We start from the raw sequence: 121399 nt of genomic DNA on the forward strand, positions 1-121399 counted from the left end.
TGGGCCTGGCCAGTACAGGAACCCCACGCTCCCAACCTTGGACCAGTTTGAAGATGCCAGTTAATAACACCAGCTCACCAGACTGGGAACAGAAACTGGAACTCAGATTTGGGGAGAACATCAAATCTTGTACCCAGTCATTGGCTCTGTGGAGTCTGCACATTTTTCCCATTTCTGCATGTGTTTGCAGAGATTTGCAGATCAGGTGAATTGACAACACTAAATTAGGGCAGTGGTTGTCATTTGACAGACTGCTATCCTGTCCGGGGTTGGTTTCTGCCTTGTGCCCAATACTGCAGGGACATGTTACAGCACCCTCTGACCTTGAATTGAAATATCCATGCATTTTCTAAACCCATTTATCTTGGGAAAGACCAGGGGGCAGCTTATCCCAGCAATCATGATGCACAAGGCAGAAATGATGCCAGTCTGCTACAGTATGAACACACACGCGCAGTAGGGACAATTTTAGCTTTTTTTGGACCTGGGGGAACCCACTAGGACATAGGGAAAACATAAGCAGACAGTGTGGCGTGTTAGATAAGGGTTGGAGTTCAAACCCTGAGGTTTGTGGGTTCAAATCCCACTAGTGACCATTAGCAAGTCACTTCACCTGTCTGTAAACTGGAAAAACAAAAGAAATGGAACCGATTGCAGCTCAGATGTTGTAAGTCGCCTCAGATAAAGGTGTTGGCCAAATAAGCAAATAATAATTACATTAACATGCAGATGCCACGCAAGGAGTTTGAATGATCTCCCCAAGTCCTCATGGGTTGCCTCCCACCGTCATGCAGGTTAGGTGAATTGACGTTCCTTAAATGTGTGTGTGTGGTGTGTGTGTGTGTGTGTGTGTGTTCGCCCTGTGCCTGATGCTTGATGGGAGAGGCTCCAGTTTCTACTCTGGATAAGCAGGTTTTAAAATGGACAGATCATCAGTATAAGAAATGATTTTGTCTTATTCTGGTCTGACACAAAATGTTAACTTTAAGTAGATATAAATTACTCAAGAAGATCATAGATAATCCTGAAACAGTCGGATATTTTGATGATAATAACAAAAAAGTCCCAAATTCAGAAAATAAATAAATTAAATGAATATCAATAATTCTCGGCACAGCGACAAGAAACGTGAAAATTGGGTAACTCCGTTAAAGAAGTGGGTATCACAATGGGATAAAGTACAGCTCTAGGTGATTTTCACCAATCTTTAATTTTTAGAAGGATATGGTGTCACTAGCTGAAGTTTGACATATCCCGTATTACTGTATATATACAGTAGATGTGGAATTCTGTTTCTAAGGAGTATGTGAGATGAAAATTGTAATGCTCGCCGTGACTCGATGGAAATAAACGAAAACCCTAATAACGGCTCCAGTACGGACATGCGCACTGTGCCTCGCTCGTGGAGACCGTACGGACACTGGGTGAGCTGCTCTGTGCTGTTATTTGTTGTTCTTTTATTTTAAATTTATTAACAAAATGGAAGTCTACAGCATGTATCATATTATGTATAAACAGTACGTAATTTAATTGCGTTTAGCCGATCGCTTTAAATGCACCTAGTTTTATTTTCAGCTTTTTAGTATTGTATAAGACGGGTCAGCTGAACGGACTATTGGACAGTAACATGAGACGGCCATCAGTAATTGTGATCGTGTGTATGTACTGAAACATGTAATGTAACCTAAACACAAATCATGCCTTTTAAATAACAACTGAATTACACTGTAGTCCATCTGCAAAAAAGAATGAAATACGTAATGTGCAAACCTTCAGTACATACGCATGCAGTTAAGACGCCTGTGATTCATACATTTAAAGACTGACTGGTTCGGATTCATTTTGTCTGAGAATCGCCCTGCCATCCACAAATCTGTGCTTCCGTCACAGCGCACACACTCCAACTGTCTTGATTTTTGATTTCGCCTTTGTTATCATACGTCATTACTATTGGACGATCGTGGGTTGTAGTTCTTCAGAATCCGCGCGCTGATGTCAGCTGTCTTGTTGTCTTCTTAAAAACTACTTCTCCCAGCGTCCCTTGCGCACATAGCCTGATTTTTTTTTTTTTTGGCGGTATCGTGCAGCCGGCCGACGGAATGGAGTAAAGCCGTTTTACATTATGGAGGAGCCGGGTAGGAAATGGTTATGTACGATTTAATGGAGGCACGTATCGAACAAAGAAGAGACACTGTTTAAAAGCTGTTGTATTACACTCTAGCTGCCCTCATGAAACTTGTCCTGTTTAAGTTTTAGAGGTCGAAATCCGAGGTGTTTTTCGCCGTTTTAAGCAGAGGTTTATTTATATTTTGTTGAAGTATCACCACGTTTCTGTCCTCCAAATTCACTGCCTCTCCACAACAAGGAGGATTGAGACCCTTTAACACGTGGCTGCTACTGGCATTGGGACCGACTTGTAAGCGGAGACGGCGTTCGTTCTTCAGTCTTCACCGTTTTCGTTCCTTCTGTCTGGGAGTTTCTTCTTTGCTTAGAGAGTCTGTGAATTCGGCCGAACGTTTCTGTTCCAACCCTTCCGCTGTGGCAGGTGCTGCACGTTTGGCAAGCCGGCTCGTGTCTCTGTGGTGGCGGCTGCCGCGGCCACGATCCTCCGTCTGAGTGTCGCACAGTGTCGTGGCTTTCATTTCACCCGAGCCACTCGAGTTGGTTTCTTAACGCATTTCCGTGTGCTTTGTACGCGCATTGAAAAGTGGACAGTCGCGGGTTTGACTTCTACAGACACGTGGCCACCGCCTGTTTGTGGCTGTAGCGCCAGTGGTCCCCTCCCTCCGTCCATCTTCCAAACCGGGATGACAACCAGCGGCGTGCAGGGCGCGGAGATTCGAATACAGACCGTCAAACGTGGAGTATTCAGAACTGAACTGACACCTGCTGGAATGAGTTAGTCCAAGTGTCAAAGTACGGACCTGACATCAACCAACGGTGGGATGATCCCTCTGCGCAGTGTAGCGTTGTTTAAATCAAGAAAAGACAAATTCTTAATAAATCAGTGTTAAATAGAGGATATTGGAAATCCGAATAGCGCCACTCACATTGTAGACACATTTATTATAAACCGGTTGGTACAGAATTCATCATATTACCAATCCCAAATTAGAGTTAAATACTACTAGTGATGAAGATCTAGTCTTACTCAATGTAATCATTACAACACATAAAACATAATTGTGACAAGTGACATATGCCATGCTCCTGGGTGAAGTGGCTCAATATACCCATCACTACCATCAGGGTGTAAATGAGGTATATATGATTTTATCATCATATTCGTTTATAGAAACATTTGACTATGGCACTACTTATAAGGACTCTGCCTTTCTACTAATGATACATCTATTTTATGTAAGCTCATATTGATTTATTCAAAACTGTTGTAAAATATGTTTAAGTGGTGTGAAGATTATATGATTTTCAAAACGTGTGTTGCTTGATTCTTTTGTTTCTTTTACTACAGTTGCCCCATGTTTCCACGTAACTTGACCACCCTTGGCAGGAGCTGGTTTGCTCAGAGAGAGATCTCATTTATAACGTCTGTGTGTCAACATTATCCATCCTGTTACAAAGCACTGAATCCGCTGTATGTTCGGCCTTTCACCCTTTTCCACAAGCCCCGCATTAACTGTGTCCTAAGGCTGAGCCTGTTTGATAATTTTTGTCAGACAGCTTTTCACACGTCAAGTACATTAATGGAGACTGTAGACGATGAACCAGATGTAAAAAGGAGGAAACTTCAAGATAGGAGTGGGGTGACTACTAGGTATGAAAGAAGGAGGTCGTCACCTTGCAAGACCAGGGATGTGCCAGCTACTATAACAACGTCTAATGAATCATTTCAATCAGAAGGAAGTCAGGATGAACCTGAGCAGACAAGACAGAGTAAGTTTTTAAGTTTGTGCAAGTGCTTGGCCTTACTACAAGTTGTTGCTCCTGCTTCCAGAATTCCAGAAGTCTTAGTGAAGTTTGTAAAAGTGATGGCTTATAATGAACTGTAAAGATTGTAAATGTCAAATAGTCAAGTACTTTTCAAAAATACTTTTTAAAGGAAGAGTGATATACTGTATTGTGTCTCTCCTTCATGAGTGTGAAGCTGAAGTTTGAAGATATTTGCATAGACGTAGTTTTTATATGTTTGATGGAGATACTGTGCGATGTGTAAGGTATCTGTCGGGTTTTCTCGGAGTTCTAAATGTGGTGTCCAAACAATAGTAATTCAACCAATGGGAGTTTCATGGCAGGCTACTTCTGTGTGGATGTGTTCCATTGGCCTGTGTTTTTCCTCAATGATTTAAAACATTCAGATCATGCCTAGAAGTTTATTTGTTTACTGTATTTTAGATCTGCTTTTCGTTTTTTCATTGTTTTCTTTGTAGTTTGTATAGTGCCTTTTGTTGGCACATTTACTGTAGAATAGAAAAAAAAGTGTAACTAATAAATGATGGTTTTGATGTCCCCTAGGAAGAATACATAGGTTCTGGGAAGATTTGTCCTCGCATTACTACAAAGAAGCAAACAAGCATCCAGGCAGTTGCATTGAGGAAGACCTGAGGAAAGAAACGTATGATTTCACAGTGATGTCGTACAACATCCTGTCACAGTATTTGTTGGAAGATAATGCCCATCTATACAAGCATTGCCCACGGCCCATTCTGAAGTGGGATCACCGGTTTCCAAATATCCTGCAGGAGTTTAAAGACCTTGATGCAGATGTAAGTAGAATCTTTGTTTATAAAGAATGTCAATGGTAACCCAGTAAGATTATTTATTTGAAAGCAAAAAGTTGTTCAAGGGCCAAGTGGCTGCTGTAATAACTCCTTTTAATGGTTAGTATTTTGGAAGAGAAAATCTGTTTTTAAGTGCAGTAATGAAAACACATTCTAGCGTACTAAAAGTCATTATCTCTGTCAGGGATAATTTGATAGTCTTTCACTTAGAGTGATTCACTGAGTGTGACATATCTACTATAAATCAATACAACGCCTCATTAAAGTGGAGCTCAGAGTAGGAGTGGTGATTTAATCAACGGAGTAGTAGTGCTGTTGTCAATATTGTCTGACCAATAACCTGTGGCTACAATGGATAAACTATCTGTGGTTGAAGTATATCCAGAAAAAGACCCCTGATTAACATCTAAATGTGTTTAAAATAAATAAACATAACCTACTGAAAAGGAAAAAAAATACTTTGTGACACCAGATGACACTTTGGTAGATGACAGCATCCCTGAACCAGTGGTAATAGTGAGTGGTCTGCTGTGGCAGGCCGTAGGTGTATGTCAGATTGAAAGAATTGGCAGCCATACAGTATCTGCAGAAATATGACCTGTCGAATGTATAATCGAGCCAAACGTCCCACTTAAACGAAGGTGGAAAGGACTTTGTTGCGATTGGCTTTTGGGGAAAAAAAATGTCACTCCATGTAGAGGTAATCTGAAAGTGTGCTTTTCACCAAAGCAGGCCTGTAAAGTGTATTCTGGAATTTTTCAGGCAATAAAGACGGACGTTTTGAGGTTAAGCGGCTCTACTCGGTCATCGAGGCATTAGAGAGTAGTGGTGTGTTACATGTTGATTTGGCACATGCAAGTAAGAATTTTACTGTACCCAGGGCAATTCAATGTGTTGACAGTGCTTTTTATATTTATTGTACTTTTGGTTTTCTACCATTTATGAATATTTAGGAATGAAATCTGTTTTAGCACTTTTTAAATCTGAATTTAAGAAAATAGCTACATTTACATATTGAAGTAATTGCAGCTCAGGCCATGAAGCCTCTAATACCGGAGGTCATTCTCTATTTTGACCCACCACCACCACCACCATTTGCAACACTTGTAAATTTTTGTTTCTTAGATACTGTGTCTGCAGGAGGTGCAAGAGGACCACTACAACGCTCAGATCAAGCCAAGTCTTGAATCTTTAGGTATCAAAGACATTTTCATTTTATTCCCATGCTTTTAAATAATATAAATAATAACAGCATTTCAGTTTTAGAATATGTTGTGAATTTTAATATTTGGCGTATATGACATTAAGTCAAACTATTGCTTTGAAATTTATAGCTTTTATTTACACATACAGCCCAGTGTTTAAATAGAATTCAAAGCATTTTGGTGCTAGCTAAGATAACTTTGCTGGATGCCTTATTAATATAGGTCCTCCTTCTTGAATTATTCTATCTTTGTATAGTTTCATCAGTGTAGTAGGCAGTATGGCAAAGTGGCTGAGAAACGTGATAGTAGACCTCGAGGTTACTGGTTTAAGTTTCTGCCTTGACTTCCCCTGTGACCCTGAGCAGCCCACTTAAATTGTCTGTGCTCCAGCTCAAGGGAAAAATGTAAGCAGTTGGACTGTAACCTGGGATTATAAAGGGGTAAATAAAATAAAATGTCATTTGTGCTCATTGAGAAAACTGTATGTGCTTGTGTGTTGAAAATTACTGAAGCCACAAGAGGGCACTGCTGTGTTTTAAAATTCCTCCGCTAAACAACTTGTTCCTTTAGAACAGTGGTTCCCAAAGTAGGGGTCGCGACCCTCTGGGGGGTCGTGAGACATTGGGGGGGGGGGGGGGGTCGTGAGATGATTTCCAAGAAATCAAATACTTTTTTAAAACTTTTTAGAAATTAATTAATCCACCCATCTCATTAGGTGAGGTGTTTTGTTGAAATTAAACGAATGAGTAAATAACAATTTTTTAAAAAGTTATATGGTTGTTAGAGCGTTATGTTCTTTTTTGTTGTCATGCTCTTGTTTGGATAGGATATTTTGTTGAAATTAAACAAATGAGTAAATTACTATTAAAAAAAATTATATGGTTGTTAGACCATTGTGTTCTTTCGTGTTGTCATGCTCATGTTTGGATAGGCCTATTGGCGCATGTGCACCGTTGCGCGCAACATTTGTATATTTTAACCACTTCCGAGGATAGTGGGGGTCACGAGTCACTGGCACGGTTATTTTGGGGGTCGTGAGCTGAAAAGTTTGGGAACCCCTGCTTTAGAAGAACCTTTGCTCTGACTTACTACCAGCAGGCATTTGAGGGGCATGTATAGAACTAAGCTAACCTTTAATCTAGTGTTACCCTTTATGTGCATGGCTTATTATGTTTGCTAGATCATTTATATATTCACTCCTTTGAATAAACCAGGGGGCACACACTTCCTGTGATGGCTATTCATTTCAAACTGCAGCCCTGCTGCACCCCTGCTCACAGCAGAGACACGACATAAAACACTGAAGGAAGGGTCTTCCTGGCTTGTATGTTCATCTTTAACTCCTAAACAACAAGTGAAGGGAAACCTAGTGCAAACAAAGTGTGATCCCAACTTGTTCTAACTTCAGAACAAAGGTGTTTCTTCCCAGTTTAAAATTACACAGAGGTTTTGCCTGCTCTTTTATAATCTTGGGCTTGTCTTTGTTCCTAGATGTCTCAGTGAAATGAAGACACATGTTTACAAGCAGTTGCATTCAACTCAAGCTAACATTTGCTCTCTAATCCCCTTATCATGCTAGAGCCAAGCGATTAACAACCCCATCTTGCACATTACCTTTAACCTCTTAGAAAATTCCAGAAACTACTGTCCAAGATTTACCTATTTATTTAATACATGCCTTCTGTTTGTTTAAGTTTGTAATACTTTTAGGTATAGAAAATAGCTAACCATACGTGCTTGTGTATATATACGTATAGCATACATATTCACACCTCAGTAACTTTGGGGATATTCAATTAGGTTCACAGACCACAGCAAGGTACTGATTTTATGAGGGAAAATCGATTCTTATCCACACTTCGGTGATCATTTTGTTTCAGACACACTTGTAGTATGTGGTGTGTCTGTGGCCACAGCGGTAAACTTTTGACCCCAATCAGTCCGAGTCAGTTGTTGTTTTCCGGTAAACATGGCCTCTCCATTTGCACCAAAGAAGAGCAGCAAGCAGTAATCTGCTTTTCATTTCTTGATCGCTAATCTTAAAGCTAAATTGTCCTAATATCCCTATACTTTTAAATAAAAGTCACAAAGATTTCTGTTTCATCTCATTTTTGTTTTAATTAACTGAAATCTGTAACAATTCACACTGCTTTAAGAATGGGATGTAAGTTGTTATCTGTCAGTCTTGCGTGTTTAGTATATCAGTACTTTAACTTTTTTAATCAGGCTGTCAGATGAATCTTGACTACTTGTCATTATACTGTAATGGTAGAGCTTTATAAAATACATGAACTATTCATTTATGTACTTTACTTAATTCCACAAAATACTATTTTGTTTTTGTCTGTCACTCCATTATCATGTTTAATGTAAATGCATTCCTTTGTCTATTTCATTTATTTCTCTTTTGTCTATTTCTATTTATGTTAGTTTTTAGCTGTTTGAATTTTTTATGTTATTTTGATTTGGTGGTAATGTTTTTACTCAATAACAGAAACAAATGTATGCTCGTAATTGTGTAGACGGTCTGCTTAAATGGTGTAATGTACTTCTTGGGCAGCTTGTTGGGACAAAGCAAGGAGGACCTAACCCCTTTAGTAAATGACTGGAGTCATAACGGAGTAGTCATGAATGAATAAATAAACCTGATAAATCCCGGATACCAGTCAATTTTAAAAATCTAATAGAAAATCTCATTAAAAAAAAAAAAACAAAAGGGAATATGGAATTATTTACTCCGCAGTGTAGTGCAAAACAGATTGGCTAAAATCATTGTAACGAACTAGATTATGTTTGGCAGTATTGCTTTTTGTGTGCTTATTTTGTTGAAAGAAGGAGAAAAAATATTTTTTCCCTTTACTTGCAGGTTATCAATGTGAATATAAGATGCGAACAGGGAGAAAACCAGATGGCTGTGCCATAGGCTTCAAGCGATCCAGGTTCTCGCTCGTTTCTTCCCATCCAGTGGAGTTTTTCCGTCATGGCATTCCTCTCTTGGACAGAGATAATGTGGGCCTAGTTGTTTTACTAAAACCCACTGTACACCGGTCATCATCTTCTAACGTATGTGTTGCCAATACTCATCTCCTGTATAACCCCAGAAGAGGAGACATCAAGTTAACACAGTTAGCCATGCTGTTGGCAGAAATCAGTGCAGTGTCTCTGGAAGAGAATGGGCGTCGAAGTCCCATCATACTCTGTGGCGACTTTAACTCGGTTCCGGGCTCACCCCTCTACAGTTTCATCAAGGATGGAAGACTGAACTATCAGGGACTGTCCATTGGCAAGGTAAACAGACCTTATCCTTCTTGATCTCCATGCAGTGCAGAAGTTCACTTCTGCTAGGGATTGCTTACATGCCCCAAACCCTTAGGTGCTTAAAAAGAAAGCTACTGGTGCATAATAATTAAAGGAGCTATTGGGATAATTACTGTTAAATAATGTACATTGAAACCTAACATTCTGTACATTATTTAGTCCCATTTGAGTTTGTGGGGGCTGGAAACTATCCTGGCTGCACTGGGTCTGGATGGTGTGCCAGCCCATCATAGGACCTGCTTATACACACAACCACATGCCTACACGTCTAATATAGAATTGACAGTCTATCCCGCCTCACTGATTTAGTTATTTATTTCTTTTTATTTTTTGGGTAGATGCTAGGTGTGGCACCTGTACTTGTGCCTTTCCTAGCTCAGGATTCAATTTAGTAAAGCATGTAGAATTCATGACACACATCCTTTCACCTGATGCCCAGTAGTTTCATTTCTGCCAGTGTACATTCTTTAGGGTACAAGCTCCAATCTGCTGGGTTTTTTTTTTTTTTTTTTTTTTTTTTGTACAGTCTTCAGATTTCACTGTGTGTTCACACAAGCTTTGTTTGCCCTGATCCTGTTTGGCTAAAGTTCTCTGTGCAGTGTAAATGTGGCCTGAACTGCAACAAATGTGTGTGGGGGGAAAAAAAACTAAACTCCAAAACAAAAAGGTAATTGGCAGCAGTTACTAGTATTTAAGTATCAAAGAGTTCAGAATGGTATGCCATCCTTAGTAATTTGTATGAAAAGACAATGCATCCTAGAGTACAAGTACCAGTTAAATGAGTTGCCTCTACATTTAGATACAGAACAACAGATGGCAATAAATTAGAGATGCCAAAAAAAAAAAAAAAGTTTTTTGTCAGCATATCCATGATACACGGGTGTGAACAATTTCCCAGTGCTCTGAGTTTACCTGCACCTCTAGCCATTAGTGACTCAAGATGTTGTTTTTTTTCTCTTTGCGTAGGTTTCTGGTCAGGAGCAGACTCCAAGGGGGCAGAAGATGCTGTCTGTTCCTATATGGCCAGAGAGCCTTGGGATTTCTCACCGTTGTCAATATGAAGCCAAGTACCAAAAAGATGAAGGTAATTTTAGTGGAATCGGATGAATTAGGGTCATATAGGATTTGTGTTTTTTCAAATCCCTTTTTCTCAGAAGTTCATTAAATTTCTAGTGAGAAAAATAGTAGTTATGGGTACTCTTATGTTTTTAAGATGGAAGAAACCTACCATTATTTATTCATTTGATTTTTGGTTGTTTGTTCAAAGTCCTTATGTGTCCTTTTCATCACTATTCCTTTTAAATTCTTTTCTAAAAAGCCTTTTTTTATGTGACTGTTTATCTGCTCCAGGGGACGATTATACAATTTTGTAAGTAACAATAGACCTACTTGTCTGTCCATGTTTTATAAGATACAGTGCATCCGGAAAGTATTCACAACACATCACTTTTTCCACATTTTGTTATGTTACAGCCATATTCCAAAATTGATTAAATTCATTTTTTTCCTCAGAATTCTACACACAACACCCCATAATGACAACGTGAAAAATGTTTACTTGAGGTTTTTGCAAATTTATTAAAAATAAAAAAATGGAGAAATCCCATGTCCATAAGTATTCACAGCCTTTGCTCAATACTTTGTCGATGCCCCTTTGGCAGCAATTCCAGCCTCAAGTCTTTTTGAATATGATGCCACAAGCTTGGCACACCTATCCTTGGCCAGTTTCGCCCATTCCTCTTTGCAGCATCTCTCAAGCTCCATCAGGTTGGATGGGGAGCGTCGGTGCACAGCCATTTTAAGATCTCTCCAGAGATGTTCAATCAGATTCAAGAGTTGTCCTGAAGCCACTCCTTTGATATCTTGGCTGTGTGCTTAGGGTCGTTGTCCTGCTGAAAGATGAACCGTCACCCCAGTCTGAGGTCAAGAGAGCTCTGGAGCAGGTTTTCATCCAGGATGTCTCTGTACATTGCTGCAGTCATCTTTCCCTTTATCCTGACTAGTCTCCCAATCCCTGCCGCTGAAAAACATCCCCACAGCATGATGCTGCCACCACCATGCTTCACTGTAGGGATGGTATTGGCCTGGTGATGAGTGGTGCCTGGTTTCCTCCAAACGTGACACCTGGCATTCACACCAAAGAGTTCAATCTTTGTCTCATCAGACCAGAGAATTTTCTTTCTCATGGTCTGAGAGTCCTTCAGGTGTCTTTTGGCAAACTCCAGGCGGGCTGCCATGTGCCTTTTACTAAGGAGTGGCTTCCGTCTGGCCACTCTACCATACAGGCCTAATTGGTGGATTGCTGCAGAGATGGTTGTCCTTCTGGAAGGTTCTTCTCTCTCCACAGAGGACCTCTGGAGCTCTGACAGAGTGACCATCGGGTTCTTGGTCACCTCCCTGACTAAGGCCCTTCTCCCCCGATCGCTCAGTTTAGATGGCCAGCCAGCTCTAGGAAGAGTCCTTGTGGTTTCAAACTTCTTCCACTTACGGATGATGGAGGCCACTGTGCTCATTGGGACCTTCAAAGCAGCAGAAATTTTTCTGTAGCCTTCCCCAGATTTGTGCCTGGAGACAATCCTGTCTCGGAGGTCTACAGACAATTCCTTTGACTTCATGCTTGGTTTGTGCTCTGACATGAACTGTCAACTGTGGGACCTTCTATAGGCAGGTGTGTTGCTTTCCAAATCATGTCCAATCAACTGAATTTACCACAGGTGGACTCCAATTAAGCTGCAGAAACATCTCAAGGATGATCAGGGGAAACAGGATGCACCTGAGCTCAATTTTGAGCTTCATGGCAAAGGCTGTGAATACTTATGTACATGTGCTTTCTCAATTTTTTTATTTTTAATAAATTTGCAAAAATCTCAAGTAAACTTTCTTCACGTTGTCATGATGGGGTGTTGTGTGTAGAATTCTGAGGAAAAAAATGAATTTAATCCATTTTGGAATAAGGCTGCAACATAACAAAATTTGGAAAAAGTGATGAAGCGCTGGGAATACTTTCCGGATGCACTGTACATTGTCATGCCCAGTTGTGCTAAATATGTAAACTTGCTGAATGAAGTAATCTTGCATCCCATTTGCCGTTTGTAAGACCCCCTGAGAACTGCTTCTTGTCATAAATTAGCTTCACTTTAAATTTAATTATGAATGAGGAGAGAAAACTCTTTTTATATCAACTCTCAGATTATTAGACTTGTTCTCATGCATTCAGGACTTCATAAGTACTACTGCGTCACTCTCCAGTTTTTGGATTTTATTCTTATTGTCACTGTGGCTAAGCTGTTACGTGCTACATTGAAGAATTTTAAACAGATATAAAACACTATAATGCAGTTTTGTTTTGAGAATTGCCTGTGTTTTCCACAATTAAGGATTTCTGTTTTTTATTTTACTTTTGGAAGGAAGTGAAACTGGTGACAAATCTAATGAGTCTTCATTTGAACCAGAGGTGAAGCGGTATGTACACTACTGATAAATTAATGGTAAATGACAATTGTAACAAGTCTGAAATAAATGTGATCTTTACAGCTACCTCTACCTTAAGCTACCTGAAAGGGCACACAATCTCTCAGCTATCAAGAAGGTTCACCAACACATTTACTTCATCTGATATCTGAAGAAAGACTTGGTGTACAGAAGATAGTAAAGTTAGATCAAAGGATTACTGGCACACAGCTCCATTCTATTTCAAATATGTACAACACATGCTCGTTTAGAAAGGAAAACGGTATTTATAAAGGTTTCTGCAATCCTGCACGGTCACTTCTTTCCTTCGTTCAGGACCATTAGCCACTTTGTCCACTAGATTCAGGGACTTTTTTTTTTTGTCATAAGGCTACTCAGCCTTGCTTACCGACCAACCAGTGAGTGTGTAGATTATTTCAGTGTTTGCTGGTAGTGGTGTTTATTCTTGTTATTTTTAGCTATAGTAGTATTGTTGTGCATACATAGTATAAGATGATGAAGCTGTAGCAACACAACATCCAGTAATACTCACAGCATCTGTTTAGAATAAGGAATACTGGATTGGCCGCTGTATTGTGTGTACGTTCTTCCTGCATTTTGCATGGTAATTTTTATGAGATCTTCAGTTTTCCTTCAAATTCTCAAATACGTGCATATTAGATTAATTGGCAGCTGCAGATTTGGCTGTGTTCTGTGATTGGCTATAGCCCTGACCTATACTTGTTTCATATTTTTTACCTGACAGTGCTAGGATAAGTCCTGACTGACTCCACATGACCCTAAATTTTGTTTTACTAAACAGGCAAAACGGGTGTATAGAGGAAGCTTTTCTGATAGGCTGAGGCAAGAGAAAAATAAAGTGACACTTGGATTCATAAGCAGTGAAAGATTTTGACAGGTATTTTGCAAAAAGAAAGAGTTGAAGGGAAAGGATTGTTGAAGAACGTTTATAACTTGTACTGAGGCTTTCAGGTCACATAAGTCAGAAGGACGTGCAATGAGAAAGTCTAGTGTGACAGCCAGGACAAAATATTATACACTACCTTAGCTGCAGTCGGGCATTCCCCGCCAGCTAGAAGCACCTACATTCAGCATCACTAAGCTGGTTGAATGTAAGAATCTTATTAGATGTTATTGTTGTAATTGGAGCAGCATCTTCATGGTAGAACTATTAGGAATCCTCAGTTAGTAGACAATCATGATTGAGAGCATTGTATTATTCATTAGCTATGGATTTGATGGGGTCAACAAGAACAATATTTTATTACAATTGCACATTTTCATACATTAAAAGTAGCTAGAAGTACTTTACAGTAGTAATGGCTAAACAGAGTATGGGAAGAAAGTGAAAACTAAAGAGCAGTGGACAAGCAACATTTCTAGCTTAATAACAAAAACTGATCAGATGCCACGGAGGAAAGGAGCATAAAAACTCCAATTGGTTGGATGCTGGGGAAAATAAACCCTCAGAGTTTCTAAGGACAAAAGACCCCCCAACTCCATCTGGGCTTTATACAGTCCACACATGTGTCACCATTAGGAAAATAACAAGAGAGCATGTATTTTTCCCCCGTTGCATAAAGCTGTGATTTTTGCCATTTAAACATTGTAGGACACTGTGCACAGAAAATTCAAGGTCATTATCTGCACAAAGCAAAATCTACTGGTGCAGTTTTGCTCAAAATCAATAGGATTCTAACATCTACAGAGCCAAGTTTCATTTGGTTGAGTAACTCATTTTGAGTTAGTGTGTTCAGACACTTGTCCTGCTGTACATAGACTTCACTCAAAATCAAGTTCAGGGATGTGTACGAAGATGTCAGTCCATTGAAAGTCAAAGTTTTTACCACACCACGATGCTTTTTTTCCCTCTTTCTGTGTCTTCCTACATGTGCTGTATTTATAAATAAGGAAAGTTAAAAAAAAAAAAAAATTGGAGTGCCTGGCAGAAGAAAATAACTTAACCCATCATAGAGGGATCATATTGGGGCGTGTCAGACTAAGTTGTAACATCTCTAAGTGTATGTAATATATAAACAGATCTAAATATTTTAAATCATGGCTACAGTGTATGTGTGTGTGTATAATAAATATAAAAGCAGGGCAAGATCATCGGTTTAATTTCTTGACATCATAATCATTGCAAACTTGAAACGTTACTTCAAACTAAGAGTGTACTTCTTTTTTTATTTTAGAAAAGAAGCCTGTATTGAGCATCAGTTCAGTCTGACTTCTGCTTATTCACATTATTTATCAGATGATGGGAGTCCAGAAATCACAACATGTCATTCCAGGACAGCTCTCACTGTGGATTACATATTTTATTCTGCAGCAAAAGAAGCTATCTCTGTACTACCAGGTACATCTCATTAATAAGACTTCCTGAAAATGATCAAATGTACTTTACGTTCTTGCTGAAGGTGAAAGCAGTGCAGTAAGATCAACATTAAATTAGCCATCATATACAGCTGATTGCTATTGAGCAGTTATGAGTGCACTATATACTATGTATTGAGGATTTGTGTATTGTATTGTATTGACCTCCTTCTTTTTTGATACCCATTTCACGCCCACCCTACCTGGAAAGGTGGCTCTCTTTGACTGCCTTTCTCAATGTTTCTTCCATTTTTTTCCCTACAAGGGTTTTTTTGGGAGTTTTTCCTTGTCTTCTTAGAGAGTCAAGGCTGGGGGGCTGTCAATATACAGGGCCTGTTAAAGCCCATTGCGGCACTTCTTTTGTGATTTTTGGGCTATACAAAAATAAATTTGTATTGTATAACATTAGCACTTTCACATATGGGTTTTCAAAGCTACATGAGGCAACTGACAGAGTTCAGTCTCCGTATGGTTAGTGCCTGGATGGCTGGTGCATCGGTCACAAAAACTGCAACATTATTTACTGCATCACGGGCCACAGACTAAAAGCCATTGACAGCACATGCCAAACATTGATAAACTGCCTGGTTGCAAAGTTAAAGTTCAGCTTGGATAGACACCTATATCATCAGATAGTTGGTAAATGCCAGGTAAAGTACTTTCTCAAAATGACCACAGAATTGAATTGGCACCTCCAGGACCAAGTCTCAACAGAAAATGTATCTTATGAGCTACAGAAAACTGGAATTTATGGCAGGGCTGCCAGGATCATTCACAAAGATGTATACAGGTGTAAGGAGCATAAATCTTTCGCCTTGGATCAATGGTAAAATTTACCATTAAAAATGTCTTGGTACAGCATAGTACATCTGGGTAGGTTTACTTTTGGATGAGACGAAAGGCTGCCTTCCCTCCCAATGTATTTTACCAACTATTGAATGTGGTGGAGAATTGGCAATGTTATGGGCATCCTTCTCATAGGAGTCATTAGGTTTGATGATTGTTCTGCATAGTCATACAAGGGCCAAGGGAAAAAAATGCCAAATTAACAGACTAGAAACATCCTGTTGTGTAAATAGGGCGGAGTGGTGGCTCTGAGGCTTAGGATCTGCGCTGGTATCCCGAAGGTTGCCGGTTTGAATCCCCGTCACTGCCAAAAGAGATCCTACTCTGCTGGGCCCTTGAGCAAGACTCTTAGCCTGTAATTGCTCCAGGGGTGCTGTACAATGGCTGACCCTGCGCTCTGACCCCAAGGGGTATGCGAAAACTGACAAATTCCTAATACAAGAAATTGTAGAAGGCGAAATAAAGAACAAAAAAAAAAATATACAGTGGTGTGAAAAACTATTTGCCCCCTTCCTGATTTCTTACTCTTTTGCATGTTTGTCACACAAAATGTTTCTGATCATCAAACACATTTAACCATTAGTCAAATATAACACAAGTAAACACAAAATGCAGTTTGTAAATGGTGGTTTTTATTATTTAGGGAGAAAAAAAAATCCAAACCTACATGGCCCTGTGTGAAAAAGTAATTGCCCCCTGAACCTAATAACTGGTTGGGCCACCCTTAGCAGCAATAACTGCAATCAAGCGTTTGCGATAACTTGCAATGAGTCTTTTACAGCACTCTGGAGGAATTTTGGCCCACTCATCTTTGCAAAATTGTTGTAATTCAGCTTTATTTGAGGGTTTTCTAGCATGAACCGCCTTTTTAAGGTCATGCCATAGCATCTCAATTGGATTCAGGTCAGGACTTTGACTAGGCCACTCCAAAGTCTTCATTTTGTTTTTCTTCAGCCATTCAGAGGTGGATTTGCTGGTGTGTTTTGGGTCATTGTCCTGTCGCAGCACCCAAGATCGCTTCAGCTTGAGTTGACGAACAGATGGCCGGACATTCTCCTTCAGGATTTTTTGGTAGACATTAGAATTCATGGTTCCATCTATCACAGCAAGCCTTCCAGGTCCTGAAGCAGCAAAACAACCCCAGACCATCACACTACCACCACCATATTTTACTGTTGGTATGATGTTCTTTTTCTGAAATGCTGTGTTCCTTTTACGCCAGATGTAACGGGACATTTGCCTTCCAAAAAGTTCAACTTTTGTCTCATCAGTCCACAAGGTATTTTCCCAAAAGTCTTGGCAATCATTGAGATGTTGCTTAGCAGAATTGAGACGAGCCATAATGTTCTTTTTGCTTAACAGTGGTTTGCGTCTTGGACATCTGCCATGCAGGCCGTTTTTGCCCAGTCTCTTTCTTATGGTGGAGTCGTGAACACTGACCTTAATTGAGGCAAGTGAGGCCTGCAGTTCTTTAGACGTTGTCCTGGGGTCTTTTGTGACCTCTCGGATGAGTCGTCTCTGCGCTCTTGGGGTAATTTTGGTCGGCCAGCCACTCCTGGGAAGGTTCACCACTGTTCCATGTTTTTGCCATTTGTGGATAATGGCTCTCACTGTGGTTCGCTGGAGTCCCAAAGCTTTAGAAATGGCTTTATAACCTTTACCAGACTGATAGATCTCAATTACTTCTGTTCTCATTTGTTCCTGAATTTCTTTGGATCTTGGCATGATGTCTAGCTTTTGAGGTGCTTTTGGTCTACTTCTCTGTGTCAGGCAGCTCCTATTTACGTGATTTCTTGATTGAAACAGGTGTGGCAGTAATCAGGCCTGGGAGTGGCTACGGAAATTGAACTCAGGTGTGATACACCACAGTTAGGTTATTTTTTAACAAGGGGGCAATTACTTTTTCACACAGGGCCATGTAGGGTTGGATTTTTTTTCTCCCTAAATAATAAAAACCATCATTTAAAAACTGCATTTTGTGTTTACTTGTGTTATATTTGACTAATGGTTAAATGTGTTTGATGATCAGAAACATTTTGTGTGACAAACATGCAAAAGAATAAGAAATCAGGAAGGGGGCAAATAGTTTTTCACACCACTGTATAGTTCCCTCGTGATTTTTGCCTGTTCCTGGATTATAATTTCTCTTTACACACAGCAGAGTTAAAAAGTTTAAAGAGTGGCTTCATGAACGCCAAGAAAAACTCCAATCTCTGCCATTGCCAAATCTCTAATTCCTCTTGTCACCAAGTGTGAAATGGTTCTGCTGGGTGGAGGGTTACACATAATGGTGTATGTGTTGATGGTGACTTACTAAATACAGTAATTGTTACTAAACCAATAAGATAGTGAATTAGCGTCTCAACAGCCAGAACATAAGGTTTTTGACAAATATGGGGATCTCATTTTTTTAATCCAATTAATGAAATGTCACATACTGTACAAAGACACTCATGGAAAATCTGGGAAATGGGTTCAGGTAGGAAACCAGGAATAATTTGTCCGTGTAGTAGAAATCTAAAACAAACTACCAAGTTCAATTGATGAAGCACAAATCCTGTTACACTGATGAGGTGTTTGGATAACCCCATTGCTGACTGCAAGTCAGAGAGCACAGTGGGCTTTCTTATGTGAAATCTCTTTGATTTGCTCCTTCTTTTTATCTATTATTAGGAAAGAATTCAAGTTATGATGGAATGTTGAAATTACTCGCCAGACTTTCTCTTCTTCGTGAAAGAGACTTGTGGTCTGTGAATGGGCTGCCTAATGAACACAACTCGTCTGACCACCTGCCTTTACTTGCCAAGTTCAGACTGGAATACTAACGCAAGACTAATGCCAGACACAGGTTTATTTTTGTAATACCTTTATATGGATTGTTCACACTGTCTTGCAAATCTGATACCTTCCCTTTTTGTATATTTTAAAAACTGAAGATTTGTGGAAACAAATTTTAATTACTCAATAATTCAATTTATATGTTTCTATCTATCTGGGTTTTTAATGTGTGTATTGGCATGTCCTGGTGTGTTTTTATTTTCATATTTCATAGATGCAAATTCTTAAACAAAATCAGGATTAAATCTATTTTTTGTTAACAACTGATAACAGGAAATAAAAAATTTCCTCTTGTTTGTAAAATTTTAGATAAAATATGTACAGGAGTACAAGTTCACTGAATTTTCCAGGAAATGTATTATTTGAAATCAGGTTTTTGTTCCCATTGTACTTAATTTTAAACCATTTTAATTTGCTCTTCTCTATAAATCTTAGGTTTAGTATTAAAACAAAAAGATCCCTTGGTTGCATAATAAGAGCATTAAAGATTTATAATTGTTAGGGTGAGCCTCTTTCTTTTATAAGCAACAGAGAAAAATCAATTGCCAACAGTTCTACCTTATGTGGTATACTATATGGCTGCCATTTGTACAAAAGGATGTTTGCACTGTAGTGCAGTATGTAATCAATTTGGAGTTAGAGGGGATTGGAGTCTACTGTGTTTAGGTAACATCAGGCGCTACACAGCAACCAGTTTTGGGTCAGGCACCAGTTCATCCCGGGGTGAAGTAATACCACCATTTGATCCCAATGCTTTTCTATTCCTTCCTGGTAACAAAGTGCGCAGAGGTGAGAATTTAATACAGATAATTAACAAATTAATGATTGAGGTCTTGATAGTGTAACGTAATGTAACTGAACAACGTGAATCACTTTGGTGAACACTGATCAAAATGGCTGTTTAATAGGCTCAATGTTTACAGCAAATAATGCAGTAATGTAGTTGAATAACCAACATTTAATTGATTTGGCACAAAGCAGAAAGACCAGATAAAATTCACATTTGATAAATCTAGGGAAACTTATTTCATAAGTAATATAGGAAACGTGACAAATGAGAGGAGTCCCTTCAGCCCATCAAGCTTGTTTGTTTAGTTAACAGCTAAGCTGTGCCATCTCCCAGTATCTCTACTCCTTTTACGTCTTGTTTTGACATTTCAGTTTCCACGGTGTGATATTCTCTGAACCTGTTAATTGTTTGCAAGTGTTACTGGTATCGTATCTGCCAGTGCTGCATCCTTGTTTTGGTTATACTGCAGATTTCATTTTTTTAATGGTCAATAATGATATTAACCTTCTTGACAGAAGATCTTTGACAAAATGTGGGGTGAGGGTGACCCTCTTGACATTGTGCTCCCTTGCTGCAATTCTCTGGCCTTAGGCACCATTATATAAAACAGCTCTTGGTCATCCTTTGGTAAAAATGCTAACCAGTATCAGCATTAATGAAAATGGCAGTTATCAAGAGCTTTCTGCCCGTTTCTCAGCTGAAGGAGTCTGCTGGCTGCTGTACGTTCCAGAGCCACAGTGCCTCACTGACAGAGACAGCTGCTTCAAGCTCAAGGAGTGCCAGTCCTGAGTTGGACTGCCTGCCACGTTCCAGGTCTTATGTAGCGTTTTATGTTGTATAGATCCTCTGTGCTGTTTGTTTTACTGTCTATACTGTATGTATCATTTCTTTACTATATAGTTTTTTGAAAGACGTTAAGCCTTGGTAAAGATCTCACACAAAAATGTATTGTTTGTTCACAGCCTACACAATGTGATTTCTCCAAACCCACGTGGCATGCTGACATTTTCCTGCATTCTCTGCATGTGATCTGCTGGCATTAACCGACTCTGTCTTACTGAGCGTGACTCTTTAGTGACAGACGGCCAGTGTTGTGACATTCCTGGTTTGTCTTTTGATGGGTTGACCCTTGGGCTCTGTTGCTTGGCTGCACTGGTCATACTGCAGTCAAGTGATGGAAGGCTTAACAGAAACAAGTCCAGTCACTATTCATTTCTGCTGCGTCTTTTCTAACATTTTTGAAATCCATTTTATGTTGTATGGTATGCTTTTCTTAGACTTTTGTCATTCTTTTCAATTTTGCCTTACCTAATGTTTTGATAATTGTTTTTTTATTTCCCCAGCTTTGTGAGTTTTTGTTAATTTATTTTTCGTTGTGTTTTTTTTTTTTTTTTTTTTTTTGTTATGGACAATAAAAAAAATCCTAGCATTTTTACCTGGCCTAGTCTCGACTCTTATTATTCCTGTTATTAGCATCTGTACTACCACTTTGGTTTGCCAGTTGACTGCCATGTGGCATTATTATCTCCCCCAAAACAGGGACCAACATCAAAGTGTTTGTGGAGTGGCCGATTGCCTTTCATGATCAAGTTTTCTTGCTGTGCACCTGACATCTGGGATTTTTTGCCTTGTTACATTTGTTGACTTTACAGCACATTATTCAAGGTTGGGTTTATTTCTTTACTTTATGTTATAAATATACTGTCTAGAGTACTATGCACATGAACAATATTTGTTTTAATGAGAGTGTGTTTTCTAATGCAGATGTGGTGAAGCTGCGCTTTTGACACTCTAAATGGAGGACAAAAATATGTGGCCTAAGTTAATCAGAGAGGCTTTCAGGTGTAAGTGTTATGGTTTTTGAATTTTCAACAAGGTAATGTGATTTGTTCAAATGATCTCTATGATCACAATTTCATACTTTATGTACCAAAAATTCATGTGCAATAACTAAGTGGTATTAAATAATTGTAACTTGACAAAATAGATCAGTAAAAACTTAACTTACAGTAGGTTGTGCTTACAGTTCACGCCAAAGCATGTTATTAATCCATATAAATAGAGATGTATAGTTTTAAATTTGATTACTTGTTTTTAAAAATTCTTACTTTGCCGAATGTGTATATTAAGTGACTATTTTAAGGCTCGTTTATCAAATACCAGCTAGGACCACTTCTGCTTCGAGAATAGCCTGCGTTTTTCCAGGCATGGAGCCAGCAAGGTGCTAAAATCTGTCTTTAGGGATTTTGTTCCATGTTGTCTTAAAAGCATCGCACAGTTCCTTCAGATTTTTCAGTTATGAAAAATCCCATTTCACCTCATCAAAAAGGCCCAGTTGATTTGGCTGACTTGTAAACTGTGCAGGCCACTGATGTAAACTAAAGTCATTGTCCTGTTCACAGCGCCAGCTTGAGATGATGTGTGCTTTGTGGAGTATTAGCTTTTTGAGAAAGGGATGGAGATGGTCAGCAACAATAATTCAGGTGACACTCGGTCGGTATTAAGAGACCTACTATGCCAATTTAACATGCCCCATACCATAACACTGCCACCAGCTGTGTGTGCTGTTGATGATCCCAGCTAGGACGGATCCACAGACTCGTATTGTTCATGCCACCTTCTGATCCTAGCATCTGCCTCAGCCCAGGCCACATTTCTCCAGTTTTCAGTTGTCCAATTTTGATGATCACATGCTCGCAACATCATGGACCAGTTTAGCAACCCAGAATGGTGGTCTGCTGCTGTACCTCATCTACTTCAAGGTCTAATGTGTTGGGTTCAGAGATGCTGTTCTGCACACCACTTGGAAAAATCTGTTATTTCAGTATCTCTTGTATTTTTCTTTTAGCTTGAAAAGAGTTTTACCATTCTCTACCTTTCAGTGGGTATTTTTTATCACTTCATTTTCTGAAACTCTAGAGATTATAGAAGTGGATATATATAATATAGTGTGTGTGTGTGTGTGTGTATATATATATATATATATATATATATATATATATATACTGGCAAACTACCCGCGCTTCGCAGCAGAGGAGTGTTAAAGAGGTTATGAAAAAGAAAAGGAAACATTTTAAAAATAACATAACATGATTGTCAATGTAATTGTGTTGTCATTGTTATGAGTTTTGCTGTCATATATATATACATACACAGATACACATAAACATATATATACACATATACACATATCTACATATACATATATATATATATATATATATATATACACATACATATACACACATACACACACATACATATATATATATATATATATATATACTTACATATATATATATAATCTATACTAATAAAAGGCAAAGCCCTCACTGACTGACTGACTCACTCACTCACTGACTCACTCATCACTAATTCTCCAACTTCCCGTGTAGGTAGAAGGCTGAAATTTGGCAGGCTCATTCCTTACAGCTTACTTACAAAAGTTAGGCAGGTTTCATTTCGAAATTCAAAGCGTAATGGTCATAACTGGAACATATTTTTTGTCCATACACTGTAATAGAGGAGGCGGAGTCACGTATCGCGTCATCACGCCTCCTACGTAATCACGTGAACTAAAAACAAGGAAGACATTTACAGCACGAGTCACACGCGGGAACGAAGGTAAATGACGTTAATTTTTGACTGTCTTTTAATACTGTGTAAGCATACATATTAACACATGTGCAATTAAACGTGTGCATTTACGGGGTGATTTCTCAGGCTTAAAAGCTCACCTTTTATCAAACGCGGGAACAAAGGTAACTGACGTTGTTCACTGTCTTTTAATACTGTGTAACCATACATATTAACACATGTCCAATTAAACGTGTGCATTTACGGGGTGATTTCTCAGGCTTAAAAGCTCGCCTTTTACTAAAAAGGTAAATGCAAAACTATTTTCAATCAGTTTATTGAAACGCTCCCGTTAAGGATTGCAATAACATATTCGCGAGATAAAAGAACGAAGTAGGGGGAAATGGAGGAAGACCCGCAAACAGCGAAGAGCAAAAAATTAATTAAACAATTGAGAACGGAGCGAGTTAAGCATACAAGCATGTTCATAAGGGAAACAAAGCACGGTGTAAAACGTAAGTTTAAATTAAGTTTATAGAAACGCTCCCGCTGCGGATTGCAATAACATATTCGCGAGATTAAAGTTTAATGAGAAGACACGAGGTATAAACGAACCACACGCCGTGGCGCAACGTTAGGGGCAACAGTTTCAACCATTCTATGATCTGCTTCTCGCAACTGAAAGACGGCACATGGCGGATGTTAGCCGACTTGCTGACCGCAACGTTAGGGGCTTCAACTATGGCGCTGACGCCACATCTCAGTGCCAACACTTTGCACACTCTACTTAAAAGACACGCCCTCCTCACTGGACAGTTAAAAACACCAATCAAACTAAGGATGACATCAAGTATTACCCAATCAAAAGTAGGAAAGGAGGCATCTTCATAAAATACGTGTCGGATGATTTGCATGAGACGCTGCTTTAAAAAAAAAAATGATAAAAAAAATACGGGATAAATCCCGTCCAGTATTGATTCAAAACGGGACGCGCAATTTCATTCTCAAACGCGGCACAATTCCGTATTTTAAAGGACGGGTGGCAACCCTACAGTGGCAGGTAAGCACCCATACAATCACATTGTGATTCAGACTAGGAATGCAATGAATGTAATTACCCCGATCTACATACAAGGCGAAAGTCTTGCAACATTCAAAGATGATGGTTTGGGATAAGTACACCATACAACATAAAAGAGCTTATGAAGCCTTGAACCGAAAAAAGCAAGATCTCAGAGATCGTAAAAAAAAAAATAGGAGGTAATGTCGTTTTACTCGCTATAGATTTTAGTCAAACATTACCAGTTATTCCACGAGGGAGACCAGCAGATGAACTGAACGCGTGTTTAAAATCCATGCTTCTCCCACGCTCGGTTCTATGTCACGTGTTCTCGGGTTGGTGCACCAAAAAATGTATACATTTAAGCATGTAATGGGCAAAGAAAAAATTAGGTATACCCGAAGGCACTGCAGTAGTACTCAATGTAACTTTACTTCTTAAATGTTAATGTTTTACTGTTTAATAATTTATACACTTCTTATATGTTGTTCAAATTCTTTTATCAAAATACCACTGACAGCGCAATGCACGATAACATGGAGTGAATACACCATACGCATCCGCCCACGGCTGCCCTGCTGTGCGCAGATACGAGTTGATTCTACAATAAAATAAAATAAAGATAAAAAGAGTAAAACAATCATCACCCATAAAGCGTGTGTGTGTGTATATATGTGTATATATATATGTTGATATGTGGATGTGTATATGTATATATATATGTAGATATGTATATATATGTGTATATGTATATGTATATATATATGTTTATATATGTGTGTGTGTGTATTTTATATATATAAAACACAGCAACACTCATAACAATGACAACGCTGCGAAGCGCGGGTATTTTGCTATATAATATATGTGTATATGTATGTGTATATATATATATATATATATATATATATATATATATATATATATATGACAGCAACACTCATAACAATGACAACACAATTACATTGACAATCATGTTACGTTATTTTTAAAATGTTTCCTTTACTTTTTCATAACCTCTTTAACACACTACTTCTCCGCTGCGAAGCGCGGGTATTTTGCTAGTATATAATAAAATATAATATTTCAAAATCCCCGCGCTTTGCAGCGGCAAAGTACTGCTTTTAAATTTTTATTAAGAAGAAAAGAAAACCTTTTTAAACTGAGGGAAAATATACCAATAACAGTTTGTTAAGGATCTGTTTTTTTGTGAAGCTGTCTTTACACAGCTTCTCCGCTGTTTTATAAACGAACGCCATACAAGTCCGTACTTTCTGCTTGCTTCGCGGTTCTGTAGTGGTTTATTGTTCGTCTATTACGATTGTTTTTATAAATGAACGCCATATAAGGCCATCCTTTTTCCTTGCTCTGCCAAGGAAGCAGCCTTTTTATTTAATGCACTGGTTCTCCGTTGTTTCATTGTTCGTTTATTACGATTGTTATAGTTGTCTTTGTAGACCACGTTGTCAGTTGAGCACTCCGGTTGGAATATGACCAAGCCGTGGAAGCTTACTGTTGAGAATGCAACGTTTATACCTCGTGTCTTCTCATTAAACTTGTATCTCGCGAATATGGTATTGCAAACGACAGGGGGAGCGTTTCTATAAACTTAATTTAAACTTATGGTTTACATATGCGTCACTCGCTCGCTTCTTATTGTTTCGCTGCCTTCTCAATTGTTCAGTCAGTTCATGTGAGCCGCTCTCTTGTGTGATGTTGCGATGTCCACGGCTTTATTTAATGTTACCTAAGACCCAGCACTTAAAAGTTTCTTGCTACAGCAATTTTAACTCTGTTTCAAAGTGATCCAAAGTCTCGTTTATACCTTGTGTCTTCTCATTAAACTTGTATCTCGCGAATATGGTATTGCAAACGGCAGGGTGAGCGTTTCTATAAACTTAATTTAAACTTACGGTTTACATATGCGTCACTCGCTCGCTGCTTATTGTTTCGCTGCCTTCTCAATTGTGTAATGAATGTTTTCTTCAGCGCTCTTTGTGGCTGTTCCTTGTTTTCAGTTCACGTGATTACGTAGGAGGTGTGATGACGCGATACGCGACTCCGCCTCCCACGGCCATCGAGCTGCTCTCCATTACAGTATATGGACAAAAAAGAGGTTCCAGTTATGACCATTACGTGTACAATTTCGAAATGAAACCTGCCTAACTTTTGTAAGTAAGCTGTAAGGAACGAGCCTGCCAAATTTCAGCCTTCCACCTACACTGGAAGTTGGAGAAGCAGTGATGAGTGAGTGAGTGAGTGCTTGCTTTGCCTTTTATTAGTATAGATATATGTATGTATATATATATGTATATATATACTGTATATACACCGTATATAAAAAAAGAAATGTGAGACCACATCTGACGCCAACAATCACTGTGCAGTAGTACAGGGTAGTATTGACGATTCTAACAGCTTTAGGTTGCTGTGCGTTTACTGAGCTTTGAGTTTCACCACTACGCATTTCACTTTCACAGAAGACTAGCCTGAATGTGAACTCGGGGCCTCCGCGTCAGTAAGCCATAGCTTCTCTGGATAAGATATAAGACTCTGTTTGCGCAGGTAAGCTACTGGGTCTATAACTATAATCAGGAGGCAATCACAGTACTCACTTGGCCCTGTACTTTGGGTCCCACCCCTCTGTTTCCTCAGAGCCAGCTGTCAAGCCCGAGACCACCACAAAAATGGAGCTAAAACTTGTTCTGCTGGATTGCACATCAGCCTTTCAGCTGCTGAGCTAATTGACAGCTCCCTTTGGCACAGTGGCAAAGAAGGCTTCTGTGTTATCTAAAAGTCCCGAGTTCATATCCTGCTGCTGCGGTCTCCCAGAGGGAATGGCTCAGCTGACTTGGGAGGATCAAGCACAATGGAGGCGAAGAGAGCCGTCCACTTAGAAGCTGAAGCCTGACAAAGTTCTCCTGTTGCTGAACAGGATAAGCTACAGAATGCTAACGTGGATGCCCCTGGTTTGCATAACAATATGAAATCAAGGAGGGGTGACACCCTGTGTATGGTGATATGCAACTTGGAACAACAGAAAATTGCCAGGAGAGAGAGAAGGCAGCAAATGGACGACTTGATTCAAACAGTAGGGTCCTGGCTAACTTTCTATTGGAAAAGTAGCCACACGGTTAGCTGGTGTAAGGCAAGCTAATTCTTCATCCATTTTGCTTAGAATAACGTAACATCTTGTACTCTGGGCGGTGCTTTGACTTCTTCATGGTAAGACTGGGTAAAGGCCCAGTTTTTGCTGCTAACAAAAGAAGCCCAATTAGTGTAGAAAGTTCAGTCATGCTAAACCAGTCTAACACCTTGAAGGTTCTAATCACTTTTGCATAAAAAGCTTGAAGAACATGACCAGTTAAGGGAGAATATAGAAATGAGAACTTTATAGGTACATCTCTGCCGTTCAGGCCTCCTATGTCCTCTCGGAGAGTAAAGTTTAATGCGGCTTGTAAGAAGCAGCAGTGACTTGCTTCATTAACCCCCTGCCTGAAGCAAAGGTCACAAATCTTTGTGGTACTGGTATAGTATATTTTCCTAGATTGAGATATCACCAAAATGAACCCGTATTTTAAGACTAATCCCTAATGTTGACAAGAGAACTTAAGTGCCAAAGAAACTGACAAGACTTGAGGCACGTGTGTCAAGGTCCAGGCCTGGAGGGCCATTCAGTCACGTTCTTAATTAGAGACCAATAACTGCTGGTAGCTGAAGAGACTTTCAGTATTTTAAGTAATTTCCTTTTAAGACTCGGGCCTCTTAATTGTTTATTTTTTTCTTAACTAGCGGTAAGGCAAAGCTGAAATTTTGTAGCACACGAACACTGACCAGTTAAATTCGGGTCCTCATGCTGCTTCAATTAAAACTCGTAACTGGCAGTTTCTGACCTGACTCAGAAATCGTAAAGAAAACATAACTGAAACTCGAGATTGGTATCTAAAGCCCGGGAATGTCTGACGTCAATCCAAAATGGCAGTGTACACCATGAAGAGCAAGTACAGTACCACTTTATAGGTTTATTAGAAGCATTTATTTTAAGCAACTTGCCTCAATCCAAAATACTGAATATTGAAAAGGTAAATGTTAACATTACCAGAACAAACGGTAATGGACTAACCAATGATAGCTTGATAATGAGTTACTGTTTGTACATCGTGGTTACTTGATGCAGTTTTTTTTTTTATTCTAGATTTTAAGCAGAAAGTATTATTTATCATTGCCAAGAGCATAAAAGTCATTTCTAGACATGACAACATGCTATTTGCACTTTTCTTGCTGCTCATTTTCTTCCTAGATCCAGACTATACAACACTTAGTGTTTGTTGCTGTCATGGGGGCATCACTTGGGTAGTGCAGAGGGTTCAAATGACACAGTTATGACTTCCCAGTTCCACTCTGTGCTAAATGCAGCACCAAATTATAACCAGTTTCTTCATTAGAAATCAATTCTTGTTGTTAATGCTCTTTAAAGGTTCCTTTTGAATCGAAGACCCATAGTCTTCCTCCATAGACCACCCTGCTCCCTTTTCCTGATGATCAGTCCTACCCATTGACAGCTCATTTATTGGCTACCATCTGCTTCAAGGGCTATCAAAATTGTGGAGTAGGGTCTGAGAGATAAAAAAATGAAGAAAAAGTGAGTGAAAACTTGGCAAGTGAGCCTCCTGGTTATGCATATCTGATCTGTTTAACTCACCACTGCAGTTTCACAAATGACCAATGAAAAACCCAGAACGTCTGAATGGGTGTGGATTAATGGCCACTGAACATGGAGAGAGGCAGGTCTTCAATGCAGAAGCATTTTAAATGCCCTCCTGTTGAGTTTGAGGATGTTTTTCAGAACTGGCTTATTTAAGGAGTTGTGTTGCTATATCACAACCCAACCAGAGTTCATGTATCAACTGGGGGGACTCGCAGTGTGGGATTTGCATATTCTCCCAGTGTCCATTTGGGTTTCCTTCCTCAGTCCAAAGCCATGCAAGTTAGGTGGACTGGTGATGCTAAATGGGGCCGAGTGGGAGTGTGTTCACCCTGGGATGAACTGGTGTCCCAGCCACTGATTGTTCCTGCCTTGTGTCTGGTGCTTGCTAAGAGACTCCACTTTGCACCTGAGCCTGCTGAGGATAGGTGGGTTTGGAAGATGGAGGAATAGCTGAACTGAATGGCTGGAGCATACAAGTGGACAGCTGAGGGATGGACGAGTAATCAGATTGTTTCATGGATGCTTTGATACTGCTTGCTGGTGTTCAGCGTTGGTGTCCGTGGACTCTTGTGGTACCTGTAACTTTAATTTTCATCCTCCTTAAAACCATGAGATTTTCTTGTCCACAACTCCAAATTTTCTTAATTATTTTTTCATAATTTTGTCCAGAACTCCAAAAATAGTGGCCTATTAATAAAAAGTGATCATATCCTCAACTAAGATGCATAAAACACTTTAGTATTGTAAAGAAAAGGTGTGTGATATGTTTACACTTAATACTAAAACAAATTGATAGTTGGAGGTTTTGGATTAACAAGCAAAGCATCTGATTACCAATCGATTAAATGGGGTTACAAAGTGTACATCTCTACCATACCAGTGGGCACAATTCCTCTGAATTTCAAAGTAAATGGGATGTGGACGTTAACACTGGTCAGTTTTCAGCTGCTGTCTTCCCTTTTCATTCAGTAAGTGTCTTTTTAACATTCTTACCGTTTAACTTCCAGTCGAGTCTCCTAAATACAAAGGCTTAGGCTAATCAAGTTCAGAGTTCACTACACAATGTCAGGACCCACCGCGAACACTGCAGGGCTCTCACATTTACTTTATAAAGCAAAAGCCTTTACTGGCGACCTAAGCAAAAAGTGCAAGGAAAAGAATTTTATTCAAAACCTCTTTATTAAAACACACCATGCCAGATAAAAAACACATTACTAGCAGTGCATAGCTTCGGGTCATTCAAAGACATAAGAACAATAGTTTTTAAAAGAGGTGCCTCTGTAAAAGGTCTGCATTATCATTGTATAAAAAATGCACATAATTATAAAAACGTCTAAAGCACATCATAAAATTCTAAGACAACTTGAGGACAGACCTTAGGCCAGGTGTGTACAGAAATGAATCATCTTAGATGTATAATAAATTCTTCAGATTGTAAGAATATGTATTTATCTTAGGGGGATGTGTTACTATAGAAATGCATACATGCGTGTAGCATGTGTGTTATCACGCCACACCGTATACACAATTTGGTTTTCCATTTTAAAACGTGTACACTTTGACACCTGGAATCAGGCCTGCTCTCAGAGTCTGAATACACCTGGAATTTGGTTCTCTTTATTGCAGGTGAACAGATACTCATTTAAAGCATTGGTTTATCGAAACACATCAAGGTTTGTTGTCAAATACATGACAGTAAAGCAACTCAAATCATTCCTCACTGAAAAGCAGCAAATGGTCAAGCGGATATGGCGCAGAACAATAATGAACATCTTTAATTGAGAGCGGTTAAGCAACTTCACATGATTTGAAATCTGCTTATGCCACATCTGGTACTGAGCACACTAATGAACACTGAACAAAATGTCACTGAACCAACTGTACTTACCTTTGGTAATTAGATTTAAAAATCATGGATAACTACTGAAGTATCGAACTTTTCTTTCTAGAATGTAACATGAAATTTCCCAAAACACTTGGAGATTTTCTGAACTTTCTTTCCAAGATCCTAGCAATCCTGATACACTCCCAAGTGTGGCTTCCCTTTTAAAACTATTACATTAGCACACAATGATTTGCATTTCTGAACACATGACAAGTGTTTACATGGTTTGGCATGGCTTGCATCTCAACTGCTCTAAAGGCAAAGACCAAAAGTCACCTAAAACAGAGAAGATGAACTACTTGGCAGTGAGAAACACCAGCAGGGGGCCACACTGTGCACATACAGCAGGCATGTTAGTGTTACAATACCACAGATCACGTCAATACGGTGCCAGTGGCGCTCACAGTCCTTTATACAGCACAGCTGCACCAGGAACATGCCAACACTGTTTAAGAGTAGTTCTCACTCACATCTCATACATTATTGGAAGAAAAAATAATAAAATCATTGTCCTTTTTCATAAAAAATGTAACTAGACCTCACCAAAAAACCTCAACACCATGCACTGAATCTGATTAAGGACTTGAGCAGTTAATAGAAAACGTCTTGAGGTTTGATCGTTTAAAAAAAAAAAAGTCTAAAAATACAAAATTGCATTTTCCTTTTAAACATTTAAAAATCTGCACCCACGACCACACCTCCTACCCCACCCGATCATCAAAACACCTTCATGATCTTTGTAACACCCAGTGCTTACGACTGCCCTCACCATCCGAGACTGGTAAAAGAAATGGTAGCCGTCTGCTGCACCTTTCCTTCCGTTGCATTACATTATCTTAGTCCTGGATTTTTAAGTGAATACTGAAAGACATTATACATGGATATGCACTCCATTTTAACGACGTGGCCCTGAAAATGAGGCTATTGCTAAATTGCCAGGAGGCTCGGCATTTCAAAAAGGCAACAAAGTGTCCTACCATAGCCTGTTCACACATCGTCTGCAATACAAAGTCTACTGTAACAACAGAGTGACATTTACTGCTGATCCGATTAATACATGGGATCAAGTTTGATGTAGTACTTCGGTCACATTTAAAACGACTCGAGAGACACGGCTGCGGCACCCGGAGTGCTGACGAATCTCAAATCAGCTGCCGTATTCTGGCAAATAAACTCAAATGGCCTGTCTCTTCAGAGTACTTACTGCAGACAAACTCTCCTAGTGTTCCCTTTATTTAGGCCAGGTATCCTGCTGTTTTGCTCATTATGACTGTTCTCCTGAGACAGCATGGAAAACACATCTACAGGGGAAAAGAAGAGGATTGAAAGGAGTGTGGGAGATAAAGTAGATTCTTTGACATGTTCTTATTCTGACCATATTGTGTCTTTTTTGTTAAGTGGTAAATTACACTAAAGGGTGCTTTTTAAAATCTGCCACTGCTAGGAAAGACACATTATAGAGAATAAAGGAGGTGTTGTGCTGTCTTTGTTACATTTAAAAAACCGGTTTTGCTCCAACTGCTTCTATAAAGTGGGGTTGAATAAGGCATTCAGTCCAGGGCTTGATGGGGACAATAGGCACTGTAGAAAGCGGACTAGTACAGTAACCAAAACAGACCATCAGTCCCACTCACAACTGCACAGGGCCTGCCTGACACGCATCTTATTGTGCACGAGCACACAATCCTCAGCAATTAGGCATTCAACCTAAATGTAAAGTGCAAGTATGAGCACCATCAGAGATTGCAGTTTCTGTCCATTTCTAGATCCGGATTTGGTAACCAACGTCATTCAAAGTGCTGAGTTCTGCAGGCTTCTTGTCCAACATCGCAGGCCTGAAACATGATAAATAAATACATTAAATACAATTCTGTACAGTTTAATACAGACACCAAAGCAGCCATCAACATAAGTATTACACAAAAAAATAAGGTCAATGGAACGAGTACAGCAGACTAACAAGTCCTTGTGTTATTGCTTCCATTATTAAGCCAATTGTCTCAGATTTTGCACGTTTTTATAAAAATAAACTGCAGTACAAAATATAAAATAATTTTAACATGCATACAAACAAGTGTTTACTAAAAACCACACAGGCCTTGTATCCACTCTGTAGACCAAGAGGTACAGTAGGTGCATTGTGCTGCCGACGCTCCTCGGAGAGAAATGTTCTTATGCCAGACTCCCAAAAATGACCAAAACGCCCAGCACCTGCCTTTCTGTACAGCTGAAGAAGCTCGCTTTTCCAGCAAATGCTAAGCTGTCTAAAAATAAATACAGAATGGGTGGTTAGGCAAGGCAGAGATCACGTGGCCATCCCCTGAGCTGCAATTAAGGCAGCATTACAGGGATCCCTGCTGCATTCACCCATTAATTTGACTGTCAACAGAAGAGCGCTTCATCATACAAGCTGCCATGTTACCACTGTATACTGTCACAAAGCAAAGTGGCATCAAAACCTGCCGTTCTGCGGCTCTCCATTAACTAGTAATTAAGCTGGCATGCACAACGTTTAGCGCACAGCGGGCCGACTCCAATCTTGTACGCACACTTCTTCAGTGTGAAGCAGACCAACTGCAAGTACCTCTGGTGTGCAACCAGAAGACGAGACGAGCACTCGGCGACCTCAAGACTACGCAGTGCATGGCTGTCTGAACACATCCTACAGTACATTACTTGACCTTGGGCCTACGTACCCACGCTGTGTGGCCTACTGCACCAAAAAAGAGTCATGAGCAAACTGTGCGACTATCACGGGGTATTTAAAATGTCCAAAAGCCAAAGCCGAGCAAGAATGCCACCTTCACAAAGTGGGCATCTTAAACAGAAGATAGCACTGTGCTGCAAGTGATGAGTACTAAAAAGGGCTTGCTGCGACTTGATGCATGTTTTTTTGCTCTTTCCTTTTTAGTTATCAGTGATGCCAGTCATTTTGATTTTTATTTTGAGATAAGTGCACAATATGAAATGAGCAAATGTTACAAAACAAGTATGACTGAGCAGTGTGCTGAAGGCCAGTGAAAAAAAGTGAAACAAATATACTAAATAGACACAAGCTGAGGAAAACAACTGAATGGTCGCATGTGAATGAGGAAAAAGTGAAAAATGGCCGAGACCGACATCTACGTGTGAACAAACAAGAACTCAATTCAGTTTCCATTTCATTTGGTATTGTGCTTTTCATTGAATGCAGGAGCAGAAGGCCAAGAGCAGATCTCACAAGAACTGCTGTGAATATAATTTGAGGAGGATTGTTACTGTTTATAGTTCTTGTTGAGTTTATATGAGAATTTAACATACAGTAGGAAGAAAAGGTGCAAATGGAGTGACATTGGACGTTCAAGTGTGGTTTTACTTTGATGTTAAAATCCCACTGAGAAAACAAAATACGTATTAAACCATTGTTGTATGTTAAAACAGAAGTATTGCTACCTTTGTTTTATGGTTTGCCATTTTTCATCTCTTCAGTTTTATAGGCTTGTGGTTGAACAGCAGGCCAGTCACATGCACAGGGACGTCATGGGGTATGTAGCATTTGTATTTTAAGGTCTGCATTCAAGTTAATCACAATTTGTGTTGAATATTGCAGTTTGTGTGTGTGTACCTGATACATCCATTTGAATTTTATTGATTTGAGCTATTTGTTTTATTTATTATTATATTTTAAGTATGTTATGGAGGAGACTATTTAAGCCTCGTCTTTAGCCATGTAGAGGCTGTCGAAGAGAGCAGTAAATGTATTTTGCAGCACGTGAAATAAACCGGTTGAGTACAGGCCCAACATGTTGACTTAGGATTACTTTTGAGTTCTTGCCAAGCAAAAGCTCCAAACAGATCCTGATAACAAAAAGTTCACATCAAACCAGCCCAGCTTGAGATATTACAGAACAATGCTTTTCCTACTGAATTATATAGAATGGTGGAATTGGGATTCTTCCAGTCTTTGTACAAGTCAGGTGGTGTCAAACATCAAACCCAATTTTTCATAGCAAATTGTTATCACCGTCAGGGTGTTAGGAGTGATTTTAAATCCAAAGAGCGAGAGATGTATAAAACGTTTTCCTCCAAATCGGGGAAAGTGAGTTCATTCCAAAAACAATGTATGGCTTAGCAATGCAGATGTACAGTGCATCTGGAAAGTATTCACAGCGCATCACTTTCTCCACATTTTCTTATGTTACAGCCTTATTCCAAAATGGATTAAATTCATTTTTTCCTCAGAATTCTACACACAACACCCCATAATGACAACGTGAAAAAGTTTACTTGAGGTTTTTGCAAATTTATTAAAAATAAAAAAACTGAGAAATCCCATGTCCATAAGTATTCACAGCCTTTGCTCAATACTTTGTCGATGCCCCTTTGGCAGCAATTCCAGCCTCAAGTCTTGTTAAATACAATGCCACAAGCTTGAAACACCTATCCTTGGCCAGTTTCGCCCATTCCTCTTTGCAGCACCTCTCAAGCTCCATCAGGTTGGATGGGAAGCGTCGGTGCACAGCCATTTTAAGATCTCTCCAGAGATGTTCAATCAGATTCAAGTCTGGGCTCTGGCTGGGCCACTCAAGGACATTCACAGAGTTGTCCTGAAGCCACTCCTTTGATATCTTGGCTGTGTGCTTAGGGTCGTTGTCCTGCTGAAAGATGAACCGTCGCCCCAGTCTGAGGTCATGAGCACTCTGGAGCAGGTTTTCATCCAGGATGTCTCTGTACATTGCTGCAGTCATCTTTCCCTTTATCCTGACTAGTCTCCCAGTTCCCCACAGCATGATGCTGCCACCACCATGCTTCACTGTAGGGATGGTATTGGCCTGGTGATGAGCAGTGCCTGGTTTCCTCCAAAACGTGACGCCTGGCATTCACACCAAAGAGTTCAATCTTTGTCTCATCAGACCAGAGAATTTTCTTTCTCATGGTCTGAGAGTCCTTCAGGTGCCTTTTGGCAAACACCAGGTGGGCTGCCATGTGCCTTTTACTAAGGAGTGGCTTCCGTCTGGCCACTCTACCATACAGGCCTGATTGGTGGATTGCTGCAGAGATGGTTGTCCTTCTGGAAGGTTCTCCTCTCTCCACAGAGGACCTCTGGAGCTCTGACAGAGTGACCATCGAGTTCTTGGTCACCTCCCTGACTAAGGTCCTTCTCCCCCGATCGCTCAGTTTAGATGGCCGGCCAGCTCTAGGAAGAGTCCTGGTGGTTTTGAACTTCTTCCACTTACGGATGATGGAGGCCACTGTGCTCATTGGGACCTTCAAAGCAGCAGACATTTTTCTGTAACCTTCCCCAGATTTGTGCCTCGAGACAATCCTGTCTCGGAGGTCTACAGACAATTCCTTTGACTTCATGCTTGGTTTGTGCTCTGACATGAACTGTCAACTGTGGGACCTTCTATAGACAGGTGTGTGCCTTTCCAAATCATGTCCAGTCAACTGAATTTACCACAGGTGGACTCCAATGAAGCTGCAGAAACATCTCAAGGATGATCAGCGGAAACTGGAGGCACCTGAGCTCAATTTGGAGCTTCATGGCAAAGGCTGTGAATACTTATGGACATGTGCTTTATCAAGTTTTTTATTTTTAATAAATTTGCAAAAATCTCAAACTTTTTTCACGTTGTCATTATGAGGTGTTGTGTGTAGAATTCTGAGGAAAAAACTGAATTTAATCCATTTTGGAATAAGGCTGTGACATAACAAAATGTGGAAAAAGTGATGAAGCGCTGGGAATACTTTCCAGATGCACTGTAGGTTGGATCTTGTCAGAGTTCATTTTAATCAGTTTTACACAAGATGTGTGTGATTAAAAGAACAATTTTTTTTTTTTTTTTTAAATGTGGGTGTGTATGAGTTATTAGTTTTGTAACTATATTCAGTATATACCTACAAACTCTATTATATATATATATATATATATATATATATATACACACACACACACACACACACGAGGGGGGACCCAAAAATAACCGGAAATAAATAAATAACCTAACAACAACAAAATTCCGGTTATTTTTGGGTCCCCCCTCATATATATATACACACACATATAAAGGAATGTGCATCATATTGTGAATATTATTGCCATCGAGTCAAGTTGGGGAGCCTGCACTGGTACAGTACGTTGCCGCACCCACTACATGACGAAACAACTCGAGATCCCGGTTGGCAACCCCCCAGGCAGACACGCGATCCAGTCGCCACCCTCCGGAAATGACCCTCTATCTGCCACAGCCAGGTGTTACGTGGGCGACCCCTTGGCCTGGTCCAGCCACTTGAGTCCCCAATAATGAGGATCTTATGAGCTGGATCACCCTCGGGGAAACGCGCCACATTGCCATAGTGTCGTAACTGACGCTCCCTCACAATGCAGGTAATGTGCTTCATTCGGGACTCCATGAGCTAATTTGATACAAAGTCAAGCCAACGGTACCCAGGGATTTCCCAGAGAGACACAGTATCAAAGGAGTCCAGCCTTCGTTTCAGGTCACTGGATAGCGTCCATGTCTCGCAACATATAGCAAGACAGGAAGCACCAGGACTCTAAAGACGTGGACCTCCATCCTTTTGCATAGATATCGGGAGCGCCACACACCCCTTTATAGCGACCTCATAACACCCCATGCTCTCCCAATCCATCTACTGACTTCATAGGAAGAGTCACCAGAGACATGAATGTCACTGCAAGGGAGGTAAAGCTCTGGACCATTTTTATTATTGCCCTGATCATTCAAAATTTAAAGTGAACTGCATATTGTTCAGCCTTTTTAAAGAATAATCTTTAGTCTTTGAATTGAATACAAGGACTGAGTAACCCTCCAACAAAACGCACAGTGTCAAGAAAGGAGTGTGGCAAAGCGAGCCTGCTATCTGATCGTGTCAACTGCAGTGGCAGCTGCTTGCTAATGCGCTTCCCAAATTAGAGTTTGAGCTCAGGTCTGCCCTGGCAGCTGCTAAGGTCCTCTAGCCTCTCAGATTCAGAAAGTTGTGTCAGTGCTTTATAGGATGTGCACGGCAGCTTGCTTGGCTAAATACGACCATCTGGTAAGGCTCAGTGACCATTTTCAGTACAGACCAAGATTTCGGCCTAGCAGATCTGTGTGAAGCCTACAGGTCAGTCAGTGTGGCATAGTGTATTGGAGAATAAAATGCCAAGGCTGTCGGTTCAGTTCTCACATCCGACTCACTACCTAAGCTCCAAATGTAAAAGTAATAGACAATTATATTATAGCCTAATTGTGTAGGCCATCAGACAAAATGTACACTAATAAATAGTCTTGATATAATACACTCAACCCACAGTAAAAATCATATTGCGATTTTGGCTTCATGATACGGGTGAAGAGAGGGGCGGAGCTGTCAACTGATCACCACCTGGTGGTGAGTTGGCTTCGATGGTGGGGGAGGATGCCGGTCAGGCCTGGTAGGCCCAAACGTGTTGTGAGGGTCTGCTGGGAACATCTGGCACAGCCCCCTGTCAGAAGTAGCTTCAACTCCCACCTCCGGCAGAACTTCGACCATGTCCCGAGGGAGGTGGGGGACATTGAGTCCGAATGGGCCATGTTCCGTGCATCTATTGTTGAGGCAGCTGACCGGAGCTGTGGCCGTAAGGTGGTCGGTGCCTGTCGTGGCGGCAATCCCCGAACCCGTTGGTGGACACCGGCGGTGAAGGATGCCGTCAAGCTGAAGAAGGAGGACCCTTTTGTCCTGTGGGACCCCGGAGGCAGCTGATAGGTACCGGCAGGCCAAGCGGAATGCGGCTTTGGTGGTTGCTGAGGCAAAAACTCAGGTGTGGGAGGAGTTTGGGGAGGCCATGGAGAACGACTTTCGGACGGCTTCGAGGAGATTCTGGTCCACCGTCCGGCGTCTCAGGAAGGGGAAGCAGTGCAGTGTCAACACTGTATATGGTGGGGATGGTGCGCTGCTGACCTCGACTCGGGACGTTGTGGGTCGGTGGGGGGAATACTTCGAAGACCTCCTCAATCCCATTAACATGCCTTCCAATGAGGAAGCAGAGCCTGGGGACTCGGAGGTGGGCTCCCCCATCTCTGGGACTGAGGTCACCGAGGTGGTCAAAAAACTCCTTGGTGGCAGGGCCCCGGGGGTGGATGAGATACGCCCGGAGTTCCTCAAGGCTCTGGATGTTGTAGGGCTGTCTTGGCTGACACGCCTCTGCAACATCGCATGGACATCAGGGACAGTGCCTCTGGATTGGCAGACCGGGGTGGTGGTCCCCCACTTTAAGAAGGGGGACCGGAGGGTGTGTTCCAACTACAGAGGGATCACACTCCTCAGCCTCCCTGGAAAAGTCTATTCAGGGGTTCTGGAGAGGAGGGTCCGTCGGATAGTCGAGCCTCGGATTCAGGAGGAACAGTGTGGTTTTCGTCCTGGTCGCGGAACAGTGGACCAGCTCTATACCCTTAGCAGGGTCCTGGAGGGTGCATGGGAGTTTGCCCAACCAGTCTACATGTGTTTTGTGAACTTGGAAAAGGCATTCGACCGTGTCCCTCGGGGAATCCTGTGGGGGGTACTCCGAGAGTATGGGGTACCGGCCCCCCTGATAAGGGCTGTTCGGTCCCTGTACAACCGGTGTCAGAGCTTGGTCCGCACTGCCGGCAGTAAGTCGAACCCGTTTCCAGTGAGAGTTGGACTCTGCCAGGGCTGCCCTTTGTCACCGATTCTGTTCATAACTTTTATGGACAGAATTTCTAGGCGCAGCCAGGGCGTTGAGGGGGTCCGGTTTGGTGGGCTCAGGATTGGGTCACTGCTTTTTGCAGATGATGTTGTCCTGTTTGCTTCATCAGGCCGTGTTCTTCAGCTCTCTCTGGATCGGTTCACAGCCGAGTGTGAAGCGGCTGGGATGAGAATTAGCACCTCCAAATCCGAGACCATGGTCCTCATCCGGAAAAGGGTGGAGTGCCCTCTCAGGGTTGGTAGCGAGATCCTGCCCCAAGTGGAGGAGTTCAAGTATCTCGGGGTCTTGTTCACGAGTGAGGGAAGAATGGAGCGTGAGATCGACAGGCGGTTCGGTGCGGTATCCGCAGTAATGCGGGCTCTGCATCGGTCTGTCGTGGTGAAAAAGGAGCTGAGCCGCAAGGCGAAGCTCTCAATTTACCAGTCGATCTATGTTCCTACCCTCACCTATGGTCATGAGCTATGGGTAGTGACCGAAAGAACGAGATCACGAATACAAGCGGCTGAAATGAGTTTCGTCCGCAGGGTGTCTGGGCTCTCCCTTAAAGGTAGGGTGAGAAGCTCAGTCATCCGGGAGGGCCTCAGAGTAGAGCCGCTGCTCCTCCGCATCGAGAGGAGTCAGATGAGGTGGCTCGGGCATCTGATCAGGATGCCTCCTGGTTGCCTCCCTGGTGAGGTGTTCCGGGCACGTCCAACCGGGAGGAGGCCCCGGGGAAGACCCAGGACATGCTGGAGGGACTATGTCTCTCGGCTGGCCTGGGAACGCCTTGGGATTCTACCGGAAGAGCTAGAAGAAGTGGCCGGGGAGAGGGAAGTCTGGGCATCTCTGCTCAAGCTGCTGCCCCCGCGACCCGACCTCGGATAAGCGGGAGACGATGGATGGATGGATGGATACGAAAATTCTGTAACAGAAATGTGGTTTATTTTTAATGTTAACTTATTATTAGAAATTCCCAAAACATTGCAAAATCACTTCAGATCAGTCAAAATTACATTTTAAACAATTTTTGTAACCTTTTTAATTGAAATAATCTTACATATTAAACTATTTTTCACTGCAGGAATGTAATGTGTGTTACATGTTGATTAACACATGTAAGCAAGAATTTCCTTGTACATGTGACAGTAACGACCCTGATAAAATGTACAAAAGTACTACAGTGACCATTCAAATTTAAAATCGACCACCACTCCCACAGTTAACAACAAAAATCACTGCAGCAGTGGCTGTCCTTTAATCTCCCCAGTTATGTGTGGGTGCTGACTGGATCTGTGGAGCACTTGGTGTATAACGTTACACTTCCTTTGAAGAAAAACGAGAATACGGACACACTGTCTGAAGTGCAGGCCTCTCCACAAGGACAATATGTCCTGTAGCTGAGCGCTCACTCACTTCTTCCTTTCTGTAATCAACACCAATTTCTGAATCAGTACTGTACTTACAGCTTATTGCGCGTTTTTGAAATGTCTTGTGATTTATGGATGAAACATTCAATAGTTCAAGCGGTGGAGGTGTCTGCAGTTTAAATGATTGATAATATTTATAGAACATTACAATCCTATAAAACTACATGTTTAAAAGACTTACGATTTGTCTCTCTTCTGAAGATGCCGTCTCTGAGGACTTGCTTGCCCGCGACGAGGTGACAGGGATTTTCCTCTCGCCCGTTCTTTAACAGGGGACTGAGCAGAAGAGGATTTTAAAATCTGTCAAAAGAGAAAAGAATCAACGTTACACCAGCCTAAGTCAGTTAAAAACGGCTTAATAAATGGGAAAAAATGTGCAGGCAAGCTGTACTGTCTGAAAACTACAGACATTCCTGTTGGCTAAAAAATAAATAACAGTCAAACCTAAAAGAAGTACCTGGGCTTGCTCTAAAGACAGAACCGGCTGGCTTTTATAAATGCCTCATTGCACAGAATATTTTTGAACAGATAGCTCATGTTTAAAATTGTAATGTTCATTTTCTATTTTACATAAGAAAATGTCTGCAACCGTTTTTTAGACTACTGAAAAATTTGACCGACCATTTAGTTTAGATCTCTTCATTTTCTACGACACTTCCTTGAAACATTTCTTTCAAAAAAGAGAATTAAGGTTACTTCAGGATTTGTGAGCGGATTTTTACAAAGCTGGTAGAGATCTAGCATTTCAGAATTGACATGAGTGCCATTTAACCAAGGTCACCTGGATGTTGACAAGTTATGTGTGCCAGAGGTGTACATGAAGCAATGTACACATGGGCAGAGAGAGAGATTATTATACATACATACAGTACATACATACTGTATATAATAGAGAGAGAGAGAGAGAGAGGTATCATGACAGAAATGGATGTAGGACTTCCCATTCTTACACCATCACAATACTTATCTTTGTCTATAGATTTTTATATATATTATAAAATTAATTAATAAATAAATAGAGAGAGAGAGAATGAATGAATGAATGAATGAATTACTACTAGGGGGTTCACCCTCTACTCGCCAGACCCCCTCCCCAGCTTGTGCTACATGCCAGCCACTTCATGTCTCTGCCACTCGTGTTGTGAAGAGGGGGTCTGAACGCACCCCAAGGAGATGCAGTTGCTCCTCCGAAGCCCCCTCTTAAACGTTTTTTTTTTTTTTTTCGTCCTCTGTAGGACGCTCTACTCACAGAGCCCTTTGCTTTCTTTGCAATTTCTTAAAAGTAAAGACCTACACTTTCAAGGGTTATAATGGTTGGCCTGTCCCAGTTTGCGATTTGCCTTTTTCTCACCAACATACAGTGTGATATCATCCATATAATGTTTCAGAGGGTATAGTAACACAGTTTGATCCAACGCTGCTTTGATACACACACACAGTACTTTGTAAGTAATCAACACAAGTGCGGACACCTGCAGGAATTGTCTGCGGTGACTTTCAATAACTTTGATTGCCACAGAAAAGCTGTAGGTTGTTAACCCAGTGTATCATCAGTGGCCGAATTGAGCAAGAATAGCCAATTGCTCACCTTCATTCTCATGTCCCGCGCGTGCTTCTCCAAATCCTTTCGCATCTCTCCCCGACTCATCTTGCTGCAGTTCAACACTAGATACTTCCATTCAATGGGTTGGAAGACATGGGGGTCATGGGGCACATAGAGTCCAATTTTCACTTTTTTGACAATGTGAAGGTATTTCTGGTAAGAGTCCTCAAATTCAAAAATCAGCTCACTCAGAGTCCGAAAGCTGAGGGGCTTGTCCATGAGGTCGGGCCTTCTGCTCATTCCCAGAGAGCCATAGCGCCCGTTGCAGTAAACGCCCAGGACGACGTGGTGAAAGAAGTTCCCCGAGAACTGTGTTTTGAAGCTGATTGGAAATCGTTCCAAGGAAGTCAGCCCATTGGTCAGATATCTGCAAGTCAAAGTTGAGGAATTTTCCTGCTGGGTTTACGAAGTGTTGTCTAAAATAAAAGCAAAAATAGGAACCAGGCACCAAGAAGTAGGCTCGTGGTACTTGATTCTGCAAGGATGCATTGGATACGTTTCATTTAAGCACCAACAGACCCCCCATTTCCAGATGTTCATGCAGCAGTATGCAATGCAGCCTAAATGTTTAGGTAGGGCACCTTACACCAGTAGGGTGCAAGTTCAAGCCCCCTTGTGACTTCCGGAGTGGCCCTGGGGACATCGCTTTTCTTGCTCAGAAAGTTACATGGTGACAACCGCATGAGATCTCTGTACTTGTAAAGCTCCGATTACATAACGCCAATGTATGAAACACTGCCAACTTCACGATGAACACCATACCAGCTTAGCTTACTTACAGTATCAATAAACAGTAAACTCCACCAAAAGCAATATTCCTAATGGCTGACCTAAATACACAAATATAAAGCATGATGTTGACACTTTCACACAAAAAGCCGCTTCTTTTCAAAACTTAACACTCACGTCTATCAAGGAAAACAGACCTGACACAAAATGAGACGGCGTAGCTGTGGCCTCGAGATAATACAGAGCGGAAAGCAGCTTATCAGAGAACGGCAGCACAGATCGATGTTCTGCTGCCCGGCGGGATGGTGGTGCTGGCGCATTCGATTTATTTTTATGCTGTACACTTCCACTGATAACGCAGTGTCCTGAAAAAGTATTCACCCCACTACAATCTTCACATTTTGTTGTCTCAGCGTCTAAGCTGTATTAAAGTAGGATTTTTTTTCCCCCAAATGAAACAGTATAAAAGAGTGGACATCATGCCAGAACCTGAAAATCTGTTAATTTGGTAAGAAAGTAAAAAATGAAAATGGTGAGATGTCCCTCTCAGACTCCTATTGTCCATGCTGTGTATCACCTGACCAACTCCCCCAGCTTGTTGGTGGTCTCTACCTGGTGGCTCACCTTCCTCAATCTCTCCTCTGTTGCTGAAAGCCAAACTAAAATGAACACAAAATAGCACTGAAGACAAGTCAGGGTAAGGTTATAGAGAAGCACAGATCTGGAAAAGACAGCAAGACCACCTCAATGGCCCCCGAACACATCTCAGAGCTCAATGCAGTCCATCATACAGAAGTGAAAAAAGTAGAGAACACTGCCAAGGTTAGGCTGCCCCTCAAGAGTGGCACTTGTCAGAGAGGCTACTGTGATGCCAATGGTTACGGAGGGACGTTCACGGCTAAACGATCAACAAGGCACTGTGTTAAAACGGCCTTAATGGAGAAACCTGTCCTTGGCCATGAAGAGTTTGCAAAATGTCACTTGGAAGATCTCGCAAATATATGCCAGAAGCCTCGTTGTCCGACGAAGACCAAGGTGTGTTTGTGGTGGAAATCTAACATAACGCATGAATCAGGTGTCTCCTTCACCACAGTAGCAGCAGCATGTTGTGTTGTAACTGGTGACCTGGTCACGATTGTTGGGAAGATGAATGCTGCACAATCTACAAAGATTCAACCGCAGAGGAATATTGGCGTTCCACAGGACAATCTGCTAGAGGAACAATGGAGTGGCTTTACATGACGAGAAAAAGAAAAAGATGTGCTTCAGTAGTCCAGTCAAGAGTCCAAACCTCAACCTCACAGGCGACAAGACCTCCAGATTGATGTCCAGCGCCGCTCCACTGCTAAACTGGCATAGCATGAGCAATTGTGAAGAGAGAAATGGCGAATCCTGCTCTATCACTTTGTGTAAAATGAATGGAGACCGACCCACAAAGACTGGCAGAGCTGCAAGAGGGGAGGGGAGATGAAGATGTAGACATCGCAGTTTTTGAAATGTAATATTTTTATAGGTGATAATTGTCTCGGGGCTGGGGGGATAGTGCTGTGAAAGAGTTGGATTTCTAGATAATTCTGATCAAAATCCTACCTTTAAAGAATCATTTATGTTGAAGTAGCCTGAATACTTTTTCAAGGCATTATATAAAATTGTGTTTATTTACTCGCTGTGCTTACCTGTCACAGGCAGGTAACAGAATAAATGTAATAATACTCGTACCTCATGCCTTACGTACCCTTGTACCGCATGTCTCGGCCTATTTTGCCCAGTGCTCCCCTGAAGCCCACTTCCCAGACTCTTCATTGTTGAAGCATCTTCTTTTGACTGCCATCAATGACAGAAGGGCCCCCCCATTACCTGCTGTGAAAACAATATCTGCGTTCTTGAGAATACTTCTTGTCGGATTGCACCTCGTTATTATTTAGTGACCTTTATGTCACTCAGTAACTTAACGTGTTTTGTTGTCCATTTTAACTCCTTGATTAAAATATAAAATTGTAACAGTTAGGAATTGAACTCTGCACACCTCAAGTATGGTGCTGCCTTCAGCCATACCACTGAGCCACCAAAGCCAATCAGCTTACTCAGAGACGAGGCGCGCACACACACACACACACACACGCACACGCTGTTTTATGATATAGTAGACGTATCTTTAATTCTTGAATTGGTGTGCAGGCATGGATACCAACATCTAAGCAACAGCGCCGATGGCTGATGGAGTTGTAGAGAGCTCTGGTGCGGCTAATGGATGGACATCACGATTTTTCAAACCGTTTTCCCAATTGACTTGCAATTTACGAAACATTAAAACAATAAAACCTTTCTGCAGCAGACTGCACCTGTAGGGCTCTTTCAAACGTGTTTTCTCAACACAGTTGCATTTTAAAAACTCGAGGTACAGTGGCAGTCGCAATCCAAACTGTTCCCTGGGAAATGGAGCAAGGGTAGCACTACAGCAGGCTCATGAAGACGGGTCGTGAAAGCCCCCGGGGGTGTTGGGTTTGCGTTTACTTTGCCCGAATTGATACTCGACTCCAAAAGTGGCCTGTGATCCTGAGCCAGCCGACTGTCCTGTATGAATGCAGGCTTTTGTTGGATGGCGGCACAGCCAGGCCCATGGGTGCGAGCGTTCAAAGGATCACAAGTAGGTCACAAGTTTTATGTCCGAGACACACTGCCAGCTACACTAAGTGTACAAAGTAACGAGATGCAAGGGAAGGCCATCGGTAAACAGAACGCCTTTTCATTATCTGGGGGACTCGATGTGGAGAGGAAGGATCCGGTTACTTGGTGTATACAGTAAAGCAGGCTGCTCTCAGATCTTTGTACAGGAACAAAGCAGCTGCGAGGACACCAGAAAGTGACACAACGTCAGGTTACACATAAAGACACGGGGATTACCAACCAGAATCGGTTCTCAAATGGACAGGCGGAGGGGTGAATTAGTCAGAGAGCAGGACACCCGACCTCAGGTCCTTTTCCCTGTGAATTACGCAGTACTGGACTGACCACTCTGCTCATTCACACACACATAAATAGTTTTCCTTTTCTATTATTCACACCCAGTTTCAGTTTTCAAACCTTTCTTTGGCCTGGAGTTAAGATAAACTCACTGTCCCCCCGAGTTTAACAAAAGGCAACTAAAGGAGGAGCGCATCCAGCTGTAAAAAGGCTCTGCTCGAATATCGGCCATCCTGAGTAAACCTAGAAAATGGCCGTCAATCCAGTAGAGAATCCACTAGAGTGTCCGCTTTCTTAAATGTGTAAAAACACAGAACCCGGAGAGCAAAAATGAAAAAAATCAACGTGTGGAGCCGGTGGGGTAAACGTCACAGCTTGTTAGCTTTAAAGGACGTCCCGGTAACCTGCCACAGTTGATCATTGTAGCGTGAAGGCCTCCAACACACAGATGTCGCTTGGCTCAGTAGCTTAGCAACCAGATGGCCTGTCAGAAGCCACAGGATAAGCCAGGAGACATCAGGCTACCATGACAGCTATGGAGACTCTCCTTTTAGAACTTAATCCACGTGAAACGTTTTCTACTCCTTCAGTGTTCACGTTTCACTTCAAAGGTTCAAATAACAACAAACTTTCAAATCCTTTGCTACACAAATAGCAGCATAGCGGAGTGGTGGCTCTGAGGCTGGGGATCTGCACTGGCAAGCAGAAGGTTGATGGTTCGAATCCCGTAAAATGCCAATAGGGACTCTGCTCTGTTGGGCCCTTAACCTGCAATTGCTGAGTGCTTCGAATAGTGAGAAAAGCACAATAGAAATGCAAAGATTTATTATTATTAAAATGATCTGCAGGCCGGAGCTCAGACAGAGAGGCTGTTCACGTCATGTGGAGACGCGTGGCTCAAGGGGCTGGGACAGGAGATGTGCTCCTCTACTTAAATCTGTCGAGCTGAGTACAGGCCACCTGCGATCTCAGTAAAGGATCCTGTCTTGGATCGGCTCACAGAGTTGGGGGAAAGTGAAGTGCAGACCACGTGTGAGTGAAGCAGAAGAGTGGAATGAGCCGTGGTGGGTGAAGGATATGGTGGTTTTGGTGCTGGGGGCCTGCCTACCGCCATCAGTGTCCACGTGATTGTCCAGTTCCGCCACCCTCTACGTTGTTACAATGCTAATCCACAGTAGCCTCATACAAGTCATTTCAGGGAGTCACGACTTGTGTGTGTGTACTTGGACTTTGAGTCTTGCTCAGCGTGTTTGGCTTTGGTGTTCCGTCTTATGACCCTTTTCTCTTCTGATTTTTGTGACTTGCTTTTTTAAAATTGCAGCAGAACCGTTCTTATAGAGGCCTTATTGTGACCTGTCCGCTCCTTTTTCAACCAGACTACCTTCACTATCATAACCCACTTATCTCCATGATAACCCTGGGACCTCATTGAAATGGGGTGGAAAAACCAGCAATGTGCATTTAACCGTCACCTTAACTGAAGGCACGTGGGTCGGACACGTGACAATACGACTACTACCAGGAGTACAGCAGACCATTGTGCACTTCCATGTCACCCAGTTGTTTAAAGACAAACCATCACGCAAATAATGCGGCAATGCCAACAGCCAAAGCCCGGTACCCAGACATGAATTTCATTTCAATTTGACACTTGCCATCCTGATTAGATATGTTGATAATATTAATTCAGAAAAAACTGTAAGACGTCACACATTCTATAAAGAGACGATTAAAAAGGCATAACATGGGTCAGTCTCAGCTCTGCCAACGTATCCTGACGGCTTTCTCTACACCCGTCTGAAATCCTCACATCAAACAGCTCGTTATTTACGGTGCCTTGAAAAAGCATTCAGCCCCCAGCCGTCCGATTTTTTACATAAATGATTGCCACCACCTTGGATTTTGACATTTAGGTGGGAATTTTTTATTTATAAATCACTTATTGCCAGTGCTGCCCCCCGCCCCAAAAAACCCATTAAACAACTCCATTTTTCCCCCCTCACCTTGCACAGCTCTGGCTGCAAGTTGTCTTTCTGAATTAGTCGCAGTCGTCATCTTCTTGAATACAACGGAGCAGAGTTTGCCCGTTCACCTTTCAGAATCCCTCAGGCTGTGCCAGATTAGCTGTGCAGTGCCAGTAGGCGACAACTTTGAGGTCTCGTCACATGTGGGGTTGATGCCAGGACTCTGACTGGGCCACATAAGGACATCCATCTACTTCTTCTTCATGTTGAGTTCCTTCATTGTTCTCTAACAGGTTGTCCTGTTCAGAGTTAAACATTCTCCTCAGTTTAAGCTTTCTGACCAAAGACCGCAGGTGTCCCTCCAGGATTTGTCTGGACTGGGCAGCATTCCTCTTCTAACTGGTCCTGAGCAGACAGCCAGTCCCACAACGTTACCTGGGTGATGTGCCATGTTAGATTTGCGCCACACATACTACTTACTTTTCAAGCCAAAAACTTCTACATTCGTCTCCTTGGGCTGCAAGACCTTTTTGCCGCATCTTTGCAGGATCTTCCAAGTGATGTTTTGCAAATGATTTACTACAAGAACCCTCACCAATATGACCATCTGTGAGCAACGCCTTGGCGATTGTCGATTTGTGAACGTCCTCTTTACACACAGTCACTGGCTTGACTGACTGACCACTGTCATCACGATAGCTTCTGTGACACGTGCCACACTTCAGGGGTGGCCTGACTTGGCAGTAGTTTCTGGTCTTTTTCCTCCAGTTCTGTATGCTGGACTGTACTGACTGGGAGGTCTGTCCAGTGCCTTTGAGGTGGTCTTACCCCTTTCTCCAGATATTTTAATATTTTCCATCCTACTTTTGGACCTTAGCAACAGAGTGGTGGAGTTGAGAACAGGTGACCCAGCGGGTGAAGACCACCAAGAAACTGAGGGCCCTGGTCAGGTAATACACGGCACTGAACAAAGAAAGCCCGAGACTGACAAAGGGGACGAAGACTTTGGAGATCATGCAGGTTTGGATTTTTCTTTTTTGACGATTTTTCTTTTGATTTGGACGTTTTATAGATCAGCTCTTACTTTAACAAATTGTACGTTTAGAATCTGAGATAGTAACACATGAAGACTTTTAGGGGCTGAATACTTTTTTTCAAGCACTATATGTCATTTTAAAAACAAACATCTATCCGTTATCCAACCCTCTGTATCCTGTTCTCTCCAAAAATTCTTCAAACAGTTTGCACAAACCAGATGACAAGGATCTGAAAAGTCAGCATAAGCTAATTAGGCTTAGCGTCTGTCTGCATGGCACCTTACTACTTGCCGATGTTTAAAAATAGATGATCTTGGAATATACAGATAAGAATTCAGGCTAAGCCACTATGGTAAAGGTTCAACACATCCAAAACAAAAAGGAGAGACCACCCTCCTGTGGAAAGGATACATTCCAAGGACCACCGCCTCGAGGCATTTAATGGGCAGAGACTCCCGGGTCATTTCTCTTGCCGTCTCCATTAACCTGGGGAAACAGAAAAGAAAAAGCAATGAGACAAAAGCACAACGATAAGACCCCAAGTTACATGGCAAGACAGCGCTGAATGTTTTCATTCATTTTCACTTCACAGTTCCCTGGTGAAGGTCACAATTATGGCTGCTGTGCTGTTTGCAGCACAAGCACACTTGATAAGAAGCCACATTGACTCATTAAAATCAAATGAACTTCACCAGTCCAGCGTCCCAGGTTCAGATCAGGTCTGTGTGGACACAGTATGCCATTTGAATGATGAACGCGGTCAGAAACAAATCAAGTTCAATTGCAGGAGTCAAACTTACGTGTTATCAAAACTGATTAGCCAACACTCAAAGACTCGTAACAAACGCTACCGTTCTTTAACGACCAAGGGTTTGAGTTTGCACACTACCCAGTGGATATCCGTCAGTCACAGGTAGTGATGGGATGTCAGGACCACCTTTACCCTGTCACTTTGATGACATCACGCATGGCACACATTGCAGTTAATTCTGAGAAACACTGCCTTGGAAACAATGGATGTCTAACTCTAAAATGACGCCGTCCATGACGAAACAAAGAGAATGTCGCAGCATAACGTTAAATATATACAACTTGGCCATATTATTATAAAACAAAAATCTAATTATGTTATTGGGGATTCTCGGGTTTCTGTACAACATGATTCTAGAATAACAAAGTTGAAGCATCTAGATAGGTAGATGGAGTGCATCCAGAAAGTATTCACAGTGCATCACTTGTTCCACATTTTGTTATGTTACAGCCTTATTCCAAAATGGATTAAATTCATTTTTTTCCTCAGAATTCTACACACAACACCCCATAATGACAACATGAAAAAAGTTTAAAGCGTCGGTGCACAGCCATTTTAAGATCTCTCCAGAGATGGTCAATCGGATTCAAGTCTGGGCTCTGGCTGGGCCACTCAAGGACATTCACAGAGTTGTCCTGAAGCCACTCCTTTGAGATCTTGGCTGTGTGCTTAGGGTCGTTGTCCTGCTGAAAGATGAACCGTCGCCCCAGTCTGAGGTCAAGAGCGCTCTGGAGCAGGTTTTCATCCAGGATGTCTCTGTACATTGCTGCAGTCACCTTTCCCTTTATCCTGACTAGTCTCCCAGTTCCCCACAGCATGATGCTGCCACCACCATGCTTCACTGTAGGGATGGTATTGGCCTGGTCATGAGCGGTGCCTGGTTTCCTCCAAACGTGACGCCTGGCATTCACACCAAAGAGTTCAATCTTTGTCTCCTCAGACCAGAGAATTTTCTTTCTCATGGTCTGAGAGACCTTCAGGTGCCTTTTGGCAAACTCCAGGTGGGCTGCCATGTGCCTTTTACTAAGCAGTGGCTTCCGTCTGGCCACTCTACCATACAGGCCTGATTGGTGGATTGCTGCAGATGGTTGTCCTTCTGGAAGGTTCTCCTCTCTCCACAGAGGACCTCGTGACCATCAAGTTCTTGGTCACCTCCCTGACTAAGGCCCTTCTCCCCCGATCGCTCAGTTTAGATGGCCGGCCAGCTCTAGGAAGAGTCCTGGTGGTTTCAAACTTCCTCCACTTACGGATGATGGAGGCCACTGTGCTCATTGGGACCTTCAAAGCAGCAGAAATGTTTCTGTAACCTTCCCAGATTTGTGCCTGGAGACAATCCTGTCTCGGAGGTCTACAGACAATTCCTTTGACTTCATGCTTGGTTGTGCTCTGACATGAACTGTCAACTGTGGGACCTTATATAGACAGGTGTGTGCCTTTCCAAATCATGTCCAGTCAACTGAATTTACCACAAGTGGACTCCAATGAAGCTGCAGAAACATCTCAAGGATGATCAGGGGAAACAGGAGGCACCTGAGCTCAATTTGGAGCTTTATGACAAAGGCTGTTTACAGTCAGTTTTCATAAGAACAGAAGAGTTTTGATGACCATGAGGCGGCCATTGAGTCCATCACACTCTTTCAGTTAGCTATGTTGTTGTCTCAGTCAGATACTTTATAAAAGTTCTCAATGTTTTCTCCTTGACTTCAGGACTTTGTTTTTTTTCCCCAGATTCCTGCAGCTCTTTAGGTTCCTTCAGTCCTAAATGCACTCCCCTTAGTCTCCACCAGGTGTCCCAGACCACTTGCCAAGGCCGCCTACCTGAGCACCACATTCGGTCCATGACTGCGATTCAAGCACTCAGATCAGGCTTTTATTTACAGGCTCCTTATTTTAGTAATATGTAATTAAAGCGGCTAACACTCAAAGAGGCGCCTTAAGAACGTGCCGATGAAAATATTCCTTCAGGCAACTTGGGAACAAAAGTGGAGCTGCCTAGGAGTTGTAATTAACACATTTACAGTAACGGAGCACACATAGTGAGCAGCCATCTTGAGTTTATCTTTAGGAGAAATGCTGACGTCTGGGACCGTGACAGCTGGGCTGGATCTTCTACCGGGCCGGTACAATAGTGCACTTGATAAAAATCAGCTTTATGCTTCATCAAATCTACTAAAATATTTCCGTAAACCTCGGAGCTCAATTGAAATGTTCCACACAAAGGGCGCCTGAGAGTGGTGCTGGAGGAGAGCGCCGAGTACTTTGTACTTCCTAACAAGCACAACATGACATCCTTAGACTCACTTGATCCAAGTCTGGTTCACAGCAGCACGGAGCACAAAACAGGAAACGGGCATGGATGGGACCTCCGTCTCACACACACACACACACCAACACTCGGCCTGCCGCCAACTCAGAGCGTCCAGTTGATGTAACCGTTGTGTCTTTGTGGATGTGCGCACACAACGCTGGGTCCATGAGATGGCCTTGCCACTCGCTACACCACCATGCCACCCTGCAAACGTATCATCAGCTGCTTTTACACAAAAAAACTCTTACCCGCTGAGAGGTCTCGTTTTCCTAATTTCAAAAAACTGGGTTCCTGTGTGGTTGTATCTGATAAGAGAGTTAAGGACCATCAAAAGGGGACATTCTGGGGTCTTGAAGCAGTGGAGCTTACATTGATGTACCGTCAGTAACAAGACGCCATGCTGCGTCAGCCAGAGTGCCCTTCAGACTTTAACATTCGATCAAATTTACACTAAAAACGAGTCCTCCGTTACTCGGGGCTGCCCTTGATGGTGAAACACCTCAAGGATTTGCGGGTTTTCAAGGACGTGTGGCCACCTGGAATTACGAGGACTTGTGTTCGATTGTCGACTCGTGTTGTAACAGAAATATGAATCATGCTTGATCTACAAAACATGGCACCTCCAAAAGAAACTGCGCCACACTGTATTACAGTAAAAAAGGATACTGCAGCAACTTCATGTACTGTTGTATCACGTGCAGGCAGTCTGGAACGGACATGGATGGCTTGAAGATTGGCACGGATGGCACAGGCAGCTGAAAAGAAAAGAGAAAAGAAGGAGCATTACACTAAGGTTACTAGCTTAACTGGAGCAAGATGGACGGCATGTCCAGTGTAGCCCCCAGGCCATTCATTCCTAGTGCTTTGCTGGGGCTGAAGGTTTCCTCTTAACTGGACTGTGATCTTCATCGATTGAGCAGCTCTCCGTTTGTGTGTTTTGCTGTTAATCCAGAAATAATAAAAGTAACAAAAGTAAAAAGATAAAATAAGAAAACAACAGAGTGAATACACAAATATTTTAAAACATTCTTTCTAATTTAAACTTGAGACATAAATAAGAAATCTGACCAGCGAGAGGAGGCCATTCTGTCCATCAAGCTCAGATGTCCCACAGTACGGCACTTTCTGAAAGCAGAACTTTAACAGAAACAACCTAATTGAGGATGGAGATCAGTTAGGAGGAGTGATGGCCGACTGATCCGAGGCGGGTAATGCCAGGAGTGGACTTGGACGAGCCCACCTGCTCATCAGCCTGTGTGTGGACCCCCAGTTCACAAGGCTCAAGAGTGGCAGTGCCAAGGTCTCCAAAGACACCTCTTCTTCATCCCGTGGAGCGGCCGAGTTCACTCACACACACACACAGCGCCACTCACCCTCTGGTCCCCGTTCTTAGCGAAGTCAGTAAGATGTCAGGTGTTTGCTGGCCCACTAACTTTGTTCGTTTGTGAATATCGTCGAGTTGTTTTCTCTTCTTTAATATCGGTCACCGATTCTTTCCTTCTTTGTTTATTTAGAGTAACTTCAGATTTTTTCTCCATGGATGGTCTCATATAAATTTGCAGTTAAAAATGGGGTCAGCATTAAAGACCATTTTATCAGGAATGTCGTCATCTCCATTCTCCAGGAGGTCAGATGTTTTCTTTGCCTTTCTGAACACACACAGCACCGGGTGAGACACAGATGAAGCCGTCTTCATTTTTTGGGTTGTGTATTCCTTTAATCCTTCCCACAGGAAGCCGCAATCCACCACAGAGTCCTCACACACACGCCAATCCACAAAACGTGGACATATAAAAGGAGAAGGTGCAAACTCACCACAGACAACAAGCAGGCACACCCACAGCACAAAACGAGGGCAGCCAACGTGGGATTACATGCAGGGTCAATACCAGAAGGAGACCCCAGACAGGAGTTTAGCGGAGAAGATGCGAGTGTTGACAGGTGTGTGTGTGTGTGAATAACGCAACATTCGTCAACCCGCGGAGGCGAATTCAAGATGGCAGCTGGGGGCCGGGGCAGCACGGATCAAGTCAGTAGAACAATGCGTTTGGGTCAAATCCTTGGTGCTCACCCACAGAGTAGTCAACGGGTCAGTACTTATGGAGACACATGCGAGGTCCTGTGCTCCTCCTCGCCCACTCAGGTCTGCTAAAGAACGTCGTCTGGAGGTGGCATCAAATCTCAGTCCAGACTGCTAGCTGATGAAATGAGCTGCCCACCTCCATCCTGGTTTGGTGAAGGACTCATCGATATTAGCAGTTTGTAACTATGAATCTGTAACTCTGCCAGTTTGTTCTGAGCTCCACGCTTATGCGGATTTATCTTTGCACCCTTGTCCTGTCACACTTGTTCCCAAACTGTCCCCTAGACTGACCTCTTCTGTAAGTCACTTTGGATTAAAGTGTCTGCTAAGTGAAGAACGTAAACCGCAATCTACAAGAAACAAGCGACTGCCATCCCACTCACTAAAACTGCTACCATTTGAAAAGTCAGCAGCCCACGGCCATGAGGCGGACAAGGTGACGTTCACAGCCGCACCAAGAGACGTCCCGCTGCCTGAACCCTAGAAACAAGGGACGTATCCCCGGAGACCACCGCCGCCCACCCTTTCCACTTTCACCTCCTTTTCTACCCCCATTGTGCTCTCCTTCGTCGTTTGTGCTCCACATGGGAGACACGCGGCCGATGGAAATTAGTAATGCATGGCACAGATGGGCATTAGGCACCCCAGCTGCCGGAACTCCTGTCACCTCCGGCCGTGACCTCCGAGCACAAGGAAGGAAGGAGGAAGTCGCACTCCCAAACCTTTTTATAGGAGGAGGATGCTGGGCCGCGGCTCGCTGACTTGAACAAACAGGAAGTGCAAATCACCAACGCCACGGGACCACCGAGACAACACACGGGGAAAGGCCGAGTCCGAGACCACCGCGGCTACACGCTGTATGGCGCCTGTGATTAGCGGGGCCCGGGGATTTGCTTTAATGTCTTTAACAACAGTGGCATGTGGTGGGGACGGAGCCGATGGCCTTGTGCCTTCAGTCCGACTCCAAGCTATTCAAGGGCGGCCATTTGGACCCAATTTAATAAAACGGTGGAGCTGTGAGGGTAACTGGAGTGACACACAAGGACAAGCCCACCGGCCACATTAAACTTATCCTGTTAGATTGTGGAGTTGCAGAGACGGACCCTAACAAATTAAAAAGCTGAACAACGAATGCCTCATACAGTATTTACAGTACATGAACACTTGATATGACAACAAATCTACGCTACTGTCCAGCCCCTCTGAGCAATCTGATTGGTCAGTCAAACGTGATGAAAACGGGAAGCACCAGGCACAAGAGTGTGAGACGCACGAGGATACCAAAGAATAGGGGGAAGAGGAACGCTGAGAGTCGCCTTTAAACACGGCAAGTCCTGGCAGGAGGAAGAACGAGGTCCACACAGCAGGCAACGGGGCCCATCGAGGACGGAAGGCACACAACGAGCCTTAAAATGGTGGAGGGAGAGAAGCAGAGGACTCGGCAGACGAGCAAAGACACCAAAGAGAGGTGGAGGACAAACGCGAGGCCAGAGATATCAGACACTTTCAGATGAACTCCACTACCGTCGTGGACAGGCAACACAGCTAGTGACTCATGACGTGCACAAAAGAGGAGGTGACGAGTCCGGGTCCCCAAAAAATAAAATCAGCTTTGTCTCAAAAACAAAGTGTCTTCAGAGAAAAGTCCTCCACAAGCTAAGACAACCACCAATGCATTCTGGGACTCGCCGGCCATCCTGCAGGGCTTAGTCAGCGGGCAGAGTGGCATGCTGGGTAAGGCTTTGGCCCTCAGATCCCACTACTGACACCAATGTGTGACCCTGACCTGCCGCCGCCCGGATTGGAAAACCAAAAGAAATGTCAGCAGTTGCACCATAAATGTTGTAAGTCGCCTGGCACGAAGGAGTCGACGTGAATGAAGTTGTGCGGCGCCAGCATGTGCTTTATGTCGTAGATTTGGGCTCCCTGTGGGTTTCGTACCTCGGGGACTACAAACCTGCTCCTTATTTTCTTTGTATACGATCTTTGGAACAAACGTAACCTTTGATTAACGTCGTGTTCAACGTTCACCACACTGCCATTCTGTTTTTTGCAGACACCGCTGTTGCAAGGCAGCCAACAATGAGAGCCCTGTGTCGATGTAAGCCCCCAAATCCTCCGCCACCCCTCCTGGACTTCTCATTCTTATGCCTCTCCCGTCTGAATTGTTTTTGCTGCCTCCTCCGTATTTGTGGTCACCAGTTTACTAACAACATCAGAAACTCCGTATGTCACTAGAGTACCGACGGGGTCCTTTACAAGTTACTGTAGCGCCATCGCACGCCAGACTTAGGGGGTCGACATACGCCGGACTTTGTGACTGACAGACACCTGCTGTGGATTCTTGACGGACTCGGCGTCAGTTCTGCCAACGAGGAGCGCGTTTACTCGAAGCTCTCAGAGAAGCCACAGTCAAGTCCACTTCAGACATTTGCAGAGACTTCTTGCCGAGTTCTGACTAATCGCCTTGTAATGTGGCCAGCTGGCCGCTGGCTGGGAGCCCCCCTGAGTGGCCCTGCGCCAGACACAGCGATGCACCGGGAGGACGGGACGAGGAGAAGTAGGCAACATCCTGCCTCGCTCGCGACTTCCTCCGCATGGCTTCTGGTTACAGAAAGGAATTCAGGACAACAGCTGATGTATGTGTGGGGGGATGGGGGGGGGGGGGGGCTAGGTGATGGAGGAGGACGAAGAGGAAGATCTTTAGCAACATTTGTCCGAGCAGGTGGGCTTTTGTGCCACAGAATTTTCTGGAAGGCCCTCAGAATGTCTGGCGGGTAAAGCTCAGCAACAGCTGGGGACGGGAACAGAAGAATGCAATCACGTGGCACAGGAACGCACGCCCCGAGGATGCCAGTTCAATCCGTACAACATCTCAGGATCTGTAAAGTGTCGGTGGGAGATTAAAAAAATAAAATGTCAAGCCACAAGAACGAAAAAAGGATCAGGGTCCGAGAGGGAAACTGAACACAAAAATCCAAACATTCCCACCAAGCCACAGGGTGAAATTCTGGCCGAGTGGACCACACAGCGCCACTTCACGCCAACGGGAGATCAAATCCCAGCCCCTCTGAAAGAAGAGCCACCCCACCCGAGCAGCACAGCAGGGGCCACATGCCCAAACCAATCTCACTGAGCCCCCATTCTCAAGTTACTAAGGTCACACGGCGCGGCCACAAGTCCCCTGCTTGTCAACGTGCATCCAGCTGCATGCCAAGGATAAAATGCCACAGGGGACAAAAGAAAGAAATCCACTGAGGAGGATCAACGCCATCAAAGTGGGGCATGAAGAGTACAAAAAAAAAAAAAACGGAAAAGTTCAAATGTGACCAAGTGGTGACACAAGCCGGTGACACCGCAAACAGGACGCTGACTCACCCACTGGAAGTGGGAACGGGAGGAGGCCTCCAACCTCTGACAGCACAACCAGTTCACCCTCAGCAGGGGCTCAGCACCACCACTCCACCTAACACCTGACAGGATGCCACCCCAAACCAGCTTAATCCAGTCCATGACCTGTGGGGGGGGCTCGACTCTCTCCCATCAGCGCCAAAACAAACCCTTGATGGGATGCCCGTCTGTTAAAAGAGGCTCCCAGCTGCCTTGACTTTGCCCACTTTTACCAGCTTGGCACCCGCTACAACAGAACATTCTCAAACCAGTCTAATCCTTGTTGTAGGGCAGCAGCACCACCCACTGTGCCACCCTGCCACCCCATTTGGCCCGTGTGTTGATGGAGATGCTAAACGGTAAAGTGAAGCTTCATTGTCTTTTTATTTTTAATAAAAATTAATAAAACTCGCGGCCAGCCAGCTGAGTTTGCACCAATCATCTGCAGAGGGGTTTAAAGGGCATAGCATACAACAGCTTGTGTTATGTTGTGCCCGGTGCTGCTTTGGGGAGTTTTGGGTACCATGCCACCCTGATTCTTTAATTTCTGGACTAACTGATCATTTCTTTCTGTGACGTGTGCCAACTTCACCCCTTCAGCCACATGTTCTCCCCGCGTCTCTGCCACATCCCCAAAGACACTCTGGTTACCCTGAACTGGCCCCAGCTGCTGGTGGCCATGTGCCCTGCGATGGACTGGCAGCCCCTTCAGAGTCGATTTGAGAGGCTGGGCTGGTAGTTTCAGTTTATTTATTTCCTAAAGTGCACTCCGGCTGCTTGTTGGTGGCACCTCCTTATAACATAAAGAAGTTCAAACGGACCTTTTTATAAAGACGCTGCCACTGACAGAGGACTTCAAGATGACATCTGGGGGACAAGGCAGCACAAAAACAAACAGCCGCTCCACACTTGAGACAAAAAGAAAAGGCAGAGAGATCAGATAAAAGGCGCTATATAATGGTGAGGTAGGGGGCACAAAAGGCGCTATATGACGGATTGACAGCCCCACATTTACCCTGTGCTGTGTGTTTGTGTATTCACCCTGCGATGACCTGGCATCCCGTCCAGCTGTTGCTCCCGTCTTGTGCCCTCCGTCTGCCAAGCTTCCCGTGACCCTGCTCAGAATAAATCGGGCTTGGAAAATGGACGACAGGCGGAAAAGGCGCTATATAACAAAGAAACAGACAGGACGGGCACTGCATCTCTCGACTTTCTTTTTTCGTCTCTCTTTGTCCTAAGGGGTGCAGCTTTTAAAGTAAAACAAGCGACGCCACCGCGACACCCCATCCCGACCCTCTAAACACACCAGAATTACAGAAAAGACCAAACTCGGCTCCCTGTCGCTTAGCTACTGCCGGGGTCGGTTCCTGCCTTGTGCCCGGTGCTGCTGGCGGAGTGTTGGGCACCATGCCACACTGAATGCAGACTTGAGGAGTCCAAGTCTTTTCTCTTTTGTGTTTCCCACAACCCGAAAGTCCGATGGATTTGAATCCTGAACTTTTGCCGACCTGCCCCATTTCACAAAGCCCGTCTGCACCTCCGACGCACTTCGGGACGGCTAAGCGGTTTGCCGCTCGGTGGTTCAGCTCCGGGGTGTTACGCTGCAAAACTTTTTCGGGATGCTCCCGGTTGGACCGTCCGCGGTTTCATCGACCTCAGGCTTTCCAAATGTCGACTCGCGCGCAGGCACGGAGCTAAACTTGGGGGTCAAACCTCCTAAAACGTCCCCTTCGGTCATCGAGCCCGCCCTCGCATTGAAGGCACGCCGAGCGACTGCTGACTGACCGCCGGACAGCCAAAGTCCGCTTGAGGCGCCGGTTAGAACGAAAGGCGGCGGCGGCAGTGACTTACCCTCGCCAGGTGGGCGGCGTGCCGGATTCGGTCCACCATCTCCTTGCCTTCGGGGTGAATCCTGGCCACGTGAAGCCACATTCTCTCCCACGTCTGGCCGTCAATCGGGAAGCCGCTTCTGTTCACGTAGAAGAGCACTCCTCCATCTTTCTCGTCTTCCTCGCCCGAGGACCTACTGGCGCCGTTGGCCGAGCTGCCCGAGGCGCTCTCCCGGTCCCCGCGGCTGCAGCTCTTGGACCTCGCATGTTTGCTTAGCCTCGCCGCCGTGCTCGGGGTGCCGTTCGACCCGGGGCCGGTCATAGTATTGTAAGCGGCGGGTCTTTCCTGCCGGGCTGCGGCACCTAGCTCTCCATGCCGGCTTGTTTGGGGGGGGGGATCAGCGGCGAGCTTCAATCCATGAGACGCGCAGCGCCACTTGTCGGCTCTCGTGCCGGGGTAATTTAAACAAAAAGACACGTTAGCCGGCGGCGCCCCCCGTCAGTCGAGGAAGACGCGAAAGCTCAACAGCCCCATCTGTGCAGCCCGAGGCGCCCGGGCATTTGTTGCATGTGTGCGGCTGCCAAGTTCAAAGGTGTCGGCGGCCGCCGAGCTTCTCCCAACCCGCTGCTTTCGCCTCGCGATTTTAAAACGCGCTGAATGTCCACTGCCAAGTTTCCCAGGGGGAGAAATTTACAAAAAGATAAAATTAAAAAAAAAAATCAAACGTCTTCTCCCCCAAAACACAATCGTGCGCGACGCGAAGCTGCCACACTGCTAACGGCCAGTGGAATTCTGTTACCGAGTATCCCGGCAGCCAGCGCCGCATTTGATTGGCCGAGCCAACAAAGAAAAGGCGGGTTCTCGAAGGCGGGCCATTGAAGTCTTTTCTTCAGCGCGTCCCCATTGGCGGAAATCCCAACTAGAGGCGGGGCTGTCGATGTTGACTGACAGGATGGACTGGCCGGCGCTGTTTGGCCGCACGCGACTGCGTCGAAAGAAGCGAACTGCGGAAAGGCGCTTGAAAATGAGCCGCCAAGTATGAGCAGCGTGTCGTTATCGTTCTACTATCGGCACCCATGGACCACTTGTTGTGTTGGCTTCATGTCCACGAGACGTAAGCCCGGTTAATTCTCTATTAAGGGTACACTTCCCGAAGTATCGTTTTTATTGGTTAAAGACGTTCTCGTGCCCACTTTATCCCACTGTCATGTAAAGCCAGAGGGGACCACGGGGTACTTGATGCCAGGCGCCGTTCTACTGCAAATGTACAATTCAGACCGATTAATAAAGACGTGCCAGGTACATAACTAGAGGGTCAGCTGTCTGTATCTGTGCCCGTTGGGCCCCTGAGGACAGGATGAGCACAATGGAAAGGAGCTTTGAAGGCCAAGTCCTCCGTGCCTTCCACTTATGAGTTGTTCCATTTCTTCACTTGATGTTGTACAATAAGAGCCTCCATATTAAGTGGGACTTTGAGCTCCACAATTCAGGCTTCAAAGTTTAGTGAGGCTGACGACTCCAAGCACATCACAGAAGACCCCTGGCCAGGGCCGGATTTTCCTATAGGCTAACTAGGCTTCAGCCTAGGGCCTCAAGATCAAGAGGGGCCTACATTCAAATTGTTAGCAAAATTTTATTATCTCTCATGTAATTTACAAACTTAAAAATGGAAGGTGAAAGGGCCTCGTAAGTGGAATAGCCTAGGGCCTCTTTTCATATAAATCCGGCCCTGCCCCTTGGCATGGCCTTCTCCCAAATCCGCACAGCGGCTTTAGAGCTTGTAAGGGGCCATCAGGGACGTCACATGCTCAATTAGGCTTTTAGTGGGCGTGGCCAGAGTGTTGTGCTCATCTTTACATCCCATTAGTGAAGAATCACCTCGGGTGGCCGGCCACCTGCCGTTACCAATACAGAAGGTGGCACGGCGGCTAAGGCCAGGGCTCGAGCACTGGCACTGGTGAAGTCCACACAATCCCCATCTGTCCTCATGGCCTTCCTCCCAAAGCTCAACCACCTACCAGATAGGTGTGTCCTGTGACGGACTGGTATGCCCCCCTTCCCTCTCCCACCCGGAAATGGAAAAAACCGATTATAGAGCCAAAAAACACAACCTTCAAGTGGACAATGGAGGCCCAAACACTGAACTGGCACAACGAAGGAAGCTTTTGTGTTCAAATCAAAGGTAACGTGAAGCAAAAACCCAAAATGCTGAAGAATGCGGTTGGGGGGGGCTGGGGCGTGAGGGACTACTGGACATCAAAGACCCCACCTGGAGGTGCTCTTTTCATTTTTGAGACCACATCTGGAGTGTTGTGTGCAGTTCTGGTCAGCACCCTGCCAGAAAGACACAGCAGCACTTGAAGAGAAGACCAAGTGGGGGCACCACGGGACTTAAGGACACGTCCTGCTAGGACAGACCGAGAATTAAACCCATTTAGTCCAAACAGAGGAGACCACGTGGGGACCTCCCTTCAGGTCTTCAAAACCCTCAAAGGCATTGATAAGCTGAATGGGGGACACCAGTGGAAATGAAGGGAAGGGCATGTAGGACTGAGGCCAGGATGCAAAGAATTGTGGGCATCGGGAACCAACTACTGAGTCCTGGAGGTGAAGCAGAAACCTCGACACCCTTTAAGGAGGATGAGGATGAGGTGCTGGGGCAGCCTGGCTCTTAGCTAAACCAAGAAGCCTGATGGACTGAAGGGTCTCCTCGCGCTCGCTCGTCAGATTTACGTTCCTGTGCGACCGTCCCACCCACAGACTCCGGTGAGATTCTTATTGCAGGCACCGCTGGCCTTCGCGCCAAACCTCAGTTTTCCTTATCCAGGAGCAAAAGGTGAATTAACAAGAAAACTAAGCTGAAAAGTTAAAACAACGTCCAAAACAACAAATATTTATGAATGTCAGCCTCACAGCTCTGCTCGTTAATAAAAAAGGAATAAGAGAAAAAAGTCAAAATGATCAAATTAGAGGGAAAACGACTGGAAATGGGGGGGGGGGGGGGGGGGGGGGGGGGACCACCAACTGCTATCTACAATGAGGGCCACTCCACGTTCAGTCCTCTCAAACGCCCTTCAGGTCTCCAGAGCCTCCATTTTCCTCTCCGCTGCCTTGTGGAAGCCCCTCCATGACCTCCATGACCTCATCACATGCTCTTCTCTTTTAATAAACACGTCAATAGACAACGGATGTTCGAAACATTTCTGCACTTAAATATTTTCGTTGGAAACGGTGAAGGCGGGAGGAGAAGTAATTGGTTGTGTCCGAGTGTGTCACGTGACTGGGAACAGCGACTGTGTAGAAGAGCGACATCATTCTTAATGGAGTTAAACAAAAGTGCGGCAACTTTCAGACGTCCCTCGCACACAACGCATCTATAAATTGCTAGGGGTTGTCTGTCTGTCGTGTGGGGCGCTCGCGTACCCCCAGACTTCAATTCTCAATCTCGCTCTCAAATCTACAGCTCATGCTGTGTTACGTGTGACACAATCCATCTACTGTACGTACGGGTGACCTCAGCCATTGACTTGTGCTTTGGGTCGTCCTAACAGCAAGTAGCGATGCGGACCACGCAGGGGGCCGACCTGAAAAGCACTGCATGCGGCGCGGCCCCCCAGCAGAAAGTCCTGCACTAACACACAACTGGGGGTGTGGGAATCCCCCACTAGGTTACTGGGCTTTGGGTCAGCCCATGGCAACATGCCACGGACATTGCAGCAGCCTGGGCAGGGTACGCTGGGTTGTTTCGTGAGAGGGGCACACGCCACCTTTCCTTGAGGAGTGGAGGTGTTACTAGTCATTTATAAAATGGTGTGAACTGCAGCCGCCGTCAAGTTGTATGGACGACATTGCTGCCTTTATCCTGTACGACCAACCAATACTGCAACCGGAAATTTGGGGTGGAGGCCTTGGCGGGGTACGAGATTGTAACGTGACTCACTGACCGAGTTTCAGATGCTGTAGTTTTAATGACAGGCTGTCTCAGAGACGCGGCCCAAATGAAGTAGTGGGTCAGCATTACGTGACCATTAAAATGGAGGGGTGGCGTCAGTGCGCCTCACACGCGACACGCTCACGTGACGTTGAAGAATTACAACTCATATATTCTAACATGAGGAGAATCGTTTTAAATAGAAACCCTTTAATGCCGACTCGCTCTCCAGTGCTCCACAGTAACAGTCATGACGGCTTCAGCGGAGTTGAAAAGTTCAGAACAAAAACGGCTGACCTTCATCAGGAACCAGCCGTGTGAGGTAGACTTAGACCGGAGGACGCGGCTCTCAGTGCTTGTAGTGAGCCAGCGGTAGAGGCTGCTGAAACAGGTCCGCTCTCGTCTGAAACAAATGCCATTGGGCGACGTGTTTATGAGGACAGGACAGGCATGGCTTCGAACACGGGCAGCGCCATGTGTTAGTCTGGGCATTGAACGTCACAATCACCCTCCCCAGGAGGCAGTACTGTCTGATTTGGGCTTCGTGAACTGACAGACACAACTTTTTTGTGGACATTTCCAAATCCACCTCGACAGACAGAGGGACGTGCAGTGCCTGCGCCACTTTCTGTCGCTTTAGACATTCCCTTCTTGCCGAGTCCTCAAGCCATCTGCAGGCTACCATTGTCTCCAGTACCGCCGGCTCAAGGAGCTCCTCTGTAGCCGTTCTCGTGCAGTAATCGAGGGAGCGAATGTGTTCGCAAAGCCCAAAAAGGAATCCGCTCCTCTGCGACGAGAGATGGAACTGCCGGCACTTCTCCAACTCGCACAGCGTCTGCTGACGCTTGCCCCACGTTTTGCGCTTCACGTGGACGGGCACAGAGAAGCCCTTGCTGGTTTTCCGAACCGCAGCAATTCCATTGATGGTATCCACACACACGCTTGGCAAATGGGAAAACATGGAAACGTCTCTGATCTTGTCGGCGTGCTTCCTAGCAACGTGGGTCTGTAGATTTTTCGCCAGAATGGTGATTCTACACTGCGAGCACTGAACGGTCTTGGTGCGCGTCGATCGTCCGAGAATTCGGTGGTACAAAGGTGCTTCAGTTTTATGAAGCCAAGGATGGCCGTCATCTCCCAACGATAGTGGAAGAGTTCTGTGGGCCACGGGTAGCTCCATTATACGCAGCAAAACATCCTTGTCTACCGAAGTTGGCTCATGTGGTTGGTGGTCCGCAGTTGGCTCTGCTTTACCGAGCAAAACGCTTTTCTCATCCTCTGTAGATGATGCAGATGGTTGGGAATCCACAGGAAGACCAATAATATGGCGCAAAACACTTTTGTCATCCTCCAAAAATGGGGCAAGTGCTTGGGGACTCGCAGGGAGCTCCGTTTTACAAACCAAAAGGTGTTTGTCATCCTCTGGGAAAGGTAGAGAACTGAGGGGGCCCACCGGGAGCTCCGATTTACTGACCAAAGGAGAAAAAGGTACCAGGGTTAGGTGGTCCTCGGGGGTAAGGGGTGGCGAAAAGATAAAGGCTGGCGGTGTGGCATCAGCTTCCTTACACATGTTGATGTGGGTGATCATGTTGTTCTTGCGCAGAATTGTCTTGGCACACATTGGGCAGTGGAAGTGGCTGCCTGGCCTACACGGTAAATTGCACCTGCATATTTTATAGTCTGTAAAGAAAGGACAAAAAGTGAGCCATGGGGACTTCAGATGCCACTTGATGTACGGCAACAGTACAATAAAACTATCATTGTCACGTGTCTCCTTGGAGTTCTGTACCCTCCCCGCCGCTATTATTGGCACCCCAGGAAATAAAAAGGAGTTAATAAAAAAAAAAAAAAATCACCTTGTGGTGCGTGACCTTCACCTCACACTGAAAAAAATGAAAGAAATCCAACCACTGATTGAAGTCAATTTATTCTGAGAAAAACTAAACCACTCGTCCAGAAATAACAAAACCAGACGAGCCACGATTATCGGCAAACAATCTGGACCTGAACAGGCCATTCAGCCCAACAAAGCTCGCCCGTCCTACCAACTTCACTCCTCCAAAATAACAGCAGGTCAAGTTCTGAAGGTCCCTCAAGTCCTGCTGCCCACCACACTACTTGGTCACTTGTTCCACGTGTCTGTGGTTTATTAACCAGGTGTAAGTGAAGAGTTATTTTCCGTTGATGAGAGTGTGTAGGAACTTTCAAGCAGTAATCCACGACTTCCTGGGGCACCGAAGCTAAATTTTGAGGAAAGATCAGAGAACACAGAGTTCAAAATGAGGGAAAACTAAAACAAGAAGGTTTAATCCTGCAGCGCACCTTCATACAAGGGACGGAGCTCAAAGTGCTTCTTCACGGGAAGTCGATGAAATGGGGGCCTTCATAAGTCACGGAATGGCAATTAAAAAAAATCACTCCTTACCTGAAAATGTCCGAGTCTACAGTTGGGGCAAAAACTACAAAGTTCAAGTCAACTGATGCTGTGACCAACTTACCTGGAAGAGAACCCAAGTTTATGTTGGCCTCCAGTGAGCAAGATGGCAAGAGAGGTTAAAGAAAATCCACAAGGACCCCTGCTGGAGAAACACAGAAGAGAGTTGCATGTTTGGGTCACCATCAGACTACCTGGAAGAAAACCTCTTTTCTGTCATTTGACCACAAACGTAACCACCTGAATTTTGCTAACCACCACTGGAATTTTGATTGCAACTGTGTCCTGTGGTCAGGGGGGATGCAAGTTGATCCTTTGGATGACAAACACATTAGGTGGGCTGGGCATAAAAAGAGGGATGGCTACACCGAAAAGAACCTGATCCCCACTCTACAGTACGGTGGACGTTTGGCGATGGTGTGGCGCTGCTCTTCCTCCAAACACCCTGGGATCTTTGTAAGTGTCTTGTGACACCATGGACTCCATGAAACAGCAGGAGATTTCAAATGTAAATCTGGTCACCACTGCCAAGAAACTAAAGCCGAGTCATCGATGGATCTGTGCTCAAAAACAAATGTCCACATCAATGGATAAAATGGATCAAGGCACACCAAACTGGGCATCTGCCGTGGCCAACCCCGACCGGGAGGTAAACTCCACTGAACACATGTGGGGCGAGCTGAGGAGGATCTCGACCCCTGGATGATCTGGAGACTCTGTGAAGACGACTGGTCTCTGATTCCCTGCTCTGTACCCTCAAACCTTACAAGATGTTGCAGAAGACTCAGCTCTTTTAATTGATAAACGGAGGGTCTAAAGAGTGTGGAATAAATGCCGTGGAGTTTTGTTAAAATAATCTCTCATGAAGGAAAAATGACTTATCTCAGAAGAAATTTATTTCACTTAAAGGTTGGATTTCTATCATTTCTCTGTGTGGAATGAAGGTAATTCACCAAAAAAAAAAACACACTTTTACACTCATCCATACCAGGGGTGCCAACAATCGCAGGGACAACTAACAATATGGTCAGCATATAAAATCAAAACAGCATGAAAAGTACGCCAGTCGTCAGTCAGACATCAAGGTGATGAGCCAGCAGCACTCCGACCAAAACTACACTTTCAACTGTGAAGACCTGCTACTGTGGCTCAAAGTTTGAGAACCCCCCCCCCCCCCCCCCCCCAGTTTTTATTCAAATATACACAGTTCAGTGTCTCAAAGTACATGGAAATTAAAACATACAAACTGAGACCTGCTTACTTCACCCGTTAAGCTGCTGTCCTATGAGTCGCCCACCAGCCCCTCACAAACTCGTCTTCTGATTGTGTTGTGGCGTCGTGTCTGCCAGACCTGCTCCTATCGGAGACCCCTTCAGTTTCCAAGTCCCCTTTCAAGGTGTAGGACGCTGTAATCTTGGCTTTCATTGCAATTTCTTCAAAGTAAAGACCTACACTTTTAAGGGTTATTATGGTTGGCCTGTCTCAGTTTGTTATTTGCCTTTTTCTCACCAACATGATAGCAACATCCAGTGCGAGATCATCCATGTAATGTTTCAGAGGGAATAGTAACACGGTTTGATCGAGCGCTGCTTTTATAAACACACACACAGTAATCAACACAAGTGCGGACACCTGCAGGAATTGTCTGCAGCAACACTCAAGGCTTAACTAAGTTCCATTGCAGCAGGGCAGCTCGAGGTTACTAACCCATCACTTGATACCGGAAAGGGGCCTTTTGTAGATCTCTAAAAATTACATTAGTTTTCAATTTTTGGGAATGTACCGTGTTGGCAGACAGCCTGCCTTCCCTTTCTTGAGGTGTTTCATTCGCTCTTGCATCAGTTGCCCTTCTCCTGTGGGCAGACAGCCTGGTTTCCCTTTCTTCAGATGATTCACAGGGACCAAACGTGCCGCTAGATGGCGCCACTGTTAACGTCTGCTGCAACGTGCGGCCATCTTGTCGATGATAAGTATGGGGACATGTGCCGAACGTTGTGTCGGTGAAGAGGTGCCCTGCGCTTCACCACGGACATTTTTCCCCTCCTCCTGGTCACTAAAGAGCCCCATCTCCAGTCTGGTGGCGATCGGATGCCCAGTGCAGATTTGTATGGCAGACAGACAAACATACACACACACACACACATTGACTGTGCTTTATATATTAGATATATCTGTATCTCTATCTATTTATTTTTTTGTACCACTGGCGGTTTAGTCCTTACCTTTGTTCCGTTTCACATTATTCACTTGTCTAAAACTACTTAATGGCCTGTAAGAACTGGAACAATGGAGTGTTTGACTGGAAGTGTATACACACACACACACACTCGAGTTGAAAAGCGTTCATATTTTTGATAGCCGCCAATCTTTTTTAATTAAAGTACAATCACATAGTAGGCACAAATTACACTTAAGGTAGGTGAGAGCGCCTTACCTTTAAAAACAAGAGCATTTTTAAGGTGAACCTGAATGTGCTGCCGTGTCCTGCACAGTTTGGCCGGCTTGAAGTTCTGCACCGGGCACAGCGGGCAGTGAAACAGACTGCAGCAGGACGTACACTTCTTCAAAAGCAGAGGCGAATCTTCTGTCCAGACAGAGTGATGCATCTGAAATAAAAGACGTGCTGCGATTCAATGAGAGGCCACGAGCATTAACAAGACAAACAATGCAGGCAGGTAAACGCAGTGACACGCCGGGGTGAAGGCGGCCGCCTCCTGTGGCCTTTGCCAGGTTTGTGCCCCGTTGGCTCCTTGTGTTATAGAAGATCACCTTAGGTTTTGGTTTTGTAAAAGGCGCAGCGCTGTAAATACAGGTTTGTGCCCTGAATGGCAGTCACGTCCGTGTTCTCTGCCGTTTCTTTTTTTAAATAAACATGGCTGTATGAGACTGGATGTTTAAGCCTACAAGACAAAAGGGAGGTGAAGCGGCCCACCCAGAGGGCAGGTCACCCTGTACAGCGCACTGTCATGGTGGCCTTCAACTCTTCATGGAGTTCTGATTTACAGATGCAGCGATGCTAAGCAGCATTTCAGATCACTGATTCCTTGACCAAGCTGCTTATTTCGATGTTTCTTCACTTTTCAACTGCGGTAAATTTCCCTCTCAAACTGGACCTCTGAAAGGACATAAAGGGGTCAGGTTTCAGTTTGTTGTCTGTGATAGCAGGGGGGCTAACATTAGTGCTTTGGTCCAACGCGATCGTCCCTTTTGAATTTGATGCAGATGTCCATCAACTGACTTCACCCACCCGCTCACTTGCTCGTGTTCACTGCAGGTCTGGCCCGTTCAGACCGTGTCATGTGACTTGTGTCCTCTCGTCCACACAGCTGCTCGTCGATAGCAGATGCCCGCCTGGCCAAAGGCTTTTTTTTTTTCCCTGCAAGGCAGCCTGCCATGTGTCCACAGCTATGAAAACTCGCATACGAAAAGTCAGCAAGAACACCAAAGAAGCAGCAGACTGCTTAGATCAAACTTTCATAAAGTTTAGCGATGTACAAACAAATGTAATATTTGGGCACCGCAGCTGGTTACAGTTTAGACCTCGCTCAGTCGGTTTCTCTCGTTTTCACTCTCTCTTTGCACCAAAGAAGATCAGTGAGGTGATCTCAATGGGCTCAAACCCTCATCGGTTTGTCATGCTGTGTGGACTTGCTTGGTGTTGTCACAGACCGGGGATGCGGACCTGCGTCCTGCTCAACACTTGCCGGACAATCTTTAACTCCTCAATCCAACGCCCATCACATTGTGATCGGGGCAGCAGACGCCGATTTCTTTGCACACTTTTCTTATATTTTTTTTTTTGGCCACTGCTCTATCAGAGGGTACAATGTCAGTGCCCGATCCACATAAGGGCAATGTGCCCCTTGTGTTATTATTGTGGGCTACAGCAGCACGAGGCTCAGTGACTTCCACATTTCCCCCCCGACATGGACATTGATGGTTGCTGCAGTGTCAGAAGTGCTTAGGGGGCTAACATCTTTTTTTTTTGTCCTACTTGACTGCAGTCTTTTTACTTTTTTCCCCCCCAAGGTCGACCTTTGAGGGACCAAATTCACCCGGCACCTCACAGCAGTTTGGCCGTACAGCGCCGTATGCATTACTTTCATTATCTGTGTCACATGGTCTGCACCATCGCTAATGCTTCGTTCAACTAATGGCGCACTACAGCTGGCCTCACAGCTTCTCGTTCACAAACAACTGTGTTTAGACTGAAGACTCCGCCCCACTCATGAATATTGATGACTTACCATAACACAGAAGTATTCAGGATATTTTTGCAGCATCTTATTTTATCCACTAGATGGCAGCAGAATCCTGTCCCAAGAGTTACGTGAACTTTACAATGCAATATGGAGCATTAATAATAATAATAATAACTTTATTTATATTGCACCTTTCCCACGCTCAAAGCACTTCACAGAATTTCAGAACAGGCCATATACAACACTGAATACAAATAATTCCCATATAAAAAAAAAACAAAGATAAATACAGAGCTTTGAAATTAAACAAGAATCAAAAAACCGAATAAAAAACGAAGACTACAATAAAACCCTGAACATAATTTGGGGTACAAACACAAATCTTCCTGGGCCCCTGGACAAAGAGGGTAAAGAGAACGAAGGCTGGAATGTCAGGTCCTGAACAAAGCAGTTTGAAGTTTGCTTTGTTATTTTAAGAATACTTGAACTGAATCGGCTGATGTGATTTATTTAGGGGGTCTGCGCACCATAAGGCCGAAGGCTCCATCACCCCTTTAGGGCAGCAACGAGATTTCCCCAGTCAGTGGGCGGACTGGAGCGGCGTGATGGAGGAGCTCACCCAGGTAAGGTAGTCCGCACCTAGAATTTTATTACACGTCTCCCGTGTCAGAGGGCCTCTCAAAATGGCCCTCCGACAGGACATTTCAGTTTCTTCAGGCTTAACCGTTAATTTCATGGAATTCCGAGCCCAGCACGGGATGAACGCCAAGGAGGTGAAGTGTGGGAGAACGACGAGGACTATGACGGCGACAACATGCTGCGGGACACGGCCAAGCAGGGCTGAGCATGCAGGACAAAGTCAGCCGCGGAGGTCGTCAAACTGTCAGATCTTTCTGCCCACACGAAAGCAGCGCTTTAACATCACGACACGAGCGGCGCCCTCCACGTCAAAAGCTGGATGTTTAACGCAGAAAACACAACTGCTTGCTGTGGATGGATGAGCCACCAGAAGTCACTAAATACTTGCAGAGATTTCAGAAAGCATCAGAACCATCACCTGCTCCTTATCGTTATCGTGACATTTATTTGCATTCTACTTTAGCGGCCCGGCGTTTCATTAAAATCACAAAACATCGACAAGAAGTAACGAGACTGTCGGCGCGGCCTCCGTCTTCGCGCAAACGAGCCCAGCTGGGCGGACCGCACACTCGTAGCCCCCCGCAGTCTGACAGTGCAATGAAGCGCTGGGAGTGGCCGTGGCCTCAGCCTAAACCGTCACACAGAACGAAAGCCCCAAGCGCCACGGTTCCGTTAACTGAGAAAAGCCCACCCGCCCGGAGATGCTCCGGTTCGGGTCAGTCTGCGCGCCGGACGTGTGTTTTTAGGTAAGTGAAGGGAATGGCGAGAGACGGCAGCGCACACGTGCGCCATGTGAAAAGTGAACCTCAACGGACTCGTTATACCTTAAAGCGCACTCGGGCTCCAAGACGCCGCGGCGTTCTCTCCTACGGCAGCCCCGCGTCTTCTGTGCCATAAACTTCCGGCTTCCGCCCTCTTGCGTCACGGGACGCGCACGCCTTGCAAATCGATCTGCTGCCACCTGCTGTTCAGGGGTTGAACTGCAACGTGAAAGATGTCGAGATGGACACATCAGGAGTGCACGTGACAGGAAGGACTGAAAATCAAGTCGGAAAGTGGGCACAAAGCCCCTCACTCTGTGGGTTTGCTATTAGCACAGCTGTGTGGAGTTAAAAAGAAGGAATATTCACACTGGCACTGCTCTGGGTAATCACAAGGCACGTGCTTACAGCCAGTGCTGGGCCATCGCCTGCTGTCCTAATGAACTTCATCTTCTGACTGCCTGCTTTATGAAAACCTCGATGATCAAAGTGTGCGAGGAATAAGGTGACATACATAAATGACATCTGTCCGGTGGCACGTGTCCCAGGGCTCGGAGGGGCTGGTGATGGCGCACAGACACACAAGGGCACGTGCCACTCTCCTGGTCTGGTCAGTTGGGTGACGACAAGCTGCTTCATGGACCTCATCACATTACATCTCCATTTAATTCAGGTCCCTGATTTTAAGACATGCTGGCCAGAGTCTTCATGTGGACCCTCGCCTGGCAGCCCCCACGACTGATTGTTCCACTGTAGTGCCCACTGTCTTGCAGCTTTAATGCCAACTTGAACAGAACACCTTTATTTTATATGGGATCTTTCTGTACTGCCTTAAAGATGGAAGGTTATATGTGTACACATATTTGTGTTAAATGACTCACTCGGGGGGCACACCACGCGTTAACAGCTGTGAGCTGCAGCCCAACACTCAATCTGCTGAAGGACCACCCGCTGCAAAAAAAAAAACAAAAAAAAAAAACACAAACTCCAAGGACAAAAAAACAACATTTAATTTTTATATAGCGCCTTTCTGTAGTGACGCACAAGCAGGCCATTTTATAGTTGTCACAAATGGAGGACCAAAAGATTAAGTGACTCTGTCACCAGTCCACTAGAGGGCGAACTGTCAGAACAAAACTCTGTTTATGGTGAAACGAGCATGCTTTATCTATATGGACTGTCATTGCAAGGCACTATATAACACAATGCAAACTGTATTAAAAGCACAACCAACTAACAGCATATAGTGCCTCGACATGGCAGGCAGTGTGGCATTGTGGTTAAGGCTTTGGACTTCAAACGCTCCGGTTGTGGGTTCAGATCCTACTTCTGACACCACTGTGTCACCCTGAGCAGGTCACTTCACCTGCCTGTTGTACCTCACATGTTGTAAGCCCCTTTGGATAAAAGCGTCATCTAAGTAAGTAAATGGCAAAGCCTCTCTTAGCACAGTCACAAGGCACTATATAATGCAATGTAAACTTTATGTTGAACAAATAAATATTATATAGTGCACCACACCGACACAAGGCACTGACAGTGCAGACTTTGTTATGTAGCTCCCTTATATAGTGCCTTACAAGTAGATACCTGGAGAATCAAAGGGTTAAGCAACTCTGCCAGGCCATCCAGAGAGATAATGGCTCTGATTTGCATTTCAACTCCCAGTCCACTAGAGGGCACACAGTTCCAACAAAACTCCAAATAAGGGGGCACTAACAAGCATGATATACAGTATAGCGCCTTTCACAGTCTGCATCATCACAACGCACTAAATAATAAACATTTCTTTTATATTGAAGCAACAAAGTGCATGTCCTCTCATAGTCCTTATAACAAGCAAACTTTCTTTAGCACAGGCTCTACAAACATTATATAGTGCCTTTCACTGTCAATGATGCAAGGCACTATACAAAACAATCTTTCATTTTATAAACCAGCTAACATTACTGAGAAAAGCGCTATATAAATGTAATGAAATATTATTATTATATAGTGCCTTACAATGTTTATTTTTTCAAAATAATTTACATTATACAGTATAGTGCCTCTCATAGTCGGGACTTTCACAAGGCACTATATAACACAATGGAAATGCTATTCATATAGGAACTTTCTGTAATGAAGACCACCATGATGTGCTTCACACTCACCATCACTCGCTCAGGTAGGACGTTAGCCAGCAGCCCTCTGCCTTGCCAGGTCACCTGACCACCAGTGACAATGACGTTTGGGTCCTGGTAGTGCTGTGACAGTAAAGTGGGCTGTGCAGATGTGCTAATTACAGACCAATGTGGCATCCTGATGCATTGTGGGAAGTCAGCTGCTCCTACTCTCATTGGATGATGAAGACTCTTCTTCTTTTCTTTTCTTTCTTACATTTTAGCTCAAACTGACTGGTGACTCGCCGCCTGTGAGCGTCTGTGACAGACTGGTGTCCCGTCCTGGGCCATTCATGCCTTGTGTCTGGTGAAGCTGGTTAGATGACCGATGCTGTGACTATGCCAAGCCATGGACGGCCATCCCACCCAGTGCTGGTCCACACTAGCTCAGGTAACTTTGGGGGTTTCATCTGAAGGATGTGCATTTCCAGGTCGTTTTGGCCCACTTCAAGCCAAAACTGACTTTATCCCACCTCCTTGTGTGAAAGTAAAGCTGTCCAAACTGGAGGGCACCTGAAAATCTGAATAACCCACCACCTGAACCAGAAACATAATCCTTCACTCGCAGTCTAAGAACAGAAGCGTAGGCGCACACTAACAAAACGTCTGAGGAGCACAACTTGTTTTGTGAATGAATCCGCAATCTTGGACGACCAGAAAGTGTCTGATGTTCACCTTTAAATCTACAATTTCTGAGCCATAGTGTTGTGACAAAGAAAAAAAAATAAATGAATACCCAGTGGGTGTTCTTGGACTTGGTGCCCACTCATGTGCCTGTGTCTATGGTTTGGGCTTCATTTATGAATACTTGCCAGGTCTCCCTGGTGTGCTAATGTCTGTTTTGACCTAATTTAGACTTTTAATAAAAGTTATTTTTCATTTCTGCTATGTTTTGTTAAATGTGATGCCAGCTTGGTTCCTGTCACTTGACCATGACCACTGCCAATGATGAAGCCATCAGAGGTGACACCATAAATATGGCAGCGATCACACACTGCTGTATCCCTTGGTTAGGTTCATTTCCCAGTAGTCTCTAGCAATAGGGTTCTGAATTTTGATTAGAACATCTCCCTGACTTTGTTGTTCTGGTTGCTCCATGTTGATGGACCCTTTTGCTTGTCCCTGACCACCTTCTTTGGCCGTGTTATCATCTCCCACATTTCTTGTGCTCATAATAATCCATTGTGTCCTTAACACCTGATAACAGTACGTGTGAACTAATAAATCCCAGAAAACTCCTCCTCGGAATTTCCAAGCTGCATGTGAAAGCAGGTGCAGGCATGAAGTGCCACAGCGGGTGGTCCGGACCCCAGCATGGACTTCACAGAATATTGCTGAGCCATAATCTTTAAAGCCCCTCAGACATTCTCTTGTTATCCCTCATCAAACAGCAATGCGTTTCTACTCCCATTTATGTACTTAAAACCATTAAACATTACATTTTGAAGAGCTCTTTCATAGAAATGAATCGAAATATCGAGTTTAATTAATTAGTTACTTAAGAAGTCAGTTCCCAAGGATTAAATCTCCTCTGCTTTAGTTTTGACCTCAGACTCTCCTGCCATGTTCTACAGTACTGTAATCCTTCTTAAAATGGGGTCAAATCTCAGGGGCTTAACAAGTCAGCTGGAGGAGCTGACCTCCACTTGATGAGCGTCTGGGGGTCTTGAGGACTTTTGTAACCTGAAGTAAAAATGCACAGCAGCAGCTGTACCGTGCATGCCCATTAGGCTTGTATGCTTCAGTCCAAAAAAATGTACACAAGTGAGGGGCACAGGCCTAAACACTCAAAAAAGGGCCTAAAGAGACAAATCCCAAACAAAGGACAGGGCAACTGCCAACCCCACTGGCCTAAATAAACAAGACTTTAATGACAAACTTGCCAAATAATTTTAAAATTCCAAGGAAAGAAAAAAAAATGAAAGTACAAAATAACAAAATTTAAATAAAAATGGTAAGTAACCCCAAAACAAGTCAGCAATAAACAAAAGAGCGAAAAAAAAATGAACAAAAAGCAAAAAGGAAAAAACAAACAAACCTACAAAAGGGAGCCGAAGAGCACAGCCAGGTTAGCTAATGTCACAGCAAGTAGTCAGGTGGTGTAAATGGGGCTCGTCAAGTGACATCTGCTAGTAGGAAAAGGGGACCGGGACAAAACTAGAAACATTACAAAAAAATATGAGAGCAAAATCAAAACACAGAGTGGAGGAAATTACAAAATTTACAATAAATGAAAAATACCACAAAACAAAGACACAGGACTCTTGACCAATGAATGAGGCAGATCTTCAATTCAAAAGCACAGTATTATGGGAGTGCATCTGCTGAGTATTCCAAACTTTTAATACTACTTTAGTAAAGAATGCATGGGTTTTGAGCACATAAGTGGATAACAAACACGTGGATTATGGGACACAAGTTACTAGAAAGTACATGAGGTAAGTAACATGTAAAACACCGTCACGTCTGGGTGGATATTCCTTTAACAATGTAAGAGGAATACCCTCCCTCCTGTGTGCGCAGTATGTAGACTCCTGGAGCCCACGTGATTATAAATAGGATGGCATGGCGGTGCTGAGGTTGGCATCGTCTCAAATCCCTGCCTGGTCATTCTGTGGGGAGTGTGCACGTTCTTCCTGTGTCCATTCGAGTTTTCCCTGGGTACTCTGGTGCCTTCTGCATCCTAAAGGCAGTCTGGAATCGACCTGTTGTGTGCATACCATGTGACGGACTGGTACCAATCCACAGACAGTTCCAATTGCTGTTGAGACAGGCCTTCGCTCTCCCAACTGGGTTAAATGTGTGAATGGACCCCGTGTAGCCCCCTCGCCACATACCTTTCACTTCAGGAGATACATTTGGCTCATCTTCTCTCAGCAGTTTTGACCAGCCATGTGATGCCCAAAGCTACACACAACTCCTGATGGGATGCACTGCCAGCATGCCAACTACAGACTGGCATTCACGACTTTTTAGGAAATACTGTTGTACTTTATTTGCCTTCTTAATTGTCTTTGTCCATTAACTGAGAACAGTTAAACATAAGAACACAATAAAAAAAATATTAAAATGTACTCAGCGGTGCTCCTTCTCCCAGCTTTATCAAACAAGCTAACCAAATAATTTTATTTAATTTAAATCTTGTACCTGCCACTGACAGTATCATTCATTTTGGTTCTAGTTAAAACACTTACTTAATATACAGTGGGTACGGAAAGTATTCAGACCCCCTTCAATTTTTCATTCTTTGTCATATTGCAGCCATTTGCTAAAATCATTTATTTTTTTTCCCTCATTAATGTACACACAGCACCCCATATTGACAGACAAAAAAAAAAAGAATTTTTGAAATTGTTGCAGATTTATTAAAAAAGAAAAACTGAAATATCACATGGTCCTAAGTATTCAGACCCTTTGCTCAGTATTTAGTAGAAGCCCCCTTTTGAGCTAATACAGCCATGAGTCTTCTTGGGAAAGATGCAACAAGTTTTTCACATCTGGATTTGGGGATCCTCTGCCATTCCTCCTTGCAGATCCTCTCCAGTTCTGTCAGGTTGGATGGTAAACGTTGGTGGACAGCCATTTTTAGGTCTCTCCAGAGATGCTCAATTGGGTTTAAGTCAGGGCTCTGGCTGGGCCATTCAAGAACAGTCACAGAGTTGTTGTGAAGCCACTCCTTCGTTATTTTAGCTGTGTGCTTAGGGTCATTGTCTTGTTGGAAGGTAAACCTTCGGCCCAGTCTGAGGTCCTTAGCACTCTGGAGGAGGTTTTTGTCCAGGATATCGCTGTACTTGGCCGCATTCATCTTTCCCTCAATTGCAACCAGTCAACCTGCAGCTGAAAAACACCCCCACAGCATGATGCTGCCACCGCCATGCTTCACTGTGGGGACTGTATTGGACAAGTGATGAGCAATGCCTGGTTGTCTCAAAAATTCTTTTTTTTTGTCTGTCAATATGGGGTGCTGTGTGTACATTAATGAGGGAAAAAATTAATTTAAATGATTTTAGCAAATGGCTGCAATATGACAAAGAGTGAAAAATTGAAGGGGGTCTGAATACTTTCCGTACCCACTGTATATTATGTTTCAATAACTAGTTATTTTTCTTCCCCTAAAATACTGCAGAAACATTCAATAAAAATAAATAAATAATATTTTTATTGGGAGATGTCCCGCTTCATCCACTGAATGTCAAGAGGTTTGTAAAAATCAAACCATATGAATAACAAAATGCATGATGTTCTTTAACATGACAAATAAATAAGAAACGCACACCAGGTGGCACGTAGGGATACGGGGCCTCCTCTCCTCTCCATCGCTCCCCGTCGTCACTTTTAGATTGACGTTTCTCGGGATGTGTCTGTTGAGGAATGTACAATGCCATTTGCGTGAGGCTCTTGTGGGCTTTCAATGAGAACCACCTACACAAAAGGCCAAAGACAAAGAGAGTGTCACCAGAGTACTCAACGTGAACCGCAGCCATCTTGAAACATTTGCAGATCTTAAAACAAAACATCTTCAGTTAAATTAAACAAAACAACTCACAGAGCTTTGCTATGGGGAACGACTGGCACACAAAAGCAGTCCTGTTGCCTTGTATTCCTGCAGCAACCCCACTATACATGCCAAGGAACAGGTCGATGTCAGGTTAGTGGCACAAGTTGTCAAGAAAGACCTGCTCATTTAACTTATCATTTCCATGTTTAGAAGGAGCCTCAGCTTTGTCTCTCGACGCACGTTTTTTCAATTTCTATCATATCCTCAATATTTCTACTTATCTAGAAAAATTCTTCATCTTGTGACTGTGAAGTTGCCTTTGTGCCAGTGCTGCAGGCTTCCTTCTAGCGGAGGGTGGGCTGAATGGCCCTGCAGTGTTCTCAGCGGTGTGTACATGTGACCAATGTCAACTGTCCAGTTCAGTGAGGGGGCCTCCTTATTGTCACCATTAAAATGAGGAACGTCTTTTTTTTTGTTTGTTTGTTTTTAAATCACTCATTTGCAGTTCTGGTTTGAGTTTTTTACTTTCTCGTATACGAAGTACAGGGAAAGTATTGTAATCGCCCAACAATTCAATGTCAAGATTTTGATGACTTCCGATGTTTTAGATCTCCCCAACTTTCTCATATGATAAGTATTGGAACACTCCAAAAATTCCAGGTCGAGATTTTGATGAATATCGACGTTTCAGACCTCCCCGAGTCGGAAAATACCATTTTTGGAATTACGCCTCTGTGTCCGTGTGAACACGGTAACTTGAGTACGCTTTCACTTTGGTCAACCAAATTCTGCCTACAAGTATTAGGTACAAAACGTAGATTGTCATCTTTTGGGCTATTTCCGTTAACCGGAAATGGCACTTTTTTATTTTATTGTCCAATTTATTGAACTTTCCTTTGATAATAAATGTTCAGTATATTATTAATTTCATTTGATTTGTTGTTGATGGTCCTTTAATGTACAGAATATAAAAATATAATCATTGTCTAGCAGGTTACTCCTTAAATATCAATCCTCATATCCGAGTATACAAGAAAGTCCAGAGGAGACCACTCCTGATTTTTTTCCATCCAGTGCTGTGTGGTGCAAACCAGTAAAGAGATACCAGAAGTCCACTTCAGGACCCTTTTCTCCCTTTTAGGTGGCCATAATAAAAGAAAAAGATCAACGTCCAAGCACATTACACTGATGTGGCCGAGCAGCATCTTGATCTTCACCCACCACTGAGGACCACCACCTGACGGTGCTTCATTTAAAAAGCCACCAAGGAATCTTTATGTGAGCTCCTTCCACTTTGAGGAAAAGAAGCCAACAGAATGATCCTCCTGTTTGAAAGAAGTGAAAAGAAAAAACAGGTCTGGAGGAAATCATCTTATCGCTTGTTTGCTGGTCAATGGTTCTACTGGACAGACCCTGATTCTTGTGTCCGACTTGTGCCGTGTGTGTCATCTGTACACCCTGTCTGTGTTATGGGGGTCTGTCTTTTTCAGCTCAGCGCCACTTGATTCTAAACTCGAGGCTTTTCTGTTCCAGTTTAGGCAGTTCATAGTCAGTACTGGGTGGTTGTGAGGCTCTCACTTCACTTATTTAAAACTCTATGCCTGTATTTTGTCAGTTGGTATCAAATGATTTGATGCCAGTCAAGACAGACCCGGCACCAACATCCCATTGTTTGATTTTTTGCGACACGGAAGGTAAGGTACATAAACTTGTATGTCTTGCTATTCATTAGGAAAAGTGGGACAATCATGTTAGTGATGTAAGCTCATGTTAATAAAAGGGAGGCCTGTAAACAGAGGAAACGTCTCGTATACCCTCGCAAAGTCTCCACTGCAACTCACCACTTACCACGGAAGGACAAAGCAGGAGCCCAGCACACAAGAAAAGGGTGATAACAGCCGCATTACACTATCCTCAATTACTTAACATGATCACTAGGTAATGATCTCAATGTCTAAAAAGCATTTTTCAACTAAGAATGAAACAGAAAACCAAATTTTATTCTTCAAAATTACTTACGGATTGGCCCCCATTCTTCATTATTCCCATATTGACATTATGTCTCTTCAGTTCTGACCTTATTAAAGCTGCAAGTGCAAAAGGAAAGTCTTAAAAGAGATTGTTACAATAACATAAAATGGCAAGACCACCTAAACAGTACATAAAGAAATGAAGGACACACATAGCACATGGAAAATAATAACAATAATGCTTCATTATTATTATTAAAGCTTATCTGTTCTTTAAGTGAAGTGTCAAGAGAGTGTCAACAAAGTGCTGTAGGGTTAATTATACGGTTGGCATCAGATTTATGGACACTTGTCTTTAAACAGGTCCTACCTGTGACACCCTATTTTGGTAAAGTAACACTGGACTTGTGCAAAAATGAATTATCAGCCCATATGCGAATGTGTCAATGCAAGTGATAAAAACGTCAAAACAGATAGAATAGCAGGAAGAAGCTACGGAGTATTTTTCTCTAATAATATCTCAAAAGTGCATCTGTGATCCTGGTCAGGCATTTGTCTTACTCAGTAACATCAGACACATGGCAGTGAATAGAATGATCACATCTATTCATTCTTAAATAGTGCATTGCTATTAACAAGCCCAGAGACCTGCGCACATTTACAAATGCGGCTGTGTAAATGAAATCAGCAGCTGTAAACACAATTCCTCACCATCTGAACCTTATCATGTCTAAACGTCAAGTCTGCAGGATGGTTCAGTGTCACTTCAAGGAAAAATATTTTTTATTAACCCACCCAATTGAATTTACAGTAGCAGTGTTTTAAATGAGGTATATTTTAAGTGAGGCGTCCAGTGTTTGAGGACGGACATTTATAAAGTTATTGGATTTGGACAGCCTAGCATGGTATCAGAGTGGTGACTCAAATAATAAATGAAGGAAAACAGAATCCATTTATGGGACATTTTATTATTTTGTCTCGCTGGACATTCTGCAGAGATAAAAGGGGCATTTGTCATGGCCAAGTGTTTCATGCCTCCTAAATGTCACGCATCCTGAGACTGTTTGTGTATGTAAGATAGAAGTTTTAAGTTCAGGTAATACGAGTCACTAATGACTGCACCCGAGAGTGGAGACATGTGGCGTGTAATTAGACCATGCAAGTTAAGAATTTCTCTGGCATGTGAACATGTGACAGTAAGGACTCTCTCTCTCTCTCTAATCCTGCCAACTACGCTTACCTATCTAATCCTGCCAACTATGCTATCTATTATATTGCACCTTTCATTTACATCTATTATATACTGCCTTTCACGTATCATAAAGTGTCTTACATATCTATTTATCATGTACTGTTATTCACAGCTAACTATTATATAGTGCTTTTTACATCTATATATTATATACCACCTTATAACATCTTTATATAACATAGTGCCTTGCACGTCTATCTTTAATATTTTTCCGACATGACATGTATGTTCTGAGATTTTTCAGAAGACAGTTGATTGTTGATGTTGATTAGCACATGGAAGTTATAATTTCACTTGACTCTGTACACAGAACAATAATGACCCTACAACCCTATAAAATGTGGTCGATTTCTAATAAATATTCAGCTAACCGTGCTGATAGAACAGCTACCCACATTTATATCATCTAAGTCTTAACTAAAATCTCTTTCACTAAATGAATTTGAAATTGGAGCTTTACTATACTAAAATGAAATAAAAATACATAAAAAGAATTGGATAATCTAAAGGTCTTCCTGCACAGGATGTAGACCAACAGACCTGTTAAAATAATCCCCAAAAAGATCCAGGCACAGAGAAATATATTTCCAACCAAAGGGCTGTAGTTTGTCGTCAGACTTCCTTGGATTAAAGTGAACACTATTCCAAACAACTAAAGAAGACAAGAAAACACAACAGAAAGGTTAGCAGGGCATATCAATAAACAGGGAGGCCTAAAACATCCACATGTATCTCAGACCCACTTAATCCAGCAGACAGTCGCTCATCAAAAGCCCTCAGACAATCATTAAAACATTTGAGAAGGGCAGTTAAGTGAAGATAAGAGTATATATGCATGTAAGTAATAAACACGATGGAAACAAATCGTGTGCATCCCTAATCATTGCAGCCCCTCAGACACGTCATGTCACTACTTGGCCGGGTGCCATCTGCATAGATTTGAAATGTTCTCACTGGAGTCATGTGGCTCAAGCATGTCTCATATTCCTTTGTTGATTTTCAAATATTACTGTCCAAATTATGCTATTAATTCTGTTTTTGATTTTCATTTATTTTTTATATATTGTCACAGGTGGCTGGGTGTGGTCGGCATTCAGCTATCTATAAAAAGGTTCGCCTCCCGACAATCAAGGCTGGAGTCGGGTGAGGAGGTGGGCGAAGAGAGGCCTGAGAGTGTGTGAAGAGAGAGGAAGAAGGAATATTGTTTGGTGGCGGTGCACATAGTGACTTGTAAATATTAGTTGTGAATAAACGTGTGGTGATCCTTAAGAACGTGTCCTCCTGTCTGTGTCCGGGCTGTGCCCTTTCACAGTGGTGTAGCCGGCAGGATGCTGCACCTGGCTCAAGGTGCGGACCTGCATTGTTTAAAAAGTCTGTGGAAGGCCCGGCACAGCAGGGACACTCACGCGTGCACCGAACCCCGCAGGGAAATGTAGAGTCGCGGACCAGTAGCGGTCCGCTGTCGGACTTTATGTTTCAGGGGCGGGTCAAAGACGCGGTGGCAGCAGGAGGAGCTGCCGAGAATGAAGGGCTGCAGCTTCGACAGCCGCAGCAGCCGCGGACCTGCCCAGAATCTCGTCTCCCTGTGAGAGAGGAGGACAAGATTGCCGCTGACCAGAAGTCCCTCCTCGTGACAGGCACGGGATTGGACAGCGTGTCCTGTTTTCTCGCCAATGATTGGTCGGAGGCGGGAGCAGGGAATGTCCGTCTCGTGCCTCGAAGAAACCCGAGTGGGCCGCAGGGAAGGGCCCATAGAGAGCAGTTGGCGAGTGGCGCTGCTCAAAAGGTAAGCTCGCGGCCAGCTGTTTCTCTCTCCTTGGCAGCAGTTTTGCAGGAGCTGCAAGAAGAGCTGCAGCTTGTGCTATCGCTGCCGGCCGAGCGATGTGCCCTCCGGGCGGAGACGCAGGAGTCAGGAGGGATGGCAGTGGCGTGCAATCAGGAGCCGCAGGCAAAGGAGGATCGGCGAGCTGCAGGAGCTTCTGACCGGAGAGGCACAGCGGGGAAGGTAAGAGAGACCGACCCTGTGAAGCTCCGGACACCAGCAGCGCTGGGTCTGCCCTCTTGCAATGGGCAGATTCTAAACGTCACGCCGTCTAAAAATGAAAGGAGGAATCTTCTTGAGAAAGCCAGTTCCTCTGACACGGGAGGACATGCAGATGGGTGCGCGCATTCCTCGAAGGGCCGTCCTCTGCGGAGGCAGAGGAATAACCCGTTGGCTGGGAGGAGACGAGCACGTGTGCTCCTGCTGGTGGTCCCGTGGTGAGGACCGAGGACTTGTCGGGCTGGGAAGCCGAAAAAAGGAGCATTGGATTGCCGATCGGGGCCGAGAGTGTTGGCCCAACAGAGGACGAGCCGAGGGGCTGCGTCAGGGCAACGCCTCCGCCCTTGTTTTTCTTTTGAGTTTGCAGGATCGGGCCCTAGGCTACGGAGTGTCGGCTTGCCACTGAGGAAGGCCAGTCCTCGCGGATCGGTCCGCTGGCCCTTGGAGGTCCCAGCTAGCGGGGGACTATTGTCACAGGTGGCTGGGTGTGGTCGGCATTCAGCTGCCTATAAAAGGGTCCGCCTCCCGACAATCAAGGCTGGAGTCGGGTGAGGAGGTGGACAAGGTCGGAGAAGGAGGTGGGCGAAGAGAGGCCTGAGAGTGTGTGAAGAGAGAGGAAGAAGGAATATTGGACTCTGGGAGACTGTGGGGGTGTTTGGTGGTGGTGCACATAGGACTTGTAAATATTAGTTGTGAATAAACGTGTGGTGATGCTTAAGAACGTGTCCTCCTGTCTGTGTCCGGGCTGTGCCCTTTCACAATATATATTTATATATATATATATATATATATATATATATATATATATATATATATATATATATATATATATATATTATTATAACTTTAATGATGTTGTTTATTACTTGTGGGTAATTTTACATTAATAACATTAACATGTACGTGGAGCCCAAGAAGGCAGCACCACCTGATGATGCACCTAGATTACTCCGCCAGAAGTATAAATGGAAAGCCTGCAGTGCAGCACTTTGGGAGATTCCCCTTAATGAGTGGGTATCTTGCATAACAAGTAACACGAAGGCCTAAGTCAAAAAGATCAAAATAAAATTTAAAAATGGCAACCATACACTGTAAACATCAACATACTAATCACGTTCTGTTAAATTCACAGAGTAAAGAAATGGCTTAGTAAATGAGGCCAACAGTGAGGAGCCCACTAAATCAAAAAGCTAATTAAAAAGACAGGCTCAGTTATGGGATGCCCTCTGGACCTGCTGGAGGTAGTGGCGGACTAGAGAACCCATTATGAACAGCGCCACACGTCCACTCTGTGACACACTAACACTGAGGATCTTTAACTAACAGAAGTGTGTTGAGAAAAGTTACTAGGGCTCCTTTATACCAATGACAATCTGCTTTTAGAGGGCCTCACTGCGCCTGCTTTTTTTATCTTTAGCCAAGTCAGATGTTTCATTTCTTTTTAGTAATTTGCTGTGTATTTAAAGGTTTTGTTGTTGTTGTTTGTTAAAATATTTAATTTTGTGTGGTTCTGTAAAAAGTTAAAATTTCCCACCTTGGGACAAATAAAGTTCGAGCTAACAATTCATCCATCCATCTATCTAAAATTCTCCTGAGACTAAACTATAATCTCCTCCTAAATGTGTTACCTGGGCACAAGCATTCAGGATACCCGATGATGTTCCTTCAGGCTCTGGATATGTGATTTCAACACCAAACTCAAAGCCCACAGGTAGATATCCTGTCATGAAGAAACTGCAAAAGAAACACACTCTCTTTAGAATGACTGCAGTCCATTTTTAAAATCTGTTACTTCCTACTCATTTGAGAATTACCACCAAATTTATCTTCTGGTAATAAATGAAGAATTTGGATACATGTTTCACGATGGCATTTCCATTTAATTAATAGCACCGCATGTTTTCAATTATCGCCATTTTCTATAGTAAAGAATCTTTCAAACAAGACCAAAATCCTTTACAGTTCGTGACCGGATTTAACGTTTTAATGTAAAAAACTGCCAAGAAATGTTCTTATCCTTTTGAAAATCATACAGTCCATTATGTGGAAAAGCCTATTAAAGATTTCAATTTTCTTTTTTTCCCCAGAACTAATTCCAAGTGGTATGTCAGGTCCTTGACCTCCCCTTCAGTGAATTGCTCAACGTGAACTTCAGCCCTGCTGCGTCACCACCATCTCCTTCTTTGAATCTCACATGATTTCCACCAGATGATGATGCTGATGATGTTCTTTAAAGCGTTTAAATACCAGCATGTAGCAAGGCAGGGTCTCACCAGAGGAAAGCCCACAAGAAATGTCTGACAACAAGCGGTGTCTACCGTACCACAGAACCATAAGCCTACACAGTCTGGCGGGTATGATTTACAGCGAGCAGCCTACGTATTACCCAGCTGGGCACATTATGGTATGGCGATGAAGAAAAGGAAATGCATCTAATGGTAGTGGGCAGGATATGAAATGAAAAGATTTAAAAAAAAATGTTTTGAGTTCCTTTGAACACATCAAGGAAAAATGTTATTATTATAAAGTATTATCTACAAGCACACAATGGCACTTCCTGTTATTTCAGCCATATTTCCTCCCTTGGCTGGGGTTCAGGTCTTTATGTCCTTTTTGTCCATTTTTGATATCCACCACATGTGGGCATTTTTGGAAGTTCTTTAAGACACCCAGACCACAACACTTCATAGGAATCAACTGCTGTAAAAACACTATTTGTTACACTGGGGTGGGATGAGAAAAAAAATAAAATAAATAAATAAACCTTTATAGAAAGACTTACAGCTGTTCCCTTTAAGTTACCTTCAAAGTGCTCAATTCCCCATCCCAGCGCTACTCCCATTTCCTGTACTCATCTTCTATTACCGTTTCTACAGCCTCCTGTGTTTGTTCCTGGGTTCTTCTCCATGATAGCAAATCTTCATCACTTCAGTCTCAATTCTACACAAAAAAAGTCACAGGGAGCAGCGCTGGGCAAATAAAGAAGGCTGCGAAGGAACAGCCCCATTGTTTTCAGTCATCAGCAGGTGTGTTGTCATGGTGCAAAGCGCAGTTTTGGGTGCGCCACATTGCAGGACGTTTTTTTTCCTGCTGCTGTCCTTTAGATGCCTCAGCAGTTCTTTGTAATGTCGCTCATTAACAGTCTGTCTATGGAGAAGAACAAACTCTTTATGAGCACGTCTGCCAATGTTGAAAACCTCAATCATGTCTAGCACTTGAAAATCTGCCATGGTGGCCTGTCCAGGGGGGGACTGGGTGGTCTCGGACCCCTTGCAGATTTTGTTTTTTTTTTTTTCCCCCAGCCCTCTGGAGTTTTTGTTTTTGCTTTTTCTGTCCTCCCAGGCCATTGGACTTTACTTTATTCTTTGTTAATTAGTATTGCTTAATCTTATTTGTATATTTTTTCTTATTTCTTTCTTCATTTTGTAAGGCACTTTGAGCCACATCATTGTAATGGCCGACCCCTTACCCAGCCGGCAGCTACACCTCCAAGACCTGTGGCCTGGATAATTTACTGAGATGAATCTAACTATCAAGCCATACCTCTAACAAAGTACACTTTTCCCCACAATCGACAGTGTAAATATTAACTCACAAAAGCAGATATGTAAAATTATACTGATTAAATGTATTAAATGTAACAACAAGACAAATGCAAAAATAGAAACATATATAAATATACTGTAAATATCCCTCCACCACATCAACAACGAGACACCACCATATATAACTACAACAAAACCCTCCCTTGCCCCTGTAACATAACACACAACACGAATAACAAAAAATGAATGAGATACGGAATGATCGTGAACTTGAGTCCGGTTATAAAAACTGTCCTGAATACAGATGACTGAACTAGACAAAAATGCGATGTTTGATTTTCCAGGCAAATGGAGCAACCTCACCGTGATTCCTCGGCGTATGATGGATGACAAATCGACCCCGGGGTCTCAGCGGATGAAGGGTGAAAAACAGTCGAGCAAAATGAAAAATAAACTGGTGCAAAGGCGCGTTGTGAAAAACAGCAAGTAAGTTGATACGTGGTTGAAAACAAATGGTCTCCTTTCTCCTCTCCTCTCCTCTCTCTATTCCCTCCTGATGGCTTAAATAGTCCTGTGACGGCTGTAATTGATTAATTGTGAACAGGTGTTTTCCAGGTTAGAGGCTGTGGTCTTCTTCCATCATCTGTCCCCGGCATTTACTGATACACACACATAAACAGCAAACAGGACAATGGAAACAAGATGCACTCTGTACTGACATTTTACAACACTAACTATGTAGCCCCGCTACATCATTTGGAGGAAAACGTGTGATAGAAGTAAATGTTGTTGGAGAAAAAGTAATTGTAGAATAAACGGCAGAAATCCGCACTCTCGGTGGACGGTCTACCCAGACTGTAGGCAGTGGTGGTGGAGTGGTGGCTCTGAGGCTAGAGATCTGCACTGGCAATCGGAAAGGTTGCCGGTTCGAATCCCATAAATGCCAATAGGGACTCTGCTCTGTTGGGCCCTTAACCTGCAATTGCTGAGCACTTTGAGTAGTGAGAAAAGCGCTATAAAAATGCAAAGAATTATTACTACGATATCTAGTGGTATATCTGAAGACTCCATCGAACTCCTATGGTGCGCACCAAGTCTGGAAATATTTAGGTATCACCTTGGACGTGTATTTAAATTGTTTTGTGGTTTTTATGTGTGAAATTTTCATTTTTTTTGCAGTATCACTGTTACTTGGTAATGTAAAAATTCATTTTTATTACCATTTTATTTACACGACATTATTCTGAGTTTGGTCCAGTAACAGCACATGTCATGTTTCTGAAGTCACAGGATGTGGCACGACAAATATGGCAGCGATCACATTTTTATTTTTGTTCTCAGAGGATACAACACACCTGTGCACTTTAGAAGCAGTTCAGTTTCTATTTCAAACTGGCCCCAGTGGTAAGATTGACTTTTTGGTTTCAACTACTTTCTGACTTTGACTTTTGCTTTCTTTTGATCTTTCGGCATTGCCCCTCAGTTCTGATAGTTTTCCTGGTTTTGACCCTTCATTCTGCCTTTTGGCCACATCTTTCAGCTCCTGGTCACCTTGTTCACAATAATCCTGGTATGTGTCCTCCTACAGATACACACTGAGAACTGATCTCTGGGCTGATATCATGAAGCTCCAAGAAAACAGGCAGCACCCTTTGAGTGGAGACATATCCCATAATCCTCTTTTGTTCCCCACTGTAAATGGCTTTATTCAGCTCATCAAAAGATGCACAACCTTACTTACTGTTTTCCTTGCTAAACTAGGATATAGACGGGTTGTTATCCTTTTATTTTTCTTTCTAAAATCACTTATGAGAATCGTGAACATGAATATTTTGTATTTCAAGTTTATTTTTTATTATTTTGACAATGACATCATCTCATCTTTATGCAAGTTTTATTGCTGTTCACAACACCAATTTGTATTCGGCTTGTGTGGCCCTCGGTTCCATTAACGGTCATGTGGTGTATCATGTCATCTTGCCCCACCTACATAAGATGATGGTGCAGTATGCCTTGCATTCAAGCTCTTATATATTTACCAAAAGACAGAGGAGACTGTGTGGGGACCTAATCCTGGTCTTCAAAATTCTCAAAGGTATTGATAAACTAAATCCAACAGAATTCTTTCACCTTAAAGGGGAATCACGTACTCGAGGACACCAGAGGAAGATGAGGGGAAGTACACTTAGGACCAGGAAGCACTTTTTTATGCAAAGAGTTGTTGTGGAAACCTGAAACAAACTATCGATACCTGATGCTGAAGAAGAAACCTTAACACCCTTACCTTAAAGAAGGTTCTGGAAGAGATATTGGGATAGCTTAGCTAATACCTAAACAGACAAGCCTGATGGCCTGAATGGTTTGCTTTCATTTCAAATTTCTTATGTTCTTCTAAGTAAACATTTTCCTTGCAGCAGGTTTTATCTTTGACTAGGAAAATTAGCTTTGGCTCTTCAACTTTAAGACTCATGACCGTACAATTTTGTCCGACGTTCTGATTTTGGTGTTCAAGCGTATCAAACTCTACTCAAAATTCTTGACTATGAATCTGCCAAGTTCCTTAATCTTTTCATTTCCTGGTACAATGCTTGAATTTTGGGGGATTTCGGTGGTGGGGGGGGGGGGGGGTATAAGCTGGTCCCCTTTGCTAAAATTATCTGCAGATAGCAGCCTGTTAAAAGAATAGAAGTACGAAAGGTTGTGAGGACTCCTGATAAGTACAGCGGACTTCACAAACACATGAAAATGCTACAAACAGCAAAATGCACATCAGGCAGTGAAAGTACTAGCGAGTATGAGCCCACTTCAAGCAGTGTCCTGGACCTTTGAGTGTGCATTCTGTCCTTCACTTAATGTTCACAATATGTCGTCGCTTATCAGTACACTTGGATCAGAATCTGCTGTGTCAAAACGTGCAGTGCGGCAGCAACAAGTAAACTAGCATGGCCAGGACACAAATGGCTGCTTCTGAAGCACAGAAATGCTTAGCAGATTAACAAAGACACAAAGATCTGAATTAGTAGAATGACTAGGAACTTATCATAAATTTCACATAAAAATAATGTAACTATAAAACTACAAAAGGGATCTTGGCACAGTTAAAATCTCCCTTTCTGAATGTAGTAAATCTACTGTTTATATCTTTTGTACTTAGATCTTTAAAGACTCTTCATGGCATTTCAACAGAGCCAACAGTAGTGCCAGTAACTCACTTCTTTATTTTCTGTTCCTCTTCTTAATTTTTAATGTATTGCATATCATATTCAGTATAAAATAAGATGATGTGTGATGTTTTGTGACATTTATTCAGCTGTGTCATGATCTCTCCAGGATCAGCACGTGTTTTTTAATATAAACACATGATCTGGAAAAGATTATAAAGAACAAGCTGCTTTAGTTGGCAGAGGATGCCAAACTAGGTAGAATGGAAGGTAACACCAAATCAGGGGAATCACTAAAGAGGAACCTGGCCAGCATACAGGCTTGGGCAGATTTGCAGAAGTATAAAGAATTACACATTGGAAGTAGAAATGTTAGGTTTGACTACACAATGGGAGGTCTGAGATTTGAAAGTATCCCATATGAGAAGTACCTAGGAGTCACAGTGGACTCGCCATGATCTACATGAAGACAGCGGACAGAAGCAATCAAGAAGATTAACGAGACGGTAGGTCATATAGCGAGAAGTCAATGGAGGTTGAACTGTCACAATACATTGGTGAGGCCTCACCTGAACAAATGTGTACGGTTTTGTTCATATTACAAAAAAGACGTAGCAGCACTAGAAAAAAAAGTGTGGAAAAGAACAACTACCGTATATACTCACGTTTAAGTTCTCCAGCGAATAAGTCAGGGCTTGATTTTACAGTATAACTTCTGGTATTTTATAATTTTGGTTGTATAAGTCGAATGTGGAAAACTCACGCATATCATAATCCCTTGTACCAACAGCTAACGCCCACCTGAGAGAGTAACCACGGAGCACACGGCCTCTTTGTTCTATGTGGGTACAGTAATGCGCTGTATCAGCGTGTGCTCCTAACCTCTCTCTCTATTGTGCCTATGTGACCACACAGTAATACCTGAACTATCCTGAAGCGACGTTTACACTAATTTGTGTTTTTTGTATCTCATACCCTCATACACCTTTATCACAAGGGCATCCCTTATCTACGATGGAGCGTCTGATCAGATGAAAATATAAAGTTGGTTTTAAATTAAACGTCGTTGAAGTAGCAAAAGAAACTGGTAACTGCGCTGCTGCAGCAAAATTTGATGTGTCTGAGAAACTGATGAGAGATTGAAGGAGGAAAGAAGATGCAAAAAATAAATAACTAAATAAAGTGTTGCATTTTTGAACGGGCGCATATAAGTCGGGGTCTGATTTTATGTTCGATTTTTTGGGTTTCAAGGCCTGACTTATATGCGAGTATATACGGTAGGCGGATTCAGGACTGAGAGCTTTGAGCCCTAAAGACAGACTGAAGGAGCAGGACCTTTTCAGTTTCAAGAATATGAGGTGACATGACCAAAATTATGAAGGGAATCAGTAAAATGGACCTCAGCTTATCTTTAAAATAAATTCTTGAACGAGAATATGGGGAAACAGCAGAGTACATTTCTTACAAACTTTAGAAAGCCTTTCTTTACCCAAAGAACTACAGATATATGGAATAAATTATCAAGTAGTGAGACGGAGAGTAGCACTGTAGGGACATTTAAACCTCGACTTGATGTTATTTTGGAGAATCTCGGTGAACAGGACGAACACGCTTGTTGAGCTGACTGGCCTGTTCTAGTCACAATTGCTCTAAATTTCTAAGACAACTTGAACAAATCAATATTTCACTTGAAGATGAGACCCCATCCCAACACAGCATCTCAGTAAGTAGATATGTAAAATAAATGAATGAGAAGTGCTGACTCCAATACAGCAGCACCTACAGCAATCATGCATCTGAAAGAAGACGTCGGTCTATTTACACACCAAGCAGATTTCAGACGATATTTGCATAAACAAAACGAAAAAAACCTGATGTCTCAGATATCTTAGGATAAAGAAATCAGGCCACTTACCCAAGTATCCCTCCGGTACCAAATATGATGTAGATGTTGTCAAGATTAAGAGTAAATGTAAAAACAACCATTCCAATGAAGGACAACACATAAACTGCTACGGTGGTTTGCCTGAAAAAGAAAACAAATCAAACAAAATTAATTAATCAACTGCGCTGTTGCCTGTTTGATTAACATCAGTGACACAAATGTATGACAGATCTCCATACACACACAAGCTATACATGTTGCAAGCGGAATTTGTTTTACTCACATGTGTGTATACAGTAAACATATTACTTCAGAATCCCCAACCACAAACTATGCTGAACTAGCAGCAGCCTGAAAAATACGTCAACCTCAGGCCTAAAAAGACAATAAACTTTCCTTTTTTCATTTCACTGCACGTTGTACCTATATAACTGTGTGTGTGACAAATAAAACTCTTGAATCTCTTTGCTATAAACTCTCCCTTCATAAAACTTCCATTAAAATTCACAGCATTTTTTACGTTTTGTCCATTTAGAAAAATTAGCCGCTGTAGGTCAGGCTTCAGGGTTTGCTATTTTGGGCCAGGTTTTTTTTTTTTTTCCTTTTTTAATTTATTTAAACAGTTCCCCTCTCTCTCTTCAAGCCTTTCTCAGCCTTAGCTCAAGTTTGGCCTGCTTCTTGATTTTGGAGCTATGGCAGACTTTGGTTTCTAGGCCTCATCTGAAGCCTGGAGGCCTAGTTTTTGATAAAAGCCTGCAGCATTGTAATGCTTTGCATGTGGCTCAAGCTTAAAGAAGGGCCCACCCAGTCACAATTTTGAGTTGCCATGTAAACTGACATCCATTTTCAGGATTTGGGAACACCAAAGTACCTGCAAAACATACACACAGCCACGGCAGGGAGTCCAAATTCCACAGTGACAGGGACCGAGCTAGAAGCCATGAATCTGAACCTTGGTGCCACAGTGACAAATACTTTGCATTTTGATCTTTTTGGTCTATTTTTGTTTGAAGGCTGATCCCAAAGTGTCACAGCCAAAAACAAAGCTTGCAAAAGAATGGTTAAGAGAAAGAGAAAGCTGCCCATTACATAAGAACTCTACTTACTTGAAAGTTTTGGTGTAATCCAGCCACAAACCACAAATAACCGAGCCTACCATCCCAGCAATTACTAAGGTCAGGCCAATGCGCCCAGCATTCACCTCTTCATCCTAAAGAATTCAATACATTACAGATAGTTGGTGCAATGTGTTTAAGCAAGAACACAATAAAGACACACAGACAAGAAACACCGAGATTTAAAAGGAGCCTTATTACTAAAGTCAATGTCCTTTGAGACAAACATTTATTTATCAAGTCCCCTGCAACATACCAAGGCACCTTCTAAGTATACGTGCATAGTGCAAGGGTTTACGGGGGACCAAGGCTGCATAATGAAACATCTAATTCTGTAAAATTCAGTTTGAGTAACAGCCCAAAGACCCACGAGTGTTTAAATGCCAGAGAAGCAATGGACAACATGTGGCTTGTATCAGTGTGACAGGTGACACTGGCCTGCTTTCGTCACAACTGTTCTGTTTTAATGGCGAATGTAGATTAACAGGATGGTCGAGCTTGTAGGGCAGAATGGCCAGTTCTTCTTACAACTGTTCTAATGTTCTAATTGTAACATGCAGGGGCGGAATTCACACTTAAATGCTTTGTCCTGACATCCACCCCGGGCTCTCCCCTTTGGCCATTTTTGATGTAAACCCCAACCACTGTGATCTAAATCCTGGAATGAGCTCTGCTCACTTTTTAAGAGCCTTCCTAGGTGACCATAGCTGTAACAATTACTTGGACTGCAGTGATGAAAACAATGCCTACTGGCAGCTAGCTCAACTACCGATTACTGGTTATGGCTTTTCTACCTTTGTGAGAATCTGTGTTTTGTTACGTCACATTTTGCATTTTATTGCTTTAAGCCAAGTTTAGGGTGAAGGGCATGTCACTAAACTGTTTAGTAGTTTTAGTTTTTCAGACTCTTTCTCCTTCGTTTCCAGGTTTCGTCTACTTCTAGTAGGTTCCACCTTTCTTTGTACTTTTAAGTTTGTGGTTAATTTCTTTTTTGTTTTGTTTACATGTTTATTTTTTTCTTTAAACTTTATTTTCTAATTCTTGGTATTTGTCTTTAGCTCAGCTAGTCTTAATTTTGCTTTGTATAGTACAGATAAGACAGACAGATAGATGATGCTTCGTTTCTGAACGGGAAATGGATCTTTTACCAGAAAAAGCAACTCCTCAAACTCACAAAAGAATACAAAAAGGAAGAAAAAAACATCTAACTTGGCTAAAGATAAGAGAGCAGTCCCAGTAAAGTGCTATAAAGGCGGCAGCATAGGACTCACCGCATAGTGGGTCATAATCATCTGATTTAATAACGTCGATAAGGAGTAAAAAGCTCCCGTCATTATCCCTAGAAGGAGAGAAAGAAATATTAGTACTGTTCACTTCTGTTCCAATCATAGATGAAATGTTTGAAAATGGCACAATAGTTTACAGTAATAGACACAGCATTCTGGATGAGAAACCTGTGAACTGACAGTATGTTGTTAAAAATCAACTTCTGAATAACGGAGGGACAAATAAATGAGCTGCCTCAAGTCACTTATTGGTCACGAGTCCTGGCCAGTTCCAGCTCAATCACTGGCTGCCATCTGCCTCATTAGATATCAGCACAGCAGTACGTGGTATGAGAGACGTGTATAACGAGAGACTAAACGTTAAAGAGGAGTGAGTGAAAATACCGTCAGGTGCAAAGTATGCTTCACATTTGTGCAAATCCGAGGCGCAGAAGATCAGTTTCACAAACAGTCAATAAAAACCCATCCATCCATCCATCCATCCATTACCCAACCTGCCACATCCCAATTACAGGGTCACAGGGGTCTGCTGGTGCCAATCCCAGCCAACACAGGGCGCAAGGCAGGAAACAAACCCCGGGCAGGGTGCCAGCCCACTGCAGGGCACGCACACACACACACACACACACCCTAAGCACGCACTAGGGACAATGTAGAATCGCCAATGCACCTAACCTGCATGTCTTTGGACTGTGGGAGGAAACCCACGCAGACACGGGGAGAACATGCAAACTCCATGCAGGGAGGACCCGGGAAGCGAACCCAGATGGGTCTCCTTACTGTGAGGCAGCAGCGCTACCCACCATGCCAATAAAAACCCACAGTACTGAATTAGTGGCTTAATGACAAATAAATGAGGGGAGACACAGGTCTTCAATTCAAAAGCTCAATTCCTTTTTAACACACTCTGGTTGTGTTATGAGAACATTTTCCAGAAGTGGTTTATTTAACAATATTTAAGCCAAAACAGACATGTTTGGACCATAGGACAGGTGTATTATGCAGCCATAACCACAGACAATGCAAGGCAAGTAACGGGGGGGGAGAGAGAGAGTATTCTGTTAACTACCGTATATACTCACGTATAAGTGGGGTCTTGAAACCCGAAAAATCAATCATAAAATCAGACTCCGACTTAAACGCCCGTTCAAAAATGCGACACTTACATTTTTTCTTCTTGCCTCCTCTGGTCATGTATCAGTTTCTCAGACACATCAAATTTGGTTGCAGCAGCGCAGTTACTAATTTCTTTTGCTACTTCAACGACATTTAATTTAAAACCAGCTTCGTATTTTCTTCTGATTGAGCGCTCCATCGTAGATAAGGGACGCTCTTACGATAAAGGTGTATGAGGGAGCGAGATACAAAAAACACAAAAACAGTGCAATCGTCGCTTCGGAATAGTTCAGGTATCACCGTGTGGTCATGTAGGCACAATACATAGAAATAAAAAGGCAGTGTGCTCTGTGGTTACTCTCTCAGGTAGGCGTTAGCATATCGTAATCTCTTGGATCAAAAGTGTGAGATTTCCACATTTGACTTATACGACCGACATTATAAGATACCAGAAATTAAACGATAAAATCAAGTCCTGACTTATCCGCGGGAGAACTTATCCACGAGTATATAAACGGTAATTCAGTTAGACAGTTTGTGTACTGGTACCTCACAGCCCCAGAGTCCTTGCAATGATCCCCACATGTGTCTATTCTCCTTAAACTGGCCACCATTTAGTAAGAACAGGCAGCATATGTGCCTTGTAATGGACCGTCACTCCATCAATGGTTTAGTCCTACCTTACCTACCTTCCAGTACTGTCGGGATATGCTGTGCATTGCCAGCCACAAGCATCCCAACAAGCCTGAACTGGATTAAGTGGGTTTGGTATGTATTGTATGAAGAGGACAGAAGGACCCATCTCATTAATCATTTACAGGGAACACAAATGAGAACCACACAAGGTGAAGCTGAAACGTCCTCCTCTAAAATGAATGGCAGACAAATCATTTTGTGTGGCTCTCTCTTAGGTTAAAAACATTCACTCATGCAGCTCCTGTCATAAATGCAGTGGGGTGACATTAATGACAATCTTTATCATCTCCAGTTTAATTTGGTCTTGTAATAAAACATGAATTGTAATGCACTCCTTAAATCAGAAGACAAGAGTAACTCATACAGAATCTATCTGGACAAAACTCAGCAAAGCCTTCTGACAGGTGAGCGTGAGAGGTGGCCTGTAACAAAGGAGCCGGCTGGATTTTCCTAAAGCCCACATACTACGCTAATGCAGGCTGTGGAGGCAAATCAAACTGAAAAACGTCACCTTTCCAGAGGACTCAAGGTCACCAGGCAGGACTTGCCAACACTCACCATAACTAATGATCAGAAGCACAAAAGGAATGTTCTTGAACAGATTCTTCATGGACTGCCGATAGGAATATCCTTCTGGTGTCCATGCAGGCAAGACTGCCTGGGACTGGCTGGGGGGCAGAGGCGGCTTTTCCTGAAACACTAAACATAAAAGAGTTTAATAATTATTAACTTAAACAAGAGAGCTATATGAAACATTTGAACTGGGTTAAACTAACTAGACTGGTAATTTAAATGAATGATTAACTGATCCAGAATATTCAACAGTAGTTGTTATTGAAAAAACCCAAAGAAAACATCAAACTACTGAAAGATGTTAAAAATTAAACACACAAAAGTTAAGAGTGCAACCTGCCGTCTTGGACTGCACATGACATGCAGCAACGATCTGTTAAATGTCTTGTGTTCTTATATCTGTCGGGTCACGTCTAAGTTAGATGTCACTGTCCACCAAGTATGAACAAGCCATGAAGCCCACATAGGCCGAAGCTACGGTCATCTGGCAAATGCTCGATGGTGGACAGCAAATGGTTCCAGGGGTCAGCCTGCCAGTTATTATGGTTTATATGATGGTTTCCTCCATGGGTTCAGCTGCTTCTGTTTTTATTTGTTTGCTTCGATTTATTAATTTATTTTATTTTTTGTGTTGTGCCCAATGGAATATGTTTTTGTCTTTTTTCTTGTACTACTGTTTAATATTGTCTCATTTAGTAATTATTTTTATGTTCAATTCTGTTAAATACGATTAACCATTTGCTGTACATGTTAAATCTGTGTATCGGGGGCCTCTGATTAAAAGATGTCTTCTTTTCCATTTGAGCCAGGAGTTTTCATGTTTCCCTTCGCACATTCTGAGATTTATACGCACTTTTTGGTATTCAGAGCACAAAGCCTTTAAGTTCACACTTCTTGCCTGTGAGGCCTACCATGAGTGCAGGCTTCATTTTTTTTTTTTTAATTAGACTTGGTCCTGCCCAGATGTCAGCTCCAGTAGTCTGTGAGTACCAGCAGGTTGCTGCACCACATGTATTTGACGCTTAGCAGATGCTGGTCATTCTTCTTTGTCCTATCATGTAACTGACTTCTACAATTTGCTCTACACTTGGAAGATGTTGATGCTCTTATTTTTCCTTCTGCCATTTTACCTTCTTGATCAGTTTCCCTATGCAGTTTGCCGTCAGAAGAATGCAAACCCTGTTAAGTTCACAGAAGTTGCCAGAAGCCAAAATTTTTGTTTTACCACCGAGTATCACATCATAAGCTTTCAGTTAAGACCAAAAGATCAAGGTTCCAATCCTAGTGGTTTGTGAGTAACCACGTGACAGACAGACGGACACATCCCTTAGTGTTTTACATAGTATATACATATTATATATATATATATATATATATATATATAGTGTAGATTGAGGCCTAGTTTTGAAGTCCTTTTTAGTTTTACATTAGCTCCACAATCACAGCAACATTCGACCTTACTTATAGCTTATAGAGCTCTCTAACAAAATAACAATTTTACAAGACAGGTTTAGACTGGCGACACGTTGCATGTTGATCAGACACACAAGTAAGAATCTCACTGTACTCTGCACACATGACAACAGCTACTTAAATGTGTCTATTCCACAAGTAGCCAATCAGTACTGTAGATGGGAAAAGAAATCAGCTGAGAATGCAGTTTTTCCAGATTGTCTCTAACAAGTCGTCCTTTCTCCTCCTCCTCCTCCTCCTCTTAGAATGGTGATTAGTACTCTGGATTCATTTGTCTTCATTGTCCCTGAGGTTAGTAAAACATAAAACATGGACAAAGAGAGACAAACTATGGAGAATGGAGTTAAGGCAAGCCAAGCCAAGCCACTGATTCACACACAGCCTTGGATATGAAGAGAATTACAAAAAAAAACAACAAACCCTAAGGCCTCATACAAAGCCATGTAACCTGAAGCCATTTCAGAAGGTGTGGCTCGGTCTACCATGTCCTTTACATAATATGACTGCTCTATTATTATTGTGGAATCACAATGGAGTACATCAGCAGCACACGCTACAGGGGACTGACACGTGTAAAGTCGTTTACTTATTTTCTCTGAAAGCAGTGGGAGTCTGCGGTTTCGGACTGGATCTCCTGTGTTTTATTCGTGCTCCCTAACATTGTCCCGCTACCTATCGTGTCTCGTGCACCAGTGGGACTCTTTCAGATGTTTTTTTTTTTTTTTTCTTCTCTGGTGGTCTTATTAGGATTTTCGATTCTTCCTTTATTATGTAGAATTCAACACCACTGTTAGTTTTGACTTTTGGCTTTGTTTTAACCTTGTTGATTTGCTGTTACCATCTTCACAACGTTGTTTATTATTACAGAATACACAAAACTCTGTGAATGCATTTATCAGGTTTTTACATGTATAGAATTTTATTCTTATATCTGTTTTGCATTTTCAATTAAAATGAATAAAGTATGATTTTTGCCATTTTGGCTTTTATTATTAATGCAACATGGCGCTACACGTTAATGGAACAGCAATTGTGTTTTCTTGTTATCCCTTGGTGGATTCAGACCCTCTTGTTATTAGTAGTAGTGAGCTTCTGAACAAGTAGCCTTTAGCATCAATTTGAACCCTGCTCTTCAACTCTTGTTCTTTGTCTTGCCCCTTTGGTTTTGGTCACGCAGTTTCATTTTGCTTCATATTATATTATAGTATATTACAAACATGACATAAAATAAGGCAGTGCAGGACTTACATGACTTGACTCAACAGTGGGTTTCAAATCTGTGACATTATATAGCCGGCCTGCCCAACTTGGTGCCAATACTGGGAACTTATACAACATGGTCATTCACTGTGCTGGAGATTCACTGGCCCTGCCATCAAAGCCCTACACCTAATCTTATTGTACAAACCAGGCAGAGAATAACTTACCAAAGATTGTCATGACAAAGAGCAAAGTCGCCACGGCAGCAGTCCCATAAAACATGATGCCAATGTTGTGTCCCATCAGCTCCAAATCATCTTGTGTGTTGGGCACCAAGACTGGTGGTAACAGGAATCCAATAGCGACGCCAAGCTGAAGAAACACAAAAGGTCTAATCAACATAAACATGTTTAAGTACCCAGTGTTAGTAAACGCCTTCAGGGAAACTGGTGGGCGCCACGTGGCCCCTTCACTACTCTAGAACTGCTCTTCACCATTTAAGATCCTTATTCTGCTCAGCTCATCCTGCTCCTTCAGGCCAAATAGATTCAAATCCTGGCCCGCATCCCTCTGCTTCTCTAAAAGCAATGACTTACTAGGCGCCATGCTAAAATAATTTACTGTAGACAAAGCTGTCCAGCAGTTGATTTACATTGCAGAAATCTCACCAGTGGCCACAGATGAAAATGAAATGTGACTAGCAAGGAGCTGAATGTGGATGACACAGATACTAAGCTGGCACACCTGAGTCACACTAGACAGCAGTGTAAACCTTCTACCAGGTTCTACTCCAGTATGGAAACCAAACGTGTGCAGAACTCTATATTGGCCTGAGGGGGAGGCGTGTGTGAAAAAAAATGAGCTGGCGTGGTTGTTTATTTACTGCCTTGTAACTAATGCAGCCCGGACTGGCACTTTGCCCCTGCAAGCTATGGTGTATATTCAAATCGCCTGTTATATATTGTTTGATTTTGTAATCACTTTTATACATCAAATGTACAAATTTCTAATTGAATATGTGGTTTCTCATAGTTATGTTGAATTCATTTATGTTTACACACAACCTGTCACATTGTGCTTGAGTTGTAAAAGTGAACACCAGTACCTCAGGACGATGATCACTACAGTAAGCCGTTATATTACTAAAGGGCATTTTGTTAAAATGCTTGTGCTTTCCTATCATTCCAGCATTCTGACAAAATGTGTTAAAACATTTTCAGGTAAGGAGCACCAAAGTTTTGAGATCAGGTAGTTCTACTCAGTAATAACGGCAGTGGAGCGTGTAGATCAGCACAAGTAACCCAGAATCTCACTGGACTCTGCACACGTACCAGTAGTGGGCCTATGGACCCGTGACAGACAGACGGACAGACATCAAAGGACACTACAGTTCTGAGATTTTCAGAAAGGGAAGACAGATATTTCGTGGTCAGATAATTATCGTCACTACTACAGGTGCTGCTGAGTGGTGACGTGTTACATGTTGACAAGGACATGCAAGCTAGAATAGCACTGAATTCCATACATGGGACAATAAGGAACCTATAAACCTAAATTGGGCAAGTGGGTTGGAATATGGATGGATGATGAATTGTCAGCAAATATTTCCATTCACTTTGTTAAGTTCCAGGATGTATGAGAAATAAAAGGAAACAAAAGCCACGCAGTAATATTTGTTGGAGTTCTTATGTCTATGGCTGTTTAAACATCTGACCCACCACTTTGGCACCATTCTGCTTCCTAGGCGTCAGACTTTGAGGTGACATGGTGCTAAGTAATGCGTTACAGTAATTAAATTGCATTTGCCAGTAATAAAGGCGTGTAACGCTTTTTAAATTTAAGTAGTCACATTACATCTACTGGCTTGACGAGGATTTCTTTACTCGCGTTACACGTTTCAAAACAAACAAAAATGTGAATGTCTACGTCTCTCACAATGTTCAAGGGGGCAAATCTCCTGCATCTCCTGCCCGATTTGCACGTACACGGACTCTTACAATGCTGTCACATCTTTACAGAAGACATTTATTATTTTATGACATTTCAAGTTTGTTTGAGATTGTGTTGAGTTTGACTTTTGTCTTTATTAAGTGTCAAGCACGTGTGTTTAGGGGACATTAGCAGGTAAGCAATTCCAGCCCAAGTCAAGAGGGGGTGCTGTTGCTAACCTAACCTCCTTTAACATCCACAGTTTAATTTGATTAAAAAGGACTTGATTTAAAATGAGCTGGCAAGAATACACCTTGAACACATGTCCACCTCAATTGTGGTTTTTAATAGTCATAGAGTATTACGAATATATAATTAATGGACGGACATTTTTTAAACACTCGGATTTGGAAAAAAAACACAAATTTTGAAAAAAAAAAAAAAAAGCAGTAAAAAAAAACCAGTAGTTTAAAGCCATGTATTGTTTATGATATTAGAAGATAACCAGAAATGAGAGAAAATAAATTATAAACTAAACACGACTTCGAATTAGCCCCCATTACTGAGCGAAAGCTGCTGCTGCAACTTCACATCAATCACAAATTTCACCCATCCCTCAACTTTGCCTCATTTTTTGCTGTTTTGCTTTCCCTTGCTCTGCTATTTTCATTTTTCTTTTGTTTAATATAAATAAATCCTTTATTTATAAAGACTCCTCATTGGCCTTGTTCTTTAAACCCTTGAATGTGTTTGTGACACATTTAAAACTATTTCTCAGGTTTAAACTCTTGTTTCCTATTTTTGGGATCTAGGCAGGCTAAGGCCTCCAGGTAGAGTTTGGGGCATGGCTGTCTAGGGTGAGGCCTATTTTGGGAGACCAACTCAACCCTAACCCTAATTTTCTGTCATTTTGTGCCACCATGTTCACTACCGAGTCATTACAGACACAGCTCCACCTGCTTACCTCTATGTTACTAATCCAAGGTAAGACATGTGCTTATTTCTTACCAGTGCCACGGCCACACCAGCACAAATTCATTCACTTTAGGAGCACCATGCCTAGACTTTTGGACTATTGTGCAGACAGCCAGAGTTCAAATGGACACCTCAAGACACTTCACCCCTTTAATTAAGAAAACATGTGTGACACCACAGCAGTAGCTCAAATGCAAATAACATCAATGCAAACAACACCTATGCAAAAACAAAACAGGCAGAATAAGAGAGTCTCTGTGTAGTCCATTCAAGTGTCTGGACCCCGGGCTTTAATATTCGTGCCTAGACAGGACAAGAGACATTTGCCTCACTGACATTCTCATAATCAGATAATTCCATCACATCACAGACATTAGGCACTCACAGATATTAATTACCACCATAAGGAGTTTTAAGAACCATCCATCCACCCATCCTGTTCCTACCCAGTTCATGGTTGTGGGAAGTTGGAGCTTACTTGGTAAACTACTGTAGACAGACAAGGGTTCAGTGACCCTGATCGGCATCAGGCAGATATCAGAAGGTCATTTAAGTCTACAGATGCCAATATACTTGTGCCGACAGTAAAGTGTTTTGTTTTGAAGTTTACAGTTTATTCTCAATTTTAATTTTAACTTTACCTACTTGTATATGCATAACACCCTAAAACAGGAGACAAACTAAAATGAACCTCTACGAATTCTTCTTCCTGGGCAGCACAATAGCTGGCACCACACAGCTTCGGAGTGGTGATGGCGGCTCTTGTGAGAGAATCAAAGGAAGATGTTTCTAAATTAAGTGTTTTGAAAGCAGTACACATTAAAAAGAAATATATAGCCTGTCGTCTTAGAAATGGCATGAAGAGACAGCTGAAAGGGTTATGTAAAGTGGAAAAGAGTGTTCTAACCTGGTTGTTTCAGAAAGTCATGTGCCCAACAAGACCTGACAGCTGGCATGGGCACAGTTTTCCATAAATGAATAAGAGCTGAACTGAAGAGATATGGAAGGACAAGAATGTAGTAGAGTGAGACTTTTATTTTGGGTGTGTAAGCCGGCTGTGCTCTCTGCTGAAAACATCTCAAGTCCTTTAACCAATCAAATAAATATTCAGGTGGTTTAAGCCAATGAACCAATAAGAGTAAAGGTCAGGATGGTTATGTAAATTCAGTCATCAATACGTACGAGTCTCTGTCTTTGTTCTGGAGCCATTTTGCGACACCTCTGCTTAGGGCACAATGCCTTAGTAGACAGGGGTCTTGCTCTTCGTGAAGAGAAATTAAAGACAGAAGAACGCGCTTCCTCCTGTCTGGTTTTCTGACTTAAAGAGGTTCTAAAAGAAACACACTTTCTCTCAAGTTTTAATTTTTATTTTAAATTTCGACAACACTCTCTTTGAGGCTCATATGTTCTCCCTGTGACCCCGGGGGTCCAGTTTCCTCTCACCACCTAAAGACATGCACTGAGTGCCCCCTCAAAGAGCCCTGGCATCTTATCAGCCAATAGCTCCTGCCCTTGTGCCCAGTTGTTATTGTGAGGGCCTGTCTGACAGGTCTAGAAAATGAAAAGTCTGAAGCATTGTGGTCAGGGCACATAAAGGTGACAAGTTGCTCTTGCTTGGTTTTGTACGAGTCAGTGTGCCCGACGAATGACTGGCACCGCATTCTGATCCACTCTTCCATCACATGACCTTAAATGGAATGAGCAGAATCAGAAGATGGAAGGCTGGATGGACATAACAGATACAACGGCAGCAGTGGTTGGTGTTGCTGCACAACAATGTCAGCTCCTGGCTGCATGTTGTCTTTGTCAACTGTGGTTTTCCCCCAACATCCCACGTGCAGGTTTAGTGGACCACCGGTTCTAAACCGGCCCTGTAAGATACGAGTGAGTGAGTGAGTGAGTGAGGCCTAAGAAGGACTAGTACTCCATGCTGGGTTGCATGCTGATGCTATTGTTACAGGCCCCCTGTGATCCTGTAATGGAGTAGCCAGGACCCACAATCCCTCCTTATACTGTGGCGTGTCCCTGGACACGGAAGAATTTGGAGGCAATGTTTCCCACAGTGAATCAGCTCTCCCCTAAACTTAAAATGTTAAATCCTTGCTTGTATTTTAAATAACAGCCGTGACATCCGCACCCCTCATAATCAATAGGAACACCAGCGACCCGTGAGAGCCTCGGTCAGTCTGATCTTCAAACTGACAAGGACATGAAGAACAAAACACAAACTGAAAAGCAGAGAGGCAGAGAATGTGCACCTCATCATCGGCAGGCTGCACTGCTGCGGTTTGCAACTTCACCACTCAGTAATCTTTGAAAGGTAACCTGTTGACCCGGAAAACATCAGAAAAGCAGGCGTGCAAGTGCTGCTCTTAATATGACTGAACGACTATTACTGGTAGCCTTCTTCTGGGGGATTTCCAAAGAGCTGTATAATTTCCAGGGGTGTCCTCCATTACTAGTTTCTCTCTGATCTTTCCTTTTTTTCTGAACTCGTTTGCCAGTCACACCCGGCACTCGCGCCTCAAACATAACACATTCTGCGGACATCCGGTTACCATAACAGTGCGCGCCTGGTGGCTTTTCAAAAATGAAACGTCTCATTTTACTGTGGCCTGGCGGCTTTCACCTCTTTGAATTTTAAAAGCAGCCAATGAACAGAAGAAACTTGTAAAACAGGAAACAGTAGGAGGAACACGAAAAAGACAAAGACATGGCAGAAAACAAAGAAGAAACATCTGAGGAGAGAGACTACCCAAGTAATGTCAAATATGTCACATTTTATTTATTTACTCTCACTGGTGCCATTTACATATACATTTGAATGAATGCACCATGGCAATGCTGCTCCAGTCGTCTAAACATTATGTAAATACTGGTCCATTATACGCTGTCTGTGTGACATCAAGCATAACACATCACCTGTCAGATGTGGACTTAAACAACATATAACATAACTTCACAGGTTCAGGCCTAAGGCCCGTCTGATGAAACACAAACCCGCACACACGTCAATACTAACGTACAGTCCACAAAGTCAAACATTCAGTCCCAGCGCCAACTCCCTACACGTCTCAGGAGTGTGCCACTTTATTGTGCCAAAACTCGCACTCCACAGCTGTGAACTGATGCAGGGACCAGAGGCTGATTTTGGACTACAGGAGTCCTCTTGTGAAAGACCACTTGGACCCACCACTGCAGTCTGCCCACCAGACAAACACTTTAGTGGAAGATCCAATCATCAATCTGCTCCACAATGCCGGACAAAGCTAACAGGCCTGTTAGGGTATTAAGGCTTTTATCCTCTCCTGGATGATGGACTATCTATCTGGCAGGCCGCAATTTGTGAGGCTCAGGGGCTATGTGAGCAAAACTGGAGCTCTACAAGGCACAGGCTTGTCACCTTCTCTGTGCATCCTACGTAAACGTAACAGCAGGTCACATCACTCAGAGAAATCCTCCAACTATTCTGCATTAATGGGGTGTGTTGACAAGGTAGTCAGGCGGAGAACTTGAAGAATCATCTGCAACTCAACATCAGCAAAACAGAAGAACTGCTTACTGACGTACCGAAGACCCTCAGCGTCCGGTCAGCATTCAGGGAGTGCATGTGGAGCTGGCACACTGCTACAAGTACTTGGGTCCCCATCAGTGACAGGGTGGGCTGAGCTCGCAACGCTGAAGGACCACAGTGCTCTCCATACCATCTGGGACAAAGGCACATTTTCTCCTCGATTTACCCCTCTGCTCCAGAGTTTAAAATAATAAATCAAACAATTCAGAGGTCATTGCAGACTTTCATTTAAGGGGATTGGCATACATTTCGATCACAGCAGCATGTAGAAATGACAACACAAATGATTACCCATTGATAATAATAATAATTCTTTCAATTTATATAGCGCTTCTCTCACTACTCAAAGCGCTCAGCAATTGCAGGCTAAGGGCCCAACAGAGCAGACTCCCTGTTGGCATTTACGGGATTCGAACTGGCAACCTTCTGACTGCCAGTGCAGATCCCTAGCCTCAGAGTCACCACTCCGCCTCCTGATTAATCAATAATTCTACAATGCTGATTTCTGCCTTGCACCCAACACTGCCACACGGAGACCCTGAATTGGGTTAAGCCCATTTGAGGATGTGAGGATGGGCCACACTAAATATAATACCACTGTATAGAGTTAGCTGCCACCGTTGACCCAAGTGATGCTGTGAAGCGACTTGTCTGCTAAAGAAACAGAAAGACCGCAACATAAAATGTCACTTCATATGCGCAGTCCCCACTTCTGACCCTGTGGGACATTAAGTGGCTCACATTATACAAATTAGAATGTCCTGCCTTGCTTCTGGTGCTGCCAGGCTAGGCTCTGTCCCCATGGTACTAGATAGATAGATAGATAGATAGATAGATAGATAGATAGATAGATAGATAGATAGATAGATAGATACTTTATTAATCCCAAGGGGAAATTCCCATACTCCAGCAGCAGCATACTGATACAAAAAAAACAATATTAAATGAAAGAGTAATAATAATGCAGGTAAAAACAGACAATAACTTTGTATAATGTTAACATTTACCCCCCAGGGTGGAACTGAAGAGTCGCACAGTTTGGGGGAGGAATGATCTCCTCAATCTGTCAGTGGAGCAGGACACTAAGCAGGTTTGAGATTGCTGTGTTATGTACGCCATGTGATGAAGAACGTCATTGATGGTGTGCGGTGCCGAGTGAGCAAGTTTGTAAAAATGTCTAAAATCCTGTTTACGTCTTGTCATTCGGGGGCATTGAGTGTTACTTGATGAGAAGGAAAAAAAATATCTAAAATGATTTTAACATAATGTGTCAAAGGGGAAGGGGTCCAAATACTTTCTCTAGGCACTGTACTGAAATCTCACTTCATAGATTTCACTCCACCCTGTGTTGTGCCAAGCAAGTCATCTTTCTTAGCTGTGTTTTTAATTCTGTAAAATCCAGGAACAGAATTATTAGCAAAGGTGAAGGATGAGGGTGAAGGTGTCACCAGAATAAGAAAGTGAAATTCTGTTTTTTTCTTTCTTCAAATCCACTGAAACGGTCCCTTCTTCATTATTACAGCAGACTGTCCCTGTCAACCATTTTGAAAGCAGCTGGCCCAATTTACTGTACAACTGATTGTAAACCTCAAACACTGCACCCTGAACCCCCCACCCATCCATCGTAGCCCTGCATCCCAAATGGACTTCATCATGAAGCACAGTGCCAGGGGTAACTCCACACGGAGTGTCTGCTGCCCTGTTGAATCAGTTTACGTGATCACATTTGAAAACAGCCCCCATACGGTCGCTTCCCTCCCAGTCCCACTGCGCACACAGCTGGAGCCAACACCAGACAAGGTCATTCAGAGTCACCAATGAACTTTAGTTGGGTGTCCTGAGTAAGAGAGGACACAAAGAGCGCATGAAAACCCTACACAGTGAACAAAGTAGGAAAGCAGGCGGCCAGCTTTACTGTGCAGCAGCTCATTCTAAAGCCCAAATCTGTACCCCACCAACCCCTGGGCTTAAGCCTCTGGTCTGCCACGCAAAATGGATCCTATTAAGAAGCACTAAGTGTGCGGTGAGTGCACAGTAATATTACTCAGTGTGAAATGTGTATCAGATGAGACTTAAAACTGAATCGAGCCCTTTGCCCACACATATCTAGTTCTGTTGTGTTGGTTATGTTAACAAAGAAGGACGCCAAGTAAGTTAAAGACTACTAAAGGACTGAAACACTCACAACTGAATGTTGTGGAATGTTTTTCTGTAATTTACTACACATGGAATTAAATAAAGAGCTTGAACATGACGCATGTTTATATTGTGTGGATAATAAAGTATTCCTGGTTTGTTTCACAAAGTTGCCATGGGTCTGAACTGCTCCACCAGCTCGCCCATGCCACCAAGCCCTTACCTGATTTCCCAGCACCATAACAGAGCAGGCAGTGGACACCTCCTTTGGTCCAAACCACACGGCCGCGATCCTGGAGGGCAGTCCCAGAATGAAGATTTGAGACACCGCGGCCACAGTCTGCGCCACGGCGGTGACAGCGAACAAATCGGGTCGGATGCTGGCGCACCTGATCCAGGCGCCAGCACAGTTGAGTCCCGCGCCCAGGAGCGCCGTAATTCGGAGTCCCTTCGTATCCAGCAGCCATGTCGCGGGAAATATAAGAGGCACGTAGGCTACCATATAGACGACGGAGAGCCAGTCGATCTTGTCGTTGGTCACCTGATAGAAGTGGGTGAAGATGTTGGTGATGATGCTGTACTGGATCCACTGGAAGGCGTTCACCAGCGAGTACAGACTGAAGACCGTGAGCACCACGAAGCGTCTCCAGTACAGCTTGACTTGCGGTGATTCGTGCTGCCCGGACAACATGGCCTGGCTCTCATCGGCCGGGGGTTCCGGCTCTGCTCCTCGGGTTTCCGCCACATGGACTTGAAGATCGTTGTTTGTCGAATTTAGCGGGGTGCTCTCATTTGAATGTATTGGATCTTTGTTGCTGTCTGCTTCCAGGGAGCCTTCGCCTTCCGGGGACGCGCACCCATGCGGTTGGTGCTCCCGCAAGTCGCTAGCTACCATGATGCCGGCGACCGGAGTCAGTCGGCCGATGGATCGTCAAACGGCGGCGGGACGAGCAGGTGTAGAAGGTAGAATCCGTGCCGGTTCCTCCGACATGGCAGTCCAATTGTTTCTCCCTCTCGTCTATTCAGTACAGAGCACGAGCGGAGTCAATGGCATCGCTTCCGCGCACGAGAACCGGTTCTACACTTCAAGTGCCGCCCGCACGCATCCGGATACGGGCGGGGCTCCGAATGGCGAGGCGGCTCGAGGCAGCGCAAAAGTAGGACGATCTTCTGACGACCAATCACAAGCAGGCATGAGGTGACGAACACCTCCATTCTCGAAGAGTTTGTCGTCCGAGCCGCGAGCCGCTGTCCTCAGTGCTGATAAAACCTCTCAGTCTGAATTAGACAGATGACACGAACATCTCAGAGCAAAAACGTTTACAATGTCGAGCAGAATTAATCCGCCATTGAGTTTTACACAGATTTGAAATATACATGGCAGCATTTACATCAACGACAGAAGGCTTTATTTAAAATAAATGCTCGTGTCATATTTATTGTCCCCCGACTTGCAATCCTCAAGCGACACGTGTCCAGGGGTCAGTCAGTCGTCACAATGACACGGTGGCTTTGTCCGGGACTGGGCGAGGCTGTCAAGGGGTTGGGGGATGCAGTGCGGATCAGTCAGACATGGGCGTCACTTTATAAGCAGTAAATCACGGACAGCATCTTTAGAACTAAAAGCCTAATTCCAGTTAAAGGAATCCGTGCAACTAGCGCCTGATGCCACTCAGATACCGCTACAATGACCCCCTTCACGTGGTATGGATGAGGACCTTCTCCGTGGTATCTCGAGACACGACATGTGGTGTCTTCTTTATAAGGAAAAGAATATTAAGACCCCTACACTCTCAGACTCCTTCGGCACTGCGTCTCATCCGAGAATCCTCGGGTACCGCTAGTTTGACTTTGTGTTGCTCACGGAGTCCCGGCATTGTGAGGGAAGCCAGTTACGGTACTACGGCCATGTGGGGCGATTCCCTGATGATGATCCGGCTCGCAGGATTCTCATTGTTGAGGACCCGAGCGGCTGAACCAGGCCATTGGGACGCCCACCTAACACCTGGTTGTGGCAGATTGATGGTCACTTCCAGAGGGTGGGACTGGACCGCGTGTCTGCTTGAGGGGTTGCCAATCTGATCCGAGGCGTTTCGTCATTTTGTGGGTACGACAACGCGCTGTATCGGTGCATACGCCCTGACCTGACCGGATTCTTGAAAAAACATGGAGCCAAAACAATCACTATATAGATTTAAGAAAGATCTTTTATTTATTCAATCCTGGACGGGATGCCAGTCCACTGTACGACATATATGGCAAATACAACGCCACCCAACCATCTAATCATGGCTTTTCTTCATTTATCTATTTTATGGTGGTAGGACCACCCGAGGAATCAGACATGAATTCATCCACAACACTGATTTACCAATTAACATAACTTGCACGAGTCTGGAATGTGGGAAGAAATCCGAAACAGCCAAAAACGTACACCGAGAGGACGTGGGAGCGTCAGAGAGTGCAGACTCAACACCGCAAAGTGACAGGGCCATTGAGCCAACGGACCGCCTATACGGGGTGGCCATTGTTAATACTCCGGCTAAATGAACTAATGTGCAACTGTGTGTACCTTTATGTGTGGATCAGTCATTTTCAAACAAATAGATGGCAGATCGAGTGTGTCATGTCTTCAGTCCAGGAATTCATTTTATGGGGGTAACACAAAAAAAAACACGATCACAAAGCAGAATCCGCCTTCAACAGCGCACCCTACAAATTCAGCACTCCCACCCACCACTACCCGGCGACGTCTGTGCTTCACTTCATCCTGCGGTCTTGCATCGATCTGTATTTCATTTCTTTCTTGTTTAGTGAAGCACGGATTGCTTTTTAAAAGCCCAATTATGCTGAATGCCGTATGGTGCCACATGAAATATCGGCTGCAAAACTGCTACAGTAGCCACGCTGGCATTGCATCCAAAAAAAGTCTCCAGGGAAATGAACGGCGTTAATTAGGATGCTGACTGACAAATGACTTATAATTCATTCGTCGACTTCTAATAATTCAGTTATAATGAGTGCAACATTTTGGTTGTGCTCATTCTACGGTCCAGATCGCCTTTACGCGCTGGTCGAGACTGCAGGGACAATTCAAATTACAGAGGGGTAGACGTCACTCTGTATAGCGCCACCTCCTGCTGCACTACCCGTATCTCGAGGTCCTTTGTTTAACGTTTCGCACGTGACAGTCGCTGTGAGAAGTGCTATATAAAAATAACGTTTAAACGGTGGTTCTTGTGGAACACTTACTTTTTCAATAACCGCAGAAAACAACAATGATGAGATCTGAGACAGATCGGGGCTGGAGCGGTGTATCCGGGTGTGTGAGTTCACCCTGTCTGGCTATTGTTCCCGCCTTGCACCCGACGGCCATAGGTTCCATGCGCCCCGCGACCCTGGGTTAGAAACTGGATGGAAGGATTTTAACGATTTTTCTGGTTTCGACTGCCTACCGCACCGTTCAGGGTTGCATCCTGCAGTCACGTGCCTTGTACTGCGGACCACAGTGGAACGACCCGCCGCTCCAAAACGTTATGCAATCCGTCCATCCGTTATCCTAACTCGCTTATCCTGGGCAGGGTCGAGGGGCAGCTGCGGACTGTCCCAGGTAGCATCGGGCACAAGGCCGGAACAACACCTGGCCAGGGCGCCACGTTAAGCCATCAAAACTCTCATTTTTAACCGTTAGTTGTGTTTTTTTTATGCAACAATACTCATCTTGAATGAGAAGTATCTAGAAATACACGACGAACCACTGTTAACACTTATTTATTTAGTTATTGTGGGTAGCGCTGCTGCCTCGCAGTTAGGAGACCCAGGTTCGCTTCCCGAGTCCTCCCTGTGTGGAGTTTGCATGACCTCCCCGTGTCTGTGTGGGTTTCCAGAGCAGGTTAGGTGCATTGGCGATTCTAAAATTGTCCCTAGTGTGTGTGTGTGTGTGTGTGCCCTGCGGTGGGCTGGCGCCCTGCCCGGGGTTTGTTTCCTGCTTTGTGCCCTGTGTTGGCTGGGATTGGCACCAGCAGACCCCATAGACCCTGTAGTTAGGATATACCGGGTTGGATAATGGATAGATGGATATTTCATAATTCCGTTATAATGACTACTGCAGTCATTTAACACAATGATTTTTATTGATATTTACAGTATAAAGTCGCGTATATGTCATTGTCCTTTGTGTTCGCCTTTAATGCACAGCCTTGGAGTTTAGCAGCTAAACATTTCACTACATGTTGTACTGTGCGTACAATTTGAATGTGACAAGTAATATTTAACTTGGTTTTTACGATTTAATGATAGATAGATATTGTCACTTTTACAAAGGAACAACGAAATTAAAGGTGTTGTCGACTCAGCGTAAAGCATAAAAGTAAAAAAAAAAAACAAGACAAAGAATAGTGATGAAAGTACTGTATATTACAAATATATTCAAATCGCACTGGTTGACGTAAGGTCTATATTACACATTTAGAGAATGATATGGGGCAGTTTTATTTGAGTTCAGGGTTGTCCTGGTGCTCGATGGCAAAAGCTGGAAGAGGAAGCTTTCTCTTTTAATTGCCTCCTAGATTTTGCACTTTTCATGAAAGTGTTTTATATATAAAGGGATTTTCATAGAATTGTGTGTCTGCTTGGTTAATAACTATTATTGAAATGTATATATTTTGAAACTAATTTTGAACAGGATTAATATTATTTGAAAGCTGTGGTAAACCAAGGGCCACCCACCTATTTCTACAAATTACGGCATCACTTACATTTTTTACGGCGGATTTACAACGTTATTTTAATTGCTAGCATACCTGCATTGCTAGCTCAGTCTGGTGGCTGAAAGGTTCCTTTGCATTTTAAACTAACCTTCCCTGGACGGGAGGCCAGTTAACAGAAGAGCAGTCATTTCACCAAACTCAACACACTGAAAAAAATCATTCTTTGGTCTAGCTTATTTTACTCATATAAATGAGTTTATTTTACATACAAATGGTAAAATTTAGAATTTACTTATATTTACTAGTTTACCCAACAAAATACAGGGACTTTCAACTTTACATTACTTATTACATTGCCTCTACTAAGTTTTTTGTTTAAATCCAATTATACATAGTTGGGCGGTCTTTTACTTTTGCGCATGCACACTGAGCAATTTCTCATTCGTGCACAGTGATCATCATACGGGTATGCTCACTGAAGAGCTTCTGATTTGTGCAAATTAATCACCTGATTTATATTCATAGAACTGGCGGGTCTTTAAGCCATTTTTCTTTACATTTCTTGGAATTGGTAAGATATTAATTATTTATATTTTATATCAGTTTTTTATGTGCGCAGTTTTGTTAAGACGTTAATAATTTACATTCCATATAAGCTACGATAATGTGAACAGCTTGTTAAGATGTTTATGTACTGCGGTTTAATCGCAGGCATATAGTTAAGTATTTTTGTTGTTAATTTGTCTACAACTCTCCAAAGAACTGACTGACTAATAGCGTGAAAGTGTGTGATTATAGTATTTATTACAAGTAACTTTTATTCTCCTCGTAATCAAAACCAGTTGAAGGTCCTTTTTTTCATCCGTTCCAAACGCCATTTTTCGAGCACTTGTTTAGCGATAATCAAAGTTTGCACAATTTGCAACTGGATTTATAAATTACATAGAGCAATTAATTATCTGAAGACACGGAGATGTACAGTTGCTCGTATAAGTTTAAAAAATCTTTAACAATGATCTTACATTCGGCGTACTTTTTAAAATACTTGAATATACAGTATTGCAAGTTTCAATATAAAGGTACTTCCTGGGTAAAAACAAAGTTTCAGAACAGGTAACTTATGATGCTACAAAAACGTCATTGCAAGGGAGAAAATGGGGAAACTTAAAGAAGACTACAAGGCATATCGTTTTTGCATTATTAAGTTGTTGAATTGATATTTTATGTATTATATTTTTCTGATTCATGGCACATAAAATGGTTATTTATAAGAGGTATTCATTATTTTCTATCAGAATTTTTAATATATTCTCTTAGTATACTATTTCGTATGGATTGCAGGTGGCAGCCAATATTAATAGATAATTTGTATACTAGCTTATAAAGCAGATATATCTCTTAGAGTTATGTAATTATGTTATTATGGTAAAGATAAATTATTTGGAAATCACAAGTAAAATTAATTTTGTCATTTGTTTACTATTTTTACACAAACACATTATACATTCATGCAACATGTTTTGTGTGTTTAAATTTATGACAGGTAATCACCAGAAAATATATATTTATAGCTGCACTTGATACTACTCCATGTCTAAAATTACATATTTATTTTTAATAATTAATGCTGCATTATTTGCAATTCTTGTGGGTGTGAAATGAGGTGGTATTGTAATTGCTGCAGATCTGCTTAAGCACTACTGACTTCTTCACAGCAGTTTTGTTCATGGTCAGATTTGTGCAGTAGCAGAAGCATGTTTAAAGGAGCCAGGCTCTTAGTCTGGTTATTATGGTTGGCAGACCAGCTTAAAATATAAAATGGCCAATTACAAGACAACATTAAGGTCCCTTGGATGCCCTGAGCTGAATTCATTAAAGAAGCAGTTGCAGGAAAAGTCTTCAGCAAGAAATATTAAAAAACCCAAGAAGGCCGAAGCGAATTGTCTTCCACCTTATCCAGCTGGGGAAATAAAACAAAGTCTTGAAAAAGAAAGAGAGGAGCTTTTGAGTGAGGTGAGGAAGAAAGATCATCACAGTGTTATCACCCAAAAAATGGTGAAAACATTTTCTCTCTGAAGGATTGAAGATTTCAAAGCAAGATGGCCAGCTCTCTTCAATGCCACTCAGGTACTGAAAAAATGTAAGTAAATTTATCTTCTAAATTATTTTGCATTGTTATAGTTTCTTTTTTTCTGTGTAATATGGTGTAGTTTTAGAGCTTTTAAAAAAACACCTGTTTGTTATCATTTCAGAATTGTTTGTAATTAGTTCCACTTTATGGTTTGTGTTCTATGTGTGCAGATCAGCAAAGAATTCCAAAGAATCCCAACAATCCATCTGGTTGCAAAGTTTACATCTTCCCTGGATAAATTCACACCAAGGCTGATAAGCATTTTCCGTAATAAGGGAGGTGCTGTAGAAAAAGAAATCCAGATGATGCTAGATATCTTATGGGGTAAGAAGCATAAGTAAATTCTTGCAGAGATATTTATTAAATGACCTGGTTTGGTTGCTTCTTCACAATGCCTCTTAATACTGATTTAAACAGGAAAATACTCTCCACAAGTGAAGAGAGCTTGTTCTCTGCTGTTTGATAAAGTACCTTGGTGAAAATGTGGAGGATCTTCTCAGAGTACAGTATGTGGTAAGTGGATCAGTTTTATTTTTTTTCCTCTTCTGTTTGCGGAGATAGAGCCGGTATCTCAATATTGCATTGACTGAGTGGAGTTAAAAAAAAAAAAAGCTCTAATCTATACGATGACAACTTTAAGAAACTAATAAATAAAATATATACTACTATAATATGTTAGTAACACTATATTCTTACACTCAGTAGTTTATATTACTTTAATTTTTCTTTGCTTTGACAGTATATTGCCCTGTTGTATGTCAAAAATAACACATATGAATGCTGATGCATAAAACATTGAAAACCAAAGAAATGACCAAGTCAAGTTTAGAAAAGGCTTGAAAGAAAAGAAATTGATTTCATTTGTTGGGTGATGCCCTCTACACTGGATGTCATCCATCCTGATTATAAAACATTTGTAATCTGAAATTTTTTCACGAACACTTTGATATTGTTTGGTGCTATCCAGAATTAGTTTCTATTAAATTGTATTGTGTCACAATTTGCTTTGCTTTTTTTGCTTTAAAACCTGAGATTAAAATTCTTCTCAGCCAGCTCTAGCAGTGTAGGACAAGGAACAGGTAAAGTGTTTATTTTTTGGTGGAGTATTCCTTTGAAATATAGATGTATTTGTTATTAGTATTAATTATGGCATTTTATTTTCTTTAGGATGTTGAAGCTGATAGTATTCAGTCTGACTGGAGTCAGTATGCTCTCAAACTAATTGTGGCAAAGCATGAAGGAGCTCTTGATGCAGAACCAGCAGATGTTGGTGTGATTGTTGAGTAAACTGAATCTGTAAATAATTTTGGTGAATTTGCAACAGCATGTGCCATGTTACTATGTGTTATATATTCACTGAATCGAAGTTACCCTAAAGAGCTCAGATATAGCCAGTCAGTCATTTCCCAACCCGCTATATCCTAATTACAGGGTCACGGGGGTCTGATGGAGCCAATCCCAGCCAACACATGGCCCAAGGCAGGGACTAATGCCAGACAGGGCGCAAACCCACCGCAGAGCTCAGATATACTTTAGAAGTATTCCAAAAATTATTTTTGGAATTGAATGGTCTCAAACGTAGCTCAAAAGTTCTTTCTTTAAAAAACAGGTTAATGTGCTAATGTTAGTGCTTTATTTTTTGCATCAACTTTATTTACTGCAATATTAGAAGACCATATTGTTTTGTATATACAGGGTATGACCATATTTCAGTCAAAAAAAGCATTGTTTACTGGATTTTTTTTTTTGTATTTACCTACCAATATAGAGGCCCTATTTTACATAAGAATTTGTTAAGGTGGGCTGCACGGTAGCACAGCAGTAGTGCTGCTGCCTCACAGTTAGGAAACCTGGGTTCGCTTCCCAGGTCCTCCCTGCATGGATTTTGCATGTTCTCCCCGTGTCTGTGTGGGTTTCCTCAGGGTGCTCCAGTTTCCTCCCAGAGTCCAAAGACATGCAGCTTATGTGCATTGGCGATCCTAAATTGTGCTTGGTGTGTGTGTGGGTGTGTGTGCCCTGCGGTGGGCTGGCGACATGCCCGGGGTTTGTTCCTGCCTTGCGCCATGTGTTGGCTGGGATTGGCTCCAGCAGACCCCCATGACCCTATAGTTAGGGTATAGCGGGTTGGATAATGGATGGATGGCCCTACTTTACACAAGATTTTGTTAAGGTTATTAAGTTTACAGCTTCACAGTTAACCTTATTTTGTAAAAGTTACATACTGTGAACTAGCAAACATTTAGATAGAAGGAAATGAACAATTTGGATTGTAAAGTAAATTTCAGTGTTAATGAGCCCATAAAATGGCTGTAGGCTTTTGCGAAGAGAAAATAAAGGTGAAATAAAATCTACATTGTAATTATTGTTATTTGTAAAGAAAAATATTGTAATAATGTTTTATACATTAAAATACAAAAACTATACTCTTGTGCTTTTTGTGCTTTTTTCCACTTTTATGACTTCTGTTTGAAAAGGTAAGAATATTGAGTTACGCTTACTCAAAAAAATTATGGCAATCAATTGCGTAAACCTTTTTAAGTTTATTCCAATTAAAATCTTGTGTAACTTATATATACACCATTTGAGTAGGGTTAAATTATGAGCACTAGTTGTTTCAACTTAAAAAAGTAATAATTTTGTAAAAGAAAATGTTAGTTAATCCAAAAAATTCTTATCACATTTTTATTTTCACTCAACTCAAAAAGCAATGTTAAATTTACATTAATACCATTGTAGGATTTACTTAAAAGTAGTGTTAGTTGAAAGAACTTAAAAAGGTGAATGCAATTGATTGCCATAAGTTTTTTAAGTTTATCCAACAAGTTATTTTTTTCAGTGCACGCAGATGACGGATTTTTCAGATTTTTTTCGTTTTTTAATTTTTGCTTTTGCGGGTCTGGTAAGCACCACATTAACCTGAAGTGGCGCCGTACACCACACGGCTGGTGTCGCACTTACTGTGCTGTCTGCCTGTGCGGCAGTGACCCCCACTGCTGTTGCTACTGGTGACGGCGGACTCAAGTTACGTCTCCGTGGTAACCACGCAAACAGGCTATCGGCTCGCTCGACGCAGATGCTCGTCAGTCAGCACTCCATCTACAAGTCCAAGAAAGATGTCCGAGTTAAAGGAGCCGGCTCTGCAGCAGCTGAACATGCAGAGGGAAAGCTGGTGCATGGTGGAGGCGAACAGCCGGCAGTCGTGGGAGAGGACGCAGAGGAAGCATTTCAAGCAGCACCTGCGGAGCTCCTTCACCTTCGGAGACCAGTGCGCTGCAACGGAGTACAACCGGGCGACCTGGGCAACCGCAGAGCTCGAGCACCGAGAGAAGAGGCACTTCGACTAGGCTCGTTAGAAAAGGTGATGGGGTGACAAGTGCAGGCAAACACAAACACACACACGGGTTTAGAATGGGTTTGAAAGGTGCTGGCTCCGGTTCTAAAAATCATGAAACTTTTTCCAAACATCAAAACTGGACCATTGTCTTGTTGAGGACTCGCCTGCAATGGTCTTTTTTATTTTGCATTGAGTAGGAAAGTCCATGGTGTTTTTGCATCAGTTCCTCAGTGTCACACTACAGAAAGAGTCTCAAGGCGCATTGGCTCTTATTTGTAACATAACCAGTCAACTTTTGCTGGGTCAGTGGTCTTCTTAAAAATGCCATCGCAGTCTGGTTTAGTAACTGCTCTACAGAGGTGCGGCAAGGCCCCTACAGCAGGTGATCACTGGCCAGGATGGCCCAAACCATTTCAGGAGCAGCTCCTCCATGCTAGAGTCATCAGGGGGTCCCACAGCATTATAAAGGACAGCACCCTGCCCAGCAGAGTCTATTCACACTCCTACCATCAGGAGAGTGAAATCGAGGACTACAAGAATACAGAACAGTCATATCAGCAGGCAGTTAGTCTTGGAAATTGATTCAAGTCCATTACATCTTCCGCTCACAATATTTGGCGCATACTGTAGGTCTGGTCAGTAATTTAACGGCTTTATTCGTCTTCTTTTTTTTTGTATTACTAGGGAGCTCTGCCTCCTACTCGCTTTGCTCGCCAACCCCACCGTGCCTGCGCTATGCGCTTGCCACTTCGCAGCTCTGCTGCTTGCGTATGGGGAAGTGGATGAACAATTTAAACAGATTGTTGTTTTCATGGGAATTGTTACATATGCATAATAGACCTAACGATTTTACATTACATCGAGTAATTAACCATATTTAAAAATAGTAAAACCTAATTTTTCATGTTGTGTTAGAGGTATTCATTGAATTATATCTTTTCGTTCTGTTTGGCTTTGAAATTAACACGCAAATAATTTTTAAACTTACACTTTTACTGTAAAACTTAAGAAGTAAAAACAATATTTGGAATAACTTTGTCAATATCGCATTGAATTTTGATTCGGTGTTTGGACTTTCATCGTGACAACACAACATATAACTGCCCATGAGTGAATTTCATTTCTCCCTCTCTAATAAATAAATCGACTTTTTCGAATGTCTGTCCCTGTGATTTGTTAATTGTCATAGCAAAAGCTATTCTAACGGAAAACTGTGAACGTTTTAATATGAATGGCATATCGAGATCTCCTTTGGTGTCTAATGTTACATGGACTACATTACTTTTCTTGTTGCCTGTTAAAATTTAACATGTCAGAATTTTTTCACCAAGTTTGAATACAACTAATTTTATCCTATTGCATAGCCCATCACTCACACATAAATCACGTAATAACATTACGATACGTTCTTCTTTCTACAGTAATTCGGCCGGTGGAAGACCAGACGGTGTTAACGGTTGTAGATATTCTCCGTGATATTTTATGTTGATGTTTTCATCTTCCTCACCATCACCACCAACTGTTTCAGCAGAGTCTATTGATACGCATTTAACCAATTTGCCGTGTAACCGATCGACAATCTTTGCGTTAATTCATTTGACTTCATCGTTTCTCTGTGCTAGGATTGCCCGTGTACTTATTTCTTCTGTTGCTCTTCAGGATGAAATTCTTAATTAAGATTTGGACATAATACGTCTTAATTTATTGAGAACTTAAAGTGAGGATAACGTAAAAAATGATAAGAGCTGAGAGAGCAGGAGGTGTGTCTGACAAAAGCATTCACACCAATGAGAGGACCGCGGGCGTGGGCCGTGAACCGGAAATGGTGGAGAGGAGGGCGGGACTTGAAAAAATCTCTTGGCAATAATCTTGAGACAAGATGAGACTTTCTTTTATAACAGAGAGCTATGTTTCAATCTCATTATCTGATTTATATGTTTATGTAATACTCAGTGTTTGCACTTTATATTCTGACATTGCACTGCTGCATTTATTGTGGAGATTTTTATTTCTTATCTATTGCTGCACATTAATTGTTTTGTCTTGTATTTAATCTGTGTATATTGGTAGATAGATAGATAGATAGATAGATACTTTATTAATCCCAATGGGAAATTCACATTCACATTCAAATTCACATTGGTGGCCAGAAATGTAAGATTTCTATTGTACAGCATTGCGACTGACTGTACTTTCGGCAGTATCTCATTGTGTGTATACTGGCACGTTGGACTTTGACTGTTATGTCCTCTAAACTTTGGGAGCTGGTTGACAAATCTAGCAAAAATAAATAAATACGCACACTCCTTTGCCACCTATCCTTGTGACTATCACATCACATGTTGGCTGAACCAAAAATTATGCACGGCCCTTTTGAAAATCACACACAGGGAGTCTTTGCTTCTCGACCCTACTATATTTAGGTGTCAGAATATCACAGTGATAAGACCCCCAGCTCAGAGCCTTAAGGACCTAAGATTACATTAGCGCACATATGAAGTCTGCGTGTTCTCCCAAGACCAGAAGACTTGAATCCTCTCATCCTTCACAAAGACTCGAGTGTTAGGTTAGTTAACTGGCAATTCCAAATTGGGCCGGTAAGAGTGAAGGTGTCACACAGTGGTGCCCACCCTGCATTAGATGTACACAACACAGGCCTGGACTCCCTGGGGTAAAATAACAGAAGGAGAGAGCTTGAAAAATGGAGGGAGGGTTAGACAGACAGACAGTATGCATGGTGACTGTTTGCTTCACTTTAGGTACACTAGGAGTACACTGCAGTTTGTTGTGGCTTAATGTTTGTACCTCTTCCCTACATTTCCATTCACAGACTTTTAATTTCTAAATTATTTTCTGCTAATATCAACTTATGAGACTAAACCATTTTTTTTTTTATACATTACCATTTGTGGTGCACCACCCTACTTCAAGTCGTATTTACCTAAAGGGCCCCAGTAAAACCAGTAGAACCTTTGGTCACGAATGTTTCCGAACACGTACAAATCAGGTTACGATCAAAAAGTTTGCCAAAAATATGGCATTTAT

The 121399-nt window shown here is 42.9% G+C and overlaps 3 protein-coding genes across 4 annotated transcripts; 1 reads left to right on the forward strand and 2 right to left on the reverse strand.

Annotated features, from left to right (window-relative positions):
* The first annotated feature begins 3479 nt into the window (after window positions 1-3479).
* On the forward strand, window positions 3480-20927 carry angel2 (angel homolog 2 (Drosophila)). Its single transcript, XM_028820444.2, has 8 exons — window positions 3480-3894; window positions 4474-4724; window positions 5865-5934; window positions 8811-9232; window positions 10229-10346; window positions 12670-12724; window positions 14929-15092; window positions 18629-20927. Exons 1-8 carry the CDS (start codon window positions 3480-3482, stop codon window positions 18778-18780), a joined length of 1647 nt encoding a protein of 548 aa, XP_028676277.1. The 3' UTR covers window positions 18781-20927.
* A 9160-nt stretch (window positions 20928-30087) lies between these two features.
* On the reverse strand, window positions 30088-71802 carry vash2 (vasohibin 2). 2 transcript variants are annotated; one of them, XM_028820907.2, is made up of 8 exons: window positions 71657-71802; window positions 68426-68597; window positions 52990-53078; window positions 52572-52628; window positions 49616-49690; window positions 42496-42877; window positions 41089-41207; window positions 30088-32647 (listed from the first exon to the last, which is right to left on the reverse strand). In XM_028820907.2, the coding sequence occupies exons 2-8, from the start codon at window positions 68441-68443 to the stop codon at window positions 32575-32577; spliced, it is 813 nt and encodes a 270-aa protein (XP_028676740.2). In that variant the 5' UTR covers window positions 68444-68597; window positions 71657-71802; the 3' UTR covers window positions 30088-32574. The 2 variants fall into 2 exon arrangements, with proteins under 2 accessions (XP_028676740.2, XP_028676739.2); XM_028820906.2 differs by lacking the exons at window positions 68426-68597; window positions 71657-71802 and adding an exon at window positions 59648-60639.
* A 6084-nt stretch (window positions 71803-77886) lies between these two features.
* flvcr1 (FLVCR heme transporter 1) lies at window positions 77887-109297 on the reverse strand. Its single transcript, XM_028820503.2, has 10 exons — window positions 108404-109297; window positions 99794-99938; window positions 96879-97019; window positions 94494-94561; window positions 93214-93317; window positions 92138-92248; window positions 85145-85250; window positions 82016-82127; window positions 80273-80340; window positions 77887-78177 (listed from the first exon to the last, which is right to left on the reverse strand). The coding sequence occupies exons 1-10, from the start codon at window positions 109073-109075 to the stop codon at window positions 78091-78093; spliced, it is 1614 nt and encodes a 537-aa protein (XP_028676336.1). The 5' UTR covers window positions 109076-109297; the 3' UTR covers window positions 77887-78090.
* Window positions 109298-121399: the final 12102 nt, after the last annotated feature.

This window comes from Erpetoichthys calabaricus, chromosome 15 (assembly GCF_900747795.2).
Source record: "Erpetoichthys calabaricus chromosome 15, fErpCal1.3, whole genome shotgun sequence".
NCBI classification, from domain to species: domain Eukaryota; kingdom Metazoa; phylum Chordata; class Cladistia; order Polypteriformes; family Polypteridae; genus Erpetoichthys; species Erpetoichthys calabaricus.

Bases quoted from the DNA above. Each gene is read 5' to 3' on its own strand.
- angel2 (XM_028820444.2), top strand. From the start codon at position 3,480: ATGTTTCCACGTAACTTGACCACCCTTGGCAGGAGCTGGTTTGCTCAG. The intron at 5,935-8,810 runs GTATCAAAGACA...CTTTACTTGCAG, and splicing joins GCCAAGTCTTGAATCTTTAG to GTTATCAATGTGAATATAAG. The intron at 15,093-18,628 runs GTACATCTCATT...ATCTATTATTAG, and splicing joins AGCTATCTCTGTACTACCAG to GAAAGAATTCAAGTTATGAT.
- vash2 (XM_028820906.2), bottom strand. From the start codon at position 59,947: ATGACCGGCCCCGGGTCGAACGGCACCCCGAGCACGGCGGCGAGGCTA. The intron at 53,079-59,647 runs GTAAGTCACTGC...TTTTCTTTTCAG, and splicing joins ACGCCGCCCACCTGGCGAGG to CTGCCTGTGCCATCCGTGCC. The intron at 49,691-52,571 runs GTAAGAGTTTTT...CTGTTTCCCCAG, and splicing joins AAAACGAGACCTCTCAGCGG to GTTAATGGAGACGGCAAGAG.
- flvcr1 (XM_028820503.2), bottom strand. From the start codon at position 109,075: ATGGTAGCTAGCGACTTGCGGGAGCACCAACCGCATGGGTGCGCGTCC. The intron at 82,128-85,144 runs GTAACACATTTA...TGTCTTCTTTAG, and splicing joins TCCTGAATGCTTGTGCCCAG to TTGTTTGGAATAGTGTTCAC. The intron at 78,178-80,272 runs GTAAGTAATTTT...CCTTTTGTGTAG, and splicing joins TGAAGAATGGGGGCCAATCC to GTGGTTCTCATTGAAAGCCC.